Consider the following 144,179-nt stretch of genomic DNA (forward strand, 5'->3'; position numbering starts at 1 on the left):
GTTATTACATTAAATGGTTTGTGTTGTTAATGCCTCTTATACCCTTTTAAATAAAGCTACGGCCAATTTTATCCAATTTACAATTCTGTGTCTGTGGTTATTTTTATTGATTTGTTAGGGATTAATATGTACATGCAATGGACAAAAAGTTTTTGCTTTACAGGTTGCAAAAGCAGGGCTGTTTTAGATGTAATAAGGTCCAGTGTAAGGTCACCCTGTGGACTCCCTGAACTCAGTTGTACCTTTGTTTGAGGGAGGTCTATGCAACTATTGGCACGGACTATTCTGATGATGCCTCTTATGTCTTCTGCATCCCACCGGCTGCTGGCTGTTGTTATATAACATCATAACTTGCAGCTCTTTTACAAAATAAGGTATTTGCTCGATTATAAGACGAGGTTTTTTCCAGAGCAAATGCTCTGAAGAATACCCCTCGTCTTATAATCAGACCTCTAAAAATGTCTGCTGTGGCCATGCTGCTTACCGGGCTTTGGTCGCGAGCAGCGTCTGTGCTACCAGCAGCAGGAGAACAGGAAGCGTCCTCACACAACTCTACTTCCCCCTCCTTCCTCTGGGGGCGGGGCCAGAGAAGTTGCTCGCACAGCCGGGCCCCTGCAGAAGTCTGCGAGTGGGAGATCTCCAGTTCAGGTAAGGGGGTGGGGGAGGGTTTTTGTGAGTAATGTGTGAAGTATGTGTGATAAATGGAATGAATGAGTATTTAAATGTTTGTGAATGAGTGTGTGTGTGTTTGTGATAGCCATGGATGTGTAAGGGGGGTGGGGGTTGTAGCATGGCATAGGGAGGCTGTAATCCCACTACTATCATCCCCAGGTCCCAGGTTCCAGCATGTACTGGCTGCCTTGGCTTGATAGGAGTGTGATTGCTGTTAGCAGTTTGATATATATATATATCAAACTGCTAACAGCAATCACATTTAAACACATTTAAAAACATTCAAATACTCATTCATTCCATTTCTCACACCACCAGAAATGCATTTTAACCCCCTATATACCAGAGTGGCATATAGGGGTATAAGGCATATCATGGGGCAGAGTGGCAAATAGGGGGGTATAAAAATTTCTGGGGGCAGAGTGGCATTACTTGGGGGGGGCAGGTTGGCAGGTTGGCAAATAAAAGGAAATTAAAAAAAATATATTTTTCTCAATCATAGCTTTTATTAAACATGAAAAAATAGTTTACATGAATTAATATTTACTGGTAAAACTTTTTTCCTACAGGGTCGTCTTATATTCAGGCTTTTTGTTTTTTTTCCTAAATTAATATTTTGATTTTGGGGGGTCGTCTTATAATCAAATACGGTAGTTCGTGGATTGGTCTGTTGGTAATAGTGCTAATGGCGAGGTCTGTGCTGGCAGCTGTTGTGGAGTCTAGTCAGTTGAGTTGGGCCTTAAATGGACCAACCATTTGACTTTCTAGTGAAGAAACCTAAAATGGTTGACTGCTAACACGAATTAAGGACTACAATATGGCTTCAAGGATACCAAATAGTTGCATTGTTTCCATGTATAGTTTGTTCCGGTGCCAAGTGACAGCAGCATCGGGAAGAAGGAGTATAAGAAGCTGGAGAAGCACCAGGGCCTGAAAAGAAGAAGTAGACAAGATGTGGAGAGTGAAGACTAATGTGCTCCCAGTGATCAAAGAAGCACTCGGGGCTGTGACCTCTAAGCTGGGAGAGTGGCTCCAACAGATTTCAGGAATTATATCAGAACACTCTGTCCAGGAGATTGCAGTGCCTGAAACCAAAACATTTGAGGGAGACTTACATATTAGGACTTAATGGGGAATTATTTTGAATTTCTAAATGCAATTAAAACAATTGCTGTTCTAATCAACATGTATTTATTCAAACCAAAAATGTAATGTATCAAATCTAATCATATGTGTATTAAAAACAAGATAGGGTAAAATAAGATCATACAAGTAGGTTGACCACATGTAATCAGACAGCCAGATAACAACCACAGTATAATGAATTATAAATGTCCTATGAACCAAATTGTGTGAACCAGTAATTTAAAGTATGCCTTATGTTAAAATGCTGTTTTTATTTTTATAATTTGTAGTGTTTCACAAAGTTTGGGAGAAAAACAGAATACCGCCCAAATTTTCAGTCCCCGGGAAAATATTGTCTCCAAAATCAAGCCAGCAAATGACTACAGAGTCAAGTGGAACTAGAATTCAAGTTGATATAAAGATCCACCACAGTTATGCTAAATTCTCAACACATAAAAAACACTTATAACAATATGTGTATAAGAGTTAAAACTATACTTTTATCACTCCTGTGTTTAGGCAGTCCTTTATACTTTATACAGAGTGGGCCCTTGACTGGGTGCCGAGCAGGGCTAGGCTTTGGCGGCATTTTTAATAAGACAGGGGAGGGTTTAATGGAGGGTTATTTAAGGGGTGTGTGTCACTAGGTTAGGCGCCATTTTGTTGCCACCTTATCACTTGTTGTTTGTCTCACCCTCCCTCCCTTTTTGTGATAAGTGTTCCTGGGGTATGGGTTTTTTTCAAGTTGATATAACGATCCACCACAGTTATGCTAAATTCTCAACACATAACAAACACTTATAACAATATGTGTATAAGAGTTAAAATTATAATTTTATCACTCCTGTGTTTAGGCAGTCCTTTATACTGGCAGTAAGTCTTTCCTTATGGATTTTGTAGTAACCTCATAGATGGATGATGATGATGATAGATATCACAGGATCCTGAAGCCTACGGGGCTCAGAATGGGCCAGAGTGGGCCGTTTACTGGGTGCCGAGCAGGGCTAGGCCTTGGCGGCATTTTTTTAATAAGACAGGGGAGAGGTTAATGGAGGGTTATTTGAGGGGTGTGTGTCACCTTACCACTTGTTGTTTGTCTAGCCCTCCCTCCCTTTTTGTGATCCCTTTTTGTGATAAGTGTTCTCGGGGTATGGGTTTTTTTTGTCATGGTCATGCGGAAGCTTACCAGGTTTCTAGGGGGTTAATGCTGCTGGGAGAGCATTTGGTGGTACTTGTGATGGGGGGTTTCCTGGCAGATGGAGCTGGGAACCTCAGGTCTGGGTTTGGGCATCCCGGTATGTCCTTCCCTGTGTGGTACCTATTTTTGGTTTTAGGTCATGGCAATGGCTAGCGTTAAAATAAATCTGGTGTGGCCTTTTCCAACCTTGGTATCATATTATTTATACCAAAACATAGTTTCGCACACATAATCTTTTAGATATGCTATGATTTGTGCTTACCCAGAACTACTTTCTATTTAATGGCAAGTATTATTTATAGCTGACGGCACAATAATAGAAGATGCTGTATCCCAAGATATGCCAATCTACAATTGGGCGGATGGATGGCAACCGGGGAGCTCATTCTAAGCATGTCCCAGTAGTGGTGTACACAAAAAGAAAGGTTGGAATGCAGCACTCAGCAGTGAAATGGTGCACAAGCCAGGGTACCACCAAGTCCCTCAATAAATCCAAAATAAAGAAGCAGAGGCTCAGCACTCAAATGAAAAGGTGAGTTTATTTCACACAAGCAACGTTTCGACGCACAGGTCCTTCTCAAGCCTAGAGAAAGACATGTGCGTCGAAACGTTGCCTGTGTGAAATAAACTCACCTTATCATTTGAGTGCTGAGCCTCTGCTTTTTTATTTTGGATTTATTGAGGGACCCAGTAGTGGTGTAGTCTATTCAATTACCTGTCAATGTTATAAACTAGACATGTGCAAAGGGGTTTGTTTTTGGCCCATTCATTTCATATTGTTCCCTGCCCATTCAATTCGGCCTTAAATTCAGGGGCATTTTTAATTTAGGAACAAAATTCTCTCATTCTCGTTCACTCTCTCTCTTTAAATGTTTTCTTACCTTTTGTGCCAACCACTTCTGCCTCTGCCAAACACTTCTGCTTCTGCATCTTTTATCTTGTTTCTTCTCTTCTAACTTCAATCGGTTATCTCTAATCTAATATCTCCATGGACATAACCCAGCGGGGGCTTCACCAAAATGGTGCCACTTACAGTGATGTCCTCTCCTTGATCCTCCCTGATGCTCTAACTTGAACTCTGGGCAATATGGCAGTGCTTGCAGTGACCTCCTCTCCCGATCTTCTGTCTAGGGAGAGGACGTCACCAAAAGTGATTTTGATAAAGACCTCATTGTGAGGTCGAAACGTTGTTGTCTGTTTCCTACAATAAATCTGTCTGATGGAACCCCTGCGTGCCTGGAGCCTTCTTCTATTTTTGATTTACTGGGGAGCTGGCCCTTCCTGGCACAGCTAAGCACCTGAGTTCCTGTGGGGAGTGAGTGCAGATTCCTAATTCTGGTGAGTCACCAAAAGTGATGTCATTTTCTCCTTACTTGAACTTGAAGCGGTGCTAGTAGTCTTCTCTCTGATACTCCAATCGGGGGAGAGGACATCACTGAAATTACCTTCATTTTGTCCTTACTTGAACTCGGGGCAATATGGTGGAGATTGTAGTGACATCCTCTCTACCAGGATTTACAGACCTCATCCTCAATGGTCCAACTATTTTTGTCACTGATTTGCTGCTCAAAACACTTTCCACACCTTCAAACTGGGGTAACAGTGTGTCCACACACCCCAGCTTTACCCAAGCCAGCGATGGAGCTGACTGGAGGTGAGTATATCACATGCAGGGAGATGTGTTTGACCAAACATGTCTCCTGCAAGACATTCAGCTAGGGGCGGTGATTTTGTTATTCTATTTTTTTTTTGAATAGCCACATTTCCTGGCCAAAGTTGAGATCTAGAAGGGGATTGACTTAGCTCGGAAAAATGTAAGTGAACATGTTATCTAGTTATTTTTTCAATAGGTTCCACCTTTTAATTGCCAAGGGGGTAACACTGATATTTTACTGTCAACTTTGATGGTGTCAGGGGCGGTAAAGGCAAGTACCGCGGAGTCCGGAATGCAGGACACGAGAGAGCCTGAGTCAGAGTGCAGGAATAAGAGAAAGCTACTGAGTAACCAGGGTCAGGTTGAAGAGGTTGGCCGAGGTCGGTACACAAAGGTCAGACAGAGCCATTTAGTTGCCAAGGTCAGGTTTCAGGAGGTCAGCAGAGTCCAAGAGAATAGCCAGATTCAGTACACAGGAATACAGTAAAAGAGATATCACAAACGAAATAGCAGTACTCGGCACAATAACTGAGCAGCGCTCGGTGGACGCCCCTCCTCGGTGCGTGAGGTCACCCAAGTGCGCTCCCCGCCGTCTCCATTCGGGGATGCATAAAGTTGTTGAGGGTGTGCGCGGTGCAGAGGAGGAAGCTGGAGGCGCTACGCTGGATCTGGTACCCGCGGATAGCGAGTATTCAGGTGAGTGACTTTGTCGAGTGTGGCACACAGACCCTGACAGATGGACCCCACCTTGGAGACATAAAAGTGGGGTGGTAGGTCAGGTTTTTTATTTTATTTTCTTAAAAGACGCTCCATCTCTATCACAGGACATGAGTTTTTATTCAAATCACATGCACTTGACTTATTTGTGAATAGACCATTTACTGTCTCTATTTTCTTGGGTCTATACAAGATTTTGTGATATTTCAATAAACCAGTTATTTTCCCTGTACTTTAATAGACACAAATAGTGCTAATATTTCATATTTATGTTATAAAATGCTGAGACATCATTCACTCATACTATAACTATGTATAGATATACTGAATAAGGAATGAACACATAGATTTTGAAATCGATGTGAAATTCTACAAATAACTCATTATTGGGAATATACTTTATTGCAAAGATGATATAAATTAGTTTTTTGCTATAAACTGGAACATAATGCATTATACTATGTATATATATATATATATATATATATATATATATATATATATGTATATATATATATATATATATATATATAAAGCAGAAATCTTGCAACCAGAATAACAAGAACAGACACAACATGTGATGTTATATAAACAAATAATAATAATAATAATAATATTAATAATGTCTTAAAGAATTTTCAAACTGAGAGTTGGGATATGTAAAGTCATATTTTCTTTTCAAGAAGGGGCTTTACAAACTCGTTTCCCTACACCCCTTCCCCACCCTCTCGCAAATAACTAAGCTGAACACCCAATAACTTCCATGAGAATTTAATAGAAACAAATCGGAAAACATACTGTAAAATGGAATGCAGCACTGATTTGCATGAAAAACTGTAGATTCCATGCAAAATCATCTTTAACATTTTCCTTTGGAAGGAGTATTAGAAGGACAGTTTCCTGCATACAAAGTAGTAAATACATTTATTTAACTTCCACTGACTTCAATATTTCATTTACAACTGAAAGTATGTGCTATATGAAAATCATCAATTGTAAGACATTTTATCTTTTTATCATTCAAAATCAGTAGCGTACCTAGCGGGGGGCGGGGGGGCGGTCCGCACCGGGTGCCGCTCATCAGGGGGGTGCCAACTTGCCGGCACCCCTCCAGAGACGGACAGCAATGTCCGCCGCTGGAGGAGAAGGCTCGCAAGGGAGCGGTATCGGAGGTCTTTAACAGACCTCCGGCTCCCTTGAGTGATTTTAAGCCGGTGGAACCGGCTTAAAATCACTCAAGGGAGCCGGAGGTCTGTTAAAGACCTTCGATACCGCTCCCTCGCGATCTGCGCGGCAACTGCTGCTGTGCGCCGGGGTTTGTTGTCAGATCCCGGCGCACAACACTGAAGCCGCGCCCACCGCCGTCCGTGCCCTCTGAACCAGGAAGAAGACAGAAGAAGAGGAGCGAAGAGAAAGAAAAGGAGCTGACTGCTGTAAGAAGAAAAGAGGAAAGGTAGGAAATCATTCAGTTAGAGTGACAGTGAGAGTGGACTGGTATGTGTGGACTGGTATGTGTGGATTGGTATGTGTGGAATCTGTGGATTGGTATGTGTGGATTGGTAAGTGTGAAATCTGTGGATTGGTAAGTGTGGATTGGTATGTGTGGTATGTGTGGATTGGTAAGTGTGGATTGGTATGTGTGGAATCTGTGGATTGGTATGTGTGGAATCTGTGGATTGGTAAGTGTGGATTGGTATGTGTGGAATCTGTGGATTGGTATGTGTGGATTGGTATGTGTGAAATCTGTGGATTGGTAAATGTGGATTGGTATGTGTGGATTGGTATGTGTGGAATCTGTGGATTGGTATGTGTGGATTGGTATGTGTGGCATCTGGAATGGTAAGTGTGGATTGGTAAGTGTGGATTGGTAAATGTGTGAGAGTGATGGGTGTTATGCTGTACCATTTCCAATGTCTTTTTCATTATATAATTATGCTCTAAAGTACATCATAACTCCCATCACTCTCACACATTTACGAATCCACACTTACCAATCCACACTTACCATGCTGTTCCATACAGTGGCAGAGCTGGGAGACAGAGGCCTTGCACCCCCACCCCAGGACTCCTGAAAGGTAAGTGAACTTCAAAGGGGGGAGAGGGTAGATAGTTAGGGGGGTAGATGGGGAGAAGGGAGTGAGACGGGGGGTAGGGGGTAGATAGGGAGAAGGGAGTAGGAAGGGCTAGATAGGGCAGAAGGGGGTGAGAATGGGTAGATAGGGAGAAAGGAGGGTAGCAAGAATATTGAAATAAAGAGTCAGAATGAGAGAGCGAAAATGAATGGATTAATGTGTGGATGAATTGTGTGAGAATGAGTGAGAGAATTAATGAATTTGTGAGAATGCATCAATGAATATGTGTAAATAATTTGTGTGAAAGAATAAATGATTGTGTGAATGAAAGTGAGTTAGTGAGTGACTGTAAAAGTGTTTGTGTTAATCATAGGTGTATAGTTGATTTGTCAAAAAGGCAAAGATGGCACAGGCAGGGTGTTTATGGGACAAAGATGGCACAGGTAGCCTGTTTATGGGACAAAGATGGCGTACACTCGGCTGTTTGGGAACAATGCTGACTCATGCTGGGCTGTTTGGGGGCAAAGATGGCACGTCCTATGTGTGTGTAATTTGGGTGCTGGTCAGGTTCTATGTGGGCAATGTGGACGTTGTTTTTTTTTTTTGGAGGGTTATTAAAGAAAGCACTATTATTTGTTCAGTAAATGTTATTTAAACGTGTTTATTTTACTTATAAGTTATTAATTTATTTTTTCAGATTTCTTGTTGTTTACAGTTGACATACAGTTTACAAATTGGTGCAATAAATATTCTTGCCAACATAATTTTGTAGATGTCTTTACATTTTGGGGGGGGGTGCCACTTACAGGATCCGCCCCGGGTGCCAAATACTCTAGGTACGCCCCTGTTCAAAATAAATACTAAGAAACACTATTGAAATAGATGACAAGTTTGACCAGTGAATCGAACAGGTCCCTGGCTGCTGTAGCATTATTTGCCTCCTGGAATTGTCCTAAAATGATTAGTTCTTGAAAATCTTACCCAGTACAGGACAGGTGGTTGGTTACTTTGTTGCCCCACTATTCCTAAATTCCTATAACAGCAGGCGGGAGAATGCAGTTACATTAAATGCATAATTCTACCATTTTGCATTACTTAATATTTTAATCCAACTAATTTGTCATTTTTATTATAAAAAAGTTCAGCTGCACATATCCAGCTGTCGGCTACACTAAATCATGACATGACCACCAGCTCTCAAATGCTAGGGCCATCTGGTCATTGCCATTCTGGGCTCTGGACACACTATAGACTTTTTGAATTCAGACATTATTTTGGGTTCACAAGCCTTGTTAAAGCATTCCTAATCTCTTTGTTCCTTAGACTGTATATTAGCGGGTTTAACATAGGAGTCACTGCTGTGTACAGCACCGAAAACACTTGATCTATTTCCTCCGAGGGTTTTAAAGGTGGCTGTGTATACAGCCACAGAACAGTCCCATAGAAAATTAATACAACAGTGAGGTGGGAAGTACAAGTGAAGAAAGCTTTTTTCCTACCTTCTACTGATTTAATATGTAATATGCAGGATATTATTTTCTTATAGGATATTAAAATGAGCAAAAATGGACAGAGCCCTAAAATAAATGTTTCCATACAGACTGCAATATAAATTCTTATATCTGCGCAGGAGAGTTCAGAAATGGGTTTGATATCACAGAAGTACTGCTGTAATTTATTGGAGTGGCAAAATGATAATGTTGACATGAAACAGGCCATGCAAATAGCATTGCCACAAGAAGAAGCCCATATGCCTACAAAAATGGAGACACATTTTGTTTTATTCATAATAAGCTGATATTGTAGAGGAAAACAAATAGCGACGTAGCGATCATAAGCCATGGCAGAAAGCAGTAAAGTCTCAGTGCCACCCAGAAATTCGAAAAAGTACAATTGGATGAAACATTGTGTGAAGGATATTGAGTAATCCCCAGTCATGAGAATGGCCATCAGTTTTGGAAGGGTGACTGTGGTGTAGGAGATGTCAACAAAGGACAAGTTGCAGATAAAATAGTACATGGGAGTATGTAAATGGGGATCCATATATATTAACATGGTTATAATTAGATTCCAAAACATTCCAACACAATAGATAAACAGAAACACAACAAAAAGGAGTATGTTGTACTTCTCACTATTGGAAAATCCCAATAAGGAAAACTCTTTAGTAACTGTACTGTTTTCCATCAGTTTATAGTCACATCATCTGCAGGGAGAGAAGAGGTTTGTTTTAATACGAGACTTACTTATTACAATGAAGAGAATTTGGTGCAGTCAGCGTTTCCCTGTCTGTGAACAAGAATAAAAATGACCCTGAAATATTCCAATAGATTATCTGAAATACAATAATCTTTCTGTCGTCGGTCTGGGACAGGGAGACTCTTGTCACTGGAAACTTTTATACAGTATTGTGACCGCCTGTGTCTGGCAGCTAATTCCTGATGATGATAATAAAGGAATATTAGGAACAAGCTGCTAACCATAGGGGAGCAAATGAGCTGGAAAAGCGAGCCAGGCTTTTTAAGGCTGTTAATCAGTAATATATCAAACTTTAGTTATTCATTAGTATTTTTAACCCTCAATTCAAGTTATAGATGTCTATTATATAACAAATAATAAAACAATGAGGACATAACATTTCATTAAATCAAATTTAAAAAGCTACCTGGTCTTTACTACAGAACATTTACCACCACCCCCTAAAACGTTCATTCTAAAACAACAGAACTTACCTTAGTGAGAAATATACTGAATTATTACAGTGAACTGATGTCTTTTGCCATATAGCAATGGGAGAAGCTGACATTGTATTGAGATGGTCTTTGTAATGTGAACAGACGAATATCACATAATCATATATATATATATATTTGTTTATCCACAGGGACATTAATGTACCAAAGGGACTATATTCCTTATGTGCTTCTGCTCTGGGAGAATTTATTTAAAGTCATTTTGTAAATTAAAACAGCATTATAGGTAAGAATTATGAAAAAAGAAACACTCTAAGTAAGGAAAAGAAACCGTGGCTACAGTGGAGGCCCATGGACAATGTAGTGTGGCTTGTGCAGGAGACCTATCTTATAGACTTCTGTTTCCTTCCCCTTTCCTTCTCTTCATTTTGGAGGAAATTTGGGGGGATGCTTTTATGAAGAAACAAAATTTGCAACCGCCTGCTTCTTTTTATGTGCCTCACACCTGCTCACGTACCTTCTTAAGCCATTTTCTTATCTATTGGCAGATACTTTTCTTTAATGTAGTAAAGTCTAACTTAATGTATGGAGCACTTATTTGTTTTGGATATGTGGAACAGCTTCTCAGCAGACTAAGCTTAAGGTCCACAGGTCCCCAGAGATTTATACTTTTATTCATTGTAATGAAGTATAACTGGAGGTCCACAGGGACCCTGAGTTCTTTTATTTTTCGTTCTCCTCATCTTTGCACCTCTCTAATATAAATTGGTGTTTTTGCTGAGATTTTTAGTAATATTTTATCAAGTCTTTTCCAGTCAAGGCAGAGAAGGACATCGCTTTGGGTCTGTAGGCAGATGATATTGCGACAGTCCACACCTTCCCAGGCACTTCCCTTTTCCCTTTTGATGGAACTTCACAGACAATATAGACGAGTATCCTACCACAAACTAAATATCATGAAGACCTAACTACTGAGTGTGAATAGCTCCAGGTGTGTGATGGAGGAACTTAAGTAAAAAAATATGATTTTGACTGGAGGAAGGATTATTTAGTTTACCTGGGCACTGGATTAGCTGCTAGGTACGATAGGATTGTTGTTTTAAACTATTGCCACATATAGTCCTATATTAAGAGGGATCTAATAATAGCAATTAAGATTAGACTTGGGCGCTGGCGAAGTCTTCCTCTTTGTCTTCGTGTTTATCTTTACGCTCGTCTTCGTGTTCGTCTTTGCGGAAAAAAAACTTTGTACTCTCCAAATATTTGTCCGTTCTAGTGTCTCAAAGAGGTTTCACTGACGGCAGGAAATTGTTCCCCTCCTTGAGTATGGATTTATGCGAGAAGGCTCCGGAGGCCAAGAAAAATATCTTAAAGTGCTACTCATTTATCATTGAAGTCCTCCAGGCTAAACAACTTCCTCACATGAGAGCAGGGGAGGTAGACTTGTGTCATTCTATTACAGCAGTGGTATGAAACAGAGGAATGCATGAGTGGGTTACCTATTGTAATAATTATATCGAGCTACAGGAAAAGATTTGAACTAGGGGTTTTTTTTAACAACAACAACTCACTTGGGAGGAATGTTCTAGAGTGTGTCCTATGAGTGCTGAACATCATATAGGAGACATGATGATGCATACATGGTGGTCATGTCTGGTGATTCTTCCAATCTGATCGTGGGTATTTGAATTGTTGCGCACAGTGCTGGGCTATAGAATTATCGTTCTCTACTGAGTTAGCCCTCTTCCACTTTTTCAAGGAAGATATTTCTCTTTGAGGAAATTATCGATTCACATATTATTGACAACGAAACTAGCAATAGCCATAAAGTGGAAATCAGTGCCTCCCCTGCACACCCACCATGAAACATTTTTTATACTTGATCAGCATAAATATATGGAAGCTTTCTCATTTTAATCTAACCTGCATTCTCTCACAGGTTTAGTGAATAAACATCAAAGTATTCTCAATCTGAATTAACTTAATTGAACAAAGTCAAATGAAATACTATGGCGACTCTGGGATATTTTAACTCCTTGAGTTGCTGGCAGACCTGTGGGAAAAATTTTGTAAAAGCAGCATGGGCTTCACTTTCTTTTTCCTTACATCTCGGGAAGTGATAGTCACCTAGATCTTCCCGGCTGATCTGTGTCAGTAGACACAAGCGAAAGAGGATCAGGGGAGAGGATGTGCCTGGAAACTTTGCCATTTTGCGAAAATTTGCTGGGAAGGCAGAGAAGGTAGGGAGAGTATGAGAGAGTGAATGAGAGTGAATGAGAGTGTGAGAGTGAAAGAACCAACGAAATTTAAATGACAATTTTGAGCTTTATAATTCAAATGGATATAATCCCTCATTTCTCTCATCTCTTTGTGCTCTGATAAAATGTATAGTGGCAAGAAAAAGTATATGAACCCTTTGCAATTACCTGGTTTTCTGCATAAAATGTAACCTGATCTACACGTAGGTAAAAAGTATAGACAAACAAAATGAGCTTAATTACACACAGACAATGATAATCTTTCATGTCTTTATTGAAAAACACATTGAACATTCACAGTGCTGGTTTTTACCTAATAAGCATTCTGTGTTGTGCCTTTGGAGTCATCTTGGCTGGACTCTTACTCGGAGAGTAGCCACAGTGCTTAATCATCTTAATGTATAAACAGGGTGGACTGATGACTATGTCAACTCTTTTGTGTAACCCTTTCCAGCTTCACGCAAATCAACAATTCTAGGTCTACTGAGTTTCTTTGACACATGGTTCACATCAGCAGATGCTGCTTGAGAACAGCAAACTAAAAATGTTTTTTTATGTCAAAGTAGCTGGAAAACGTACCTCCAATCTCATTTTGTAAATTGGATTTCCAACACACACTGGAAATGTTTGAATGATGTACTCAATATAGAAAAGAATGATACAACAATTTGTGTGTTATAGGTTAAACAGATTGTGTTTCCTCATTATTGTAACTTAGATGAAGATCATACATTTTAAGACAAATGTATAAATGCATGCTGCTAATTCCAAATTATTTACTTACTTCTTCTTGCCACTGTATTTTAAATTATTTTGGGAAATTAAAATTGTGGCTGGCATAAAAGCATGAATGGATTAATTATTTTTTGTGGCACCTCATCAGATGAAGGTGAGGGCTTCTGGTCATCTCAAAAGGCTGGATGGCTTGAGAAGTTAAAATAATCTTTTATTTTTCACAGGTTGCATTATTTAGATAACATCTAGATAAATCTGAAAAAAACCCACTGCTAATGAGGCACCTCTGTGACAGGTTGCCTCAGGTTGGTCAGAACCTGTAAATATCCACATCAAAAATATGCAGAAAGGAGAGTGCACAACCTAAAAGGTATAAAAAGCCTAAACATTCAGAATCCTGGGTTGCTGCTAGAATAATAATGACCAATAAGTACACAACACAAAGCAATAATTCAGAGCATACACAACGAATATCATTCAGAAAACACCTAAGGCATAAATATTGGGTCACATTGATTTTGTAACACTATATGGCCATTGGGGAGTCTAGGGGTAAGTGGCAGGCATAAAAACATAAAAAAGAATGGTGGATATTTAGATAAGAATAGATTGAAATACCCATGAAGTTTACAGACACAAGAAAAGTACAATAAAACCATGGCCAGACTATATGCGTACCCAAGAGTAAATAATACCCAAAATATATTACACTCACAGATTTTGATCTGAGTCTCCTTTAACAAACAGTTAAGAACTTTTTTCCAAATCAGCAGCGTATTTATTTCAGTAGTTAGCCAATGTTTTATTTTTGATAATTTTTTTCTTTCTTAAATGTGTACATTACAAAACACCTCGCTATACTCTCAATACATACAATTTGAGAAAGTAGAATATCCACAAGAAACATAATTAACTAATTTTATTCCATTTTATTACTTTTGTGCTTTAAAAAAAAACATTTGAATAATATAATACAGGATTAATTTGGCAAAATGCCGAAACAAAAAGAAAAACACCGAAAAGAATCATCCGCAGGGGCCCTGCTGCTTCCCTCTGTGTTGCTCATCAGCGTCTCTTGCTCCGTCGAGGGGACCCAGGAATCCAATCACACTTCTATGATGCCCAGGATCCAGGATGTACTGACTGCCTGTGTATGATAGGAGTGTGATTGTAGTAATCATATATATTTAATATAGCAATGACACTTCTATCATGCACAAGCAGCCACAGTAGCAATAGCTAGCAGAAATTACACTTTTATCATGTCCATTGGTAATACTTACATTTTTGTTTTTTTACTTTTTCCTGCTCTCCTCCGTTGTGTGATGACCCTCTCCTTGCCACGAGGAACACCTTCTGTGGGCCGCCCCCTTGAAGTCACGTGTTCAAAGCCGCACAACGGCAGCTTTGAACTTCGCAGCCAGACGGCCTCTTTGAATGTGGTCTGCCGGCCCACGGACCGGCAGACCACCGCGTGAGTCAGCAGAACCAGCCAATCCGGTCCTGCTCACGCGGGCCGCACCTCGAAGTCCGGCAGGCCGCATTTGGCCCGCGGGCCACACTTTGGACGCCCCTGCCATAAGTCTTACCAGAGCACTCTTTACCTCTTTGTTTCTTAGACTGTATATTAAAGGATTTAACATTGGAGTCACTGCTGTGTACAGCACTGAGAATACTTGGTCTATTTCTTCTGAATGATCTACAGGTGGTGTCATGTACACCCAAAGGATGGTTCCATAGAAAACACAAAGAACCATAAGGTGGGATGTACAAGTGGAGAAGGCTTTTCTTCTGCCATCTGCCGATTTCATTTGTAAAATGTTGACTATTATTTTGACATAAGATATTACGATAAGCAAGAATGGGCAAAGCCCAAAAAGAAAAGTCTCCATATAGACTACAATATGAAATCCAGTGTCTGCACATGAGAGTTTAGCTAGAGGTTTAATATCGCAGAAGAATTGCTGTATCTTATTGGGATGACAAAAGGATAACTTTGAGGCAAAGATAGTTAAAAACGTAGCATTTCCCCATCCAGATAGCCAAATGCCTCCAAAAATAAGGATACATCTTGTTTTATTCATAATTATCTGATATTAAAGTGGATAACAAATGGCAACATAGCGGTCATATGCCATGGTGGAAAGCAAGAAAATTTCTGTACCACCCGCAAGTATGAAAAAGTATAACTGAATAAAACACTCTGTTAAGGATATTGTATTATTCCCAGACAATATCATATCCATCAGCTTAGGAAGAGTGACTGTAGTGTAAAAAATGTCTACGAAGGACAAGTTGCAGAGGAATCCATACATTGGAATATGTAACTGTTTATCCTTAGAAATAACAATGATTATAATAAAATTTCCAAATATTCCAATCAAATATACAAATAAAAATACGACAAAAACATTCACATTTTCTTTTGCACTGTTTGGTATTCCTGAAAAATAAAACTCTCTTAAAATTGTTCGATTTCCCATCAGTTTATAGTCTGTAGGGTGTAAGGAAAGTTGTTTCAATACAGAATAAAAGGTTTCTATATATATTTATTCTTTTTTTTAAAATTGAAATATATTTTATGTATAGATAATTATTTTATTGTTTTAAATAGATTTTCATTCAAGCTTGGATCCAAGCCTTATGACACGGGATAAAAAATAATGATAAATGAATACTATATTTTCATATTAAATATAATCAAGAGATTATTTATAGAGATAAACTGTTTTACTCGAAGGAAGAAAATGTATGTAAATGTTTCTAATGATAATAAGATAATTTCATTAAATGGATGCCAAGCATATAATAACATACTGATACTGTTATTGTATGGGGTATCTCAAAGGCAAGAATCTCCTCTTTGTGGTGAGGCATCTATGTCATATAGTCACACAATTATTAAGTAAAAAAATAATACTTTCAGATTTCTATTTGCTTAGTTTTATGTTTATTTCAGGATCACTTCTTTGCACCTAGTTGGCTGTTTTTATTTTGTTTTGAGACTAGTAAGTGTTATTTTTGTCTTTTGGATTCTTGATTCCTAAATTGGCCACCTGTTTAATAAAAACAGACCAGCCTATTGGATTATCACGCACCCAAGTGCACCATTTTTACATAGGCTGGTTCAAAAAGGTGATTTCTTACACAACGTTCCATCTCTACTAGTGCAAGTTTTTCTACTTCTCTCTAATCCCAGTAAGTTACCTGGAAGAAGTTTGCCTGCCTTTTATATGCAGTCTAGTCTATAATATGCATTATAAGCATTACAGAAAAGAACATCCACGTCTGCTTCGGAAACAATTACCATGTTTAGTCGCATATAAAGTTGTTTTTGAGACATTCATCTATAAATCAAGGTCGACCATTGGGACTTGTGGCTTGTGCAAAATTGAAAAAAATAAAGCCATGAGCAGATAAAAGAAAGAAAAAAGTAGAAAATGAATGCCTATACTTCGTGAGGGAAGTAACCAATATATAGTAAATAATACAATAAAAATCATATGGGCTACCAAAAATGCGATGTTTTTTTTTTTCAGGTTCCCTCTATTTTCCAGCAAATTTTTTGTAACAAACTGAAAACAAATTCAATAAATATTAAACTGGATCAAAATGAAGAAAGAAAACCACCTTTAATCTTACCTTGAATGTTAAACAATAGCTTCTTTCAATTTCTGCATTTAGTATGCATCATGGCAATATATTAAATTAATAACGTATGAAATTAATCTGAAACCTCACCTCTAGAATGAGATACAGTTGTGCCTTCTGTGTATCATAGGAAATGATGGGTAAATTACTGAGCATATATAACATTTCAAAGTTCCACAAATACAATTATTCATATGCATAGGGAATGGTGAATTCCCTTATCTTTCCTTCTTCAGGGACAATAATATGCTTTACTCATCACATATGATAAACATAATTTTACAGAATGTCAAATGTATTTCTAGGCCATTTAGAAATAATAAGATTCTACATCACCTTGTCTTTAACAAAAAATAAACTGCTTCCTTAACTCCATACATGGGAGACCATGCTCACATAGTAGTGACCAATGCAAAAAGACAAATACCAACTTCAATAAGTTGAGTTGCCAACAAATGAAAGTCACAAAAAAATTATCATAGTGTAATAATCAATCCTATTAGAAAGCCCCAACTGGCAATTTAAGTAGGTTGTATTGGAGGATACAAAAACCCAATATGTAATTCTGTATCTTTTTAGTACCTATAAAGACTGAGGGCTAAATGTAATCCTCGATGTTGTTTCTGTGATATTTGTAATATTTGTTACAAAGCTTTGCTAATGCCAAATCATGTAAGTGAGCTGCACTCACATGAACAACAAGCAAAAATGATATAAAAAGCATGTTAATAAAAATATATAATACACTTACTTGCTCATAAAGAGCAAAAATTTGAGTGACAAAAAAGCAGAGACCATCTGAGACCTCCAACCAGGCCCAGACTGGCCATCGGGCACACCGGGCAGGGCCAGATTGAAGTAGGGGCCGATGGAGCTGCAGCTCCAGGCCCCTACCTTAAAATAGGCCCAGTCAGGACCGGACTGACTGGGCCTATGCGGCCGCATTAACGCAGGGCAAAAGGGGCACCTGCACCTTAAGCCCGCAGCAACTGCGACTGGGTCCGCCACTCTAGGGGGGCGGGCTGTCCCCACCAGGGCCGGCCTTAGGGGTGTGCGGCCGCACAGGGCTTAAATTAAAACATTGGGGGGGGTTTGTTTACTTTATTTAACATCCTTCATGTTAAATAAAGTTTGTTAACATGGAAGATGTTAAATAAAGTTAAAAAAAAACAACAAAAAAACCCGATGTTTTAATTTAAGCCCTGTGCGGCCGCGCACCCCTATGGCCGGCCCTGGTGGGGGCTGTCCGGCCCCCTAGAGTGGCGGACGCGGTCGCAGTTGCTGCTTACTCCGGCAACAAGGTAAGTAGGGTAAGGGAGGGGGGTGCATTGAGAAGGGGGAGAGGGGATAAATAGTGAGAGGGGGTACATATTGAGAAATGGGGAAGGGGATACAGAGTGATAAGGGGGAACACAGTTAGAAGGGGCAGATAAGAAGGGGATGGGGAGAGGGGGTAGTGTGAATGGGTACAAGAATGAATGAATAAATGTGTGGATGAATTGTGTGAATGCGTATGAGAATGAATGAATTCATGTGTGGATGAACTGCTTGACTGATTTGTGAGACTGCATTAATGAGTATGTGTTAATGATTTGTGTGAATGAGTGAGTAAGTGTTTGTGTCTATCATGAATGTTTAAGTGATTTGGGGAAATGCAAAGATGGTACATGAAGGGGGGGCTTTAACAATAAATAAATAAAATTGGGCTGCTCAGTCTTAAATGCCCGGGCCTATTTTTTGTCCCAGTCCGGGCCTGCCTCCAACGTTTCGGCCCACAAGCCTTTCTCAAGGGTGAGTTGTTTGAGTGCATTTAATGCTTTCTACGCCATTCATATTACTCTCATATAACTTTCTATAGGTGTGCCACTGCAATCCTATTTTTTGAAAGCAGACCACTGAGATCCAAGGTGGAGCCTTTCATTAAGCGGAATGGGCAATGAAAATAAGAAGGGTAAGAAAAGGATTTTGTCAACATGAAACAATAACAAATATCATCATCTCCATCCCTTACACCGTTTTATGGTCATGCGTAGGATAGTTTCATGCTATTTACTGTGGGAACAAAGTAGAATTGGAATAGATCTGATCTGACATTAGATGTATTTCTGTAAGATGTAGTTTCTCACTAGTGTAAACTTGTTACTTGTGCAGAAAAACTTTAATAAACAGAGTTTTTTGAAAAAAAAATTTAATACCGTATTTGCTCGATGACCCTGATTAGAAGACGACCCCCCAAAATCTGAATATTAATTTAGGAAAAAAAGAAAAAGCCTTAATAGAAGACGACCCTATAGGAAAAAAGTTTTACCAGTAAATGTTAATTCATGTAAACTATTTTTTTAATAAAAATGATTGAGAAAAATATTTAATTCTTTTTATTTTCCAACCTGTCCCCCAGTTATGCACATCTGCCCCCAGGCTTGTCACTCTGCCCCATAAATGCCTTAAACCCCCTATATGCCACTGTGCCCCATGATATGCCTTTTAACCTTTAAATGCCACTGTGCCCCATGATATGCCTTTTGACCCCCTATGTGCCACTCTGCCTCCAGAAATGCCTTATACCCCTATATGCCACTCTGGCATTTAGGGGGTTAGAAGGCATATTATGGGGAAGAGTGGCATATAGGGAGGTATAAGGCATTTCAGGAGGCAGAGTGGCGTATAGAGGGTTAAAAGGCATTTCTAGAGGCAGAGTGGCATTAAGGGGGTTAAAAGGCATAACATAGAGCACTCTGCCTACAGAAATGCCTTATGCCCCCCATTTAACACCCCCTTAAATAAAAACTTACCGGTGCTTCTGACTCCCAGTGTGTTGTCCAGGCAGCGTGTAGACAGCGTGTAGACTCCTGCTGTAGCCGTAAGGAGGTGCGGTTAGCAGCGGGGGTTGTCTGCGTCCATCGTGCAGACCTTCCCCCGCTCTCAGAGAGAATTCCCGGTAAGGAGAACTCTGATTTCTGACAGCCAGGGAAGGTCTGCACGATGGATGCAGACAACCCCCGCTGCTAACCGCACCTCCTTCCGGCTGCAGTGGAAGTTGTCTACGCGAATCGTGTATACGTCTACACACTGCCTCGGCTACACACCAGGGACTCAGAAGCACTGGTAAGTTGGGGGGGGGGATCCAGGTCCCCTGCAGCGCTGCGGGGGATCTGGATCTTAGTCTCATAGTCAGGCCTATTTGAGGTCTGATTATAAGACGACCCCGATTATAAGACGAGGGGTGTTTTTCAGAGTATGTTTGGTCCACCTTCTGATGCTGTTTTAAAGGCAAAGGGTGGTCATACCCAATATTGGTTTGATTTAGATTTTTCTTCTGTTCATTCACTTTGCATTTTGTAAAATAGTAAACTAATAGAAAGTCTATTTTGAAAACATTCTAACTTTGCGCAGAACCCTTTGAGAAGGAAATATATATATATATATATATATATGTACTGTGTATATATATATATATATATATATATATATATATGTACTGTGTATATATATATATATATATATATATATATATATATATATATGTACTGTGTATATATATATATATATATATATATATATATATACTGTGTATATACCGTATATATAAACATACATACATATATATAAACATACACACAGTACTTACTGCATCATACAATACCCCCTGCATGTTCCTTGTGGTCTGCATCTCAGCGATCGGCTATCCAAGTCCTGTGACATGTGGCAATCATTCTTCCTCACCGACACTGCATGCCAAGAAGTGGTGACAGTGAGGGAGCGTGATTGCCCCACGTCATGGGACCTAAACGAATCTCCGCTTTGTGTGACAGGTGAGAGGTATGGATGCGTCAGAATGGCGGGGCCATGGGTCAATTGGTGCAGGGCTCCTAGGGCCCTGCTTTTGTATAACAGATGAAAGTTCATACATGTATATTTAATTTGTAGAACGTTATGTTCCCTTTTATTGACATTTGATTTACCTATTAAGCAGAGATACATCACTTGGATTGATGCAAGAACAATGGAATAGTTGCTTAAGCCTCTCTATAAACAAAACCTTGTTATCGTACAGAAATTCTAAATTTTATAACCTTAACAAGTCTCACCATGGCACTCTTCATCTCTTTATTCCGTAGACTATATATTAAAGGGTTTAACATGGGAGTCACTGCTGTATACAGAACAGAAATCACTACATCCTGTTTATCTAAATCATCTGATGTTGGCCTAATGTACATCCATAGGAAGGTTCCATAGAAGATGAAAAGGACTGTTAGATGCGACGTACACGTTGAGAAAGCTCGTTTTCTACCTTCAACAGATTTTATTTGTAAAATGCTGGAGATTATTTTGACGTAAGATGTTAAGGAAAGAAAAAGTGGGAAAATACCGAGAAAAACGGTTTCTACATACATTACAATATAAAATATACCGTTGCTACAGGAGATTTTTACCAGAGGTTTAACATCACAGAAAAAGTGCTGTATCTTATTTGAATAACAAAATGTTAAAGTTGAAGCAAAACCACTGAAGAACAATGAATTCATACACCCAGATACCCAGACGCTTATTAAAATACAGGTGCATTTTTTCCTGTTCATAATAAGGTAATATTGTAACGGGAAACAGATAGCAGCATAACGATCGTAAGCCATTGCTGTCAACAAGAAAACTTCTGTAGTAGCCAAGAAATTGAAGAAGTACATTTGAGTGAAACATTGTGTGAAGGTTATTGAATTATGTTCAGTTGCTAACATGTCCATCAGTTTAGGGAGGGTGACTGTGGTGTAGCAGATGTCCACCGATGACAGGTTACATAGGAAGAGGTACATAGGTGTTTGTAAGTGAGAATCCAAATATATTACTGTAATTATTATTAAATTCCCTACTATTCCAATTAAATATATAAATAAAAATACAATAAACAAGGTCTTTTTTTTATTTGCATCATTTGTAAATCCAACAATGTAAAATCCAGCTGGAAATGTCTGATTGTCCATCATTCTAGAACAAAAAAATGAACATGATGTTAAAACATGAACAAGACTAAACTGAAATTCATGATAACACATAACACATTCAAAATAAGGCATTGAAAATGTATGTGGGTGTCGATCCATGGGCCCATCTATGCCTTACCAAAACCCTGTTCCATCCCCAAATAACACACAGACACCAAATTATGATGGAAATGTATTTATATGTCCACAGCTTTATCAATCATTTATAAAGTCATTGTCATAAAAAACTTTACCAATAATTTCCCAGCATCGCCCACCATGAACAGATGACAATGACCCCCAACAATAACTTAACATTATCCAAACAATATAATAACAAAGTGCCAAAACTTTGATTTGCAAACCCCATAATATAGCCAGATACCCCTACAATCCCCCAGGTTCTGAGCCACAGACCAGCTCACCACACCAACGTAACAACTAGGTAATCCATCAAAAACCCCATTCTACTTCCCCAACTTGCCTATCCACCCCAGCCACTACGACAAAACGGGGACCCCCTCTCAGTTTTACATAGGGAGGGTGGGACAACAACAGGTATGAAAAACTGGTTAAAATGTGCTCAGAAATGGACACCCCTTATTTATACAACCCAGTCCCTACCATAATAAGCCAATCGAATTAAACCAAAATCCCTTCCTAGGCCCAACTCCTTGCTCTGTCAGGGCATCCTCCACTAAGCTGTGCTTGATCCAAGGGCTACATTATCTAAGCAAATTTGGTAAAGATAATGCCTTTATTAATGGGCTAAATTGCATTAGACAATCTTTTTTTTTTTGGTCTCTTCTTTAAGCAAGTTGTATTTTAAGCATCCCATACCCCCATGATTTAGACATAAGGAGAAGGAAAGAGGATAAAGAAAAGGTGAATTATGAACATGAAAGGGAAAAAGAGGTGAGATGGCAAGCAGGAAATGGAGGAAGATGTAAGACAGATAACAAAGGGACAAGATTTTATGAAGAATTGGGGACAAGGGATTTGGATTATGTTAGACAAGACACTGATACAAGTGATAAATATGGGTGAATCTACGAATTACTATATTTGTGTACTAATATTTTTTCATGGCACATTTGCATTTTCCTCCTTTTTTTCTAGTTTTTTTTAAACTTGTTTAATAGTTAATATGCCATGTAGTATACCAAGCGATAGTAAACACTAATAATTTCAATATGCTAAGGCAATTTTCATAATATTGTAGCATCAACCTCACCAATCAAGCTTTTTTTTGTATTTTCAAAAACATTGTTCCCTCATAGCTCATTCATCATTTAAATAGATCTACGAGAGGAATCTTCTTGTAAAAACCCTTCACGATTATGATTCCCTGGATCAATAAAACTGCTTCTCTTTGTGGTGAGTAATTTTTTACAAGATATTTAAAATGTGAAGATGAAGCATTTACACACAGTTTTAGATATATGATTTATATCAGTATCTTTGCTTGTTTTAAGATCATATATCAGTTTGCCTAACACCAGCACTCTGCTTCAGCCGAGTAAATGACACAAATGAAATAATAAGAAAAGCTTTCACCTTTAGAATTCCTTATCCTTATCTTGCTGAATCCATAGCCCTCTCCGGTGAAAACTAGCTGCACCATAGTCATAGAAAACTGATACTGAAGATGTAAGAGATTTTATAGCAAACATAATGCCATGTCTTTATATTACAAAAATGCTTAATAATGCCCACAGGGCGAACCTGGTACACAAGGAATCTACTTTTCTCTGTCCTGGGAAAAGCAAATACCTTGCAAAACGTAAAAGTTTTATTTGCACCTTAGTGACCTATGTTTTTTGTAATATATACTATATATTTGTTCAATAATGATTCCCCTTTTTATATTTAGCGTACCTAAACAGGTTCTATATTGGTTTTTTTTTCAAGGATAGATAGGATGTTCATTTGATAGCATTTTGTATGTATTAGGTGTCATTCAGCATGGTTAATATGTTAACCCCCTCAGTCCCCTATGGACGTACCGGTGCGTCCAAAAAATGCATCCCAAGATTCCCCTATGGACATACAGGTACGTCCTGCCCTTCTTGCAGCGGCAGGGACACATCTCTGCCGCTACACGGGAGATTAGGCTTTGCGCTGCCCGATCTCCTGTAACAGCTTCCGCCATGAATGCAGGAAAACTGTTACATTTTTGAGCGGCGATCAGGCATTCTGAAATGCCCGATCCCGTGATCGGTGCATTCCATTCTGGGTCACTGCTGACGTCACCCGGAAGGTCATAGGAGGGCAGGATATCCCCTGCAGGGATATCCGATCGTTCCTATGAGCCACAGACACTGTAATCTCTATGCAAGTCTGTGGAGATCACAGTATGATCGGTGCAGGGGGATCGCAGGGAGGAGAGTGAGAAACCATGTTTTTCACTCTTCTCCCATGCTGAAAAACAAAATGAACATAATACAAAAATAATGAATTTTTTAAAAAAACCAATAAAGTGAGCTAAGTGATGTCATTGTGACATCACTTGCATTAATAACATGTTCAAGAGGTCCCTAAGAGGACCTCTAACCATTTAAAAAATATATATATATAAAAGATAATGCTAATAATAAAGAAATTTATTTTTTTTAATTATATTTCTAGTGGGAGGGGTACCATACAAGGTATTTTGGCACACATTTTTACAGTTTTTACAATTTTGAAACCTTTTTAATTTATATTGTCTCTCTGGGAATGTTTCCCTATGTTCCCCATCGACTTCTTTCCATGTTCCTGACTCCTTGCCCCTCAGGTCCACTTCTCTTCTTGCATCTTCCTCTTCTTCCGTCTCCTTTTTTTTCTTTACCAACTGTTCTCAAGTCTTATTTCTTTGTCTGCTCTCCATGGACGTGGCCTCCAGGCAAACCGTTTTCCCTGATTGGTGTAATGGGAAAAGCCTGTCCCTGTGGCTCAGCCCTATTGTGACTCTGGGATTCCAGCCTCCCAGTGAACTTCCGCAAAAGAGCGGAGCCTCCGGGCACACCCTCTCCCCTGAGTTGCCTGGAGACTCCACCCATTTGCAGAAGTTCAGATAGGTTTCTGCACCTTTCTTTGTGAGAACAATATGTATTTGGCCCCACCTTTGCAGCTTCCACTCTTCTGAGTAGGTTTTCCCACAATATTTTGGAGTATTTCTGTGGGAATTTTTGCTCAATAATCTAGTAGAGCATTTGTGAGGTGAGGCACTGATGTGGAATGAGAAAGCCTGGCTCACAATCTCAGTTGCAATTCATCCTAAAGGTGTTTGAGGGATTAAGATCACAGACCTGTGTTTCCACATGAAACTTATCAACCATGTCTTTATGGACCTTGCTTTGTGCACTGGGGTACATTCATGCTAGAATAGAAAAGGGTCTTCCCCAAACTGTTCCCACAAAGTTGGAAGCATAATGCCCAGAATGTCTTGCTATGGATCTCCCTTCACTGGATTTGCCTTCTCTTCTATCTTCAATCTTCGTCTGCATCTCCGCGGACAAGAGCCCGTGGGAACTTCCGCTAAAATAGCGTCACAAGGTGGGCATTCCTTACAGATCAGGTCACAGATGATGATGGCAGACGAGCCCCCTGCTGGTGACCAATAGAGTCACTCGTACAGAGTTTTAAATTCCTGGTGCTGAAACTCGGCCGGGGTTTTGGTGACATCCTCTCTTAATATTGGAGGATCCGGAAGAGGATGTCACCAAAACCCCGGCCGACCCTTTGCTTCCTTTCAGCTACTTCTGTATCAAAATACAAAGGCTATTTTCTTGGCCCAGATCCTTTTTTTAGGACTAACCTCCCATGGGATACTGTATGAAATGCTTTTGCAAAATCCAAACAGACAAAGCTTTGCCCTGATATAACATCTTACTCAAATGTTCCTACAAGCCCAAGAGGTTTGTCAGGATCTCTTCTTTGTAAACACATACTGATATGAGTAATATTATTGTTATTTACTAGCCTGTCAAGGATTTTTCCAACAACTGATGTTAAATCTATTGCTCTTTATTTTCTAAGTTGAGACTGTGATCTCCTTTTAAATAAATGAATTACTTTTGCTTTTATCCAATCTTACAGTACTAAGCAAGGAGATATAGAAACATAGAAACATAGAAACATAGAAAGTGACGGCAGATCAGAACCAGTAGGCCCATCCAGTCTGCCCAACCTCTGAGTACTTCCCTTTAGTACTTGCCCTTATCCTATATCTAGCTTGGCCTTATGCCTATCCCATGCTTGCTTAAATGACCTTACTGTAGTAACATCTACCACTTCTGCTGGAAGGCTATTCCATGCATCCACTACCCTTTTCGTAAAGTAATATCTTCTGATGTTACCATTTAACCTTTGTCCCTCTAGTTTATGGTTGTGTCCTCTTGTTGTGGTAGTATTTCTCCTTTTAAATAAACTATCTTCCTTTACCTTGTTGATTCCCTTTAAGTATTTAAATGTTTCTATCATATCCCCCCTGTCCCGTCTTTTTTCCAGGCTATATAGGTTAAGATCCTTTAACCTGTCCTGGTAAGGTTTATCTTGTAACCCATAAACCATTTTAGTAGCCCTTCTCTGCACTTTCTCCAACATATCTATATCCTTCTGGAGATATGGTCTCCAGTACTGTACACAATACTCCAAGTGAGGTCTCACCAGTGATCTGTACAGCGGCACGAGCACTTCCCTCTTTCTACTGCTAATACCTCTCGCTATACAACCAAGCATTCTGCTAGCATTACCTGCTGCTCTACTGCTTGTCTGCCTACCTTTAAATCCTCAGAAATAATTACCCCTAAATCCCTTTCCTCGCACGTTGAGGTTAGGACCGTATCAAATATTCTATACTCTGCCCTTGGGTTTTTATGCCCCAGGTGCATTACTTTGCATTTATCCACGTTAAATGCCAATTGCCACAGCTCTGACCATTTTTCCAGTTTACCTAGATCTTTGCCATTTGGCTTCTTCCTCCAGGAACATCAACCCTGTTGCAAATTTTTGTGTCGTCAGCAAATAGACATACCTTTCCATCTGCAATATCACTAATGAAAATATTAAAGAGAATGGCTCCAAGTACAGATCCCTGAGGTATCCCACTGGTAACAAGACCTTGTTCTGAATATACGCCATTCACTACAACCCTCTGGTGTCTGTCACTCAGCCACTCCTTAATCCATTCAACAACATTGGGATCTAAACCCAGAGATTGCAGTTTATTTATAAGTCTTCTATGTGGGACAGTGTCAAAGGCCTTACTGAAATCCAGATACGCAATGTCTACTGCACCACCTTGATCAATTACTTTAGTCACCCAATCAGAGAAATCAATAAGATTTGTTTGGCAAGATCTTCCTGAGGAAAACCCATGTTGCTTTTGATCTTGAAACCCATGTGACTTCAGATGTTCAACAATCCTTTCCTTTAACATGGTTTCCATTAATTTCCCCACTACAGATGTGAGACTAACTGGCCTGTAGTTGCTTCTTAAAGCTGAGTTGCTTGTGAATAGTTTGAAGATAGTGTCTGTGAGGTAAAATGTTGTAGATTATCCCTGAATTCTTACAAGTTTATTTCCAACTTGAATGACCTAGACAGCAAATTCCTAAATCACCCCTAACCTTAAAAAATAGTAAATGCCTCTTTTTACCAGGGTACAGTTGGGTGGGTGGCATGGATTTCACTACAATCATAACTGATATTATGGTAGCATAAAGGACAAATCCCAAATAGCAAAACAATTTATCCCCAAATCCCTGATGATGTATTTTACAAATGAATGTTATTCCCACTGAGGTCAGAAAAGTATAAATATTTCACAATTTCCTTGTGAATAAATCTTCTAGAATGGTAAGCAGTGCTCTTCTATCATACAGTCCATGAATGATGAATGGCTACACTATACATATCTTTGTTTTAAACATTTTTAGCAATGTGTTATTTATACATTAAAGGTTAAACTAAAAAAAATGTGGTTGGTTTGAAACAATCTCCTTAACGCAAACTGAAGGTTCAGGTGTACTATTGAAATTATTTCAGTTCGGATACTTCACATTTCCTTAATTTAACTTGGATTTTCCTTGTCTACTTTTGGTTTTAGGCTTATTAAGCTTTTACGTTCTAGTTATGAAACTCCTAACAGTTATCATCTGAGAATAATGAATTCTGATCAATATTTAATAAATGACTAATTCAATAATATTGCATAAATAAGTTCTTGAACACTGTGAATTTTAACTGCGACAAAACCTCATTGCTTTGTAAATAATAATATACAATATTTCAGACTCATCAACGTGGAATTCATCATGCCACCTGTGAAGTGAGGCCTAAGTACGTTTGAACGGATATTTTACTCTCATCCCCTCATTTGATATCTGTACTTAAGTACATTTTACGTTCTAAAAATCTACAGACTGATCTCCTGACCCATGGCAAATATATACTAAGGAATAACTGGTCTGTTCACCAAAAAACATTAAGGTAAAATTTCTTTTATTTTCATCTGTATCATGGAAACGGAAAACAGCACTTCTACGGACTTCTATATATTAGCCTTTTCCAGTAATAACGGAAACCAATTTTTTCTCTTTCTTATATTTTTATTGATCTATTTGATGGGAGTACTGGGAAATTTACTGATGATTATAGTGATATTTGCTGATGTTCGCCTGCACTCCCCCATGTACATCTTTCTATGGAACTTGTCGTTTATAGACTTATGTTACATCACTGTCACACTTCCTAAATCAATATCTTTAATTCAATGCTTTACTCAGCTTTACTTCTTCTTGTCATTTGCCTGCACCGAAGTTATCCTGCTCTCCTGCATGGCGTATGATCGTTACATTGCTATCGGTTATCCTTTACAATATCACCTTATTATGAGCAGAAGTAAATGTGTCCTGGTTTTGCTGGCCATCTGGTTATGTGGCTGTGAGAATTCATTGTTTTATACCAGTTTTGTCTCGCAGGTGTTGTTATGTCATGCACGATACATTCAGCAATTTTATTGTGATGTTAAATCAATAGAAAAAATAGCTTGCCCAAACTTAACTTTTTACATCATAATTCATGTAGAACTGCTGTTACTTGGGTTCTTACCATGCATACTAAGTTTAATGTCATACACTAAAATAATCTGCATCATCCTTCACATGAAATCCACATCTGGTAAAATAAAACCCTTTTCCACCTGCTCCTCTCACCTCACAGTTCTAGTCACTTTCTATGGGACAGCATTATGGAAGTATATCAGGCCACCGTCGTCTCACCCAGATGCAATTGACCATCTTCTGTCAGTTCTATATACGGCAGTAACCCCTATGCTAAATCCTCTGATATATAGTTTACGGAATAAAGAGGTAAAACGTGCTCTTTTACATGTTGTAGGGGCAGACACCGCTAAATAAATATCTGACAAAAACTGTTCCTTTAAGTAGCCACTGATATTTTACATAACTTACAAAAGTGACAACTTTTTATTTTTTTTGTACTGATATTTTTGGAATATGATACTGTTTAAGGAGAAACAAGTGACATTCCAATTTGCTTGTGTCTTATGTTCACAATTAAAAGAAATTGTAGACTTTTTTTTGTATGTTTTTGTGAATTCTAAAGTTTGAATAAGTAAAAAATATGCTTTGTAAAGTATGAGCATATTGACATAATTGTTATCTAGAAGGTAGGGGGGACTATCTTTGGTAGCACCTTAAACAAGCATTGGATAGGCATGTGGTAATGCTGTCTGTAAGGCAAAACCAAAGGCTAAGGGTTGAGTCTTTATAGCAGGAAAAACTGGCAGGATTGATGGCTTTTACCTGCGATCAAATCCTATGTTTCTGATCTTGATAATATGGGGAAATAGGATTTTCATGTGGTCATGCCAAGAATCAAATTCATGGCATATTATATATTGTAAAATGCACTGCATAAGTTGTTGGCGCTAAATAAATAAAAAACAATGCTAATAATAATAATATTAAATACATTTGCAAAAAGGATACGGCTAGGCATAACATAACTGCAATACCCTAGGTGAAGATATACTGAAATTGTAGATTTACATATCTATTTAAACTCTGACTTGGGAAGAATTAATCATTGACTTAAGAGGACTTCACAGTAAGGAAAAATCTTAAAAATGTCCCTCTTTTTAAAAATATAGGTATTTTGATGTTCAGCAGTTTTAAGGTAAATGCATTATTAAATAATTGTGGGTGAATATAATGATTAAACATTATTTAGCAGAAGGACTAGTACCATTACACAGTCTCTCTCAACCGTGCCAAAAAAGTCGTGAACTTTAATTGAGTAGTTAGCTTTTATTAAACAAGTAACACCAAGCTTTCCCAAAACCTTAAGTGAACATCTGGCCATATTCCAAGGAGCTATCCAATTAATTTAGGATCGATTCAGATGTCTTTCAGAGGCTTCAACTAAGTTACTGTTGTTGTGAATTAACACATTGTGTCCTTGTCATCTATTTAGGAACACATCTAGTCCTTGTTATCTATTTTTGTTTTGTATAGAGTATCACATACACAGTCTCATCTGAAACAACGTTTCACCTACGCTAAAGAATGTGGAGATAGGGTAAGAAGTTGCAGTTTGTACTTTTCCAATGTTCTAATGCTCTGAACTTTATTTATATATATATATGCATATACAAGCTCATTTTGCCAAGTAAAGTAGAGATCTTATCATACATACACTCCTGTCTGTGTGTATCTACATAATTTGGAAGCCCAAGGTATAGAAGTTCTCGGAAGTTCTCCGACAGTTGCCAAAAGGCTAATTGCCTTCTGAATTCATGTTCTTATACATTAATATCAATGATTGAATTAGTAAATATGGCTCCATCATTTAGAAGAATTATTTTACATAAGGGACAATTGATTTGTCTAAAATTTGCTAAGAACTTTAGAATTTGTAGAATCACAATTTGGGATTTAAAATCTTAAGAATTGAGAATGAAATGGCTTTGAATAATAAGCTTTTTGTGTATTTGTGTAACATTATTATTTTTTATTATTATTTATTGTTTTATATAGCTCCATCAAATTCCGTAGCGCTGAAAGTTTATATAACCACATTTCAATATAATCGGTTGTATAACTGTGTCCATTTTTTTTATCCACTCCTGAACGGCCTTTTCTAACTTATGTCCCAATCATATGTTGAGCAGTTTAGCAGCTTTGTAAAGTGATTTAGGGAAACATTCCACTAGTTGATGCATTCTAAACAACATTGTCCTTCTGATTTATATATATATATGTATATATATATACATATATACATAATAAAGAGGATTTTTTAATAACTATCAAGGTTCATAGCCTGTCGTTCATTGCATCCCAGCTTGGGAGCATCTCACATTTTAGCTCTTTTGTGTCCTTACAGAGGATTAATCTCTATAAAGCGCTGCCTAAATTGTTGGCACTATCTAAATAAAAGATAATAATAATAAACATAGCAGTCTGATCCTACCCAAAGAGCAGTCCTTTTCATTTGGGGTGAACCTCAAGAGATCCCAAAGGGTAAAATATCAAGCAAAACAAATAAAAATAAATAATTAGAGTTATAAAAATAACTTAAGAACCAAGCACTTAGGATTTAGGTTTTGTGCTGCCCTAGGCCTGACTAAACTCGCCCTTCCCCTAATCTTAACCTTTTCAACCCCTTCCTCTATAAACCCCACCCCTTTCTCTTTTGGCCCCACCCCTCCTATTTAGGCTCCACCTTTCCACCTTTAAACTCTATATCTTTCTCTCTGTATGTAACAGACATAACTGTCAGTAATGTTATAATTTGTTGTATGCATGTTCTGATTGTTTTTGTAAGTTTAAATGTGGATAAGGTTTACACTGTCCATGTTGCAGGGGGAAGGTGTTTGGGGTAGGACTGTTACTCAGAAGGAAATGGTCTTGGGATATGCTGAGTAATACTGGTCATAACAGTAATTCAAGAGAGCCAGCATATTAACAAGAGTTATCAGAGTCCATCCTCATATATAAGGTTGATTTGTTTGTTTAGCAAACCCCCTGAAAAGGCATAAGGTCTGTCTATTTTTCACTTTGTATTAGTAATAAGCAAAAGATAGATAGTTTATGGATAAGTCATTAATGCATATTATTTGTATTTTGTTCAGCTCTTACTGTGAATTTTTGGAGTTAAAACGGAAAGTGTACAATAAAGCTAATTAAAAATCATCAGTAAAGTTTTGGCCATCATTCAGACGGGGTCTGCTACACTGTATATTAAGGATGGATGGAGAGTACTTTCTTTCATGTTTTGTTGTTTCATTTATTACTTAAAGATAATCTTTAATCAAAATAATAAAGAGTGTAAATTCAGTCACTTTCACCAAGAGCAGTCATCCATGTCAACTATACTAAAAGAGATCAAATATTCTCAAATTGGTTAAGTTAGAACATGGTCAGCCCATGATGTGAGCATGATATGTTTAACAGCAACCACTGTTACTGTACATTCACACACCATTTGCACCATACCTACAGTGCCAGATTTGTCACCAAACAGTTTAACAGTGCCAATTTTGTCTCCAGTTTTCCCCAAACAGCATAACAGTGCTATCTTTGTCTTCACATGGTTTAACAGTACAATCTTTGTATCCAAATAGCTTATCTCTGACATATTTGTCCACAAAGAGCTTAGCCGTGGCATTTTGTCCCCAAACAGCTTTAGATTGTCATATTTTTCTCAGTAGTTTAACAGCTTAATTTTGCCACCTTTGTACCCAAACAGCTTGTCTGACATATTCATCCCCAGCTTGTCTGTGACATTTTCCCCCCAAACAGCTTAACAGTGTCATATTTGTCCCCGAACAGCGTGTCTCTGACATTTGTGTTCCCAAACAGCTTAATAGTGACATATTTGTTTCAAACAGTTTAACAATGTCATCTTTGTGCCCAAACAGCTTGTCTCTTCTGTCTTTATCCTCAAACAGTTTAACAGTTCCAAACTTGTTCATGCTCACATGCTTATGCATACACATTCATACATACACACACACATACATACATGCTTACGTACAATCAGAATGGGTTCTAAAGAGATAAATTAGTGAAAATTAAAGAAATGAAAGAAAGGGATTGGGAGGGATTCGTTTACTAAATAATTGTAATTTACATATACATCTAGGAATAAGATCAGGGTACATAATGTTAAAAGAAAACAAAAATATGCCTAGCTCTGCCTCCTGTGACCTTTAGCCTCACCTACTAGATCCCAGAGAAGGATCAACGCATACCCAGAAATACTAATATAGTCATGTGTAAAACACCTTTTTAGCATTTAAATTGTTTAAAAAAGAGCATGTGTCTGGAGACTCTTGTTGCCTTAAAGGATAATCTGGTTCTGGTAAAGCCAGACATTTGCCAGTAGACATGTGCAAATGGGACGAAAATGATTTGGACACATTTTTCATTTTCGGCCAATTCTTTTTCAGGCAATGAATTACGTTCCCTGCCCCTTTGTTTCGGATTAATTGTTTTGGGGAAATTCAATTTCAACATTGTGGAGCTTTCGGTGAACTCCTCTCACCCCACTGGAGGATCAGACATAACCTAGCTCGAACATAAATAGCTGTGCTATTGGTGACGTCATCCTACCCGATTGGGTGGGAAAGACGCATTCTTACTGAATTTCATTAACAGGAGTTCACCATAGTTCCCAATTTCAACAACATTCACAAGTATTACTTTATAAATGTGATCCAATGTATTTTTTCTACAATGACACTGAAATAAAACATGCTGATTTCTGGATTTTATTAGATCCTTAGTAAAATCTAATCTAATCTAAAATCACCTGTTCAGGATGAGAAAAGTCAAGAAATTAGTATGTGGGAAAGGGATTGAACGACGCCAACACTATTAGTTGGCACAGCACTTTATTATTTAAACAAATAAAGGATAGCCTCATTTCTAGTACCTTTTGAAACCTTTGGTTGCTTGCTAAAGACATCCAAATATCTCTACACATAAATGGATGAACGAGCATGCGTGATTGAGGGAATGAATGCGTATCTGTGAATAAATGAGAATCTGTGAATGAGAAAATGAATGAGTGTCTGTCAATGAGGGAATGATTATCTGAATGAATGAGTATCTGTGAATTAGTATATGAATGAGTGAATGAATGTTTGTGAATGAATATGTGTGTGATAACATGGATGTGTAAGTGAGGGAGGGGGAAGCATGGCGCAGGAAGTCTGTTTGGGGGCAAACATGGTAAGTCCTATGCTTCCAATCTGGGTGTTGGGCAGGTACTGTGGATGTAATCAGGGTGCCAGGGCTGACATAATTCAAAAGGGGGGCAATATGCAAGGGTGTGGGAGCATTAATTCACAAGGGGGTGCTGGCTGGGGGCATCACATAAATCACTACTAATGGGGGAGCTGGGCAGTGGGATAATTATATAATGTGGGGCTAGCTGGGGGCAATACACAAGGGTGTGGGGACATAAGGGTGGCCTATCCTAGTGTATGTGTGTTTAGGCATCAGTGTGGCAGAGCCTGTCCTGGTGTGTGTGTTTGTGTGTCGGTGTGGCAGAGCCTGTCCTGGTGTTTGTTTGGGTGTCAGTGTGACAGAGCCTGCCCTGATATGTGTGTGTTTGGGTGTCGGTGTGCCAAAGCCTGTCCTGGTGCGTGTGTTTGGGTGTCCATGTGGCAGAGCCTGTCCCAGGGTGTGTGTGTTTGGGCATCAGTGTGGCAGAGCCTTTACTGGTGTGTGTGTGTTTTGGTGTCTGTGTGGCAGAGCCTGTCCTAGTGTATGTGTTTGGCCATTGGTGATGCAGAGCCTGTCCTGGTGTGTGTGTTTGGGTGTTGGTGTGGCAGAGCCTGTCCTGGTGTGTGTGTTTGGATGTAGGTGTGGCCGGGTCCGCTCTGGTGTGTGTGTTTGGGTGTCGGTATGGCAGAGCCTGTCCTGGTGTGTGTGTTTGGGTGTCGGTGTGGCAGTGCCTGTCCTGGTGTGTATGTTTGGTCATCTGTTTAATGGCGCTTAATGTGGGAATAAGTTGAACTATTTAATTTTTACTTATCCAGACATAAAACACCCTCCTGAATTTGTAGTCACTTCAGAGGACAAAACATTCTAGGCCCAAATTGTAGCTTCAGGCGTCCTGTGTATGATGACTTTTTTAGTGTACTGATGTACTCCCAATCCCATCACATAAGATTCTATCCTATATCATCTGCGGAGCTCTGATGTCATCTTTATCCTGTACACATCCGGCCCTGCCAAAGCTGTACATGCTATGGTGTATGTCTCTAATGCAAATCTACTGTTCAACTGTCCTTAAAATAAGCAATATATATATATATACATATTAAATAATATAACAATATCTGCAATATTTAAGTAACACCGTATTGGCCAGAATATAGGCTGCACTTTTTCCCCATAATTTAAATCTTTAAAGTTGGGGTGTGGCCTATAACCGGGGTTTAGCATATTTACCATATCCAGGGTGTCTGGAAGACCGGATCAGAAGACTGCAGAGTGTTTTCTGCAGTGTGGTCCGGTGAAAACGCGGGTAAAAACTTTAGTTCTGCCCTGATGTTTGATTCTCAACATTGATGTGAATGAGGCAGACTGGTGCAGGAAGTGGAGGTCACTAGGTAAGGTGGGTGGGAGCCCCCTACCATAAATTAAATGTAAAAAATAATAATAATTAAAAAAAAATTCTTTAAAATAGCACCAAACTATAAGGGTGCGGCCTATAATTGGGAGCGGCCTATATTCGAGCCAACACAGTATTTGTTGTTAATATTTAGATTTTTTTTTTAGAACCTGGTTTGAAGCCTATAATTGTCCTCAGTGTTCTCTTTATCTCCTTATTTCTTAAACTGTATATTAAAGGATTTAACATGGGAGTCAAAACACTATGTATAAGAGAAAATAAAGGATCTTGTTTTTCTGAGTGTTCTGAAGAAGGTCTCACGTACATCCAGAGAGCTGTAGCGTAGTAAATTGTAATGACGGTGAAATGAGAGGCACAAGTAGAGAAGGCTTTTTTTCTGCTTTCATTGGTACTAATGCACAAGATACTGGAGATTATTTTTATATAAGATATTAGACTAAACAAAAAGGGCATCACTCCAAATAACAGTGCTTCTACTAAGATCACAATATTAAAATCACTTTCAGTACAAGAGATTTTTGCCACAGCTTTAACGTCACAGAAAAAATTATTAATCTTATTGGAAACAAGAGATAGTTTTAAAGCAAAAATGATAAAAATAAATGCATTTACACATTCCAATAACCAGTTGCCTAATAAGGTAATTATACATTTTTTTGTATTCATAATAAGGAGGTAATGTAGTGGGTAACATATAGCCACATACCGGTCATATGCCATAAAGGACAATGTGATAACCTCTGATCCAGCCACGTATGTAAAAAAGTACATCTGTGTAAAACACTGCACAAAGGATATAAAGTTATTTCCAGTTAATAGAATGTCCATGAGTTTAGGTAGGGTGACTGTGGGGAAAATTGTGTCTACACATGACAAGTTCCACAGGAAAACGTACATGGGAGTGTGAAGACGAACATCTATAGATATCGCTGTAATTATACCTAAATTCCCTATTATTGCCATCACATACATCAAGAAAAACAAAATGAATAGTCCCAGTCGCTTCTCTGTTTTGTCATAAAAGGCTAATATATAAAAGCCCTGCATGGCTGTTTGGTTGTCCATCAGATGGCTGGAATTCTAGAAGAGGAGAAGAGGAACGTGAAATGTTGCATTCCTTGTTTAAAGGTTTATTAAAAGAAGAGTGTTACAAAACTACGAAAATCAAATTAGTTTTATTATTATTTATATATACATGATTGTAATTTAACCATTATTACAGAACACAATGCAAATAAATATCTTATAACTCATTGAGCTACCATATTATGTACCATATTATGAGGGGCTTTCTTATAGAATTAGTAACATCATACTCAATGGTATTAATAATATTGCTTTCTGTAAATATGTTTTATATTCATATGTGATGCAACACAAAGTGTTACAAAAAAAATCTAAAAAAAAAGTCAACATCTATACCTCAAAAACTAATTTATACTAAAATGGGAAAAATAACTGGTCACCTCAATTCAACCTGGGTACAAGTAATGACAATATTAAACAACGTTGCCTGATGTGCCAAATCACATCATCACCTTCAGTGCACTTTATGAAACTTTTGAATGGCTAATACTTTATCGAAAAGGTAATAAATTAACGGAACAGCTTCCTGTTAGAAGTGATAGAGGCTAATACATTGAGGGACTTGCATATAGCTACATTGAGGCCAAGGACTAGTGTTTGCCATCAACTTCTGTGTTTGGGTATATCTCAATATACATTTTTCCCTTTTCCTACCTACCTACCTACCAAACGCACCTAACAGTAAAATACACCTGGCCCCAAATCAATATAAGAAAAAAAAGTAAAGAATAACAGTAAATCGTCTGTGATCGGAGGGAGCATAGGCATAGGTTGGATTTAAGAGAGTGTCTATTCACCTGTTTTAAAATTAGAGTAAGAATGACTACAGTGGAAAATAGAAGAATAACAATACATTTTAGCGAAGCCAGAACTACATTTTGCATGCAACCTTTTTATTCTCACAAAGTCACATCATGTCATATACTCTCTCTTGTAATTCCTTAATAGCAGAGGGTAACTGCTTACCTTTGCAACAAGACCTCTACCTTATGTTTACTCATAATAAGAAAAGGTGAGTTAATGCCTTTAGAACCTGATATATATTATGTCAGTTGAATCTTTCAAAGGGAATACAAAAGGCTTTAATGATTAGATCTTTCCAAACTGTCCTGAGGTTTGCCAGCATTCTAATCTTTACTTTCGAAGTTTAACAGATTTTTCTTTTAATATTGTTTTGCAAAATTTACAATTTTAAGTTCAGAATTTGCATGATTTTTCTTTATTAAATTATCCCTCCTTTATTGTTATGTTGCTATTTTTGTCGAATTGTTCATCTGGCCATTGTAAGGAATAGGAACAGACAATGGGTGGCGGGGACATTTTGAGTTTTTCCATAGAAAAAATGGGCAGACTAGATTCATTTCTGAGTTAATTTCTATTGGCTTTGTCTTATTTTTAACCAGATAATTTTTCTTGCCTGTTTCTCAAATAATACCAACTCTTTCTGCAAGTCTATATTTTAGATTTGCAAACCAGTAAAAAAAATGTAAATCATCGCTTAATTTAAGCTTATAAAACTCTTCTCCTATACATCTATCCATCTTGGCATTAGATAACAAATGATTATCTTTTCGGTAGAAATGATATATGTCTGACTTGCCTTTTCTGTCATTTCCTCCCTAATTCATGCCTAAAAGATTTTAATTACCAACAGCAAGTTTGAGAAACGGAGGCATTGGGGAGACGCACACACATACTGCCTGCACTGTAGAACTGGGCCGACCGATATTATTCAGCTACATATAGTGACATGAATCTTACATTGAGGCACTATCAGGGGCGGGCTGGGCCGGGTTCCAATTGCCCCCCAGGCCGCCCAAAATCTAATCTAAACGGCCGCTGGGTGCTGATGCCGCCGGCCGGCGCTACTTTAATACTTTTTTTAAATTTAATATGGCAAGCCGGATCGGCTATTAAATGGAAAAAAAAATAGTATTAAAGCAGCGCCTGCCGGCGGCATCAGCGGCCGTATGCGATGGCCGTCTGGTGATGGGAGCAGCGTGAGGGGTGAAAGTTTTCCAGCAGTCTGACGGCCGCATAGTGATTGGAGCAGCGTGAGGGGTGAAAGGTGAGTGCGAGGGGGCGGAGCCACTTCACTTGACTTGCCCCCCAGGCCTTAGGCTGCCAGCCCTCCCCTGGGCACTATGCTTATCTCTCCACATTGCTCCAGAAACATATGGGCATGTGAGCGACAGTGGATTGTCCTAGATGTAACACGTGGGATACTGACCTCTGTCACTGCCTCTGGTCCTGCCCAGTTATCCAGACCTTTTGGGGCCAGGTGAGGGAGTTTGTTTTTGGTCTTAAATGTCCCTTAAGAACTATAACTCCGGAAATGGCTATTTGAGCCATCAATCATGTTCCTCTTCCTACATGCAGCAAACGTACACATACAGTATCATACTAGCGGCTACGAGGAAAACTAAACTTCATCAATGGATTCATGACACCCCTCCGATTTTTAACACTTTTTTCTGATCAAATTATACTATTTATTCCGTATGGATTGGATTAGACGCCACATTTGACAAAGAAAAGAAAACACAGATTCTTTATTGTTTGACAGGCATATGTTGCTACATTAGATAACAATAACAATGCACAAATGACAATAAAATATACGTTTAAACCAAAGTCATTGTATTGCACTAAATTGCTAGTGGATAATCCTCCCATAATGCTGCCTAGGTGATGCTTTAGGACAATGACAGAGACATTGATGTGGATTAGGGGCTTCTTTTTGGATCCATGGTGGGGTTTGGTTGATAAATGAGATACCAGTTGGTGGTAGAGGGGTAGGAATGGGGGTTACTTGTTTTCAACTTTAGAAAACAAGTGGATGATGACACTGTATTTAACAATAACCTGTTTTTTTTATTTGCCTTTCATGTCTTACTGCAAGACATATTCCTTTTGTTCTTTTCATTTTCGTATGGAATGTTGTTGATATTAGTTATCATAATCTCTCTGATTACTGTGTGAACATTTTCAAAAATATCATATTTTAAAAATAATCATGAAAATGTTTTAAGTACATAACGGGTAACTTTTACTGCAAGAACTATAATCCCGCATGCAGCTTTTGGAGGATACTTTCAATATTTAGTCCTGACCCAAGCCCAAGTAAAAATAACCTCTATAGATCTTCCAGCCCAATATGAAAACATGGAGATGATGAAACAAGACTTCAGTTTAGTGGACAGAAAAGGGAAGTTTAAATGTTGAAAGGAAATCTAAAAAGGTCTGAGCAATGTCGGTTTTTTGGCCTATTACACACATTTCACCAACATTCAGACTAGTTTTAGTGCTTGGTTTAAGATGATGTATCAAAATAATGCCTTATGGGTCTACATATAATATGTGTGAGTAATAGCCTTGTGAAGGGGCTAATGTGTAGTATTTTAAGTTAAGGTTAGGTCTATGCAGCTGCCCCTTATGTTTGCTTATGTTTAAAGAAAACACACACAATGTATGCATGCCACATTATATAAAATAGATGTGTATCCATTGATATGTGAGTTTCCTCTAGCAGTGTGTCAAATTGTCAATTATCTCAGTAATTTACAGGGGAGACGGTAGCATATACTATATATTATGTGAAGAATATTTAAATGGTGGAATGAAGACCCAAAATGTTCACTGACAAAATATTCTGTAGTTTACCCAGGGCTTTTCATATTTCATATTTGCAGTACAGCAGTTAAGTATTTAGCTTTGGTGGGGGCCCCTCTGTGGCCACCATCCTCACTATGGAGCGCTGGGGTATGACATTATGTCCTAATGCCCTGTGTCTTGAAGGCAAGCTGGTTATGAGTACATTGAAAACTGATCTTTTGTTCTCATTTAACAGATACTTAACTCTGTATACAGTTTTCAGTGTGGAAAGGTATACAATGGCAAGTGGTAATAGCAAATATTGTCAGTCTGTCAATATGAGCAAATATTAAAAGCATCTCAATTTTTTTGTCAATAAAAACGTAATTGTCTACTTTTCAGAGTGATTACTCTCTTCAAAGCTTTTTTCACATCCTGGTTTCTTAAACTATAAATTAAAGGGTTTAGCATGGGAGTCACGGCCACATATAATATGGAGAAAAACTGGTCGAGTTGCTCCGAGTGCTCCGAGGGTGGCCTGATATACATACAGAATATAGTTCCATAGAATATAAGAAGGACTGTCAGGTGGGAAGTGCAGGTGGAGAAAGATTTCACCCTACCTTCAGTAGACTGTACCTTCAGAATGCTGGATATTATTTTAATGTACGATGTAAGGCTGAAAATGAATGGACAGAGCCCGGCAAATAAAACCTCCAAATACACAATAATTTGAAAACCTTCTGTGTCACTGCAGGAGATTTTCAACAGTGATTTAATGTCACAGAATAGCTGCTGGACCTTTCTAGCACCGCAGAATGATAACTTGGATGCAAATACGGTCACAAGAAGTGAGTTGATGAAGCCAAATGCCCAGCTGCCCAACACAAGTTGAGAGCATCTTCTGTAGTTCATTTGCAAAAAGTACATTAAGGGGTTACATATAGCAACATAACGGTCATACGCCATGGAAGTCAACAAGACAACTTCGGTACAACCCATGGTTGTAAAAAAGTGCAACTGAGTAAAGCATGGCGTGAAAGAGATTGCATTGTTTCCTGTTAGAAAAATGTCCATCAGCTTTGGAAGAGTGACTGAAATGTAACAGATGTCTACAAAGGACAGATTGCGTAAAAAGAAGTACATGGGAGTGTGTAAGTGCCGTTCTAAAAATGTCACTAAAATTATTGATAGGTTTCCTATTAAACTGACCACATAAATGAAGAAAAATAACATAAATTGCAGAGGCTGCTTTCCTGTCGATGTAGAAAATGCTAAAATGTGGAAGTCCGAGTCAAATGTCTGGTTGTTCATGAATTTTTGTACGGCAGACTTCTGAATATCAATATTAATAGAACCTGTCCACTGAAAAACAAAACAAACATTACCCAATTATCTCAATCCTTATCATGTATAAGCTTAAACGGCATCGCATGTGGATATATACAGTGTATAATGTATTGTTAGGGATACTGTATACTGGTACTTCACACCTCTCACCGTTAAACATGTTTCTTCCCATGCAGTGGTTCCAATCCATTTGGGGGAATAAGCTATCCTTAATACTAGACGTGCGCATTCATTTTTGTACAAATAGCTTCATTCGTCCAAATAACAAACGAACGAATGTAACAATGGACAAAAGAAAAGTCCTATAAGTTCCGAGGTGGGGCCTCCATGAATGCATCCTGGTGCCATGTGTTCTCCAGGTAAGCTCCATAGTCTAGTTCTTATGCTCACGTGCCCATTGTAGGCGCTTTGGGCAGAGGACAGGGGTCAGCATCGGTACCCTGACAGGTCTGCGGCTACCCAGCCCCATACGCAACAAACTGCAATGCTCCGTGTGTTTTGACGCCTTTCTATCAGAACCAGCAGTAACTTTGTCAGCAATTTGAGCTACAGAAGCTCGTCTGTTGGATTTCAACACCCTGACCAGCCTTCCCTCTCTACATGCATCAATGATCCTGAGCTGTCCAGACCCTGTCACCAATTTACCGCTTTTCCTTCCTTGGGCCACTTTTGATTCCCAATCTGACCCTGATTCCATTGGTATCTGCAGTACTTAGTACTGAAATTGTCCAGGCTGTGGCCCCGTGGATATGACTAGAAATCCAAGCTGTAATGCTGATTATACATGGGAGTCTATGCAATGAGGAATTTAAAATGGTTGCAGGTGGACAGAATAGCAATAAACCATTTATAGTGCTTTAATTACAAAATGTCCTATGATATGTTACTCTCAAGACAAACAAAAACTGTTTAGTATATAAATACCATGCAGTACTGTGAAGGCCCCTTTTCCCATTGATTTGCAGAATAGCGTAACAGATAAACTTACTGTTTGAATCTCCAAATTTAGATACAGCATTAGAGATATATCATTTATTTCATTACACACTGAATTGCAAAGCTGTAAAAAGATCAAATCTGGATTTGTTTCGAAGAAGGTATAAAAATCATGCAGATTATATTTAATCCGAGATAATCTGAATGATCTGAAAGTCTGCAGCACATAGAAAAGAACAAAATGTATCTGCAAAAAAATTGTCAGTTTGTTATTCTTTTTACTTTTTACTTTTTACAGTAATGCTGTTTTATTTATTATAAAATAAATGTATTTAGCACATGCGCACACCAAAGCATAATATTAGCACTATATATATATATATATATATATATATATATAGAAATAAAATAAACGGGAAAAAGTCACAAATTATCTTATTAAAAACCTTTTTTTATTTTCATATTTTAGCATTTTTACTGCTGTGGTTATTTTGTACATAAACAACATTGCCTTTCAGTTTAAAATTAAGCTAGATATTATGAAATATATTTTACTACATAAACTGTTAATAGAAGTTCACAAGCAAATCATGAAAGCTGCCATAAATGCTTAGGTATATAAATCACAAAATCTTTGTTTATATTTTTTTTATTTTTTTTTTTAAATACAGGATGCAGAATTGTTTTATTTGCAAATAAAAAAGTTGTCTTCCGGCACAAGTGATAGAGGTTAATACAGAAGGAATTAAACGTGCATAGGATAGGCATATGGTTATATCCTAAATCTAAGATAAGACCGAATAAGGTTAAAGGTCTTTTCTGAAGGAAACATGAGCAAACCAGATGTGCCAAAATGAGTCTCATCTGTCATTAAATGATATCTCTGTTTACAGTTCATAAAATATTATATATGCAGTTTGATTAAAATTATTACTTCTATAGGAATTCTTCTAAGGCATTGTCATGATGAGAAGAATGCCATATTTTGTCCTACCATTGGAGATATGTATTTTGTAAATCTGAAGCAAAATATGGGGTTTGTATTTTGTTGATCGCAAATATGAATCCACTAGCACTGGTGCTTTGCAGCTAAACATAATAATGGCAATACATGTAAACATAGAATTTGGCGGCAGATAAGAAACATTCGGCCAATCTAGTCTGCCCATTTTTTCCTGATGTAATGATTTTAGAAATATAGAACTGCTGCTCTCATCTATGTATGACATATCTTTTTACAGTACCAAAAAATAGCTTTTTTATTAGCTTATAAAAAAACATAGGGATATATAAATTAACACAAATAAGAAACTTGATCTCTTTTTTTTCCATACATACTCACTGTCCATCACTATATGACCCTTTACTGCTTCCACTGGAAGGCCATTACCCGGAATTACCGCCCTACTAGTGAAGAAATCCTTTGTATATTTAAACTCCTATAAGCTAGATTTATTTTAAACATGCTTTGTTTGGTGAGGATTTTGCATGATATCAGGATAATTGACATGCATTTTACATTAATCATTGGAAAATCTAACTTTTACAACAGGCTACAAAATTAAAGGACATGAAAAACTTACCAAGAGACAGAGGATGTAACAGTAAAGTCGTGATCTGTAGCATAGCATTTATCCAACGTATCTTTATACAAATATGGTAAACACCTGCCTGGGCTTTAGTACAAAATGCGCACCGTATGCTGGCTTTCTGTCATGAAATAGCACTGGAGTTTTCCCCTGAGGTCCAATTAATCAACTAAGTTGGATTTTATGTCTTACTTTAGGAGACTGTATTTTAATCTCAGTACAAGTTACTAAAAAGTTACTAAAAGTCTAAAGAACTCATAACAGGGGCAAAACCAAGCATATTGTCAGTACTACTGGAATATCTGGCTTTAAAATGCAGATATTCGTTACTAAAAAGTTACTAAAAGGCAAAAGTTATAGTAATTAAACAGCATAAAGTCATATTGGCAATGGGAAAGGTACATGATTTATTTAGGACATCTAGGACTAATAACTATAAGATATAGTTTAACAAATGTTAAGTGAAAGCCAGGGCCAGAGCTAGAATTTGAAGGGCCTTAGATGTTATATGTTTTTGGTTTGCCTCAATTATACAGTAGACTAGGAACAACACCATTAACACAGTTGCCCTCAACAGGCCATGTACTCATATGGAACAAAGCCAGTGTAAAAGAACTCATAACAGGGGCAAAACCAAGCATATTGTCAGTACTACTGGAATATCTGGCTTTAAAATGCAGATATTGAACCACAGGACATGACATTGGGTATGTGCTTCATTTGCAACTATTTGGGTAGCCAAATGAGACAAACATATGATGGATGTAGTCATCCAGTTCAGGCCTTGGCAATATGGTATAGGTGTCCTTGCAAGCTTAAAATGTACAAATAGGGACAACAGACTAAAGATAGAAACGCACAATTGTTTAGTCCAATGATCCAATACTCATCAAATGAGGCTTTAGTTATCGTAATCTGTTACGCTAACATTTACTGTTTACAGACAAAAAAACACCTGTGTTAAAGCAAAGAGTATCAAATAACAAGCCTTCCTTCTAAAGGTTAAGGACTAACTGAAACAAACATGGAGAATTCCATATTGGTTTATTAACTAAAAAGCCAATTAGTCATTTGTGTTAAGGCTTAACTTAACTGACCCCACTAAGGTCACATGCCCTATCCGGTCAATTATCTCACTGATTCAATTATCTGCACGCTTCAGGCAATGGCATATGAGTTCAATAAGAACTTGCATGTCCTTGTCTGAAACTAATACACATCATAAAAATAATTAAAAAACAAAATAAATAAATACAAAACTATTGGACCCCAGGATCCCCTATAAAACTGGGGGGGGCAACACGGGCATCTATACGAGCAGAGGTCGTGGGGTTAAATATACTCAAACATTTTTTTTAAGAATTATGGAAGGCACAAGCCATGCATCCCCCTCACTCCACACCCTGGGGGATTAAAATAAAGATTTGCCCTTTGAGGGGATCCTTGCCCCTCCAAAAAACAAAATACAAAAATCGCCCGATTTGCCAGGGCTGTTATTTAACTCCATGCTATACTGCCGCATTTTTGTTGGGATTTAATGTGAAGACAGAGCACATAATACATTAAAAAATAACATTATAAACTGCCTTAATACATTCAAGAAATTTAAGTTTCTTGTTCTAGAAACCCTCTTGCTGCCCCTATAACAAGCAACGAGAAAAGCAAAATAAAGAAGCAAAGGGCCAATTGTATCCCAAGTGCATTATTTCTAAACTATATAAAAATTGCAAAATCCAAAACATGTTTAATTTTACACTTCCATTATACTATAATCAGGCCCAGACTGGTACATAGGGAAAACGCCCGGTGAGTTGGAGCTGATTTTAATTAATTTGTTTAGTGGGTGGGATGTATGTGCAGCTCTGTACATAGAGTTGATGAACTTTAACATTTAGGAATTATAGACAACTATATGATATGATTTTAGTTATGCCCTATATAATGAAATAACTTGCGTAAGATCACTTCATTCAATTACATTTTTGGAAACTAACATTTCGTTCCATTGCGTCATTCTCATGAGATTCCGCTTTCTCCTTTTAGATCATTTAAACTTTCAGCTCACTAATTAATGCAAGAATTAGTAATTAGTAATCAGGCAAGCAAAACACATCGTCATTGGAGACAACTGTAAAACAACAAAGTTTATTTTAATGTGTACCCCAGAGATTTAATCAGGATTGTAGGTACACTGGCCGTAGGGATCCCGATTGAAGATTACATTTTGTTAATAATATTTGCTTATTACATTAACTGCTTTATGTCGGACTGCTGGCAGAACACAAAAATAGTATTTGACCATGGTCCATCATGTTAAATAAAAAGTGAGGGTTTGAACATTGACATGTCTAACTAATATATACCTGGCTACTTTATGTCAGATATTTTATGTTCACATCTCTATAATAAGAGAGACTTGGGTAACTAACTGGGTAACGCAGTATGTTATCCCATTGTTTTCACATGGAAGAGCTCAGCAACAGCTTTAATGGCAATATTCTTTGAGATATTTAAAATTCAATCATCAAGATGATTTGAGGTTACATTGAGGCCAAATTGACTGGTTTTCATGACATTTTATTTTTCCAAGAAAGGCAAAAATGTTAACTTTATTGTTTTAATGCCTACTGTTGTCATTCATGAACATATATATTTACACAGATTATACATTTGCAAAGTGGTTACTTACAGTTAATGATGAACACTTATAACAGGTATTAAAAAATATTTTAGAACATTATCGCAATAGGAGAGAATACAAAATTATTTGACAAATTCCATTCAACAAAATTAACACGTTAAAACTTATTGGTATGGAAGGAGAAGAGTCTTGCAAGCTTACAGTTTTTTTTAGGATTTTAAAAGGGAATGAGACAGATGATAAGGAACTGCTTGGGCAAGGATTATTTGATTATAACGAAGGTCAAAGTCAGTTGCCTAAAGACCTAAAGTGAGGGGAACAGAACCACACAAATATGTTTTTCAGAATAAGGAAACATTTTATTAAAAAAATAATTTATACAAATAACACATTATTTATAAGAAATAAAATGTAAATAGACATCGGAAGTACTATAACGTATTATACACCAATTGCAGTGATCACATGCATCCATGTGACAAAGCCAATATTAGACTCTGCTTCTCTCTCTCCATTCATTTTGTGCTGAAGCAAGAGAGAGAGACAGAACATCTTGATACATTTTACCACTGCATTCTACATTGTTTTTAGTCTGGCAGTTAGAGGGAGTTTGTGGATAAAGTAGGGGGTTTTAGTGTAAGGTTTAGTTTGGTTGGTAGAGAAATTTTGGGGATAATGTACAAGGTTTTAGGGTTATGGAGGGATTAAAAAAACAAAAAAGATAAAAGAAAAACTTTTAAAATAAACTTTGACCTTTTAAATTTTAATTTTTTTTTTTTATATAATGACACTCTTTTTTATGCAGAGGAAGCATACACCACCCTGGCACGTGAGAGCCGCAGTGCTCTAGTAAATAAAGCCACCCTTAGAGCATCTGGTGCATTACAGGCTATATCCTATAATTTTGTATATATCAGGGAAATCCTGAATCCTCCTGGCTGCCCCGACGCTGTAGGTATAAACAGAAAAAACGTTTGCAATTACACCAGCATCGAATTATTTAAGAATCTGTTCTGGTTTGAGACCATTATCAGCTCTACATCATAGAGGCAGAAAGGATATTCTGTCAACCGCACACACAGAAAAACAGTGATTCCCTGGGAAGAAGGGGATGCAGTCAGCTAATATATGGGAGGAGTTGATTTGGCCAACCAGTGCCTGCAGCCCTATCTTGTGTACCAAAAATCAATAATATGGTACAAAAAAGGTTGTAAAAAAATCTATTTGGCGCAAATTACTGTGTACAACGCAGATGTACTATACAATACAGTTCCCACTGCAAAGATAATATTCTTTTTTTAAACTTAAAATTCAGTTTATTTAAAGTTTTCTTTTTGACACCCCCCCATCCAAAAAATTTGAAGTCATAAAGTTTCCTTAGGCTTGTTGGCAGACATTTTCCTACCAGGATTACCCCACTACCTACAAAAGGTATTGCCAGAAGCGTTGCACAAAAAGGGTATCAGGAAAGATTCCTTTACTACTGTCCTTCCTGGGTGCCCGATGAGCAGGGCTGCTTGGGGAGATCACAATCCCCATCTAACCGGTCCACATTTGGGAGAGCGAGGTCTGTCACTTCAGACCTCAGCTTCCGTGCTCCCTAATCACTACGCGCCGGCAATTGATGCCAAGCGCCGGTATGATGTCATCCCAGCGTTCTTCATCAATAGCCGGCGCATAGTGATGAGGGAGCACTAAAGCAGAGGTCTGAAGTGACAGACCTTGTGCTCCCACAACTGGATGGAAGATAGAATATGAGCATGTGTAAATATTTGTGTAAATATCTGTATATGTGTGTGTGTTTTAAGATGGTGTGTGTGTGTGTATGGGCAGGTGTATGTGTATGAGCAGGTGTATGTGTATGGCCAGGTGTATGTGTAAGAGCAGTGTAGGTATTTGTGTGTTTGTAAGCTGGTGTGTCTAAGTGTATATGTGTGTGTAAGTGTATATGTGTTTGTGTGCAAAGGCAGGGGTGTGTGAGAGCAGTGTATACATGTGTGTGTATGAGCAGGCGTATGTTAGGGCAGTGTATGTGTATATGTGTTTGTGTTTGTAAGCTGGTGTGTGTAAGGGCAGTGTATGCATATGGGCAGGTGTGTGTAAGAGCAATGTAGGTAAATGTGTGTTGGTAAGCTGGTGTGTGTGTGTATGTGTATGTGTGTGTAAAGGAAGGGGTGTGTAAAGGCAGTGTATGTGTATATGTGTGTTTATGGGCAGGTTTGTGTAAGGGCAGTGTATGTGTACATGTGTGTTTATGGTAATTTTATCAAATTATCAAAAAAAATATATATATATACAAAAAGCCCCCAATATATTCATTTATAATTAGGGGATTCCATATGGGCATGAATATCCTATTTTAATTGCAAAAGCAACTAGTTGCAGTCATTTTTTACTCTTTATAAAATAGGCATTGATAGAGGGTAAATGTATGAGTGACTTTAGGGAAGCATTTGGCTAGACACAAAAGTACTCAGCTCTATGTAAATAAACATCAATTACATTGTATTTTAAAAAATCAGTATTTTCCAGCAAGTGTACATAGTGCCTCTTCTCCACAAGCTCTCATTTAGCAGGTCTATTGGAGTCTCATTTCAATTACATGTCTACATGTCTTATTCATTTTTCCTTCCTTGCCTTCTGGTAAGAATAAGCAAGTCTTTACTCCAGATGCTGATCTATTTTTACATCGATTCAAAGGTTTATTCAGGGTGTCCGTGGATTTTAATTACTTAGCTGCAACATTTCCATTTGCATCAATGAATGCATACATTTTTAGAAAACAAGCAAATCTGTCGAAAAAATTGAATTTTTTACCTAAATATGAATGAATCAGCTTGGAGGCCAGAAAATTCTATAGAAGCATTGCAAAGTTAATATATACTTGAGAATGTTAATGTATTGTTTATATATTAAGTGATTTTAAGCACCAGTACAATTGGATGCCCTCCACCCCAAATATTTTTGCAAAACCAGAAAAAAATAGAGGACTTTTAATTACCGGTATGTTTTTCATTGACTTTTTAATATATCTGAACTTCAAGGGAATATCAACAATAGCTTCATATATTTTAACATTAAATCATTTATGATGTCTCAAGACACGAACTTAGATGATGTAATGTCTTCATTTTGAAATGTCCCTAAAGGCAAGATTTGATAATACATTGTGTTATGAGTATAACAAACATAAGGTATAAATATTCATATACCTTGCGTTTTATTTCTCTACAGGGGTTGACGGTTAACTATTAAACACACAATTTTACATCAGACAAATCTACCTAAAGGAACGTTGGATGCTAGTTGCTTAGATTAGATAGAAAATCAGAGATTTTTTTATTATTATTTGCCGGTAATAGGAGTTTTTTGGTCCGTGGCTCTGATTCAAATAACTAAACATTGAAAAGTACAAAGTACAAAGCTGCAACCAGAGTACAGAAAATTCAAATCATGAACATTAATAGCAATACTGAAAAAAGGACATTGCCGTATTAGCCCAAGAGAAAATCGAGTCTTAAGACGTAGCTGCTACCTTTGGCCAACATGGAAAAAGATAAGAAATTACTAAATCTTTTGGAACCGCAGAGGTCTCTTCTGTAGATGGAACAACTGCATTATTGAAGCAAAGCAAACACATTATAAACATAAGTGAAATGATGTATTATATTTCATATTAACGACTCTATCTTCAGATTTTGTATCTATTTTTTTCGTCACCCAAATTGGATACCGGACATACATCCTTGAAAGGACGCAAGTTGTCCAGAAGTGTTTTTCTTTGACTGCTTATACCAAAAATCTAATATTAATCTATGAGGAATAGCACCAGCTTGTAATCTTTTTTTTTTTTTTTTACATGGCTCCATCATGCATTAAAAACATGAAGTGTATTATTTTTTTTGTATATTTCTTTACAATACATGGAACCTGCAGCTTAGCACCCAATAAACAAATCACTGTATTTTTTCCAAATTCTTTCAAACCATTGTGATCCTCGTGTTTACAGAAAAATACTCATGAATATTTAATAAACAAATACCGTATTGGCTCGGATATAGGCCGCCCCCGTATATAGGCCGCACCCTAAAAGTTTGGTGCTTTTTTAAAGAAAAAGTTTTTTTTCTTTAAAAAAGCACCAAAAAAAACATGCTGCCACTGTCCTCCCTCCCCGAGATATGCTGCCACTGTCCTCCCTCCCCGCGATACGCTGCCGCTGCCCTCCCTCCCCGCGATACGCTGCCGCTGTCCTCCCTCCCTCCCCGCGATACGCTGCCGCTGCCCTCCCTCCCCGCGATACGCTGCCGCTGCCCTCCCTCCCCGCGATACGCTGCCGCTGCCCTCCCTCCCCGCGATACGCTGCCGCTGCCCTCCCCGAGATCCGCTGCCGCTGCCCTCCCCGAGATCCGCTGCCGCTGCCCTCCCCGAGATCCGCTGCCGCTGCCCTCCCCGAGATCCGCTGCCGCTGCCCTCCCCGAGATCCGCTGCCGCTGCCCTCCCCGAGATCCGCTGCCCTCCCTCCCCGCGATACGCTGCCGCTGTCCTCCTCTGCCCCCCCTCCTCGACTTACCGGAGCAGACTCCCGAGTGTCTTCAGGGCCGGCGAGGGACATCTACGCAATACGCGTATGCAACTTCCGGTACCGTTACCGGAAGTTGCATTTGCGTATTGCGTAAATGTCTCCCGCCGGCCCCGCAAGACACCCGGGAGTCTGCTCCGGTAAGTCGGGGGTGGGCAGAGGTAAAACGCTTAGATAACCTCCCGTGCCGGCACCCCCCCCCCGTGGGAAGTGCTGGCAGGGGAGGCTGTCTGAGCGTATCGGGGAGAAGGATGCAGGTCCCCTGCACCGCTGCGGGGGATCTGTATCTTAACCCCGCTGCCTGCCCGGCGCCCGGGACTGCATGTCCCGGGCGTCGGGCGCTAGAGCCCGAATATAGGCCGCACCCCCACTTTAAAAACTTAAAGTGGGGGAAAAAAGTGCGGCCTATATTCGAGCCAATACGGTATTTGCAATTTGGCTATAAAACTATTTTTATATTTTTGTATATATATATATATAACATATTTGTACCAGTGTGAACATGAAAACAGTTATGGTCAATAGCACATTGTATGAAAATTTCCACCTCCTGGCCTTTTCTAGATACGAAAAACTTCAGGTTCTGCTTTTTGTTGTGTTTTTCCTAATTTATATGTTTACTGTCCTTGGGAATCTCATCATAACTGCACTCGTATGCCTGGAGTCCAAGCTTCATACGCCAATGTACTTTTTCCTGTGTAATCTGTCAGTGCAGGATGTTGTATATATATCTGCTACTTTGCCAAAACTGTTAGCCATTACATTAACAGGCGATACTAGCATATCTTTCAAAGGCTGTATCACTCAGATGTTCCTGTTCATATTTTGCATTGAAACAGAGTTTTTCTTACTCACTTCTATGTCTTATGATCGCTACGTGGCCATCTGTAGGCCTCTCCACTATCCCTTAATCATGAACAAGAGGACATGTACCATATTGGCCACTGCATCTTGGCTTATCGGTATTTTAAATTCGGCGATGTATGCATTTAAAATATCTGTTTTATCCTTCTGCAATTCCAAAGATATCAACCATTTCTACTGTGACATGAAAGCTATTTTAAACCTGGCCTGCAATGACGTTACCAACATAAATTTGATAATATTTATTGAAGGGGTTTTGATTGGATTTCTCCCATTTGCACTAATTTTGGTGTCCTATATATACATCATATCTGCCATTATAAAGACGTGTACATCAGCAGGAAGGGTCAATGCTTTTTCAAGGTGTTCTTCTCATATTACCTCTGTTTTATTATTTTGTCTGTCCTCTCTCAGCAGTTACATGAAACCGCAGTCAGAGAATTCTAGGGAACTAGACAAACTGATCTCCGTGTTGTATGTTGCTTTGGTTCCAATGTTAAATCCCCTAATCTATAGCTTAAGAAACAAAGAAGTTTTGAATGCCATAAAAAGGGTTTACAGGTAATTTTTAATCCCTTCAATCCCAGGGGTTTTTGGTACCTCAAAGCCCGGAGCAATTTTGCCATCTTTGCGCTATGTCAGTTCAGAGATGATTCTCTTTTCCTGTGAGTAGTGTATCCATGTAAACTATATATTGTTTTTTCAAGGAGAGATAGCGCTTTCTTTTGATACCATAGTTGGATGATTAGCTGAAAATTTAGAGTGAGAAATTTAGTAAAAACTAGTGAAAATAAGAAAAAACATTTTTTTTTAATTTTCCCTCTGAATCCTCACAAATTTAGGTAAAGTGATGGAAACTCCCCTCCAAGTTTATCAATTCAAGTGTCCTGATTTCAGAAATACCTGATTTATATAGATTTTCCATACTTTCCCAGCACCAGGGAGCATACTATAAAGGTGTACATTTTTTGTATAATTTTTATGCCTATGGCTTAACGGGTTTGGGGGTTGTGAACAGGGGCAGGAGGGTTATACTGGCTAGATGTTATGCTAGGGCAATGGGATGTAAGTTTTTTTAATTTTTTTGTATAATCTTTTTTATATTTTTTTAAAAAAAAAATTTTATTTTATTTTTATTTATTTTTCTTTTGCATTTTTTATATATTTTTTTTTTTACACACAAATGGTTAGAGGTCCTCTTAGGGACCTCCTGAACATGCCAGTGATGTCACAATGACATCACAGCTCACATTATTATTATTTTTTTATTATTTATATCATCATTTTGATTTTTTTTAATATTAGTTTTTTTCCCCCAGCTTTTCTGGTACATCCATAGGGGTTTTTTACTAGGCGTTTTTTGGACGTCCCGGTACGTCCATAGGGGATTGAAGGGGTTAAAAGTAAAAATCCATCGATATAAAGCAAGCCATTGCAAATCTCCAAAATTGTACACGTATTGTTCCCCAACTGTGCTCTATGTGTATCGGTATATGTGTGTTCATTTGTATATTGTTAATTTTAATATTATTGTTAGTTTTCAGCTTCATTTAGTAACAGGTTTTATTAGATGCAAATTTTAACACATTGTGCAAGTACATTTGTAATTATTACCAGCAAAATATAATTAGAGTATAAAACAATGATACATAACACATTGATTTAATATAATTTGTTTGATTTGATTTATATTTAAGTACAACAAATTCATATAGATTTGCTGGTATAAACGTGTAAATATGATACACAGTTAGTACGATAAAGAAGGAAGTAGCAATGCTGGTCGGAGATGGTTTTTAAAACATGGCTTGTTTTTTTGTTGCTTATGGGCAAAATTGATAAATTTTGAGGATTATGAAGTGTTATTATTATTTATAAAAATTTTTGTGCCAACCTATTCTGCAGTATAATGAGCTAGCAAGGCGTAACATGTAACTTAACAATGTGGATGTACAGAAACCAAAGGAGAGGAAGGCCCTGCTTAAAAGAGCTTAGAATCTGGAAGGAGGTAGCAGTATATGAAGTAAAATAAACGGGAGACCTAAAACATTAGAAACTATGCATTTTCATCATAGCAAAGCAGTCACTGATAAGAATAAAAACGCTTTTAAAAAAAGCTTCTTAACAATTGTTTTCCATTCTTGTTATGCATGCATTAATGTGTTGCATGCCGATGCCGATGAGTATTTTGGTGATATTATATGTGCAGGAATGATATGCTAAAAAATATTTTACATCCAAATTCTGTCTGTATATTAGACTTGTGCATTCAGATTCGTACGAATTGCAAATTAATAGAATTTTGGCACATTCAGCGGTTCGTACAAAGCCACAAAAATGAGTCCACTACACAGATCAGACTAAAATGAAGCAAAAAGCTCTGAATGTTCATCTAGAATACATGGGCCCACCACTCGCTCACACTCTTATTTTCGTTCACTCTCTCTCACGCTTTCTAAATGTTTCCCTACCTTCTCTGCTGACTACTTTTGCATCTTCTTCTTCATCTTCTATGTTTTATCTTCTCCCTCTCCTCTTCAAACTGCTATCTTCAATCTTCTGTCTTTGTCCAGATCTCCGCGGACATAACACGGCAGGAATTTCTGCCAAAATGGAGGCCCTTGCAGTGGCGTCCTCTCCCCGATCCACCAATCGGGGGAGAGGACATCACCAAAAGCGCCGTCAATTTGCCCTAAGTTAAACTCGGTTAAATTTATTAGATGTCTATATAATCAATATATAAGCCACTTTTGGCCTCAAATGTTATTTTAAATTAAAATTATTTTTAATTAAATGAAAACAGTACAGTTATTTCCAAATTGATAAAAATTTCAAATAATGATGATATTTACATTTTGAATGCCAAAATGTTGAATCATATAAATGAGTATAAAGTATGATTATGCATACACATCTGTAATACTAATAATCACTTACTGATGCATGGTTTAACACATAAAGTGACAGCATTCATTAAACATTTATAGTATTATTATAATACTAATAAAATAAATTAAGTTGTGAATGCAAGAGTTTTTATAACCTTTTATCCTAGAAGAATAGCCTATCCACCAATGAGAAATCGCTTAGAATTATAGTTACATTATAAAGCACAGCGAGAATTCACTTTTTTTTACAACTATAGCTGGATGGCTAAACATACACCAGAAATAGAGATAATAACCTTCCTTCTAAATAATAGAATCACAAAGAGCGTGGCAACGTTTTTCCTTTATGTCTCCCTCTCAAGGATATGCCTCAGCACTCATTCAGGGCCTGCAGGCAGCTTGTTGAGATCATACCCAGGGGCATACCCAGAGTATTTGGTACCCAGGGTGGATCTTTTATGTGGCACCCCCACACACACAAAAAAAATGAATGTTGGCAAGAATATATATTTTACACATTTTTAAATTGATGTCAACTGCAAAAAGTAGAAATCAGAAAAAATAAATTAACTTTTATTATTATTATTAACCAGACATTGATGTGGTAGGCCTCTGCCCCAAAACAGCCTGCTTGTGCCACTTCTGCCCTTTAAGCAGCCAGCTGTTGCTACCGCTGACTGCCTGCATTCTGTAACTGATACTTTGCCTACTGATCTTTGCTCGTTTGGGATGCCAACGGTTTCTCTGTAGGTTGCTAAAGGTTTGTAAAAGCCCTTGACATGCATCAGAACTTACTGGGTATGGACATTAGAGAAAAACAGGTGAAAGTAAACCCATAGCCCAAAATAAGTTGACCAAAGCTCCTTTTCTATAGAAAATTAGGTTTACACAACACATGTACATATGAGTATTATAATAACAATTATGAAATACATTCCTAATTATAACCCTTAGACAACAAGATAAACAGTTAGTATCCCATAAGTATTGGTCTCAGTCCCTATAGAAAATATCAAGTAGTTTGCAGCAGAATTGAAATACTAGGCTACATATATATATAGGTACTCCTGTGCTGATTGGATTCCATTTCTTTCCATATATGCATGCACGCTTTAATGCAAAGTTGATTCTTAATACTACACACTATCTTTCTCACTTCAGGTAAACCATACTTTAATATTTTAACTGTTTTGATTTTGTAGACATATTGAGGCAACAAATCTATCTTTTGACACAAAAAATTATTCCAACCTAAAACTAACCAATAAAAGGCCATATTAAGGAGTCTAAGATTAAGGCATAACCAGGATAGATTTGGTGCATTTTGGTCTGAATTGGAATTAATTTCCCGGTATGGCAGTATATGGCAGACTATGACAATAGGGCTTGTTTAGATATTAGTATAACAATAGTAGAATTCAGAAAACATTAGACCTGTGGTATGAGGTTTAATTCCAGGGATCAAACAAGAACAATATGTTTAAGCCATTAACGTTAGGATTACACATTAGATGATGTCATGGCATTAGGATCAGAGTTTTGGCTGATATTTTGCATATATTTGGATAAGTAATTAATTGTTTGCTAAAACTTGCTTTAAAATCAACTGTGTTTTATTGCCGGAAAATAGCGTATCTTTTCATATTCAATGGTGAGATAAAATGAGTACCGAGAGCACCTTAGAATATAAAAACAATGACATTGTTGTTTTGGTTTATGGTGTTGATGGGAATATCATATACTTTCGGCACCTAGTTATATGCTTTGTGTTGCGGCTCCTTGAATTTTGTTTACATGACATAATATAGGTTTTGCAGCTTATATCAAGTTATATAGTTATATAATATGTATTATAATATATATTATATTTAGTATATCATAAATATGATATATATATATATGTCCCACTGTATAATTGTGCACAGTGGTCTTCTCCAAATTGTATTATAGTAATTCAATCTTTTCAGTATAGACACATAGAAAGTGAAGGCAGATACATCCTTAGTCCATGTCCTTATCTTATATCTAGTTTAGCCATATGCATATCCAATGCTTGCTTAAAGGCCTTGTATTAACCTCTACCACTTTTGCTCGAAGTCCATGCATCCACAACCCTTTCAGTAAAGTAATATTTCCTGTATATTACTTTAAAACCTTTGCCCCTTACTTTTAAATCCTTCATCTATCATATCACCCTGTTGCATCTTTCCTCCAGGCTATATATGTTAGGATCATTTAACCTTTCCTGGTAAATTTTATCTTGCAATCCATTAACTATTTTAGTAGACTTTCGCTAAACCCTCTCCAAAGTATCTATCTATCTATTGAACTAAGTATTGGTGATTTTTTAGGCTACGCCTTTTACCAACCCTCAGCTACTCTTGTCTATTTTTATAACACTGCTAAAATGTTCCAAGCAAAAGTATTTTTGATAACTTTCATAAAAAAAAAAAAAAAAAATCAACGGAAGAGTTGGCTTTCAATTACCAGTTGGTATTCAATACATTTTTGTTTCTCTGTATTTGAATCCAGCCCATTGATTAGTTTGCTCCTAAGCAGTTCTACAATTTACCCATAGATTCCCAGATAACCTATTTTTATTATTTTCAATTATAAAAAGAGGGGAACTTCATAATGATAAAATCCGCAATAGTCACAGAACAACAGGAACATACTGGAGTCAATAATAAGTTTAACAAACCTACATTTCTCATTTTTCTGTTTTAAGAAATCAACATGAGCAGAGATTATAGAAATAGCACATCACAGCAAGGATTCTACATCTTGGCATTTTCCAGAATCGCAGAAGTACAAATAATCCTTTTTATTCTTGTTTTACTTATGTACCTGCTGTCTATGGTTGGAAACCTTGTTCTTTCTGGACTAGTATGTATATCACCACAGCTGCACACTCCGATGTACTTTTTACTATGCAATCTTTCATTTCAAGATATCATCTATGTATCTGCCATCCTGCCAAAGCTATTAGCTATCACAATTACAGGAGACACCTGGATTTCTTTTTCAGGTTGTATCACTCAGATGTTTATGTTTGTATTTTGTCTCGACACAGAATTTTTTATGTTAACTACTATGGCATATGACCGTTATGTGGCCATCTGCATCCCTCTTCGTTATACCCTTGTCATGAACAAAAAAGTGTGCTGTCTTATGGCTTCAAGCTGTTGGGTTGTAGGTGGATTAAATGCAATGATGCATTCTATTCTGATGTCAAATTTATCATTCTGTGACTCTCAAGAAATCAATCATTTCTTCTGTGAAATAAAAACCATGCTGAACCTCTCCAGTAGTGATACCTCAAAAATAATTCTGTTAATTTTTATCGAAGGTGTATTCATAGGGTGTTTTCCATTTGTTTTAATTATGACTTCCTACATTTTCATTATATCTACCATCCTAAAGATTCGTACGTCATCGAGAAGACAGAAGACTTTCTCAAGCTGTTCCTCCCATCTTACCATTGTCATGTTACTTTACGGAACTTCCCTTGGCTTCTATATGAAATCTGATTCTGAAAATTCTCAAGAACAAGACAAAGTACTTTCTTTATTATATATCGCTGTGGTCCCAATGTTAAACCCATTGGTGTACAGTTTGCGAAATAAAGTGGTTTTAAGAGCTATGAGAAAAGTATTTAAGCATGCTGATTATCAGTAAATGTAACAAAATAGTAGACATGTTTAAGGCCAGTGACAGAAAAATTATATCTGAATTTATCCTGGCTAAAGTTATATAGAAAACCTTTTTTTATTTTTGGTTAATGTTGTTGTGCTGGTAACATGCCATGCAAAGGATGGATTCAGTTTTATTTATTTTGGGTGGTATACTATTCCAATTTGGTCTAAGACCCAACTATAAGTAAGATAATACTACACTATAATGCAACAAGGTTTATATCCAAGGGATTCTGCAAATCCTATTTTTTTCTAAAGGGTATATGTACAACAGTGTGATTAACACCGGGCTCAAGGACTACGTTTTATATTGCACAAGAGAACAAAAGTTGGAGAGTTATATAACTTTTACAACCTCAGGAGTCTCATCTTTAGGTGGATTTGATTCAATCTTAAGAAAAGACCTCTGAGGTTCTGAAAGCTTATATAGATCTCAGAATAATAAGTCTATACACATTCAATTATAGACAAACAAAGCACAGGTTCTGTATTTCTTTGACATTGTTATGTGCAATTAACAATATCCAGTTTTGTGACTGGAAAATATTATTTAAATAATAAATTATAAAATTATGATTATAATTACAAAAGTTCCATAAAATATTTTAATATTATAATCTATGAAAATAAAACTAGAAAACATAGTATACAGACCCGCCCCCCATGACGCAAACAAAGCAAAATTTGTATGAAATAAATAGGCCCACGTTCCCTCACATTCCCTCACACTCTCTCATTCTTTCACACTCCTCTCATTGGAGGATCGGTGGAGAGGACATTACCGGAAGCTCTGTCATATATAAATTGGCTACATTCAACAATAAAAGCATACCTATTTTGTCATCATTTAATATATTAGGTTTCTAGAACCTAGTCTGGGGTACCTTTCACACTCCACCCTGTTCCTGGTGAGATGAGGATGGTTACAATCAAAAGAAATACTCTTGGGAGAATCCTGTTTTTGCTAAGTCTGAAACACTCACAGTTTAGTGAATTGATCTCTTTAACCTATAACTAAGACTAATTCAACATCAACTGTATCTCTTATAATAGTCGGAGATTTTTCATTGCTTCCTGGTTGCTAATGCAGATTAATCTAGTGACTGAAACCTAAAACAAGCAAGAGGTCTGGGCCCTGGCCACATCATTTTCTTCATGGGGTTTTCATTAGAGAATACTGGTGCCAAGAGTATGGAGCATCTTTTGTGTAATGTGCATATTTAGATAGTTGTGTCCCTGTCGGTGCATTCAGGTAAACTGGATTCAGGTAAATTCCATGAGGGCTGAACATATCTGTGCCAGTTACACATGTTCGGTGAATTTGCAGCGTATGGTTAGTAGGTGGCAAAGGGTTGTGCCATTTAAAGAATGTTCCCGAGAGGAAAGTTTTTAGAGAGATTGATTAGATCTAATAAAAGGGTATCACAAATCTTAGAGGTAAGTTTGATTGCTCTTAAGGAAGAAACTTTCCTGAGGAACCCTAAACCACCACTAGGCCAGCTAACTAATTTCATAAAATGTCTGGCAGAATGAACTTTCTTGCGATCTTCTACAAAATTACTCAAATTTGAGCTTTATAGAATGATGATCCCTGAAACACCATCTATTGAGAGGTGAGATCAGCTATTTGTTCAAAATTAAGAGAAGGTGACTCATGAAGGCCCTTGTGAGAGAGTCACAGTCTTGGACCCCTACCAGGATATCATCCATTGTATGATAAATCAAACTCTCTACTACACAGATGAACACTATTAGAGTGTTTCCAACAAAAATTATGGGATCATGCTCAGGAGCTTCGCAAGTTTTGTCTCACTTGTGCCATTACAGTCTAATTCCACCCTTAACGGCAATCCAGAGCTGAAATGCGAGGCACGAGAAACCAACATCCCAAGATGTATATTTTGGACTTCATGGGCCTCCTGAGCATTTCTAGGAACTCTCTAGCTCCGGCTATTTCTTTGTCCCACACACAGATGCGGAAACCTATTCACTAACATGAAGGTAAAACTCATGTCTCTCTCTTAAAACTCTCTCTTAAAACTCTCTTAAAAAAAAGTCTACTCCCTTGACTATATAGGTTAAAAAAACAAGCAATCTATAGATTAACCATTGAGTTGCTTACAAGTTGGTAACGTGAGCTGGAAAATGTTCCAATTTCACATTGCTTCCTGTGGGTGAGGGGCTCAAATGTGTGGTACACCCTCAGGATAAACCAATTGTAAACATATATACTTTTTAATGGCTCCCCTGTTAAGAAAAGAGTGACCGACTCTAACTATAATAGAAGCATACAAACTGTGAAACTTTTCTGCCTTCATTGAATTGATAACTTGATTGATTTTGCATTACTTTTCCAGTCATTTTAGATAACGTATGTCCAACGGAATCGACCTCATCCCTAACTTGTGTACTTAGAGTTAGGCCGGGATTTTTAATAATATTTATTTTAATGTATTTATTATTTGTACTCATTCTCCTCTTTATTCCATAGCACAGGGGAAATTGTAGGTTATAATTTTAACCCCTAATTTTATTATCAGAATAAAAGGGTAGGTTTTTTTTTTACTGTATGAATTTACTGTGAACTCACTTGGGAGGAGCACTCAGGAGGAAAAGAAAATCTTAAAAGCAGAGTCAGGATTTAAGAGCTAATTATATTAGCCGGTATTATATTAATCACACAATACTTGTATTTTTGATGGCCTGACAAGAATTGGACAATATGGTAAGAACACTGTATGATCTGTGATCATTTGAATTTTAAATGTAAATGTGTGAGCTAAGTGATTTCCCAGTACAAATAACTTCTAGATACTTTAATTGTGAGAAAAAGTAGCAAATGTAATCAGCTGACTAATCTCGCCACATGAATTTACCTGGTGTCATTATGATATTTATATGTGATTTAAACTTAATATGCTTAAAATGATGATTAATAATACTAATGTTTGTGTACTAGTTAAATACCCCTATGAAAAAGGTAAGTTAAGTTCCTTTTATTTGTAGGCATACATTTAATGTATTTAATGTTTCTTTGATTACACATTAAATTGTTTATTTTAGAATTAGGCAACTCCATGTCATCTAAATTATTCTTTCCCACATCTCCAACAACCCATTCCTTATCTATGTTCCACGCCATCTCTATACTGTCTAGCACATTATTCCTTACGTGTCCCTCCACCTACTTTTCTAGATTAATAGTTATCCTTGTCTACAAGTTTGCTTTACGGGTGTTCACTGGGTTCCATTCATAAATGGAAGGTCATACTAGGTGTACAATACAAGGTGTGGTTTTATAGCCTGGAAATTTATATAGCTTAGAAATAGAACTTTTTAGTGTTCTAGCACTCTAGATACGCAAATTATACATGGGAGGGAAGTCAAAATGGTTAGAGGAAATCTTGACTACTTCACTGCTCTAATTTAAAGAAAGTGGGCCACAATCTTGAAAACATTACCCCATTTTTGTATTTTTTTCTAACGCATCCACATATATCAATGATATATCTATGATTTTTGGAAAATTTATTACATTGACATTATTCTTTTTCCTCTTTTAAAGCTTTTATTACAGTTCTGGTAAATATATCCTGGACAACACTAAATAGCATGGATTATTCATGTTGTCTGCTTCTTCCCTGACTGAATGTTCCTGCCTCATGTCTTAGCTTTCTTTTTTTATATAAACAAATAGAACAAAGTAATGCAATCTTTAACTGAAGAAGATATGAAAAACAGCACATTGCAACAAGAATTCCACATTTTGGCATTTACCAGTCTTTCTGAAGCAAAGATTATAATTTTTATTACCGTTTTATTGACATATCTGTTGTCTGTGCTAGGAAATTTGATTATAATTGTACTCGTCTGTTTGGTATCCAGACTGCATACTCCAATGTACGGCTTCCTATGCACCCTCTCAGTGCAGGATATCATCAATGTTTCTTGTATCCAGCCAAAGCTCTTGCATTTGACATTAACAGGTAACACCGCTATCCTATTCCAAGACTGTATCATACAATTATTTATATTCATAATGAGCATGGAAACTGAATTCTTCCTGTTGACAGCCATGGCTTTTGACCGTTATGTAGCCGTTTGTATCCCTCTGCGTTATTCTCTGATCATGAAAAAAAGAGTATGTATGTTATTGGCTGCTAGTTGTTGGGTTATTGGTGCTTTGAATGCAATGGTTTTTTCATTGATCATGTCCAATTTACCTTTCTGTAAATCCAGAGAAATAAATAATTTCTTCTGTGAGGTGGAAACAATGTTGAAGCTTTCCTGCAAAGATACCAGAAATATTCAAATTCTCATTTTAGTTGAAGGCTTGTTAATGGGCTTTGTACCATTTTCACTCATACTTTCTTCATACATATTAATAATATTTAACATTCTCAAGATTCGAACTTCAGAAGGAAGACGCAAGACATTCTCCAGCTGCTCTTCCCATCTCTCTATCGTTATCCTTCTATATGGGACATGCCTGAGTTCCTATGTAAAACCAGAGTCTGCAAACACTCGAGAGCAAGATAACCTAATATCGATGCTGTATATTTTTCTGGTTCCACTATTAAATCCAATAGTGTATAGTCTGAGAAACAAAGAGATTTTGAAAGCCATAAAAAACATAACAAGAAGAAAAAAATAATTGCCGGAAAGCCAATATTCAATATTTTATAAACACATAGTTAAGTGTTTTAAAAAAAAAAAGATTCAAAATAAATCTGGCATAATTTAATTAAATGTAATAAAATTAGGTATGAGTATCAGGTCTAATATTTTGTACATTTAACAAATGTCCAGGATCACAAAATAATAATGTCAGTCTGCTAAATTTTCTTCATAAAATAATTAATAGCATTCGAAATTTGTTTCATTTGTGCTTTGTCTGCGTGAAATTACTTGTTAGTTGTGTGTTTCCTGAAAGAAGAGTCTGGGAATTCTTGAGAACAAGCTTAGTTGATATTAATGTTGTCCATTATATATATTATTCTGGTTCTACTATTAAACCTGATAGTGTATAGTCTGAGAAAGAAAGAGATTTTGAAATTATAAAGAAATAACAGGAAGAAAATAAATGCCAGAATGATGCCCACAGGGCCATATTGGGCCTTTATTGGGATGCCAAGTAGGGCAGGTTTTTCGGTGGGAGGTTCCTGGCTGGTGGTGCTTGGAGCCTCGGGTCTGGGGTCCGGGCGTCCAGGTATGTCCTCCCCTGTGTTGATGATACCTGGATAGCCTGGTGGGGTGTTTTCAGTTTTTGTTATTTATTCATGTTATTTATTCATGTTAATTATTTGTGTTATTTATTGGTGTTTAGTTTGGCAGTCATTGCCCTGTTAACACACCTAGTTTTGGTTTAGGTTGCGTAGCAATGGCTTGGTTAAATAAATAAATCGGCTGTGGCCTTTTCAACTCCACTCTTGGGGTCATGTTAATTATTGGGTAGTTAAATTGCGTGGGTGGTCTGGCCCGGTCATCAAGGGTACCTCAGTCAAGACAATAATAAACATCTTACAAATATATTGTATAAAATTAAATTCTAATATATCTTTATTACATTTAATAGAATTGTATTTCTGGTTGAGGTAAACCTGAGGCAATTAGGTCTGAAATATGTTTTCTGAATCAGGTCCAATATTAAATGTGTTTCGTATTGCAATCTGTACTCATGTAAATGTATTAATGCCAGGCTGCAGGTTTACTTAAAACAATATTTAATGTCATTCAAAATGTTTTAAATTCATGCTTTACCTGTGTAACATTAACATAAATTGTATAAGAAATCTGACATTATCCACCTTCTTTGACCCCATGTCTAGAGCTGTAGTCATACAGTTTAACCAGTCGTGGGCTGCTTACATTCCTTCCACATAACTGTAACGGGTTCACCAAGAGAGCTGTAGTAACTCCCAGAGATCACCCACATGTATCCTCCTGTTGTCCCCGGAATCACTTCCAGCACCAGTCAGCATGCGCACCTTGGAACCCTGCTATGTGTACCCAATAAGTAGACACAACTACCTTGAACTGAGTACAGCAGGAATGAACAGTTTATTGTTGTAAAACATAGACTGATATAGCCACAGAACTTCATTAACATAAATTAACGTTGATAACCCAACCTTTAATCCCCTTTAGCTACTGAATATCCCCCTGGTAGCCACCCTGTTAATGGGATTAGTTTAACAATGGAGTTCCTGCCTGTTTGGCAGCCAGGCTGGAGCCATCTCTGAGTACCTTGGGCCCCTGTATGATCATTCTGTCACAATAACTTTTAAGCAAGGATAGGCACAGACGTGGTTCATCTCCAGACATTTTCACAGTTGCTGGACTCAGCGAAGGACAGCATATTTTTTTATTTAAACAATACTAAATAGTCTAAGGGTTAAGTGTGTGTTAGAGTGAATTATTCGTTTACTATTAAATAGTAATAGTAGTGGATGGACAGAAAATTTATTCTTGAATAACTACATATTGCACTATTTTTTGTTTCTATTTTTATATTTTTCATGTGAGATTCACACATCGCTCAACACACCTATTAGGTAGTATTCATTTATTTATAAAATACTTTTTTCACTGATTGGATTTAATTTAACGCAGTCACCTGGTGTTAATTGAATGTTTTTAAATAAATGTATTCCCCTAATTTCAAGAAAGAGGTGGGGTTGAGCAGAGTCATGTAACATTGTGTCGCGTGACCCGACGGGTATAGGGTGCCAGCTTGTGCTGTGTTTGAAGCTAAATGACTGAGTACGTGTGTCTACCTGGGTATGTGTGTGTTTCTGGGTATGTACAGTATATATGTGTGTGTGGTTATGTTAGTGTGTGTGTCTGGGTATGTTGGTGTGTGTGTATGGGTATGTTAGCCATTGTGTGTGGGGATGTTAGCAACGTTGTATTTAGGTTTTCTGCTGTCCTAGTGTTTAGCTTTAGTTGGTAGTAAGCAGCCTGCTTGTGATGATGGTATAAAAAAGCTACAATAGGAGAAAGAGAGAGATAAGCGAGAGAAAGTTTAAAATTGAAAAGGGGAAGGGTTGTGGGTGTAGTCCAGAGGCGGAGGGTATAGGTATATATACTAATGTTTGGCCAAAAAAAGTAACAATGTCATCAAAAACATATTTAGTAGATATTTAGTAGTGCACAGTGAGGAGAGGTACTTCTGACTAAATTTCCACTTCGTTGTTGCCACTTTTGTTTTCGGGGAATTAATTTTCATGTTTCTTTTTCATTTAGAAAGACATTCAGGGGATGTTCTCAAAGGTGGAGGTCCCTGACCCCTTCTGGTCTCACCTTTCATTATAGAAATTTAAAAGAAAATGTTCCCCCAGAGTAAAGACAGTCAAAGAGGTGCAGCAGCAGCAGAATACTGGGCCTGGGCAGGCAGGCACTGACAGATGATGCAGCACTGTGCAGCAGGACTGAATTTCCACCACAATATTATAGAAATATAAAAAAAGGTTCCCCCAGAAAAGGAAAGTCAAAGAGGTGCAGAAGCAGCGGTAATAGCAGGACACTGGGCATGGATAGGCAGATGTTGACAGGTCATAGGCACATGCAGCCCCATGGAGCAGGATTAAATTTTCCCAATATTAAGGATTAAAAAATAAATAAAAAAGATGCAGTCACGCAGTCAAGGTAGGTGAGTAATGAGCATCAATTTCAGCCTCTGCTAAGCAAACTGTCTTTGTCTCGCACTCCAACTCTCATCAGCATACCTGGGAACTTCTGGTCTCCGGCTACCTGGAGCCTTCCCTTGCGGGACGCGACCAGGACTGCACACTAACGTCGGTGGGCGGTCCCGCTGATGTTAATAGGAGTTACCCATGACATCGGGGGCGTTCCCACTGACGTCAGGGGCATTTCCGCTGATGTCAGGGGCATTCCTGCTGACGGCAGCGGGAAACACTCCCATTTAATGGAAGAATGGGCGGGGAGCGGGGCCTGTCAACCCCGAGGATTCGGGTCTTGACCTGGAGAACCGGAGGAGCGGTCTGTAACTGCTGCTACTGACAAGTTAAAATGGCTTCAGCACACGTATATATCTAATGCTTGTCGACAATGGCGACAAATAGACAAATCCTATCAAATTTTTGGCACTTCTGTGATATTTTTTTTTACTTTCTCAGCAATCGCCCTGGTTTTCGTTGATTTGTACGAACGCCCAAAGGTCTAAAGCACAAGTCTATTAGTTGGTGCTGTGTATGAAAACTGTATAGATAGATGACTATGAAAATTCTCTTTATTTTCAATCTTATCCAAGTTTTAAATTTACATGTTAAAAGTAGAACACTAATGTATTCTTATGCAACAGTTAATTGCAAACCACAAGACAGTAACCTCAATAATGAGAACATCTGGGACCAGGACCCAGAATTAAACAGACGATTAAAAAGCAGGGTCAGTGAGCATTTTCCAACAACACTCACATGACTTTGAAGAGCACTGGAAAAGATCAGGTACATGGGCTAATATACAATATACAGCAAGAAGATACTTTCAGCAAATATGTGATTATCAAACCCCATACAGTCTTCTGAAACATTATTATTTGCTTAGTAATATAATTGATTACGGTTAATTTAGAATAACATTCTTTTTATATAAAGTAGTACATAATGTTGACTAAGCTTGATTAACAAGGGGTGCTACCAGTAGAATATTTTGGACATCATTGATTTTATGTTATAGTCCTGAAAAGCCTCAAAAATGAGGGCCCAAACTTTTTGGAAAGTGTGCACTTAAATTGTTGGTCCTAAGTAATATAAAGCAAATCGATCTGTGAATTAGAGCTTCTATCTATTTTTAGATTTTTATTAAAGGAATTATTAATAATGTATATTTCTTTGAGATGTTTCTTTATTTTAGAAAATTGCGATCTATACATATATTTTTTAGATATCCTACTGCTAACATTTTATGGCCATATTTTAGCATTCTAAACCAAATTATTGATATATTTTAAAACTCATTAGTTACTATTATACTACTACCATAAAATATTCCATAATTTAAAATGAAGATTTCTTTTCATTGTATTAATTGAAGGTGATCCCAAATTTCTCATTATGAACTGCAAATAAACAAAGCAAAAAGCCCAAAACATATCTAATTTAAAGAGGTTTAATACTCCTGGTTTAGTATCCATGCTATACAATCATTTTGGATGCATTTGTAAAGAAAAGGCTATGTTTGTAGCAAACAGCAGGAAGATAACGTTGTTTTCCGAGGCTATTGGTCCGAACAAAGCACTTTGCCGAATAATTGCACCAGCTTTTCTCTGATAAACATGAAACATTTTCTTTGGCCACGCATTTCTCTTTTTAAAATAAAAAATAATTTTGTGATCATGACATGTATCAGACTGATGATAGATATCAGGACTCTACAGCAGTTATACAGAAATCTTTTGGGTCTCTTTCTCGGGCCACGTATTTTCCATGTCGACACGATCTAAAAATAATTAATGAAAATATTGTGATCGAAACAATTAAGAAAATAGTGTTGCTTCACTTTCCGCATGTAATACCAAAGTTGTTTCCTGTTTGAAAGATCATCCTCTAAAATGGCAATATTTCAACCACATTTATTAAAGCACACAGAGTATGTAGCTTAACCCTTTACTTTTTAATACCATATGTATTGGTTAAATCAAGTCTCGTTTCCTTTTCCTTGTTTGATGTACCAACACAAATTATATCCCTTTTTCTGAAAATAGGGCTTTCTTTTGAAACCATAGAAACATGCAAAAAATTTGAATACTTACATTTTTTTTTAAAAAAATGCAAGTTTTCATAGAATTTCTTCTATACAGTATGTGCCTCGGATGAACAATGACCCAATATTTGTTTGGCAATATCACCTGAAAACAGACATACCCCACATATATATTTATATAGACAGACCTTGCTGAGTCTCTTCCAGAGTGGCATATAGGGGGTTAAAAGGCATATCATGGGGCAGAGTGGCATATAGGGGGTTAAAAGGCATTTCTGGAGGTATGTACCTGGGGATGATAGGAGTCTGAGTACAGCCTCCCTATGCCATGCTACCACCACCACCCCCTTACACATCCATGCTATCACACACACACTCATTCACAAACATTTTTTTTTTTTCTTTTTTTTTTTTTTTTTTTTTTATTATTTATAAATGACAATACAGACATATACGTAATACATGAGACATTTCATTCTTACATCGTACAGGTAATATTACTATTATATTTTTACAGCATTCAAAAATCCAGACCATGGCAGAACCTCTTTTTCGAGGAGGGAGAAAGAAGAGAGATAGTGATAATATTTTTAAACCTATTAAAAATATAATAATTTAGTAATTGCCAGGATTGTGTGGGAGAAGTAAAAAAAAAAAATAGATAAATGAAAATAAATAAAAATAAATAAATAAATAAATAATTAAGTAAATAGATAAATAAATAGTATATATTTTTTTTTTTAATATGTTTGATTATTTGAAGAGATCCATCTATGCCATGGAGACCATATAGCATCATAGTTCTTAATATTATTATGGATTCGATAGAAGTGTTTCTCCATTGTATATTGATAGTTTATCTGGGCTATAATCTGGGACCATGATGGAGATTGATCCAGTTTCCAATACCTTGCTATACAAATTTTGGTTGCTGCCAAGATATTAATTGCCAAGTATGATTTCGCTTTATTTTCCCAAGGTAAGTCTATGTGGAAAAGAAAAATTTGCGGAGACAGTGTCAGGTCCGTCCCAAATAGACATTTAAATAGGCTAGAGATTTCAGATCTCAGGTTTATAAGTTTGTCACAGTCCCACCAAATATGCATCATAGACCCCAGTTCTACTTTACATCTCCAACACTTATTAGAGGTAGCATTATACATTTTATGTAATGACGTTGGAACATAATACCATCGATGAAGGAGTTTATAGTATTGTTCTTGAAGGTTTATACAGTGTATCGCTTTCCTTAAGTTATTCCAAGCTTCACACCAAGTATCAAAAGGATAAACAGCCCCTAGATCTCTTTCCCATTTCAGGATGGTATTTGGTTTGTCTGAAGTAAGCTCTTGATCCAATATATTATTTAGCCGCGAAATTAGATTTTTTTTGTAATGCTTACTTATAAGCTTATCTAAGTTAGTCGAAGGATTTAACGAATTAGTTTTAATATAATTTCTAATCCTTAGATAGGAAAATAGTTCCTTACTTGGGAGATTATATTTAACTTGAAGTTCTTTAAATGAAATCAAATCAGGAAAAGAGCTAATATCCGATATTGTGTCAATACCTTGCGAAAACCAAGATCTTAAGTCAATGTCTTTTATCATACTTTGTACAGCTACCAATGGAGTAGACAACGAACAGGGTTTCGTAGTGCCAAATCTTTTCTTAAAAGTAGTCATATTTCTCAATATGTTTAAAATAATGGGGTTAGAGATCTTTAAACTGTTTATATCCTCTATACTGGTCCAGTATAAAAAAGATGGATCTAAGTTGTGGCATTTCCACCTTTCATAATTATACCATGGTAAGTCCAATTTCCGTTTAATATCCCAAGCTAGAAAGTGGTTAAATAGGCACGATTGATGTAAATTGCTTAGATTAGGAAAATTAAGCCCATTCACAAACATTTAAATACTTATTCATTCCATTAATCACACATACTTCACACATTAATCACAAAAACCCTCCCCCACCCCCTTACCTGAACTGCAGATCTCTCACTCAAAGACTTCTGCAGGGTCCCGGCTGTGCGAGCAACTTCTCTGGCCCCGCCCCCAGAGGAAGGAGGGGGGAGGCAGAGTTATGTGACACTCTTCTAGCTTCCTGTTCTCCTGCTGCTCGCGACCAAAGCCCGGTAAGCAGCATGGCCCCAGCGGACATTTTGAGGTCTGATTAGAAGACGACCTCGATTATAAGACGAGGGGTATTTTTCAGAGCATTTGCTCTGAAAAAAACCTCGTCTAATAATCGAGCAAATACGGTATATATATATATATATATATATATATATATATATATATATATATATATTTGAATTCTTATCCGTAGCGCTCCCACCTGTACTTTATTTAAATCAGAAATCAAGCCTACTTAAGCCTAGCAAGAATGAGATGTTTTAGAAAATCAGTCCTGCTTGATATGAGGTTGTACTTGTAACCTCACAACAGCTGAACCCCTTTCTTCTTCTGTACCAGTATGTCTTAAATGGACATTCCAGAATCCCTGACAACCTCCTGAACATTGAATGCACATTAAAGTACTTTGTAATTACAGTATTATACATTTATGATAAATAAAAATATGTCTCTTTCATGTCTCATGCCTCAAGGTTTTGTATTTTTATATTTTGTCTTGGCACCTATTGTATCATATTATTTGTCCCTGCTGGGCTCCTTTAGTCAGGTCTTATTCAGCCAGCCTCTCTCTTTTCCTGTTCATTCTAGGTGCTGTTCATTATACGGCTTTGTTGCAGCCATTTTCTGTAATTTGTTAGCAAGAACTTCTGTCTTTTTCTGTACATATTGTCAGCCATTTACATGTCAGTTTTTCTGAGTTGACACTGTCTGCTAAGTTTTCATTCTGCGAATACTGGTTAATACCAGTTAGCACTTGGTCTCAAGAACCCACAACTCACAACTTTGCTAGTGAGGCAGCATACTTACATTTAAGAGAATCAGAACACCTTTTCTGTGTCCCAATGTTTTGTATCGGCTATTTAACCCCTTCGCGACCTTTGCCGGTTCAGGACCGTCATGACAAGAAGGTCACTAAATGACCTTTGACGGTCCTGAACCGTCAAAAAGTTAAATAAGCTTAGAAAGTGATCAAGGATCACTTTCTTCGCTTAAACGGCCTTGCTGCAATGCCTCGATGTCGAGGCATCCAGCAAGGCCGAGATCGGCATCGGGGGCCATGTCTGGCCCCTCCCCGGGGCGTCAACAGCCGCCATACATTGTATGGCGGCGGACGCCCGTTTTAAAAGCGTTTAGGAGGCGATCAACGATCGCCTCCTAAACTTAAATGGTGTCGCTGGAATGCCTCGATCAGGAGGCATCCAGCGACACCAAACACTTACCTTTAGGTGGGCTGTGACCGCTCCGGAGAGCGGTCACAGCCGCAGCTGCCGGTGATCTTCGCCATCAAGTAAGATGGCGGCGGCCCGGGAACTACAACAATAAAGACGAAAAAGTTCGCTAGAGGGTCTCCAGACCCTCTAGAGAACTGGCTCCACTTGCTGGTTGAATACAGGTACTGCATTCAACCATGCAAGTCAATGGAGCCCAGCTTTCTAATCACTATGTGATTAGTAAAATATTCAAAAAAAAATAAAAAATAAAAAAATGGAAAAAAAAAAATGTGCTAACATTTAAAAATAATTATGCAGTGATGTCACTAGATGAACCATCCAGTACCAGCACAATGTGTAAAAAAAAATATAAAAAAAGTATTAAAAAAAATAAAAAAATAAAAAAATAAAGTTTATTATTTTGAGCAAGTGCTAAAATTTCTCAAAAATCTCAGAGTTAAAATAAAAGCACTTCAAATACCCAAGGGGTGTCTAATATATAAAAAAAATGGCTGATGGGGTAAATTGGAGTGGCCTAGCTCACAGATAGGGCATAGGTACAGACTGACCAAAATGGAGAAAAAAAGCGCACTTCCCAAATGTGGCATTTTAAATCTGAAACAACCCGACAAACCCATGCATGTCGGGTATCACTGCACTCAGGAGATGTTCCTGAACACATATTGGGGGGTTGTTTGACAGTGACATATACCAGAACCTGTATATCTATAACTAAAGTACAATTTGTGTGAAAAAAAATTACTATTACAAAGTTTGACAAAGTGTAGTTCTATAATTGGTGCATGGAAAGGGTTAAAATAACAGCATTCGGAATACCCTGGGGTGTCTAGTTTTCCAAAATATATGGTTTGAATGGGTTAAATTGAGTTAACCGGCTTCAAAGATATTCCAAAGAAGAGATGGAGGCAGAATGACCAAATGACCACCTGGATTACGCATGCCCCAAAAGTAGCCTTTTACCAGCCAAACAATCTGACAAACCCATGCATGTGGGGTATCGCTGTACTCAGGAGATGTTGCTGAACACACATTGGGGTGTTGTTTGACAGTGACATATACCAGAACCTGTATATCTATAACTAAAGTACAATTTGTGTGGAAAAAAAAATAAAAAAAATTACTATTACAAAGTTTGACAAAGTGTAGTTGTATAATTGGTGCATGGAAAGGGTTAAAATAACAGCATTTGGAATACCCTGGGGTGTCTAGTTTTCAAAAATATATGGTTTGAGGGGGTTAAATTGAGTTAACCGGCTTCAAAGATGTTCCAAAGAGGAGATGGAGGCAGACTGACCAGATTTGTTAAAAAAGATTTGGAAATCATAAAACGCTGCTTGTACTTATTGCCCTATAACGTACAAAAAACAGCAAAAAAACATAAAAACATTGGGTATCTCTAAACTCAGGACAAGTAGTAGAATCTATTTAGCTAGTTTTTTTACTTGCTTTTTTAGGTGAGTAAAAGATTTTTCAAATAAAAGTCATAAAATGTGTTTTTTTTCAATTTTTCACCATGTTTTTTTTATTTTTTTTATAGTAAATAAGATGATACGATCAAAATAATGGTATCTGAAGAAAGCCCATCTTGTCCTGAAAAAAACAATATATAACTTATGTGGGTACACTAAATGGGTGAGGAGAAAATTACACCTGAACACAAGCACCACAAAAGTGTCAAAACAGCCTCGGTCCCACAGGGTAGAAAACGAAAAATGAGCCCGGTCCTTAAGGGGTTAAAGTCCTCAATCAGAGGCAGGAAAATACTCAGGTCTTTCCGCAGATGCGCATGGCGAGTGTCAGGGAGTGTTTTCCTTTAAGTAACTTGGCTTCAAATGGCCAAAATTGCCATGAACAACAGACTGGGTATTGGGCTGTATTTCTAGAGCAACAGCATTTTAGTAAGTTAAGTGTTTGTGACCTCTTTTAGGCAAATAGGCCCAAAACAACTGTGAGACATGGAAGCGGCCGGCAAAATGTTGGGCACAAAATTCATAGCTTTTTGTTTTGTTTTCATCCATTTCAGGGGGGCTGGCCTCATTTTTGGGATATTTGTATGAGTTCAGCAAATTTTGCAATTTGTATGAATCTGAATGCACAAGTATAGTTTATATCACTACATGATCATGGCACTGGATACCTCTGTTGGTCTGCTAAATTCTTAAATAATAAATCAAATAAAGACAGACAACTGAATGGATTTTGAGGCCACAGCTTTATTTAAAATCAAATACTGTGACACGTAAAACTTTATTTAAAACGTAAAACATAATTTTACTGTAATTTTAGTAACCTCCAAACTTAGCGTCCCAAACGCCCACTTACAACTTTTCACACCATGGAGGTTACAACCACAATCCCACGCAACAACCATATGACTTAAAACTGTTCCACGTCACGCATGAACTCACATGACCATGTTGACGCGTACACCAAACCACGCGTCGTAAACCGCACCAGCACGTGGTGTAATCACAACAGCCCCCTCATTCCCTTGAGACCCTGCCCGTGGGAAAAAGGCCCTTCAAAGTACACAATAACCACGGTTTCCATACCTCGGAGGAGAAACTGCGACGAGTTCACCCACATACCGTGAATAAATCAACCCTAAAAAAACATGACCGGAACCTCAGTTCCCCAAATCATCAAGCCAGAAGACAAAACCACAAAAAAGCGGGGGATGACTCGCGATCTGCCTCTACGTGTGCCTATGCACAAAAATGAAGAGGCCCTACTTAAAGGGGCATTGACCTACGCCCCCAAATGACCCTAACCTATTCAAAAGGATCATGCGGCCCCTCCCTTGAATTCTGTCTATCCGAGGCCCACTTTCCATATACCATATTTGCCCGAATATAGGCCGCACTTTTTCCCCCCACTTTAAGTCTTTAAAGTGGGGGTGCGACCAGTGTTCCCTCTAAGCTGTGCGCTTGTGCGCGCGCACATAACTTTTTGAGGGAACGCACACATCCTAACATTGTGCGCACACTACCTAACGGGGAGCTGGGGGGGGCGGGCAGTCCGTCCAGGGTGACGCTGGCACTCCTCCAGAGACGGACATTAATGTCCGCCGCTGGAGGAGCAAGCTCGGTTGGGGAGATCAAAAATCTCACCCCAACCGGCTTAAAATCAATCAAGGGAGCGGGAGGTCTGTTAATGCAGACCTCCGATCCTGCTCCCTTGCTATGCGCGCGGCAACTGATGCTGTGCGTCGGGATTTGATGTCAGATCCCAGCACACAGTACTGAAGCCACGCCCACCTTAACTGCACCGGAAGGACAGGACACAGAAGAAGAAGAGTCAAGAGGAAGAACGAAGAGGAGGAGGAAAAGTAACTAACAGAGGAAAGGTAGGAAAACATTAAGTGAGAGTGGATTAGTAAGTGTGTGAGAGTGATGGGTGTTATGCTGAATGTTTGTGAATGAGTGTGTGTGTGTGTGTGATAGCATGGATGTGTAAGGTGGGGGGATAGCATGGCATAGGGAGGCTGTAATCACATTAATATGATGCCCAGGTTCCAGCATGTACTGGCTGCCTGGGCATGATAGGAGTGTGATTGCTGTTAGCAATTATATATATATAGATATATGTATATACATATATATATATAGATATATGTATATATATATATATATGTGTAGATATATGTATATATATTGTGGTAAAGTGTATGGGAGAGTGGTTGATGGGATATATATCTCACCTGGTTACCTCAGCCAGGCATGGTAGCAAACCCAGGTGCTCTCAGGTGAGGCTTCCTAAGCTCGTTACTGGGGAGGAAGCCTTATAAGAGAGGGCTGTTAGGTTTGCAAGAAAAAGGGAGAACCTGAATGAAGGAGCAGCTACAGCCAGCGCTGCAGCCCACCAGGTATGAAGCTTTACCCCATACAAATCTGGTTACTTTGCTTTGCGTCATACCTTAGGCTGCTAGAGAGGTATCCTGCTGTTTAGTTAGAGCCGGACAGGCTTATAGTTTGTTTTGTTTACAAGGTGCTCTGTGACTACAACATCTAAATAAACGCGCTTTTACGTTGGAAACCTGTGTGAAACTGTCATTGCCGCCCCATGCGTGAGCTGTCCCCTACAATTGGTGGAGAATGCGGGCACAGTGGTGCTAGGAGCAACGGCAGGACAAAACACAGCATCTGAATTTTGTGGACATTTAAAGGGCCGGTAGCATATGTCCTGAGTGAAGGCTGCAGCACTGTAAGGCCCATCTGGCACAATGGAGGAAGTGATAAAGCAGCTGATACAGGCTAACCTGAGACATGAGCAGGCCTTGGAACAGCAACGGAAGTTTCATGCAGAGGCTTTTCACGCCCAGCAACATGCGCAACAGCAGACTATGGCCCAACAACAGGAAACGAATCGCCTGTTAATGGAGCAGATTGCTGCGCTCAGAGAGACTGTTGTGGCTCAGCCCCAACAAGTGGAGGCAAGCCCACTTGAGACTGTTAACGTAAGGAGGGCCGTTCAGCGGGGCTTACAAAAAATGACACCCGACGACGACGTTGAGGCATACCTCACCGTATTTGAGAGAGTGGCGGAGAGAGAGAGACTGCCAGTTGCAGAGTGGGCAGAAGTGATTGCACCCTTCCTGACTGGTGAACCGCAAAAGGCCTACTATGACCTCGGGGAGCAGGATGTCCGGGACTTTACAAAACTAAAAATGGAGATCCTTGCTCGCCTGGGTGTTACGCCCGCTGTTCGGGCCAAGAGAGTCCACTGTTGGAAATACACCATGGACAAGCCTGCCAGGTCCCAGATGTATGATCTGATTCATCTTGTACGCAAGTGGCTGGAACCAGAATCCACTACACCAGCCCAGATTGTGGAAAAGGTGGTAGTGGACCACTACCTCCGCGCCCTCCCGGCGGAGCTACAACGGTGGGTTGGGCATGGAGACCCCAGAACTGCTGAGCAGCTTGTCAACATGGTGGAAAGGTTCATAGCAACCGAGGACTTCCTCCGTGAGGTCCCTGCGGCACCAACACCTTCCAAGACTGTCAGACCCGCGACATCTTTGGGTAAGAGAGTTCCAGCTGGAGGTGTATGGAAAAATGTGAGAGAGAGCAGGGCTCTAGAGTTTGGGCAAGGGCAAAAGACTGATCCTGAACCCCTGGGACCCCACAATCCTAGAAAGGGCTCCCTACTAAGGAGGCCAGGGACCCCCCAGTGCTGGAGGTGCCATGAGTGGGGACACATAGCCGCCTATTGCCCTCTTAACTCAGAGCCCATGGTGTGTGACGCTAGTCGGCGTCAGTCCCTGTTTGCAGAACCTGTTTGTGCAGCCATTCCAGAATCAGAGACTGAGCCGCATTTTTGTATGGTGAAGATAGGTGACTGCTCCGTGAAGGCACTTTTGGACTCGGGTAGCCTGGTGACTTTGGTTCGGGCTGGCCTTGTGACTATGGACTACATGCCGAACAAGCACATAAGAGTGCTATGCATCCACGGGGATATTGTAGCTTACCCTGTGGCCCCCATTAAGTTGGTGACCCCATCTGGAACTGTGACCTACGAAGTCGGAGTTGTAAAACGACTTATGCATGCGGTTATTTTAGGCCGCGATTTCCCCTTGTTCTGGGAGTTGTGGAGAAGGGGGAACGTTTCTGCAGCTGGGGAACAAACTCCGGCAGAGTCTGTAACCCTCCCTGTAAATAATGGGTCAGGTGAGACGGCCATTGGGAACAATGATACCAGTAAGGGGCATGATGAAAAGGATCTAGGCCCACCTGAAATGTATAGTGAAGATTCTTTCCCCTTGCAGGTGTTAGCTGGGGAGGAAGAAGAAGAAACTTCCCTACCCGGCCAACAGGTCTTATATTTAGAAATGTCTCGGGGTAACTTCGGGACCGAGCAAGTGAGAGACCCCACTCTGGGAACTGCACGGGCAAATGTCACGGTAGTAAATGGGGTACCACAGGAACCCGAAGCTGACCAGAAATTTCCGCATTTTGCCATGAATGGGGATCTAGTGTACCGGGTCACCAAAGTTAACAAGGAAATTGTGGAACAGCTTCTGGTGCCAAAACCATACCGACACCTGGTGCTGGACATAGCCCATAACCATGTGTTTGGGGGGCACTTGGGGACTAATAAAACACAAGAGAGGGTCCTCCAAAGGTTTTATTGGCCTGGGGTATATGAAGAAGTAAAAAGGTATTGTGAGTCATGCCCCACATGCCAGAAGAGTGCCCCAACACCACACTTCCGTAGCCCCTTGGTGCCACTTCCCATCATTGAAGTACCATTTGAGAGAGTTGCCATGGATTTGGTAGGGCCCATTGTCAAATCTGCTAGGGGACACCAATACATTTTGGTTGTCTTGGATTATGCTACCCGGTACCCAGAGGCGGTACCCTTAAGAAACATGGCCTCCAAAAATATTGCTAGGGAGTTGTTTTACATGTTCTCTCGCACGGGGATCCCTAAAGAAATTCTTACTGACCAGGGTACACCCTTTATGTCACGGGTCATGAAAGACCTGTGTAAGTTGTTTAAAATCACTCACCTCCGTACCTCAGTGTACCACCCTCAAACAGACGGGTTAGTGGAGAGGTTTAACAAAACCCTAAAGCATATGCTAAAAAAGGTGGTAGAAAGGGATGGTCGGGATTGGGACTGTCTATTACCCTACCTCATGTTCTCTATCCGGGAGGTGCCCCAAGCGTCTACAGGGTTTTCCCCCTTTGAGTTAGTCTATGGCCGACATCCACGGGGTTTGTTAGATATTGCCAAAGAAACTTGGGAGACCGAGGCCACCCCATATAAGAGTGTTATTGAACATGTGGCTCAGATGCAGGAGCGAATAGCGACGGTGATGCCTATAGTTAAAACGCATCTGCAAAGAGCGCAGGAGGCCCAGAGCAGAATTTATAACAGATCTGCCAGGTTGAGGGCCTTTAATCCTGGGGACAGGGTCCTGGTTTTAGTGCCCACCGTCGAAAGTAAGTTTTTAGCCAAGTGGCAGGGTCCCTATGAGGTTGTAGAGAAGATGAGTGAGGTGAACTACAAGGTCCATCAACCGGGCAGGAGAAAACCCTTCCAGGTTTACCACGTAAACCTGATCAAGCCATGGAAAGAGCGGGAGTCTTTGGGGGCGACCCAGGCAGGGGTCAAAGAAGTGGGGCAACCAGTTCCCCCAGTAACAATAGGAGAGGCACTGTCAGTGCCCCAGAAGCAGGAGGTGAGGGAGTTCCTGCAGGAAAACAGACGCAAGTTTTCAGACATACCGGGCCGTACCCACCTCATAAAACACCATATTAAAACTGAGCCTCACAGTAAAGTGAACCTGAAGCCATACAGGATACCAGAAGCCCGTAGAGAGGCGGTATCCACGGAGGTCAGGCGCATGCGTGAATTAGGTGTTATTGAGGAATCTACTAGTGAATGGTCAAGCCCCATAGTGCTAATCCCAAAGCCCAACGGGACGTGGAGGTTCTGTAATGACTTCAGGAGATTAAATGAGGTCTCAAAGTTTGATGCGTACCCCATGCCCCGAGTGGATGAACTGGTTGAGAGGCTTGGGAAAGCAAGGTACATTACAACACTTGACCTTACAAAGGGCTATTGGCAGATACCGTTAACTGAGGAGGCTAAAGAGAAGACTGCCTTTTCCACTCCAGAGGGCCTGTTCCAGTATGTTGTGATGCCATTTGGGTTACATGGGGCCCCTGCTACCTTTCAGAGGCTGATGGATCTGATTTTGAGACCACATCGTGATTATGCCGCTGCTTACCTGGACGATGTGGTAATTTTTTCGTCTGACTGGAAAAGTCACCTCGGTAAGGTACAGGGCGTGTTAGACTCCATTAGTGATGCAGGCCTAACCATAAACCCTGAAAAATGTGCAGTGGGTCTGGAGGAAGCAAGATACCTGGGTTATATCATTGGTAGGGGGCTGGTTAAACCCCAGATCAATAAGATTGAGGCGATACAGAACTGGCCTAGGCCAGTAACAAAGAAACAAGTGAGGGCTTTCCTTGGCATAACCGGGTACTACCGTCGGTTCGTGCCCAATTTTGCCTCCATGGCCACACCATTGACAGACTTAACAAAGGGTGGTAAGTCAGTGATGGTAAAGTGGAACCCCGAGGCAGAAAGGGCTTTTCAGAGTCTGAAGTCTGCCCTGTGTGACCAGCCAGTGCTCGTTTCCCCTGATTTTAGGAAACCGTTTCTGGTTCAGACAGACGCGTCTGCTAGAGGTTTGGGGGCAGTTTTGTCACAAGTGGTTAATGGGGAAGAACACCCAGTGCTGTTCTTGAGTAGGAAACTGACCCCAGCCGAGGAAAATTATGCCATAGTGGAAAGGGAGTGTCTCGCCATCAAGTGGGCGTTGGAGTCTCTGAGATATTATCTCCTGGGCAGGGAATTCGTGTTGGTGACTGACCATGCTCCTCTGGCATGGTTGAAACAGAATAAGGAGAGGAATGCAAGAGTGACCAGATGGTTTCTCTCCTTGCAAAATTTTAGATTTACAGTGGAGCATAGACCAGGGAAGTTACATGGGAATGCGGATGCGTTGTCCAGGGTGTACTGTATGGTTGCTGACGCTGTCCAGACCTCTGGTCTGGAGTCGACGGGGGGGATATGTGGTAAAGTGTATGGGAGAGTGGTTGATGGGATATATATCTCACCTGGTTACCTCAGCCAGGCATGGTAGCAAACCCAGGTGCTCTCAGGTGAGGCTTCCTAAGCTCGTTACTGGGGAGGAAGCCTTATAAGAGAGGGCTGTTAGGTTTGCAAGAAAAAGGGAGAACCTGAATGAAGGAGCAGCTACAGCCAGCGCTGCAGCCCACCAGGTATGAAGCTTTACCCCATACAAATCTGGTTACTTTGCTTTGCGTCATACCTTAGGCTGCTAGAGAGGTATCCTGCTGTTTAGTTAGAGCCGGACAGGCTTATAGTTTGTTTTGTTTACAAGGTGCTCTGTGACTACAACATCTAAATAAACGCGCTTTTACGTTGGAAACCTGTGTGAAACTGTCATTGCCGCCCCATGCGTGAGCTGTCCCCTACAATATATATGTGTATATATATGTGTATATATATATATATATGTGTGTGTATATATATGTGTGTATATATATGTGTGTATATATATATGTGTGTATGTAGCAGTATAAACTGCTTTGTGTGCCCACTATGTAGGAGGTGAGAGTAGGTTCTCACCCTATTGAGAGTGTGCCTTGACGTGGCGGGTGAGCTTAATTATGCTTTGGCCAATTCATATAACCAAAACCTCTCATTTATATTATGTTTATATATTTGTTGCCAACTTTATTAGGGTAAGAAGCGCAGGCAGTTTTTGTTTCTTATATATATATGTGTGTATATATATATGTGTGTATATATATATATGTGTGTGTATATATATATGTGTGTATATATGTGTGTATATATATGTGTGTGTATATATATATATATATATATATGTGTGTATGTGTATATATGTGTGTATGTATATATGTGTGTATATATATAATATTGTTGTTGGGGGGTTTTGTCCAATTTTGGTGTTATTTTTAATAAAGTGGGGGTTTTTTTAAAAGGGGGGGGTCATTTTCAGTTTCGGTCAAGTGATTGCTGAATTTTCGGTCCAGAATTTTCATTTCGGTGCATCCCTATATAGTAAGCCAGACACTGAAGCAGTAGGCCTACACCACATCAATGTTTGGCTTAGTATATAGTGATAGGGGTTATGCTACAATGTCTGGCTCAATGTATATTGATAGGTGTTGTGCTGTGCCTCAGTATATAGTGATAGGTGTTATGCTGTACCACCGTCAATGTCTGCCTCAGTATATAGTGATAGGTGTTATGCTGTACCCCAGTCAATGTGTGCCTCAGTATATAGTGATAGGTGTTATTCTGTACCCCAGTCAATGTCTGCCTCAGTATATAGTGATAGGTGTTATGCTGTACCCCAGTCAATGTGTGCCTCAGTATATAGTGATAGGTGTTATGCTGTACCCCTGTCAATGGTATGCAGTTTTTCTCAATAAAAAAAAAATAATTATATATATATATTGATCCTTTATGCAGCCCGGAGCCCCCGCTCATGATTCGCTCATAATTAATTTTTGCGGTGACAATTTCACCTTTAGAATAGACCATGGAGTCAAAAGGGTTGGAAATATATAGCTCCACCCCCTTGCAATGTGATTTTTTTTTTCAGCTCCACCAACTTTATATGGACTGTAGAAGCATATTGTGCGCACAAAATTTTGGGAACATTGGGTGCGACCTATATTCGGGATCTAGCGCAGGAATGTGCAATTCATGTCGCCCGACCCCCGGGACATGCAGTTCCGGGGGCCGGGCAGGCAGCAGGGGACCTACTCTCTGATACGCTGAGCAGCCTCCCCTGCCAGCACTTTCCATGGGGGGAGTGCCGGCACGGGAGATTGTCTAAGCTCGATGTGCTTTAACAATATCCCTTGCCGGGAATTCCCATGGGGGAGTCCCGGCAAGGGAGATTGTTAAAACACATCGTGCAGACGTGCCGGCAGCGGAGGTCGTTTACGCTCACATCGCTGCAGACGGTAAACGTCTGCATGATGCGATTTAACAATCTCCTTTGCCGGCACTTCCCACGGCGGAAGTGCTAGCACCGGAAGTTGTCTACGTGTTTTGCGTAGATGTCCCCTGCCGGCCCCGCAAGACACCCGGGAGTCTGATTTGGTAAGCCGGGGGGGGGGCACATCTTGGGGGCAGAGTGGCAGCATATCTGGGGGGGCAGAGTGGCAGCATATCTATCTTTTTTTTAGAAAAGCCCCTAACTTTTAGGGTGCAGCCTATATTCGGGTGCAGCCTATAAGCGAGCCAATACGGTATAAGCTGAATGTAGATTTACATAAATATGTAGCTAATTATGAACCGAACACATCTGAGTACATTTCATTTATTTATAAAGAACTATTATGATTGTACGTGCTGTTACTACAGCAGGGCAGGGGAAATTAACAATAATATTAAAATTGGCAAGATACAGTTTGATAGAATTAACAAACATTGAGACATATTGGTACAGAAGGAGAAAAGAGGGCCTTGCTCTTATATGAAGGTAGTGGGGACCGTGCTGAACTCAAATAATCTACCTGTTAACCCCCATAAAGGAAACCCACCAATAACCACGCAATTAATTTCTTGGATATAAAACAGGCCACGGCTTTATTAAACAAACAAATAAAACCAATAATTAACAAATAAAAGCAATATAAAATACAATATAAAACTCAATATAAAAACACATACCACGTGATAATAACTTGCCTAACACAGTACAAACTAGCATCATCCTTGTTTGGCTCTTCTAATTCCGCTTACCACCAACATAACAAGAGGGAACTCACCTTGTCCCCAATCATGATAACCACCAGCCAACCTTAAGATTGGTGGGTACTTCCAAAGTCATTGACCATAACATACCAGAGGTCAGGGGAGGACTGAGCCCAACTTGTCTTCCTTCACACCAGCACAATAACCGTAACTTAGAACAACTCGTTTGACCAGCAAGAAAACGCCAACCACCACCAACCCTGCTGTTTGACCCCTCAAGTCAACAGGATCCCCCACACACCAGAGCCATGGCCTGCTCAACCGCCTCCTGCACCGCCAAATTAAAGAGGCCCCGTCCCCCACAAGAAAGGATACAAAACACCTCTGATGCGTAGCCTGACGGGTCATGATGGACAGTCAAAAGCCATGATCGAAAAAGCCCTAATCCAATTCCCAAAAGTTTTGGGAATCCACCTGTACCGATACTTCTCCTTATCCTTGTCCTTATCTGACCCATCCACCCTGCGGAGGAGGTGCCTCCTCTAACGGCAAAATATCTCCAGGAATCTCCTGGTTCAAATGCAGGCCCAACCTGCACATGTATGCTGCACCCTTAGCCACATCTGCCACCCCAGCAGACTCAACCCTTGCCACCTCATCAACCACCACATTCTGCAGGGCAGCTGCCTCCCCCACAACTGGCCCACTCCATGGCTGTGGTACCACAGCCCCCTATAACCTGGACACCAAGGAAGGTGCCTCAACGCTCTGCTCTGTCGGCCCCTACAATTCCCTATCCAAACCCACCTCCGAGACCCCAGCTTACCATCTACTAGCTCTACTGCTATGGATCTTCATTTAGCATTACACTCACTGGCCACTTTATTAGGTACACCTTGCTAGTACCAGGTTGGACCCCCTTTTGCCTTCAGAACTGCCTTCATTCTTCATGGCATACTTTCTACAAGGTGCTGGAAAAAATCCGCAGAGATTTTTGTCCATATGGACATGATGGCATCACGTAGTTGCTGCAGATTTGTCAGCTGCACATCCATTATGCAAATCTCCCATTCCACCACATCCCAAAGGCGCTCTATTGGACTGACATCCGGTGACTGTGGAGGCCATTGGAGTAAAGTGAACTCATTGTCATGTTCAAACAACCAGTTTGAGATGATGTGAGCTTTGTGACATGGTACATTATCCTGCTGGAAGTAGCCATCAGAAGATGGGTACACTGCGGCCATAAAGGGATGGACATTGTCAGCTACAATACTCAGGTAGGATGCTCAATTGGTACTAAGAGGCCCAAAGTGTGCCAAGAAAATGTCCCTCACACCAGTACACCACTAGCCTGAACCGTTGACACAAGGCAGGATGGATCCATGCTTTCATGTTGTTTACACTAAATTCTGACCCTGCTATCTGAATGTCACAGCTGAAATCGAGACTCATCAGACCAGGCAACGTTCTTCCAGTCTTCCTTGTCCAATTTTGGTGAGCCTGTGCGAATTGTAGCCTCAGTTTAATGTTCTTAGCCGACAGGAGTGGCACCTGGTGTGGTCTTCTGCTGTTTTAGCCCATCTGCTTCAAGGTTTGACATGTTGTGTGTTCAGAGATAGTATTCTGCATTCCTTGGTTGTAACGAGTGGTTATTTGAGTTACTGTTGCCTTTCTGTCATCTCGAACCAGTCTGCCCATTCTCCTCTGACCTCTGAAATAAACAAGGCATTGTTGTCCACGGAACTGCCGCTCACTGTATTTTTTTTTTCCGGACCATTCTCTGTAAACCCTAGAGATGGTGGTGCGAGCAAATCCAAGTAGATCAGTAGTTTCTGAAATACTCAGACCAGCCCGTCTGGTACCAACAACCATGCCACATTCAAAGTCAGTTAAATCCCATTTCTTCCCCATTCTGATGCTCAGTTTGAACTTCAGCAAGTTGCCTTGACCACCCGGAGCCCCCCTTGCGGGATGCAGGTAGAAGGTCCCGATGCCGTCACAGGACACACGCCTTTTTTGCATTTCTTTGTCCCACACACAGATGCGGAAACCTATTCACTAACATGAAGGTAAAACTCATTTCTTCACTATTGCCAGCTCACCGTTGTACTCCCTTGACTATAAGAAAGAGTTGACATAGGTTAAAAAAAACAAGCAATCTATAGATTAACCATTGAGTTGCTTACAAGTTGGTAATGTGAGCTGGAAAAAAGTTCCAATTTCACATTGCTTCCTGTGGGTGAGGGGCTCAAATGTGTGGTACACCCTAAGGATAAACCAATTGTAAATATACCGTATTGGCTCGAATATAGGCCGCACTTTTTTCCCCCACTTTAAGTTTTTAAAGTGGGGGTGCGGCCTATATTCGGGGTCTAGCGCCCGACGCCCGGGACATGCAGTCCCGGGCGCCGGGCAGGCAGCGGGGTTAAGATACAGATCCCCGGCAGCGGTGCAGGGGACCTGCATCCTTCTCCCCGATACGCTCAGACAGCCTCCCCTGCCAGCACTTCCCACGGGGGGGGGGGGGTGCCGGCACGGGAGGTTATCTAAGCGTTTTACCTCTGCCCACCCCCGACTTACCGGAGCAGACTCCCGGGTGTCTTGCGGGGCCGGCGGGAGACATTTACGCAATACGCAAATGCAACTTCCGGTAACGGTACCGGAAGTTGCATACGCGTATTGCGTAGATGTCCCTCGCCGGCCCTGAAGACACCCGGGAGTCTGCTCCGGTAAGTCGAGGAGGGGGGGCAGAGGAGGACAGCGGCAGCGGATCTCGGGGAGGGAGGGCAGCGGATCTCGGGGAGGGAGGGCAGCGGATCTCGGGGAGGGAGGGCAGCGGATCGCGGGGAGGGAGGACAGCGGCAGCGGATCGCGGGGAGGGAGGACAGCGGCAGCGTATCTCGGGAGGGAGGACAGCGGCAGCGTATCTCGGGGGGGAGGACAGCGGCAGCGTATCTCGGGGGGGAGGACAGTGGTAGCGTATCTCGGGGGGGAGGACAGTGGAAGCATGTTTTTTTTGGTGCTTTTTTAAAGAAAAAAAACTTTTTCTTTAAAAAAGCACCAAACTTTTAGGGTGCGGCCTATATACGGGGGCGGCCTATATCCGAGCCAATACGGTATATACTTTTTAATGGCTCCCTTGTTAAGAAAAGAGTGACCGACTATAACTATAATAGAAGCATACAAACTGTGAAACTTTTCTGCTTTCATTGAATTGATAACTTGATTGATTTTGCATTACTTTTCCAGTCATTTTAGAAAACGTATTTAATTTTTTGGGATAGGCGCATCCATGGGCTGGAAATGAGGACTCATGGGTATCATTTGGCATTGATGGATATCCTTACAAAGTAAAAGTTACACCCTTTGGGTGCCAGTTATATTTACTGTCTATCATCTTGGCTTCCAAATGGTCCAATGGATGGACCTCATCCCTAACTTGTGTACTTAGAGTTAGGCCGGGATTTTTAATAATATTTATTTGAATGTATTTATTATTTGTACTCATTCTCCTCTTTATTCCATAGCACAGGTGAAATTGTAGGTTATAATTTTAACCCCTAATCTTTTCCCTCCTTGAGGGTATATTATTAGCCCTCTAGCCCACAGCACAGTTACACATGTTCAGTGAATTTGCAGCATATGGTTAGTAGGTGGCAAAGGCTTGAGCCATTTAAAGAATGTTCCTGTGAGAAAAGTTTTTGGAGAGACTGAATGCTCAAGAAAGGGCATTTGTTCATAGTAAGAGGCACACTATGACCCTGTGTACTGTTCATCATAGGGGAAGGATATAAAAAAATCTTCCACAAAAAATTACAGACCCCTATTCTGTGATTTTGAGACCACTCAGCAAAAAATAATTTTATTATCAGAATAAAAGGGTAGGTTTTTTTTTTACTGTATGAATTTCCAGTGAACTCACTTGGGAGGAGCACTCAGGAGGAAAAGGAAATCTTAAAAGCAGAGTCAGCATTTAAGAGCTAATTATATTAGCCGGTATTATATTAATCACACAATACTTGTATTTTTGATGGCCTGACAAGAATTGGACAATATGGTAAGAACACTGTATGATCTGTGATCATTTGAATTTTAAATGTAAATGTGTTAGCTAAGTGATTTCCCAGTACAAATAACTTCTAGATACTTTAAGGTAGCAAATGTAACTTATTATGATTAATAAAATGATTCAGCTCACTAATCTCTCCACATGAATTTACCTGGTATCATTATGATATTTATATGTGATTTATACTAACTGTGAAATATGAGCATAAGCTTAAAAATAATGATTAATAATATTAATGTTTGTGGACTAGTTAAAAATATACCCCAATGAAAAGAGTACATTTTACAGAAACAGCATAATTCAATTTTATATAATCCTATATTTTTACACACATTAGCTGTTTTATGAAGGCAATGCAATTATAGTATATTGTCCATATTGCGCATACTACAACAAAGCACTTTACTCATGTCGCTCAACAACATGTTACATGAATGTGGGTCCTAGGAAAGATATTTGTCATAATGCTTCTCTTTTAAATATCACATATATCTTGGCTGCAGGGATTTAAAATATTATGACAACAATTATTTGATTACTAGGAATTATATGATAGGTCAGCTAACTTCTTTGTTTGTTATATAACCCTACAGCTAAAAAGAAAACATGCAAACATTGATAGAGTGAAGGATCTAATTTTTCAATAATTAGGCAACTCCATGTCATCTAAATTATTCTTTCCCACATCTCCAACAACCCATGCCTTATCTACGTTCAACTCCATCTCTATACTGTCTAGCACATTATTCCTTACGTGTCCCTCCACCTACTTTTCTAGTTTAATAATTATCATTTACTACAAGTTTGCATTATGAGTGTTCACTGGGTTCCATTCTTAAATGGAAGGTTGTGGTTTTTACTTAGCTATGGTATATGGCTTGGGAATAAAACGTTTTAGTGTTCTAGCACTCTAGATACGCACAGGCACATTATACATGGGAGGGATGTTAAAATGGTTAGAGGGAATCTTGACTACTTCACTGCTCTAATTTAAAGAAAGTGGGCCACAATCTTAAAAATGTTAACCCGTTTTTCTAATACATCTACATATATCCATGATAAATCTATGATTTTTGGAAAATTTATACCATCATCACATTATTCTTTTTCCTCCTTTAAAGCTTTTATTACAGTTCTGGTAAATATATACTGGACAACGCTAAATTGCATGGATTATGCATGTTGTCTGTCATTTTGATACATTACTTACCTAGGAGGTTAATGCAATCTTTAACTGGATATAATTTTTATCCAAGGAATCATGAAAGAAGATATGAAAAACAGCACATTGCAACAAGAATTCCACATTTTGGCATTTACCAGTCTTTCTGAAGCAAAGATTATAATTTTTATTACCGTTTTATTGACATATCTGTTGTCTGTGCTCGGAAATTTGATTATAATTGTGCTCGTCTGTTTGGTATCCAGACTGCATACTCCAATGTACGGCTTCCTATGCATCCTCTCAGTGCAGGATATCATCAATGTTTCTTGTATCCAGCCAAAGCTCTTGCATTTGACATTAACAGGTAACACCGGTATCCTATTCCAAGACTGTATCATACAATTATTTATATTCATAATGAGCATTGATACTGAATTCTTCCTGTTGACAGCCATGGCTTTTGACCGTTATGTAGCCGTTTGTATCCCCCTACGTTATTCTCTGATCATGAAAAAAAGAGTATGTATGTTATTGGCTGCTAGTTGTTGGGTTATTGGTGCTTTGAATGCAATGGTTTTTTCATTGATCATGTCCAATTTACCTTTCTGTAAATCCAGAGAAATAAATAATTTCTTCTGTGAGGTGGAAACAATGTTGAAGCTTTCCTGCAAAGACACCAGAAATATTCAAATTCTAATTTTAGTTGAAGGCTTGTTAATGGGCTTTGTACCATTTTCACTCATACTTTCTTCATACATATTAATAATATTTAACATTCTCAAGATTCGAACTTCAGAAGGAAGACGCAAGACATTCTCCAGCTGCTCTTCCCATCTCTCTATCGTTATCCTTCTATATGGGACGTGCCTAAGTTCCTATGTAAAACCAGAGTCTGCAAATTCTCGAGAGCAAGATAACCTAATATCGATGCTGTATATTTTTCTGGTTCCACTATTAAATCCAATAGTGTATAGTCTGAGAAACAAAGAGATTTTGAGAGCCATAAAAAACATAACAAGAAGAAAAAAATAATTGCCGGAAAGCCAATATTCAATATTTTATAAACACATAGTTAAGTGTTTTTAAAAAAAAATGATTAAAAATAAATCTGGCATAATTTAATTAAATGTAATAAAATTAGGTATGAGTATCAGGTCTAACATTTTGTACATTTAACAAATGTCCAGGATCACAAAATAATAATGTCAGTCTGCTAAATTTTCTTCATAAAATAATTAATAGCATTCGAAATTTGTTTCATTTGTGCTTTGTCTGCGTGAAATTACTTGTTAGTTGTGTGTTTCCTGAAAGAAGAGTCTGGGAATTCTTGAGAACAAGCTTAGTTGATGTTAATGTTGTCCATTATATATATTATTCTGGTTCTACTATTAAACCTGATGTATAGTCTGAGAAAGAAAGAGATTTTGAAATTATAAAGAAATAACAGGAAGAAAATAAATGCCAGAATGATGCCCACAGGGCCAGATTGGGCCTTTATTGGGATGCCAAGTAGGGCAGGTTTTTCGGTGGGAGGTTCCTGGCTGGTGGTGCTTGGAGCCTCAGCTCTGGGGTCCGGGCATCCAGGTATGTCCTCCCCTGTGTTGATGATACCTGGATAGCCTGGTGGGGTGTTTTCAGTTTTTGTTATTTATTCATGTTATTTATTCATGTTAATTATTTGTGTTATTTATTGGTGTTTAGTTTGGCAGCCATTGCCCTGTTAACACACCTAGTTTTGGTTTAGGTTGCGTAGCAATGGCTTGGTTAAATAAATAAATCGGCTGTGGCCTTTTCAACTCCACTCTTGGTGTAGTGTTAATTATTGGGTAGTTAAATTGCTTGGGTGGTCTGGCCCGGTCATCAAGGGTACCTCAGTCAAGACAATAATCAACATCTTACAAATATATTGTATAAAATTAAATTCTAATATAACTTTATTACATTTAATAGAATTGTATTTCTGGTTGAGGTAAACCTGAGGCAATTAGGTCTGAAATATGTTTTCTGAATCAGGTCCAATATTTTGTGCATTCACAAAACATTCAGGACCAAAAATGTGTTTCGTATTGCAATCTGTACTCATGTAAATGTATTAATGCCAGGCTGCAGGTTTACTTAAAACAATATTTAATGTCATTCAAAATGTTTTAAATTCATGCTTTACCTGTGTAACATTAACATAAATTGTATAAGAAATCTGACATTATCCACCTTCTTTGACCCCATGTCTAAAGTTGTAGTCATACAGTTTAACCAGTCGTGGGTTGCTTACATTACTCCCACATAACTTTTAAGAAAGGATAGGCACAGACGTGGTTCATCTCCAGACATTTTCACAGTTGCTGGACTCAGCGAAGGACAGCATATTTTTTTATTTAAACAATACTAAATACTCCCCCCGGGTTGAGTGTGTGTTAGAGTGAATTATTCTATTACTATTAAATAGTAATAGTAGTGGATGGACAGACAATTTATTCCCCTAATTTCAAGAAAGAGGTGGGGTTGAGCAGAGTCATGTAACATTGTGTCGCGTGACCCCACGGGTATAGGGTGGCAGCTTGTGCTGTGTTTGAAGCTGCATGACTGAGTATGTGTCTACCTGGGTATGTGTGTGTTTCTGGGTATGTACAGTATATATGTGTGTGTGGTTATGTTAGTGTGTGTGTCTGGGTATGTTGGTGTGTGTGTCTGGGTATGTTAGTGTTTGTGTGTGGGCATGTTAGCAACGTTGTATTTAGGTTTTCTGCTGCCCTAGTGTTTATAGCTTTAGTTGGTAGTAAGCAGCCTGCTTGTGATGAATAAAGTATAAAAAAGCTACAAGAGGAGAAAGAGAGAGATAAGCGAGAGAAAGTTTAAAATTGAAAAGGGGAAGGGTTGTGGGTGTAGTCCAGAGGCGGAGGGTATAGGTATATATACTAACGTTTGGCCAAAAAAAGTAACAATGTCATCAAAAACATATTTAGTAGATATTTAGTAGTGCACAGTGAGGAGAGGCACTTCTGACTAAATGTCCACTTCGTTATTGCCACTTTTGTTTTCGGGCAATTAATTTTCATGTTTCTTTTTCATTTAGAAAGACATTCAGGGGATGTTCTCAAAGGTGGAGGCCCCTGACCCCTTCTGGTCTCACCTTTCATTATAGAAACTTAAAGGAAAATGTTCCCCCAGAGTAAAGACAGTCAAAGAGGTGCAGCAGCAGAATACTGGGCCTGGGCAGGCAGGCACTGACAGAGGATAGGAACATGCAGCACTGTGGAGCAGGACTGAATTTCCGCCACAATATTATAGAAATATAAAAAAAAGGTTCCCCCAGAAAAGGAAAGTCAAAGAGGTGCAGAAGCAGCGGTAATAGCAGGACACTGGGCATGGATAGGCAGATGTTGACAGGTCATAGGCACATGCAGCCCCATGGAGCAGGATTTAATTTTCCCAATATTAAGGATTTAAAAAAAAAAGATGCAGTCACGCAGTCAAGGTAGGTGAGTAATGAGCATCAATTTCAGCCTCTGCTAAGCAAACTGTCTTTGTCTCGCACTCCAACTCTCATTAGCATACCTGGGAACTTCTGGTCTCCGGCTACCTGGAGCCTTCCCTTGCGGGACGCGACCAGGACTGCACACTGACGTTGGTGGGCGGTCCCACTGACGTTAATGGGAGTTCCCCATGACATCGGGGGCGTTCCCACTGATGTCAGGGGCATTCCCGCTGATGTCAGGGGCATTCCCGCTGACGGCAGCGGGAAACACTCCCATTAAATGGAAGAATGGGCGGGGAGCGGGGCCTGTCAACCCCCAGGATTCGGGTCTTGACCTGGAAAACCGGAGTAGCGGTCTGTAACTGCTGCTACTGATAAGTTAAAATGGCTTCAGCACACGTATATATCTAATGCTTGTCGACAATGGCGACAAATAGGCAAATCCTATCAAATTTTTGGCACTTCTGTGATATTTTTTTTTACTTTCTCAGCAATCGCCCTGGTTTTCGTTGATTTGAACGAACGCCCAAAGGTCTAAAGCACAAGTCTATTAGTTGGTGCTGTGCATGAAAACTGTATAGATAGATGACCATGAAAATTCTCTTTATTTTCAATCTTATCCAAGTTTAAAATTTACATGTTAAAAGTAGAACATTAATGTATTCTTATGCAACAGTTAATTTCAAACCACAAGACAGTAACCTCAATAATGAGAACATCTGGGACCAGGACCCAGAATTAAACAGAGGATTAAAAAGCAGGGTCAGTGAGCATTTTCCAACAACACTCGCATGACTTTAAAGAGCACTGGAAAAGATCAGGTATATGAGCTAATATACAATATGCAGCAAGAAGATACTTTCAGCAAATATGTGATACTCAAACCCCATACAGTCTTCTGAAACATTATTATTTGCTTAGTAATATAATTGATTACGGTTAATTTAGAATAACATTCTTTTTTTATAAAGTAGTACATAATATTGACTATGCTTGATGGGGTGCTACCAGAAGAATATTTTGAATAATATTTTGAATAATATTTTGGACATCATTGATTTTATGTTATAGTCCTGAAAAGCCTAAAAAATTATAGAGGGTCCCAACTTTTTGGAAAGTGTGCAATTAAATTGTTGGTCCTAAGTAATATAAAGGAAATCGATCTGTGAGTTAGAGCTTCAATAAATGATTGGTAATACAATATATTTTTAGATGTTTATTAAAGGAATTATTAATAATGTATATTTCCTCGAGATGTTTCTTTATTTTAGAAAATTGCGATCTATACATATATTTTTTAGATATCCTACTGCTAACATTTTTTTGCCATATTTTAGCATTCTAAACTAAATTATTGATATATTTTAAAACTCATTAGTTACTATTATACTACTACCATAAAATATTCCATAATTTAAAAATGAAGATTTCTTTTCATTGTATTAATTGAAGGTGATCCCAAATTTCTCATTATGAACTGCAAATAAGCAAATCAAAAACCCCAAAACATATCTAATTTAAAGAGGTTTAATACTCCTGGTTTAGTATCCATGCTATACAATCATTTTGGATGCATTTATCAAGAAAAGGCTATGTTTGTAGCAAACAGCAAGAAGATAAAATTGTTTTCCGAGGCTATTGGTCCGAACAAAGCACTTTGCCGAATAATTGCACCAGCTTTACTCTGATAAACATGAAACATTTTCTTTGGCCACGCATTTCTCTTTTTAAAATAAAAAATTATTTTGTGATCATGACATGTATCAGACTGATGATAGATATCGGGACTCTACAGCAGTTATACAGAAATCTTTTGGGTCTCTTTCTCGGGCCACGTATTTTCCATGTTGACACGATCTAAAAATAATTAATGAAAATATTGTGATCGAAACAATTAAGAAAATAGTGTTGCTTCACTTTCCCCATGTAATACCAAAGTTGTTTCCTGTTTGAAAGATCATCCTCTAAAATGGGAATATTTCAACCACATTTATTAAAGCACACAGAGTATGTAGCTTAACCCTTTACTTTTTAATACCATATGTATTGGTTAAATCAAGTCTAGTTTCCTTTTCCTTGTTTGATGTACCAACACAAATTATATCCCTTTTTCTTAAAAAAAATGCAAGTTTTCATAGAATTTCTTCTATACAGTATGTGCCTCTGATGAACAATGACCCAATATATGTTCGGCAATATCACCTGAAAACAGACATACCCCACATATATATTTATATAGACAGACCTTGCTGAGTCTCTTCTGTCCTCCAGTGACCTTCAGGGTAAGTGCTTTCTTTTGCTTTTTTTCTCTTCCACATATGTATGGATTCCTTTAGTTTTCCTGTTCACTTTAACTCTCTAGATCATTTTTAAAGTTATATTCCTTTAAAGGTGACATCTCCCTCTCTACACCCAATCTTCTAAGTGAGGTGCAACCTATGATTTCTGTAAAGGCAAAATGGCCTTTTTCTTTCTGACACTCATTGTATCGATGTATGTTGTATTTCCAGCAGCTTCATGTCTTCTTTTCTTCTTGAGAACTTCAAAAACAAAACTTTACAAGGAGAATTTCAACTCTTGGCATTTACCAACATTGCTGGAGCGAAAATTCCGATCGTCATTTTTGTCTTATTGTTTTATGTGTTGTCCTTGATGGGAAATCTGATTATTATTGCACTTGTTTGCTTGGCATCCCATCTACATACTCCAATGTATTTCTTCCTATGCAATCTTTCAATTCAAGATTTGATATATACTTCTAATCTCCATCCCAAGCTCTTGTCCATCACTTTAACAGGTAATACCAGCATTGCTTTTCCTCCATGTATCTCACAAATATATCTATTCATCTTTTGTTTTGATGTTGAAATTTTCCTATTGACTTCAATGGCCTATGATAGATATGTTGCCATTTGTAGCCCATTGCATTATTCTCTCAAAATGAATAGAAAAGTTTGCATGCTACTGGCCATCGGCAGCTGGATTTCTGGTGCTTTGAATTCTACAGTGCACTCCTTTATAATGTCCAATCTACCCTTTTGCAAGTCTCGAATAATAAATCACTTTTTCTGTGAAGTGGAAACCATGCTCAAACTTTCATGTAAAGATACCAAAGATGTACAACACTTTATTTTTTTTGAATGTTTGTTTTTAGGATTTGTTCCATTTTTGCTTATAATGATCTCCTACATATACATCATAATAACCATTCTTAAAATTCGCACCTCAGAAGGCAGACGTAAAACCTTTTCCAGCTGCTCTTCCCATCTCACTGTGGTTATTCTGTTATACGGGACAGGTCTAGGCTCTTATATGAAAACAGAGACAAAAAATTACCCAGAACAAGACAAACTGATCTCCATGACATACACCCTCTTAGTTCCAATGTTAAACCCACTGGTATATAGCCTGAGAAATAAAGATGTTTTAAAAGCCATGACAATTTTAACTGGTAAAAGCAGTAAAATATAAACAAAAAATAGCATGTGTTGTCAGTGTTTAATAAAATCAACCACAAACTTTTGCCAAGCTAGATTGCAAGTCCATAGAAAAACACAGTGAGGACAGGCCTAAAAAAATGTGATCACAGTGACCATATTAAAACATTTTGTGTATAGCTCTTGCCAGTTGCGCATATATATATATATATATTTGAATTCTTATCCGTAGCGCTCCCACCTGTACTTTATTTAAATCAGAAATCAAGCCTACTTAAGCCTAGCAAGAATGAGATGTTTTAGAAAATCAGTCCTGCTTGATATGAGGTTGTACTTGTAACCTCACAACAGCTGAACCCCTTTCTTCTTCTGTACCAGTATGTTTTAAATGGACATTCCAGAATCCCTGGCAACCTCCTGAACATTGAATGATAAATAAAAATATGTCTCTTTCATGTCTCATGCCTCAAGGTTTTGTATTTTTATATTTTGTGTTGGCACCTATTGTATCATGTTATTTGTCCCTGCTGGGCTCCTTTAGTCAGGTCTTATTCAGCCAGCCTCTCTCTTTTCCTGTTCATTCTAGGTGCTGTTCATTATACGGCTTTGTTGCAGCCATTTTCTGTAATTTGTTAGCAAGAACTTCTGTCTTTTTCTGTACATATTGTCAGCCTGAAAATTAAAACTTCTACTGGATTTGCCATTTACATGTCAGTTTTTCTGAGTTGACACTGTCTGCTAAGTTTTCATTCTGCGAATACTGGTTAATACCAGTTAGCACTTGGTCTCAAGCACCCACAACTCACAACTTTGCTAGTGAGGCAGCATACTTACATTTAAGAGAATCAGAACACCTTTTCTGTGTCCCAGTGTTTTGTATCGGCTATTTAAAGTACTCAATCAGAGGCAGGAAAATACTCAGGTCTTTCCGCAGATGCGCATGGCGAGTGTCAGGGAGTGTTTTCCTTTAAGTAACTTGGCTTCAAATGGCCAAAATTGCCATGAACAACAGACTGGGTATTGGGCTGTATTTCTAGAGCAACAGCATTTTAGTAAGTGAAGTGTTTGTGACCTCTTTTAGGCAAATAGGCCCAAAACAACTGTGAGACATGGAAGCGGCCGGCAAAATGTTGGGCACAAAATTCATAGCTTCTTGTTTTGTTTTCATCCATTTCAGGGGGGGGGGCTGGCCTCATTTTTGGGATATTTGTATTGTTAAACTTGCAATTTGTATGAATCCGAATGCACAAGTATAGTTTATATCACTACATGATCATGGCACTGGATACCTCTGTCGGTCTGCTAAATTCTTAAATAATAAATCAAATAAAGACAGACAACTGAATGGATTTTGAAAGGCCACAGCTTTATTTAAAATCAAATACTGTGACACGTAAAACTTTATTTAAAACGTAAAACATAATTTTACTGTAATTTTAGTAACCTCCAAACTTAGCGTCCCAAACGCCCACTTACAACTTTTCACACCATGGAGGTTACAACCACAATCCCACGCAACAACCATATGACTTAAAACTGTTCCACGTCACGCCTGAACTCACATGACCATGTTGCCGCGTACACCAAACCACGCATCGTAAACCGCACCAGCACATGGTGTAATCACAACAGCCCCCCTCATTCCCTTGAGACCCTGCCCATGGGAAAAAGGCCCTTCAAAGTACACAATAACCACGGTTTCCATACCTCGGAGGAGAAACTGCGACGAGTTCACCCACATACCGTGAATAAATCAACCCTAAAAAACATGACCGGAACCTCAGTTCCCCAAAACATCAAGCCAGAAGACAAAACCACACAAAAGGGGGGGACTCGAGATCTGCCTTTACATGTGTCTATGCACAATAATGAAGAGGCCCTACTTAAAGGGGCATTGACCCACGCCCCCAAATGACCCTAACCTATCCAAAAGGATCATTGAGATGATCATGCACCCCAACATGATCCAGGCCTGATCATGCGGCCCCTCCCTTGAATTCTGTCTATCCGGGGCCCACTTTCCATATGCCGTATTTCCCCGAATATAGGCTGCACTTTCCCCCCCATTTTAAGTCTTTAAAGTGGGGGTGCGGCCTATATTCGGGATCTAGCGCAGGAATGCGCAATTTGTCTCGCCCGACCCCCGGGACATGCAGTTCCAGGGGCCGGGCAGGCAGCAGGATTAGGATACAGATCCCCCGCAATGCTGCAGGGGACCTACTCTCCGATACGCTGAGCAGCCTCCCCTGCCAGCACTTTCCACGGGGGAGTGCCGGCACGGGAGATTGTCTAAGCCGGCTGCGGCCTTGCGCGTAAACAACCTCTGCTGCCGGCACGTCTGCACGATGCGCTTTAACAATCTCCTTTGCCGGCACTTCCCACGGCGGAAGTGCCGGCACCGGAAGTTGTCTACGCGTTTTGCGTAGATGTCCCCTGCCGGCCCCGCAAGACATCCGGGAGTCTGATTTGGTAAGTCGGGGGTGCACATCTTGGAGGCAGAGTGGCAACATGTCTCGGGGAAGGGCAGAGTGGCGGCATATATCGGGTGCAGCCTATAAGCGAGCCAATACGGTATAAGCTGAATGTAGATTTACATAAATATGTAGCTAATTATAAACAGAACACATTGGAGTACATTTCATTTATTTATAAAGAACTAATATGATTGTATGTGCTGTTACTACAGCAGGGCAGGGAAAATTAACAATAATATTAAAATTGGCAAGATACAGTTTGATAGAATTAACAAACATTGAGACATATTGGTACAGAAGGAGAAAAGAGGGCCTTGCTCTTATATGAAGGTAGTGGGGACCGTGCTGAACTCAAATAATCTACCTGTTAACCCCCATAAACGGAAACCCACCAATAACCACGCAACTAATTTCTTGGATATAAAACAGGCCACGGCTTTATTAAACAAACAAATAAAACCAATAATTAACAAATAAAAGCAATATAAAATACAATATAAAACTCAATATAAAAACACATACCACGTGATAATAACTTGCCTAACACAGTACAAACTAGCATCATCCTTGTTGGGCTCTTCTAATTCCGCTTACCACCAACATAACAAGAGGGAACTCACCTTTTCCCTTGTCCCCAATCATGCTAACCACCAGCCAACCTTAAGATCGGTGGGTACTTCCAAAGTCATTGACCATAACATACCAGAGGTCAGGGGAGGATTGAGCCCAACTTGTCTTCCTTCACACCAGCACAATAACCGTAACTTAGAACAACCCGTTTGACCAGCAAGAAAACACCAACCACCACCAACCCTGCTGTTTGACCCCTCAAGTCAACAGGATCCCCCACACACCAGAGCCATGGCCTGCTCAACCGCCTCCTGCACCCCCAAATTAAAGAGGCCCCGTCCCCCACAAGAAAGGATACAAAACCCCTCTGATGCGTAGCCTGACGGGTCATGATGGACAGTCAAAAGCCATAATCGAAAAAGCCCTAATCCAATTCCCAAACGTTTTGGGAATCCACCTGCACCGATACTTCTCCTTATCCTTGTCCTTATCTGACACATCCACCCTGCGGAGGAGGTGCCTCCTCTAACGGCAAAATATCTCCAGGAATCTCCTGGCTCAAATGCAGGCCCAACCTGCACATGTATGCCACACCCTTAGTCACATCTGCCACCCCAGCATACTCAACCCTTGCCACCTCATCAACCACCACACTCTGCAAGGAAGCTGCCTCCCCCACAACCGGCCCACTCCATGGCTGTGGCACCACAGCACCCTATAACCTGGACACCAAGGAAGGTGCCTCAACGCTCTGCTCTGTCGGCCCCTACAGTTCCCTATCCAAACCCACCTCCGAGACCCCAGCCTACCATCTACTGCTATGGATGTTCATTTAGCATTACACTCACTGGCCACTTTATTAGGTACACCTTGCTAGTACCGGGTTGGACCCCCTTTTGCCTTCAGAACTGCCTTCATTCTTCATGGCATACTTTCTACAAGGATTTTGGTCCATATGGACATGATGGCATCACGTAGTTGCTGCAGATTTGTCAGCTGCACATCCATGATGCAAATCTCCCATTCCACCACATCCCAAAGGTGCTCTATTGGACTGACATCCGGTGACTGTGGAGGCCATTGGAGTAAAATGAACTCATTGTCATGTTCAAACAACCAGTTTGAGATGATGTGAGCTTTGTGACATGGTACATTATCCTGCTGGAAGTAGCCATCAGAAGATGGGTACACTGCGGCCATAAAGGGATGGACATTGTCAACTACAATACTCAGGTAGGATGCTCAATTGGTACTAAGGGGCCCAAAGTGTGCCAAGAAAATGCCCCCCACACTAGTACACCACTAGCCTGAACTGTTGACACAAGGCAGGATGGATCCATGCTTTCATGTTGTTTACACTAAATTCTGACCCTGCTATCTGAATGTCACAGCTGAAATCGAGACTCATCAGACTAGGCAACGTTCTTCCAGTCTTCATTGTCCAATTTTGGTGAGCCTGTGCGAATTGTAGCCTCAGTTTAATGTTCTTAGCTGACAGGAGTGGCACCTGGTGTGGTCTTCTGCTGTTGTAGCCCATCTGCTTCAGGGTTTGACATGTTGTGTGTTCAGAGATGGTATTCTGCATACCTTGGTTGTAACAAGTGGTTATTTGGGTTACTGTTGCCTTTCTGTCATCTCGAACCAGTCTCCCCATTCTCCTCTGACCTCTGACATATTGTTGTCCACGGAACTGCCGCTCACTGGATATTTTTTTTTCCGGACCATTCTCTGTAAACCCTACAGATGGTGGTGCAAGCAAATCCAAGTAGATCAGTAGTTTCTGAAATACTCAGACCAGCCCGTCTGGTACCAACAACCATGCCAAGTTCAAAGTCAGTTAAATCCCATTTCTTCCCCATTCTGATGCTCAGTTTGAACTTCAGCAAGTTGTCTTGACCACGTCTACATGCCTAAATGCATTGAGTTGCTGCCATGTGACTAATTAGCTATTTGTGTTAACAAGCAATTGAACAGATGTACCTAATAAAGTGGCCAGTGAGTGCATAGTACCGTATTTGCTCAATTATAAGACAAGGTTTTTTCCAGAGCAAATGCTCTGAAAAATACCCCTCGTCTTATAATCGGGGTCGTCTTATAATCAGACCTCAAATAGGTCTGACTATGAGACTAAGATCCAGATCCCCCGCAGTGCTGGAGGGGACCTGGATCCTCCTGTCTTATGCCCCCCCCAACTTACTGGTGCTTCTGACTCCCCGGTGTGTTGTACGGGCAGCGGGTAGAGGTCTACGCGATTCGAGTAGACAACTTCCGCTGCAGCCGGAAGGAGGTGCGGTTAACAGCGGGGGTTGTCTGCGTCCATCGCGCAGACCTTCCCCGGCTGTCAGAGATCAGAGTTCCCCGTGATCTCTACACACTGCCCCGGCTATGCACCGAGGGCTCAGAAGCACCGGTAAGTTTGGAGGAGGGAGGAGGAGGGAGGGTGTTAAATGGGGGGCATAAGGCATTTCTGTAGGCAGAGTGCTCTATGAAATGCCTTTTAACCCCCTTAATGCCACTCTGCCTCCTGAAATGCCTTATTCCTCCCTATATGCCACTCTGTACCATAATATGCCTTTTAACCCCCTAAATGCCAGAGTGGCATATAGAGGTATAAGGCAGTTTTGGAGGTCAAAAGGCATATCATGGGGCACAGTGGCATATAGAGGGTTAAAAGGCATATCATGGGGCACAGTGGCATTTAGAGGGTTAAAAGGCATATCATGGGGCACAGTGGCATATAGGGGGTATAAGGCATTTCTGGGACAGAGTGGCAAGCCTGCGGGCAGATGTGCACAACTGGAGGGGCAGGTTGGAAAAAAAGGAAACAAAAACAAAATATTTTTCTCAATCATAGCTTTTATTAAAAAAAAATAGTTCACATCGTTTACATGAATTAACATTTACTGGTAAAACTTTTTCCTATAGGGTCGTCTTAAATTCAGGCATTTTCTTTTTTTCATAAATTAATATTCAGATTTTGGGGGGTCTTCTTATAATCAGGGTTGTCTTATAATCGAGCAAATACGATACATAGTTTACTTTGTTAAAACTTTATCGGTAAATAACTGTGAACATTTTTCTGTATTTTTAATCTTATCCAAGTTCAACATTTACACGTTAAAAGTAGAACATAAATGTATTTAAATGCAACAGTTAATTGATCTCAAATTAAAAGGATGCAAACCACAAGACAGTAACCTCAATAATGAGAACATCTGGGACCAGGACCAAGAATAAAACAGAGGAATAAAAAGCAGGGTCAGTGAGCATTTTCCAACAACACTCACATGACCTTCAGGAGCACTGGAAAATATCAGGTACATGGGCTAATATACAATATGCAGCAAAAAGAGATTTTCTAACAAATATGTGATACTCAAACCCCATACAGTCTTCTGCTTTATTTGCTTAGTCATATAATTGATTGTGGTTAATTTAGAACAATAACATTTTGTAGTTGGAAGGATGCAATTAAATTGTATGGTCTTAGGTTGTATAAAGCAAATATGCTTTAGCATATATATATAAAGCAAATGTGCTTTAGCATATATATAAAGCAATAAATGTTTACATTTTTTATTAAATGTATTATTAATACATTTCCTTGCATGTTTCTTTATTTTAGAAAATGGTGATGTATATATATGAAGTTTATAGTTTTATAGATCCTCTCTAGATCCTCACTGCTAATACTAGATCCTCTCTAGATCCTCACAGCTAATACTGTTTTGTCCTATTTTAGCATTCTTAAATTAAAACCAAACTCTTGAAATATTGTAAAACTTATTTAGTACTATATTACTATAAACTACTCCATTATTCAAAACTCAAGATTTATATTTATTTTAAAAAGCAAAAACACAAACAAACAAGAAAAATGAAAAGATTAAAAGTTTCTGATTTAAAGAGGTTCAAAACTCCTGGTTTAGTATCCATGCTATATAATAATGTGGGATGCATTTATTAGGAAAGCTGTGTTTATAGCAAACAGCAGGAACATAATATTGGTTTATAATTGTAAAGTAAATATGATTTTCTTTGGTCACACATTTTTTGTGATCATCATATGTATCAGACTGATGCCTGAAAAATAATCTTGGTACCCTACAGCAGTTATACAAAAGGCGCTTCTTTTCAGTCTCTTTTCTTGCGCTCACATGTTTTCCATGTTGACACAAATAAAACATAATAAATACAAAATATTGTAATCTAAACAATTCAGAACCAAGTGGAGTGTTTTCTTTTAATTGCTTCATTTTCTATATGTAATACCAAAGTTGTTTCCTGTTTAATTGAAAGATCAACCCCTAAAATTGGGATTTTTTAAAACCAAATTAGCTGTTTTTGTTAAACAAAAAGGGCATGCACACATAGCTTAACTCTTTCCTTACCAAGGCCTCTTAGTACCATATGTTTTTTTTGCCATTTTCCCATATGTTGGTTTAATAAAGTTTCCCCTTGTCCCTGCTGCTGTTAAAAACACAGAACTTCCAGGTACATCCTACAGGTTATTCTAGCCACACCTTTTGTGGATGTGCTTTAAGCAGCCAATCAGTGGCAAGAAATAGTGGATCATAGAGGAGTAGGGTTCCTACAGCTACAGGGCAGCCTCTTCAGTGTCAGGTAAGTACCTTATTTTTTTGTTTTCCTTTTTTCTCTTCAAGATATTTATGAAATCCTTTAGTATTTCGGTTAATTTTTAATCTGTAGACCACTTTTAACCTTACATCCCTTTAAGGATGACATCTCCCTCACTACACCCAGTACTCTAAGTGAGGTGTAACCTGTTATATCTGTAATAGCATGACGGACTTATTTTTTCTGATATTCATGGTGCCTATGTATCTTGTATTTCTAGCTGTTTGTGTCCTTTTTTCACCAAGAGAACATGGATGGATATCTCAAAAACAAAACTTTACAAGCAGAATTCCAAATATTGGCTTTTACCATCATTGCAGGAGCAAAAGTTCCAATATTCACTGTTGTTTTATTATTGTATGTGTTGTGCTTGATGGGAAATCTGATTATTATTGTACTTGTCTGCTTGGTGCCTCATCTGCATACTCCAATGTATTTCTTCTTGTGCAACCTTTCAGTTCAAGATATCATATATACTTCTAATGTCCATCCCAAGCTCTTGTCCATCACTTTAACAGGTAATACCAGCATTGATTTTCCACTTTGTATCTCACAAATCTTTCTATTCATCTTTTGTTTTAATGTTGAAATATTCCTACTGACTTCAATGGCCTATGATAGATATGTTGCCATTTGTAACCCTCTGCATTATTCTCTCAAAATGAATAGGAAAGTTTGCATGCTACTGGCCACCGGCAGCTGGATTTCTGGTGCTTTGAATTCTACAATGTACTCCTTTATAATGTCCAATCTACCCTTCTGCAAGTCTCGAATAATAAATCACTTTTTCTGTGAGGTGGAAACCATGCTCAAACTTTCATGCAAAGATACCAAAGATGTACAAAACTTTATTTTTGTTGGAAGTTTGTTTTTAGGATTTTTTCCATTTTTGTTTATAATGACTTCCTACATATACATCATAATAACCATTCTTAAAATTCGCACCTCAGAAGGTAGAAGTAAAACTTTTTCCAGCTGCTCTTCCCATCTCACTGTGGTTTTTCTACTATACGGGACAGGTCTAGGCTCTTATATGAAAACAGAGACAAAAAATTACCCAGAACAAGACAAACTGATCTCCATGACATACACCCTCTTAGTTCCAATGTTAAACCCACTGGTATATAGCCTGAGAAATAAAGATGTTTTAAAAGCCATGACAATTTTAACTGGTAAAAGTGGTAAAATATAAATAAAAAAAATAGCATGTGTTGTCAGTGTTTAACGAGTTGAGCATTTAATAAAATCAGACACAGACTTTTGTACTCAGATAATCTGATAAACCAAGCTAGCTACCAAGAAAAACACAGTGAGGACACAGGCCTAAAAAAAAGATGATCGCAGTGATCACATGACCCTACTCACCACTGATTGGTTGGCAGGAGGGCCAGTCCCCAGACCAACGCTAGAGATTTACATGTGCTCCTCGACGTTCATCACACTGCATTATAGTGCAAGGGAAATCAGAAATCAAGCCTACCTAAGCCTAGCAAGAATGAGATGTTCTAGAAAATCAGTCCTGCTTAATATGAGGTTGTACTTGTAACCTCACAATAGCTGAACCCCTTTCTTCTTCTGTACCAGTATGTCTTAAACGGACATTCCAGGATTCCTGACAACCTCCTGAACATTGAATGTATATGAATGTAGTACTAGTGCTGTTCATTATACGGCTTTGTTGCAGCCATTTTCTATCATTTGTTAGCAGGAACTACTGTCTTTTCACCTGTTTTTCTGTAAATATTTACAAGGATTGCCAGCTTGAAGATTAAAACGTCTGCTGAAATTGCCATTTACATGTCGGTTTTGCTGAGTTGGCACTGTCTGCTAAGCTTTTATTGTGTAAGTACTGCTTAATATCGAGTTAGCAGTTGGTCTCAAGAACCCACAACTCACAGCTTTGCTAGAGAGGCAGCTTACATTTAAGAGAAACAAAACGTCTTTTCTGTGAATATTTTGTGAATAAATAATAAATATAAAGAATATAAAATACATTATAAAACTCAGTATAAAAACACATACCATTAGCGGACATATACAACTCCACTACTGGAGATTTCTTCCATTCCCGGTCCTTAAAGCAAAGTATTCTTTGCCCCCCTCCCATGTGCAAGCAAAACACTATCTACAAGAGACTATATGCAGCGTGCATCCCACTCAAAGGAACCATGTTTTGCAATTATTGCTCAATCCATCATACTCGAGTAAGGTTTCGATTTCGACATTATATAGGGCAATATTTCAACCCATAGATTATTCTATCTCCATAACAGGCCTTGCGAGATGGTCTCTTATCCTTGCGAATTTATTATATGCATATACTCGTAGGCTGAAAAACCTACAGGCCTCCTGGTTCCATGACACCACACTCAAATTACTCCACAGAGCATATATCTCTCCCAGTCAGCTATCCACCTTGACTCCTACTTCACCATGTCATTGCTGCAAATGTAACCTGGTGTCGATCACTGTTTACTTACCTGCCCTAAGATCCTGGATTTTTGGAGGGCTGTGAGTCCTGTTATAGGTGACATATTAGATTGCAAACCTCTTACTATAACTGTTGAATTATTGTTGGGTGTATACGTCACATTAGGCATCAAGGGAAAACACAGAATAAATCTCCTAGACCACCTACTACTAATAGCAGTTAAGGCTATTCTGGATCACTGGTTACAACCACTAGCTCCCTCCCTCCGATATTGGAGGAACAAGGTATCAAAGACAATGTTTTTAGAGTGGACTATGGTCTTACGTGATAAAGAAGGTCAAGGAGAAAAATTCTTTGATGTGTAGGAACCATATATCACCACATTACCACCCAGACAACAAAACCAAGTTACTCTGGTCTTCACACACATTACATGGTTCTGCTCTCGGGCGCTAATCTCTGCTTGACATACATTGAACCTTCACGAAACTTCTTCCTTTATTGAGGATGTGAAATACTATGCCTCCTTAGGAAATATTATTCACTTTGGGCTCACGGTACTACCCTTAGAAACTTCACGGACAGGCGTCAGGGGAAGCTCGGTCATAACTTTCCTTGAATCGGTCTTATCTATTGTAACTGTTTATGTTAGTTATTGTCATGTTTATGGGAAAAAAAAAACAAGTATGAGCGCACAGCCTTACTTCTGCAAACATTTGAAATGCAAATAGGATTTTGATTCCATTCCTGTTTAACACATGTGACTCTTGCCACCGTTTTAACACAGTATACTATGTCATCCAGCTTTTGTACCACCTTACAATACAGTTGTAACTGTGTTCTACAAGAATGAAAAAATATAAAAACAGGGTACTTAGCTTTTTAACCCTCTATTCATTCCTCGGAACACATATGTGGTAGCTTCCCCAAGGACTCTTCCTTCAAAAAGCCCCTTATAACAGGTATATGGATAAAACAGAACACATTCTGGGGATACAGCTTTAAAAATACTCTGTAAAGAGAATAAAAACCACAAATGGTGCAATAACGTTTAAAAGGTTTAAAACAGCCCCCACTAGTTGTGCCACACTCACAAGATTGTAGTAGGAACTGCGCCTTAAAGATAGCCTGTATCTTAGGAATCCTGAAGATTTACTGGAACTTTTTAAAACCACCTCAAAGTTTTAAAAACCGGTCATCTGCTGGATACAAACGGATGATAGGCAGGCAGGGTATCTTCCAAAAGTTCTTTATTTAAAATAGCCCATTAAAAATGCTTAATGTTTTAAGAAACTAAGTCCAACGCGTTTCGTCATATGTTGACTTCATCAGGGACTAGTTATAATACATCAAGAAGCATAAGCTAACAAAATATAAACTAAAAACCCTTGCCCGCCCTCTCCTTAAATCATCCAATCTGTTCTTCTATTGGTCTAAAGTCTTCACGCCTCCTTTGTTTCAATTAGATGAACACAAATTTTCTTGTTTCCAGGTAGTAACCCTTTGCGTTCCAAAATATGTTCCAAAGTAGTGTCCATTATTTCTGAATGCCGTCTTTTTTATTGTAAAGTCCAGTTTAAATAGTTAATTGTTTGCACAATACTAGAATCTAAAATAAAGGAGATAGAAATAATAATATACATCCTATAATACATATACATGTTATTTATAGCTTTTGCAAACATCCAGATGCGGAAATTTAACTGAATTACCTAACCATCCCTGGATATTTTAGGGTTAACCACTATTAGTTCTTGACATAGAAAATTCATTGCTTCATTCAGAAATAAGTATCTACACTATTATAATGTATATACATATATAAAAAATATAAACCAAGTTTGTATGTAGATGTTGCATATAGATGTTACATGTTCATATAGTCCTATATTTAATAGTGAGTTACCAGTAAAGTAATTAGTGTGAGTGAAAATGTAAATAATGTGTTGTGTACTACTATATTAATATTATGTGCGTGAGTTACATTGTGGTTACCATTAGTGCGTGAATATATAATAATTAATTGTATATATTCTAAATTAATATAATATATATACTAATATATATACTATTTATAAATAATTATAAAAAAAAAGAGAATAAGTATGTATACTTATGTGTTAAATACGTGCTGTACTAAGTGTTAATGTATATGTTATATGTGAATTAAAAAATGTGAATAAATATTTTATTTGTATGTTGTATGATATATAAATACATAAATATAATTAAATTAATATAAATTGTGTATTGTGCTGGGTGTATATTATATCATTTAAAATAAAGTGTGATATTTCGTAACTATTTACATTACGTTTTATTAAACTAAATTATTTAGAACTATATAGATGTTATATAACACAGTGTATATAATTACTATTGATATACAAAAAGTGTATGTTTGTTTATATTTATATGTGTATACTTAATTAAGTTTTTACAAAAAACTTACTATGTCAATCTCCGCATTTAAACCCCTTGGTTCCATGGTCTCCAATTTATGGATCCAGTATGACTCTCGTTGTATTAATTTTTTATTCCTATCTCCTCCCCTCCAATGTGCCTTGACTATTTCAATACCAATAAAAACGAAGTCTTTAAAATTGAATTTGGGACAACTTGCACAATGTACAGGTACAGAGTGGTTATTAACTTTTTTTCTAATATTGTTAAGGTGTTCCAAAATTCTTACTTTTAACTTTCTTTTTGTTTTTCCTATATATTGTTTACCACAGGGGCATTGCAGTAAATAAACTACAAATTCTGTATTGCAATCTATATGAGATTTTATCACACAATTCTCCCCTGTGGAAGTACTTGTAAAGCTTTTAATTATTTGGACACCTTTCAGATTACAAGCTTTACATCTACAACAATAGTTAAAACCATCTCGGTGCAAATTATTCTCCTTTTTTTTCTCCTTTGTCACATAACTGGGTGCTAAAATATTTTTTAGGTTTCTTGTTTTCCTAAAAACAATTGGGGGTTTCTCTGGTAAAATGGTTCCTAAAATAGGATCCCTCAACAGGATTGGCCAATGTTTTTTTAAAATTTTTTCTACTTTGTTATATTCTGTGTTGAATTCAGTGATAAAGGCATAACCAAATTTAGAGTTATGGTCTTGTTTGATTTTATTTGAGGTTAAGAGTAAATTTCTATCTTTCTTTGCCATAATTCTAATATCTTTATCGATTGAATTTTTATTGTAACCTTTTTCAATCAATTTTGTTTTAATATGATTGGCCTGTCTTCTATAGTCACTTTCATTGGTGCAATTTCGCCTGACCCGGGCAAGTTGTCCTTTTGCAATGCCTCTGAGCCAGGGCTTATGGTGGCAACTATTTTTATGAACATAGCCATTGCCGTCTGTTTTTTTAAAAAAACACTTTGATTTAATGTTAACGCCTTCCGTAAAAAACGTAACATCTAAAAAAATTATCTCCAATGCACTAAATTCAGGGGTAAAAGACAAATTGGCATCATTAGAATTTAAAAAATTCACATAATCAATAAAATCGTCTTCCGACCCATTCCAAATAAGAATGACATCATCAATATATCTACGCCAGAGGACCAAGTTGTCCCTCCAGCCATGTTCAGACCAAACATAGTCATCTTCCCAATGTCTCATAAAGATATTGGCATAGCTGGGGGCAAACTTAGTCCCCATGGCGGTGCCAGTGGTCTGTAAAAAATATTTACCGTCAAAATAAAAATAGTTGTGGTTTAAAATGAATTCAATACAATCCAATAAAAATCCTTTAAAATTGACGGAAATGTCATCATCATTCTCCAAAAATTTATTAACCGCTTGTAACCCCAGGTTGTGTTTAATAACACTATAAAGAGAAGTTACATCCAAAGTGGCCCATTTAAAACCTTCTTGCCACTCTATATTCTCCATTTCTTTCAAAATCTCCGCTGTATCTTTTATGTAAGACAGCGATTGTTGCGCATATTTTTGTAAAAAACGATCTATAAAAGCTGATAAGTTACTTGTAATGGAATCTATGCCACTTATTATTGGACGTCCTGGGGGTGTAGATAAATTCTTGTGAATTTTGGGAATGAAATAGAAAATCGGCGTGATAGGAAATTCTTTAAATAAAAACTGGTAATTTTTTTCCGAGATGATGTCGTCATCCACAGCATTTCTCAAAAGATCTTTTAAAACATTCTGAAAATCATTTGTGGGGTCATTGTCCAATTTGAGGTATGTGTGTGTGTCATCCAATATACGATACGCTTCTTTAAAATAATAATCTTTTGTCATCAACACAATTCCACCTCCTTTATCCGCTTCTTTGATTACGACATTATTTTTTTTCTTCCAATTTTTTTAATACATCTCTTTCATTTTTTGTTAAATTATCTTGATGCCATTTGTCTTTCTTTCTACAATTGTTAATTTTCCTAACATCTTCTTGGACCATGTTATTAAAAATCTCTAAGTGGGGACCTCTGTTAAAAACAGGATAAAAATGTGATTTAGGTTTGAAACTTGCTAAATCGTTAAAAATATTTTCTGTATCACCTTGCACTTCTCCCATTGGCTGTTTTAAAAAATGCCTTTTAATTGTTAATTTCCTGATATACTTTTGTAAATCTATAAAAAAGTCAAATTTTTTAAGATTTTGATCAGGTGCAAACTTCAGGCCCTTTGATAAAATTTGTAATTCTTCCTCTTTTAAAACCATGTCTGTTAAATTAAAAATGCCTTTTGCTCTTTCCATATCTTTTGTAATCAATGCCTTCTCCTGTCTTCTTCCTCTGCTCGTTTCCTCTTGTTTTGTGCCGTTAAGTAAGACGTAGTGGGAGACGGTACTTTGGCTTCTTCTCTTGATTCGGTCCTTGGTCTGAAATGATTGCTGTTGCTGTTTGGGCCTTGCCCCCTGTCTAAAAAAACATCAGAATTTTGTTCCCTTTGGACCTGTTTGGAATTAAAGTAAGATGAAGGGTGGATTTCTTTGTGATTATTAACCACTTCAGCATAGGATTTATGGTCATTATAGGATGTATGGTCATTATGTTGCTGATAATAATGATCTTTATAGGACTCTCTCCTCCCTCTATAGGACAGATTCCTCTGCTGATATTCTTTATTGTTAGACGAATAATGGGTTCCTCTAGGTGGAGATCTTTCTCTAAATCTTGGGGGACTAACAATCCTAGATTTATTTTTTCTGATATTCATGGTGCCTATGTATCTTGTATTTCTAGCTGTTTGTGTCCTTTTTTTCACCAAGAGAACATGGATGGATATCTCAAAAACAAAACTTTACAAGCAGAATTCCAAATATTGGCTTTTACCATCATTGCAGGAGCAAAAGTTCCAATATTCACTGTTGTTTTATTATTGTATGTGTTGTGCTTGATGGGAAATCTGATTATTATTGCACTTGTCTGCTTGGTGCCTCATCTACATACTCCAATGTATTTCTTCTTGTGCAACCTTTCAGTTCAAGATTTGATATATACTTCTAATGTCCATCCCAAGCTCTTGTCCATCACTTTAACAGGTAATACCAGCATTGATTTTGCGCTTTGTATGTCACAAATATTTCTATTCATCTTTTATTTTAATGTTGAAATATTCCTGTTGACTTCAATGGCCTATGATAGATATGTTGCCATTTGTAACCCTCTGCATTATTCTCTCAAAATGAATAGAAAAGTTTGCACACTACTGGCCACCCCAAAAATAAATAAAAGAGAAAAAAAAGAGTTTGCAAGTTCGACAGAATTAATGTCTGCGAGTGCGGACATTTAACTCTTGCAGCGGGGAGACCAGCGGATCATGGGGATATATTTTATTTAAATAATTAATAGATGAAAATGAACACACTGCCACATATGGCTAATATATCTTCGGACCTATTGGTCGCTTGCACAGCCCTTTACCCTACGGATTTCTGCTCCCCTTATCCAACGCAGCATCGCAGGGGTTAACGGGAGCAGAAATTAGGAGTTAAAAAGACCGTGCGAGTGAGCCCTATTGGTCACCTGCAGGGTCTTCCTCTGGCATCAACCAATTGGGGGAGAAGAATTTATTTTTGAATCTGGCTAGGCCAGAAATGGCCGCCCCTAAATTATTTTTTTCTAATTTATATATCACTTTGTGATTTCACGAGTGCCCATTAATTATTTTCCCTTATTGATTTCACGGTTTTCCAATTCACGGCGAGGCAGTGAAGCTGGATTTTGCTGGAGGAGGATTGGGTGCCTATCGCCCCTTTCCTCTCTTCAAATAAGCCCAGCATGGAGTCTTACCCTTCGGGATGACTCAAGATCCGACCCTCCCATGGGGGGGGGGATTTGTCTGGGTTCTCCGTGTGGGAACCCAGAATCGTATCTGGCTTCTGCTGCCTTACGGCACAGAGTGCAGCACCCAGGAGCACGCACCTCGGGCTCTAAAAAAAAAAAAAAAAAAAATTGGTTGATGCCAGAGGAAGACCCTGCAGGTGACCAATAGGCTCACTCACACTGCCCTGTAACCCCTGACGACGAACCTGCGGATTTCCACTTCAGTCAACTCCCGCGATGCTGTGAAGATAAGGTAAGTTAGATGGGGAAGGGACCGGGGAGAATAGTAGACGAAGGCGAAGATTCTTCGTGTGTGAGTCTTCGTCTTCGCCTACGTTTTACCGGCACTGTCTTCTCTTCTTCATGTCTTCGGAACGAACACGAAAATGCACTCTTCGTGTTCGTTTTCATGTTCGCCCGAAGACGAATGCACAAGTCTAGCTGTTAGCAATCACACTCCTATCATGCCAAGTCATATTGCTATTTTTTTTGTCCAGTTGTGGTGTGTTACCTACTTTTATTAAAAATGTTTTTATTATTATTTTTAAAGGTGCGGGGTCATTTTCGGTTTTGGCTAAGTGAACCGTGAATGTTTTGGTCCAGAATTTTAATTTTGGTGCATCCCTAGAATAAATAGAACTATTTCATTTTTAATTATCCTGAGTCCTGAATTTGTAGTCACAACACTTTGTAGGCCCAGAAATCAGTGAGAGGAAAAGTAAAGGTTTTGTGTCATTTACTTTATTTTAATCTGCATAAATTATTAAAGGCCATATTTTCTCACAGTGAAAAATTGAAGTGGTCCACTGCAGAAAAAACTTGGACACCCCTGGGGTAGACAGTGAGAAGGGGGGTAGGGAGAGGGTAGCTAGTGAGAAGGAGGGGTAGGGAGAGTGTAGCTAGTGAGAAGGGAGGGTAGGGAGAGGGTAGCTAGTGAGAAGGGGGGTAGGGAGAGGGTAGATAGTGTGAGAAGGGAGGATAGGGAGGGGGTAGATAGTAAGAAAGTGTGAGAGGGGGGAGAGGGGGTAGATAGTGTGAGAAGGGGAGAAAGTGGGGATCTGATGGGGAAAATGCTGTCCCCCCCCCAGATTTTTAAGGGTTCCTACGCCCATGGTTTTGTTTTTTGGGGGCTTTTTTTTATTATTCGAAAACATGTCTCTCTCTCTGTCTCTCTGTTTCCTCCAGTACTGTCTGTGCCCCTTCTACCCTCCCCCTGCCTTCCAGCAGAAGTTTGAGGTCCACAGAACCCCTGAGATTTGTTCTTTTATTTAATATAATAACATATTGCTGAATATAGGTCCACAGGACAAGGAGATCTGAACTTTTATTGTAATAAAATCTTACTTAATGCAAGTAAGATTTACCTTACTGAGGGGTGGAACAGCCCCTTAGTAAAGGAAGTTTGAGGACCACAGAACCCTAACATTTTTACTTCTGTTTTTATTTAATGTAAAAAAGTATTTACTTTCCTAAAGGGGTGGTGTATATGTGGAACAGCCTCCTAGCAGAAGAAGCTTGAGTTCCACAGAGAAGAAGCTTGAGTTCCACAGTACTCCTGAGATTTGTGCTTTTTTCATGTAATAAAGTCTTACTAAATGTAAGGGATATTAACTTTACTTAGGGGTGGTGGATATGTGAAACAGCCTCCCAGCATATTTAAATTAAGGTTCAGAGAACCACTGAGATTATTATTTTTTGTTTTTTTTTCGTCTTTGCACCTCTCTCTATATTATACATTGGTGTTTTGGTTAAGATTGAGACAGGATTTTTTCAGTATTGCTATGTCGGTCATTACAATGGTTAACTATATCCTTGCATTTGCTAAGCAGCACCAGTTAGATTTACTGGAATCTGAATGCATAACACCTGTACCCACTTTGAACCTTGACCTAATTTTCTGTTAAAAAAGGTACTCCTAGTTTGTTTAAGCCTGTTGATACCAGAAAAAATAACATCTTGTAAATACTTGACTTGGGCGCCGGCCAACTCTTTGTGTTCGTCTTCGTGGGGGAAAAATCTTCTTATTCTGCAAATATTTGCCAGTTCCTGTGTTCGGATCGGGCGAACATTCGTGTGCATTCTTCGTGTTCGTGCTTTGTAGAAGGGGTTAATACAGGGATTAACGCGGTATGGACTACACAGCAGCTTTGGCGCCAGGAGTTTAAATGTCCATACGAGCAACACCTGTACTTCATAGGTTGATGGCAGACAAGCCCCCTGCTGGCGACCAATAGAGTCGCTCTTATATACTTTTAAAATCCTGCTACCCCCACTGGTCTCTCTGCTCCAACAGTTAAAGGTCCGTACAAGAAACTTTATTGGTCATTCGTACGGACCTTTAACTCTTGGAGCAGGGAGACCAGTAGTCTCTGCCGGCCAAGTTGGGGGTAGCAGGTCGCCAGCAGGTGGCTCGTCTACTGTCAACCACTGAAGTACAGGTGTACTTCATTGGTTGATGGCAGAGGAGGCCCTTGCAGGCGAACCAATAGGCTTACTCGCACGGCCATTCAACTCCTGACGGACAACTTGGCCTGCAGAGACCACTGGTCACCCTGCTCCAAGAGTTGAAAGTCTGTACGAATGGCCAATAAAGTCACTTGTATGGACATTTAACTGTTGGAGCAGGGAGACCAGTGGTCAAGTTGAACCATGAGTTAAAGGGCTGTGCGAGTGAGCCTATTGGTCGCTTACACAGCCCTTTAACCCCTGACAGCAAACCTACAGATTTCCGCTCCTGTTATTTACGAAGCATCACAGAGCTAAACGGGAGTGGAAATCCGTAGGTTTGCCGTCAGGAGTTAAAAAGCCAGTGCGAGTGAGCCTATTGGTTGCCTGCAGGGACCTCTGCTTGCATCAACCAATTGGTTGATGCCAGAGGAGATCCGTGCAGGTGACCAATAGAGTCGTTCACGCTGCCCTTTAACCCCTGACGGCGAACCTACGGATTTCCGCTGCAGTCGACCCCTGCGATGCTGCGTAGATAAGGTAGGCTAGATGGGGAAGGGACCAGGTAGATTTACCTTGCAGTATTAACAAATTCTACTAGGCCATCATTAAATGCTTTATTTTTAATGCCTAATTGTCTATGCAGTTTATTTATTTTTTATCTTCGCTGAATCCGTTGTGTATTAAGAAATTGAACATTAAATTGATCCCAAAGGTTTCATGGCATACATTTATATATAGATTGAAATTATAATAACCACAAATTAATGGACGAATTGTACTCAGTGAAAACAGAAAACCAGAGGTATAAGAAGACCTTAAAATACAGCAACACAATACAGCAATAATGCAATACATGTGTAATTGAGGAAAGCCTATGTATATTACACTCAGAAAGGACCTCACTTCACATGGTAACGTATGTGCTTAACAGGTACCATGCAAATATGATCAGACTCAAATGAAACATGTGTGAAGTTCTCCAAAACTTCACATTTCAAAGAGAATTCAATATATTGGCATTTACCGACTACTCTGAGGCAAAGGCTTTCATTTTCATTGTGGTTTTATCAATATACATGCTCTCTGTTTTGGGTAATATGAGTATTATTGCACTTGTTTGTCTGGCTTCACATCTCCACACTCCAATGTATTTTTTTCTATGTAATCTGTCAGCCCAGGATATTATATATGTTTCCAACATTCAGCCAAAGCTCTTGTCCGTCACACTAACAGGAAACAAAGGCATTCCTTTTCCACAATGCATTTCCCAAATCGTTCTCTTCATAGTTTGTATTGATGCTGAAATATTTTTGCTGACAGCCATGGCTTATGATCGCTACGTTGCGATTTGTATCCCTCTACATTATTTTCTTATCATGAAAAAAAGGGTATGCATAATATTGGTTGCTACGTGTTGGATAGCTGGCTCCTTGAACTCATCATTTATATCTTACAAAATGTGTTCTTTACCCTTCGGCAAATCCAGAAGAATAAACCACTACTTTTGTGAAGTGGAAGCAATGATGAAGCTCTCATGCATTGACACCAAAAATATTCAAGCTATAATATTTTTTGAAAGTTTGTTTATTGGGATATTTTCCTTTCTGCTTATACTGACTTCCTACATATATATAATATTTACCATTCTGAAAATTAAAAATAAGGAAGGAAGATTGAAGTCTTTCTCAAGCTGCTCCTCTCATCTCACTGTTGTTATCATTCTTTATGGGACCTGTCTAAGTTCTTACATGAAAACAAACTCAGAAAACACCCAAGAACAAGATAAGCTGACCTCAATGTTATACATTGTTCTAGTGCCAATGTTAAACCCGTTAATATATAGCTTGAGGAACAAAGAGGTTTTAAAAGCCTTGAAAAATATCAGAGGTAAAAAGAATAAAAACATGTCTTGAGACATTGAAATAACAATTTACATTTAGAATTTTAATTTACTGTAAAGAAAAGTCCTCATGTTCACAGAAAAATGTTTTTGAAAATGCATGGGTTAATATATTGGCCTTATAAAATATATAAAACATGTAATAATATTTAATAGATGAATTGTTTGTCATCGTTTAATTAGATTACATATCAAGACTATAACTATAGTTAAATACATTTATAAATTATAAAATAGTCATCATTTGGATTGCTTTTGGTTTTCTCATATTTTGTGAGATATTTGTGATTTGTGAAGTATTGTGACACAAAAAATTATTGCAAAAAAAAAAAATTAGTGTAAAATATCACCAAAATGGCTCAGCAACATTTATATATGTATTTCATTATTTGGGAAGAGGTGAAATACCCAAGCTCACTTATTTTTTGGCAAGATACTCACATTTTAGTTTGCTCACATGCACTTTGTGTTGAAATAGACTAAGACATGGCAAGCATCCAAACAATATCATAACTAGAGAATATGATTCATTGTGTCCAAACAAAAAATAAATTAGTACTCATAAATGCACAGATACTTCAATTACTGAATATATGCATGCTTTCCAAGATATTGAGAAGAATATTTACAGTAGACTTGGGCGCCGGCCAACTCTTCGTGTAGGAAAAAAAAAAATTCATATTCCGCGAATATTCACCCATTTCTGCAATGGCCGAATATTCGTGTACATTCTTCATGTTCGTTTTTTTTCTTAGTTTTTTTGCCATTTTAGTAGAAGGGGTTAATACAGGGTTAACGCGGTACGGACTACGCATCAGCTTTGGCACCAGGATTTTAAATGTCCGTACGAGCAACTCTATTGGTCGGCTTCAGGGGCCTCTTCTGCCATCAACCAATGATGTACACCTGTACTTCATTAGTTGATGGCAGACGAGCCCCCTGCTGGCGACCAATAGAGTTGGTCGTACAGACTTAAAATCCTGGTGCTGCAACTTGGCCGTCAGTCTGATCGTTTGTAGAGACTTTTAACTGTTGGAGCAGGAAAACCAGTGGTCTCTGCCGGCCAAGTTGCACCGTCAGAAGTTAAAGGGCCATTCGAGTGAGCCTATTGGTCACCTGCAGGGGCCTCCTCTGGCATCAACCAATTTAACCCCCGATGGTGAAGGATTTCTGGATTGCCTCTGGCCTCTCTGTCAGTAGCCAAGCCTTCATTTTCCCACATTCCCTTGCCAACCACCTAATTTTTTGATTTTTTACATACCACGTATTGGTGTGTATCACTTTTAGTAAACTGTCAAAATTAAATATGTCCAAGAAAAAATAACTGATATGGAATTAACTGATATGGAAACCTGTTGGTGTTGATGTAACAATACTGTTTCTCGAGCCCTCCTAGATCCCATACATCACTATCCTTGTTTTACAGACTCCTTAACTCCAGTGATCCTGTGCTTTTGTTCCTTAGCCCTGTGGCTCCAGTGTTTTTGTGCACTACTGTATTTGCTCAAATATAAGACTAGGTTTTTTCAGAGCAAATACTCTAAAAAATCCCCCTCATCTTAAATTCGAGGTTCTCTTATAACATGACCTCAAATAGAGGTCTGACTTTAAGACTAAGATCCAGATCACCCACAGAGCTACAGGGGACCTGTATGCTCTTCTCTGGCAGCTGGTGAACTTCTGGGCAGATGTTCAACAGCTCCCAGAGAGGAGGATCCCCAGCAGTGCTGCAGAGGTGAATGCCTGCGCGATGCACAGAGTGGTATATTTGTGAGGCAGAGTGGCAAATGGAGGGGTCTAAGGCATATCTGGGTGTGCAGATGTGCATAACTGGGGGGCAGGCTGGCAAATAAAAGAAAATGTTTTAAAAAATTCTCAATCATAGTTTTTATTAAATATGAACAAATAGTTTACATGTGAATTCATATTTACTAGTAAAACTTGTTTTCCTATATTGTAGTCATATATTTAGGCTTTTTATTTTTTGCCTCAATTAAGGCTAAGAGTTTGGGGGTCATCATATAATCGAGAAAATAGGGTATTATCTGATTCACTTCCATTCCAGTTATCCTGTGTACTAATACACTGGGTCCCTATGTTCCTACATCAACTGACTGATTATGTTCGCCTTCTACCTGCATGGTTTCCGCTACCCAGCTTAATGAAGGGAAACGTGATTTACGTTATTCCTGAACCAATGGTATCCTTACCTTGCCTTATCACAGTCAAACACTAAAATTCACTAATACCAGCTTTGCACAGAGAACAAATATTCTATATCGCGTTTGAGGGCAGTAGATTAAAAATCCTCACTCCTCAACTACACATTTATATATTAATAAAAAAAGGGTGTGTTTATTTGAAGTAAGGCTCTGATGTTGGTAAGGTAAAAAAAGACTGGCTCATAACTCACATTCCGATTAATTCCAAAGGTGTACAGTATGGTTAAGGTCAGGGCTCCGTGCAGGCCACTAATGTTTCTCCATGCCAAACTCTTCAAACCGTGTCCACACCATTATCCATTACCCGGACTTGTTCCAGATAGTGATGCATGATTCATCAGCCCAAGGGACACGCTTCCCCTGCCTCCCTTGCTTTACACCACTTAAGCCCATGCTTGGTATTGTGCACAGAAACCTTCAGCTTATGTACAGCTGCTGAGCCATGGTAACCCACTTCATGAAGCTCCCTACGCAGTGGTTGTGCTGATGTTGCTTCTAGAGGCAGTATAGGGCTCTGTAGCAGGAGATTGCGAGGTTAGGTTATTTTTACTAGACTTGTGCATTAGTACTCGGGAGAACATGAAAATGAACACGAATGTTGCTTTTTAGTTGTTCAAACCGAATACCAAATTAACTAATATGGCGGCGGGTGAACGTACACATACACCATGTAGTATAACAGGGGTTAACAGGAACAGGAATCCGTAGGATCGCACCAGAAGTTAAAAGTATGTAAGAGCAAAGCTCTTCAGGATCTTTACTCCAGGAACTAGGAGACCAATGGTCCCCCCAGGCCATGTTTTGGTATCAGGAATAAAGGTCCATAAGAGTGACTCTATTGGTCGCCGGCAGGGAGCTCTTCTGGCATTAACCAATGAAGGGGAGCTGCCCTTGATTGCATGATGCCAGAGGAGGCCCTTGCTGGCGACCAATAGAGTCACTCTTACGGACCTTTAACTTATGACATTGAAGCCAATGGTCTCCCCAGGCCAAGTTTCGGAGTCAGGGGTTTAATGTCCATTACAGACTTTTAAAATTTAAATTCTTGCACCTCCCCAATATCTGACCTGCAAAGGGCAGGCAACGTGCACCTCGGAGCAACTTGACCTAGGAATACTAATGCCTTCGGCATCAGGAGTTAGGTCAATACGAACGACACTGATGGTCACACCAGGTGGCTCGTCTGGCATCAACCAATGAAGAGCAGCTGCCCTTCATTGATTGATGTCAGAGGAAGCCTCTGCCAGCGACCAATAGATTTGCTCTTATGGACCTTAAACTCCTGGACCCGGGAGATAAAAGGCCCCCCCGACCAAGTTTCAGCATCAGGAGCTAAAGGCCCGTAAGAGCGACTATTTGTCAGAGAAGCCAGAAAAGCCCCTGCCGGTGACCAATAGAGTCTCTCTTACAGACTTTTAACATTTTAAATCCTGGCACCAAAGCCATTGGTCTCTCCGGGCCAAGTTGCTCTGAGTGGTTGTCTGAGTCTTCGTCAACCGTTCTGAGCAGCTTGGCCTCAGAGGAACATGGATTTAAGTCCCCCTAGCAAAGGGCAGGGCAAGGCACACCTCAGAGCAGCTTGGCCTGAGGAGACCAATGGTTTCGGCATCAGGATTTAAAGAGCTGTAAAAGCAACTCTATTAGTCACCGGTAGGGAGCTCCTCTGACATCACCAATGAAGACAATCTGGTCTGTTTTTCTAGGCTCTTTGTCACTATTATTCTGACATCTTCCTAGTACTTTCACAACAGGGGGCCTTTGTGTACACCACAGGGACAGCCTTTCTCCTGACCGGTGTGCATCAAGGCTTATATATTTAAAGAGGACCCTATCCAAAAAAAAAAAATAAATAAACTTGTCACTGGTGTGTGCCAGGTCAATGGGTAGATTACAAGAAAGATCTCTGATCTCCCCATCTGAACCATTTGCACTATGATATAGAACCTTTAAGCCATGGAGTGCTAGTATATGACATCATATGCTGGCACTCCACAATAAGGACGGCTGCCATGGAGGGGGCAGTAAATACACCTCTGATAACACTAGGTTACCAACCAGACGCTAACAATCAGCCCCGACCAATATCCATAAAAACTGCATACCATTATGTAAAAGCATGGTAAAGAAAATTAGGTTATGGTTAAAAATATATTGCATATCAAACATTTTTCTTTTTGTTATTTTTGTAACCGCACTGTTTTAATTAGTTGGAGATATAATCCCAGAGGACCTAAACTCATATGAGAAATAATTTCAGGTCATTAAATACAGTTCAATCTTGCTCTTTCAGAAGAAACAAGCAAGAAGCAAGCTGAAAGGTAAGGTTCACATATGTCATTTGCTGCATAGAATGACGCAATCATGAAGTATGCAATCTCTGAAATGGACCTGTAAAAAAACACGTATATATTTATATACATACACACACACATATGCATACAGTCCTGTAAAAAAGTATTTACACCTTCCCAGTTTCTTCTATTTTCTCATATTTGTCACACTTAAACGTTTCATATCAGCATATCATTAACTAATAAACTCATATCAATAAGTTCATATCATAAACTAATTTAAATATTAGACAAAGATAACCCAAAATGCCATTTTTAAGTTATGATTTTTTTTCCCATAGATATATATATATAGGGGGTTAAAATGCATTTCTGGAGGCAGAGTGGCATATAGGAGGGTATAAGGCATTTCTGGGGGCAAAGTGGCAAGCCTGGGGGCAGATGTGCATAACTGGGGAGCGCAGGTTGGCAAATAAATGAAATAAAAACAAAAAAAATATTTTTCTCAATCATAGCTTTTATTAAATTTGAAAATATAGTTTACATGAATTCATATTTATTAGTAAAACTTTTTTCCTATAGGGTCATCTTATATTTAGGCTTTTTCTTTTTTTTCCTAAATTAATATTCAGAATTTGGGGGGTCATCTTATAATCAGGCAAATACGGTAATATTCTGTGGACTCATGAGTCAAAAGTGGGACTTTTTGGAAGACATGGAGCATTTTACATCTGGTGCAAAGCTAACACAGTATTCCGCAACAAGAACATCATATCAGGAACCATGAAACCATTTAAACCATTTAACCATAAAGTTATCACAAACATTTCACTGCAGTTGTTGCCACCAAGGGTGTCACAACCAGTTATTAGGGGCAACTACTTACTGTATGCGTGATACAGGTTTATATTAACTTCTTACCTTTAATAAATGAAATCATTTTAAAGTTGCATTTTGTGTGTACTCATATTGTCCTTGTCTTATATTAAAATTAGTGGGATAAAACATTTAAATGAGCAAAAACTATAACAAATCATTTTTACGTTATCTACCAAACATGCAAACATGCTTACTTTTTTCAAAACTCCTTTTTGACATTCATGTTTGATTCAAAACAATAAAACTATCTACTACTCATAATAATTTAGGACTGACTACAGTAAAATAGGTATATTTATGTTCACATACCAGGAAAGGCTTTTAAGGGGGACCTTGAGTGTGCTAAACCTAGGCTTTGCAATACATCACATACAACCATCAAGTTAAAACTAAAAACAGGTTGAATCTGGAATTGTGCAGAGTACTTAAAAAACGATATACCCTCCAACTTAGTTTAAATTACCAAGCCTATTCTTTACTGTTGGAATGTGAGTAATTATACAGCATTTTAATGAAAGGAAACAAGAATGCATGAGGTTATTCTCTGGGGTTAAAATCATCCTTTGCTAATCACTCTGGTATTTTTCAAGGTTCCAACACAGAAAGACTAACTTGGTATCAAAAGCTACATTTATTTTAAAATAGTATCTACTTCAATAATCTAAAACATGGCTCAAAGAATATGCCCATCCCATCCGCAATTTACATTTATTTATTGGATAAGGTGATATATAAGGTGATATATTTAATACGTAATTTGTTATTTGCAATAAATTGCCCTTAACAATTATAACTAAACAAAATAAATTATCTTATCTTGTTAATACTGGTGTAGAATATCTTGCAGATTTAACCACTTCTTTACTTTTTTTTTCTTCCCCATCTTTCTTTTTCATTCCCCATTTTTCTTTTTCTGTACCCACACAAATCATGCATTTTTTAAAGGAGAGAAATTGCTTTTTTCATATCATGGTTAAATGTGTAGCCCAATATTTTGTGGGAATAATATCATAAAAATAAAAATAAAAAAATAATAATTGTCATTAAAGTAGATAGATGAACAAATGATCAATTATATTAATATACCTAGGTGTCTTGTAATAAGCATACTGGCTTGCAAGGGTAATCATGAACAAAATATCATATTTCTAGACAGTAGACAACCTGGGTTATTTTACTAGGGGCAGTTAGGCAATTTTTTAGTTTAGCCATAATTCATCTTCTGGGTTTTTCCCCCAAAAAGATTATTATTTTGGTTAGCATTTTTGGCAGAGGTTACGCTAAGTGCGCAAACATTTACCAAAATGTACTCAGATACACCTCCAGATTATGAAAAGTGTAGACTTTTGTATGTATTTTGGAAGCTACAGGGCATGATGTATGCCATTCTCATCTCACTACACGAGAGTATAAACAGCCATAATATACAAAAAGAAACAAAGTTTAGATAAAAAAGACACATCAGGTGAAGCTCTTTTGCACCTGTGGTGCACCCACTTTTGTGGACTACAACTCCAATCACCCTCATCATCAATCTGATTTGCCCTTTTCTTTATAAAATAAATAATGTACATGTTTGTTTCTTATTTTTATTATTTTTTTTTGTCGAGGGTGATTTGTCAAGAGGGGGGGTGGCTATCTGTTTTTCTGTAGTAGGCCCCTGCTCCATACAATGATCTCCACATTCAAGTAGCAATAAGATTTTTTTTTTTAATGTACTATTTTTTTAAATATTTATAAGTATTTCTTGACCGATCTGCATCACTCACTGGAGCATCACTTGTAGAGTAAACTTCTAACTGGTTCCTATTGGGTTTACATTGGGGTAGCAATGTGCACAGATGCGCACACCACCACTGAAGATATGATATTCCATGCCGTCATAGGCACACCTTTTTACGACAGTATGGAATGTCATGAATGTTTCGAAGGGGTTAAAGCAGAAGTTTAAAATGTAAAGATATATGTTATAACTAAACTAAGGATGGATTCAAAATCCCACTAACCATAAGCAGCTATAAAATATTATTTTCTTATGTTTGGAATAACTGCTTAATGTTTTTGACATTTTTAATTAATATAGTTATTTATTGATATGTTTTCCTTTCCATTTTTATAACATAGGAATTTATATTAACAAAGACATGAACATACATTACACATACTGGAAAACTACTTTGAAAATGATGAAAATACAAATGATAATATTTTTTTTCTGTTAATTGCTTTGTTTTTTTTATTGTATATTTAGGAAAGACTTTAATGCAATTAATATTGCAGCAACAATGAACGAACCTCCAAAGAACAATTCTTCACACATAGCATTCTACATCATGGGATTCCTTACCTCCAGAAGTGGGACGTTTGTTCTTTTTGCCATGGTTCTCTTAGTTTACCTTGTAGCTATTGCTGGAAATGTCCTTATACTTACACTAGTATATATGAATCCCCAGCTTCATACATCCATGTACTTTTTCCTCTCTATCCTGTCCACTCTAGACATTTTCTATATTTCTTCCACTCTTCCAAAGCTGCTGTACATTTCATGGACTGGTGACCATAAAGTCTCTTATGAGAGTTGCATGCTCCAGTTATATTTCTTTCTTTTTTTTGCTGATACAGAGTCCTTCTTACTGACCTCCATGGCTTTTGACCGCTATGTTGCAGTCTGCATTCCTCTTAGGTATTCTCTCTTGATGAATAAAAAAGTCTGTTGCCTGTTGGGCTTTATGGCCTGGCTAATGGGATCTACGAATGCATTAATACTTACTTGGCTTGTAACACGTCTATCATTCTGTGGTTTAAGCTACATCAATAACTTTTTTTGTGATCTTAAAGCCCTGCTCGTCACTTCTTGCAGTGATACATCATTCCTGAAGAGTTTTATTACAGTGGATGGAATATTTATTGGCGGTGTTCCCCTTCTACTAACCCTATCTTCCTATATATCTATTATTTTGAGTATTGTCAAAATTAAATCTTCAGCAGGAAGAATGAAATCGTTTTCAAACTGTACATCTCATATTATTGTTGTTACATTATACTATGGGTCAGCACTTATTTTGTATATGCAGTATTCACAAGAACAAGACAAGCTCCTCTCTGTCCTGTTTGTCACTTTGGTTCCAGTTCTAAACCCGCTGGTGTACAGTTTAAGAAATAAAGCCATTCTAGGAGGTATGAAGCGGTTATCTGTGTTTTAGCTATTTGGTTTCATTATATAAAATTCTTGAAAATTACTTCTTACCGTTCGTGTGTATTCCTAAGAAAATGTGTTCTTTTTGGATCTTTAATAACATGTATTTTGGACAAGACGAAACTGTAGACACATTTTGATGAATATGTCCTTCATTATTTAAAGTCAAGGTGTATCAGGTACATTCATCGCTTGTGATAAAACCATACTCAATAGTAACCATTAATCCCTGCAATGCTATGTAGACAAGGTAGGCTAGAGGCAGAGGGAAGGGGCCAGGGAGATTAGCTAAGATGTATAAACGAAGACGAACACGAAGACTCTTCGTATTGTGCTTCTTCATCTTCGTCTCCATATTAGTTTATTCAGTAATCAGTTTGGACAATGAAAACGTACCATCCATGTTCATTTTCATGTTCTCCCGAATACGAATGCACAAGTCTGACCCAGACACTTTCCCTCAGAAAGCAGTAGAGCGACTAATGCCTATAATGGATTCAGAATTAGACAAAGTACAAAAGTCAGTCCACTCATTAAGGAATCAAAATCACAGGCAAACAAAACAGAAGAAGCAGGATCTCGTATACTTAATCGTAAAACAAATATCCAAAATAATCACCATAACCCAATAGTAGGAACAAGCAGAAGCCCTGGAAGGCAATCTTGAGGACCTATAGAATAGGAGCAGGAGGAATAATTTCCAAATCATAGGTCTTCTAGAAAACAGCTCTGGGATTTTCTTCAAAGTACAATGCCAAATCTCCTGGTCCCAGATCAACCAGACTGGATCCACATCAAACAAAAGACAACACCAGACCTAGACCGGTAATATTTCGGCTACTTAACTTTGTGGATAAGCAGAATCTTCTTACAAGAAATCTCACCTATCGGGACAAACGTCTACGTTTTTTTCAAGATTATTAAGGCCTTTCTTCAGTTTGTGCCACCCGCTTCCGCAACAAAATCAAAGTTGCTTCATTTATTCACAGCCAAACTCCACGTCTCTTACCAACACACTGGTTTGAGTCACCAAAAGACTTTGTTTTTCAAAAACTTTAGAGATTCAATCATCAGTTCTTAGCTGGTAGAAAAATTGTTCACCATGATTTACATAGTACTGACTAGACTTGGGCGCCGGCCAACTCTTCGTGTTCGTCTTCGTCTTTGTGGGGGAATAAAATCTTCATATCCCGCAAATATTCGCCCGTTCCTGTGTTCAGTTCTGGCAAATATTCATGTACATTCTTTGTGTTCATTTTTCTTCTTCGTTTTTGATGGCAGACGAGCCCCCTGCTGGCAACCAATAGAGTCGCTCGTACAGACTTCCTAGTGCCATTGGTCTCCCCACTCCAAGAGTTAAACGACCAATAAAGTCTCTTATACGAACCTTTAATTCTTGGAGCAGGGAGACCCAGGCCAAGTTGCGCTGTCAGGAGTTAAAGGGCCGTGCGAGTGAGCCTATTGGTCGGCTGCAGGGGCCTCCTCTGGCATCAACCAATTGGTCCTGACGGAGAACTTGGCCTGTCTCCCCACTCCAAGTTTAACTCCTTAACTCTGTAGGTTCGCCGTCAGGAGTTAAAGAGACTATTCTCCCTTCTCACTACCTACCCCCCTCCCTCCCTTCTCATTATGTACCCCCACTCTCCCTCCCTTCTCATTATCTACCCCATCTCCTTCCATCCCTATTGTATAGCCTTTTCCCTTTGTAGTTCACTAACCTTCCAGAAGTCCTGTGGTGGGAGCGTGAGGCCTCTTTCTCCCTGCTCTGCCACCGTGCACGCTGCTTCACTGCGTCATATTCTGGCGCTCAGCATGACATGCCGGCACCGCGACCGAGGTAGAGGCCTCGCGGAGGAGACGGAGGGGCACCGAACGGTTGCTGAAAACTTCATGAGCGAAAACCACTCGGCGCCCCTCTCTCTCCATCGCATAAAAAATACTTTACAACCCAATAGATTAAATGCAGAGTTGGATCTGTTTCATTTTTACTCTCTGTATATTTATTGTGAAATACATTTTAGCAAACATTCATCATGTACATAAATATTTCAGATTAACATTTTTATTTTTATTTTTTTAGATTTGCATATACATATTTTGTACAAAACATTTGTGTGAATTGATTCGGATATTTTATGTATACATTTTTTTACTTTTTCTAATATATCTATTCTATCAAATATTCTTTATAATAACTATTTAATATTTATATATTTGTTACAGAAAACTTTTTTAATATATTTTATATAAATCTAAATAGATATTTATATATACCGTAATACTGTATGTTTTGTAAATACTGTGAAGGGCTACACTGTGCTGCCACCTTATTAAATTAACTCATTGCATCTATTCTATACACTTTTCACTTCCTGACAACTCATATTTGGAAGGGACACATAGGAGAGAAGTACTATGGATGTACCGTTGCCAACCATGACAGAACCTCTGGCGATACCAGTGAAGGAGAATAGGCACTAGAATGTCATGACATTATGGAGCAACAATGTTTCGATGAGGAGAACTTGGAAGTGAGATCAAGGGTCGCTATAAAAAAACGCAGTTTTAAAGCTCAGTATGCGACAGGTGACGGGCCGAAGGGCAGCTGCACTTCATTGGTTGATGCCAGACGAGCCCCCTGGTGGCGACCAATAGAGACGCTCTTACGGACCTTAACCTCATTGTGAGGTCGAAACGTTGTTGTCCTTCTCCTTCAATAAATCTGCCTGAGGTGGAACCCTTGAGTGTCTGGAGCCTTTATTTATTTATCACACTATTAACCTTTTTGTGTCACAATTCTCTTTTGGCACTACACCCTGTCTTTAAGCATACACCTGCCCTCAAATCAAGATGGCACGGCGGTTTCCGGTATATTGATCGTAATTCCAAGGATTTAATGGCAAACTGGCAAATTTTAACCCACCTCCTGTAATTACATTAAATGCAGTGCAGAGGGACATGCGTGAGGACGTAGGACGCTAGAGGGGCGGAGCGTCTGAGTTCGCGGGCAAACGAACGAGCCGGCACTCACCTCGAACCGCCACGGAGAAAATCCGCCACGGAGAAAGAAAACCCCGGGAATCTATTCGAAAACAGCGGCACGTTTTCGGTGCCAGAAAGAGACTTTTCGTTCCCGGTGCTAGAAAGAAATTTATTGCTTACCGCTACTGCCTACCGCTACTGCCCTACATATACTGCTACTGCCCTACGTACACCGCTCCTCTTAACACTTAAGAGGGAAAGATTCAACGAAAAAAAAAAAAAAGAAAAAGAAACAAAGATAAAGGCGGAACGTTTAGCGTGTGGTGGTGTGGCGAGGGGTCTCGGTTTGATCAGCTACACCGGAGGACCCTGTGGCATAAAGATACCCACCGAATTCAAGATGATGAAAAAACGATCTCAAAGAACTACGCTGTGAGTCAACACAATATAATACCAATATTTTTTTTTTTTTTTATACTGGTATATACTGGATATTAATATCTATAATAACTTGAGGGGATAAGATGTCACAAAGAAGAGGGACAGAAGAGAAAAGAAAGGATAGAAAAAATGATCAAGACAATAAAAAAGAAAAAAAAATGGTGGCAATGTTCTCTCCTATCCCACAAAAAAAGAAAACACTAGATCAGACTTTAGAAGATACAGATACAGAACAAGCAATTATAAATATAACAGAAGAGTGTTTTGAAGAGACTACAGAAATATTACCTAAACAGACTATGAGTAAAAATATTAAACATGGTGATATACTCACTAAAGAAAATATGCAGCAATGCATGCATGAATGTGCAGAACAACAATTAATTCAAATAAAACAAGAATTAAAAATATATTTCGGGGGGGGCGTGGCTGGCTGGACTCCGAAATGGCTGTGCAGTGATTCTGCTCCTCCAAGCCGCCCTGTTTTAAGCACTTAAAAGCAGAGTTTCACCTGACATTTTCCAGCTTTTTTGGCAGGATTGTGTGTGGGAATGCCGGGAGGTGTCCGCAAGTCCGCTAAAAAGAAAGTTGTGCCGGACATTTTTCAGAAAAAGGCGACTTACCTTGAAGCTCCCGCTCTTTCCCCAATGGCGGCCCAAAGTCAGGACCTGGATGGAGATGCTGTGGCCTGCTCGAAGCGTGACATAGATGAGCTCAAGGACCTCGTCCTGTCTGTTAAGCGGGATTTGATGGCCCACATCAGGGACGAGATCCGAGATCTGAAGAAGGACATCACTGATATTGGCACGCGTACGGACCACCTGGAGAGGGCCCAATCTGCCATGCAGCGTGACAAGAGGGCAATGGAGGCTGACATAGACGCGCTGCGCCACGAGGTTCAGGACTTGCAGGAGGCTCATGAGGACTTGGAGAACAGGTCGCGCAGAGCTAATTTTAGGATTCGTGGCGTTCCTGAAGCCTACCAAGATGCCGAGGTTGTGTTAGGCATTATCCTCCAACAACTCCTACCGAACAAGTCTACCGACGAGGTCATCGTAGATCGGGCTCATAGAGCTTTGAGGCCTAGGCCTAGGCCCTCCGACAAGCCTCGTGATATCATTGTGAAGCTCCGGGATTATGCGGTCAAGGAAGAGGTCATGAAAGCGGCCAGAGGCACCAAGCTCTCGATTGACAACCTGGAGGTTCAAATCTTCGCAGATTTGTCCCCGCGGACATTGATGCGGTGTGAGGCCCTGAAACCCCTCACGGACCACCTGCGGGCCCAGAGTATCACCTACCGTTGGCGGTTCCCCTTCGCCCTTCAAGCGGCAGCAGGTGACAAAAGCTACACTATTAAAGACATGTCGGAGGCTGGTGAGCTTTTACATTATCTGGATCTGCAGCCCTTACCTGTGAGCCGGAAGAGAAGCCGCCAGGACCCGGGATCCCTTCCAGCGGGAGAATGGTTCGAAGTTCCATCGACACCGAGGAGGCGCGAACAAGTCACCGCTCCCATGGACAGGTCACCGGATGACTAACTTTGGTTTTCGTGTTTTTATTATTTTTCTACGTTTTTGCACTCCGGCTGTTTTGCCATGCCGCTTGGGTTTCGTTTGCCGGGACTTCGTCTGTTTCTGCGGGGCCCCGCGACCGTCGGCGACCTGGACTACAAGGCGATCACCTCTTCACGGCAGCGGCTCCACCATGTTGAGGTTTTATAGTGTTGCTGTGCCTGGTTCGCCGGGCCTGGCTTTGCCTGTGTGCCGTGCTGACCCCACCGCAGGGGTTCAGTAGTTCTCCGTATAGACTCGTTCGGCTCTTTGTCCGCTCCGTTTCGCGTATTTTTCTTTTCTGCGTCGTTTATATTGTGTTTTCGCTATATCGGTACACCATCACACACGTTCTGTTATTTTGATTTATGATTTTATTTTTACACATGATGCCGCCTAGTTGGTCATTAAACTGGGCAACAGTTATGAAGCGTCTGGCTTATTTCCCCTGTTCCGCTCTGGCCACGGGCCATATAGATTTAGACACTGACTAACTGCCCATGTCAGGTGACTCTACTCCCAGACGGGCTGGAGGTACCATTTTGAGGTTCCTTTCCTTACACCCCCCTTGACCTGAGTTGGTCCACGCTCTGCCTGACGTACACTTATGTTTTTCACACTTCACCATATGCTTAGTCAGAGCAGCGCTCCACTGGTTTTATATGCTTCCTATGGTACCTTTTCAGGAGACCAGTGTCTCTGTGTTCCATTATTATGTTGGTTGTGCGCTGTATATGTCTCTATGTCTTGTTTTTCCCTTTCCCCTCCTACCCTCTCTTCGCTCTGTTTTCTCTCTCTTTCTCTTTTCTTCTTCTTTTTTTCTAGGACGCGACTGGCTGTGATCTCTCCACTCCTCTATAGCCTCATCATGCGGTGCCTCGATGTCAGCTGTCATGGCTAGTACTCTTCGGGTTATATCTTAAAACGTCAACGGTTTGAATTCGCCCCAGAAGCGTAGAGCTGCGATGCGTTACTACCGTAAACTACACGGGGACATCTTGCTCCTTCAGGAAACTCACCTGCGTAGTGCTCACTTACCTGCATACTGGGACAAGTCCTATGGATCCCACTTTCACGCCGTGCATCCAAGTCAAAAGAAAAATGGAGTCAGTGTGTTTTTTCGCTCCTCTCTGGGATTTATATCGTTCCCAGTGGCATGCTGACCTGCTCGCTACTTACCCTGACGACGTCTGGGACTCGGCGGCGACGACTTTGCACAAACTCACGATCAACACGCTGGTTAAGGAACGGGCTTATAAAGTCGTTGCGAGATGGTACACTTCTCCCGTGCAACTGTCTCGTATGGTTAGAGGTTCAGGTGATTGCTGCTTTAGAGGCTGCGGCGAACGAGGCACTTATTTTCATGCGTGGTGGGCTTGTGGAGTAGTCCAACCTTTATGGTCTTCCTTTTCGCTCCAGCTGTCGAGGGTGTTAGCTACCGATGTCCGCTTAACACCTGAGGTGGCGCTTCTTTTGATGGATGTTCCGGGAGACGCCTTGTCCGCTCCAAACCAGCAACTAATTCATAGGATCTGCGCTGCGATCAAACAAGCTATTGCCAGGAGGTGGAAGGGTGTCCCACCGACCTTTGGCGAAATCCAGGCTAATATTTGGCATCTCATCTGTATGGAGAAGATCACCGCCAAGCTCTGTGATACTGTTACCAAGTTCGAGTCCATTTGGCAGCCTTGGCTTTCTACGTTTCCGGGCTCCCGCCCGGTTCAAGCAATACTCCGATGGTAACCTGGCCTAGTCGGTCCTGCCTCTTTTCTTTCTCTCTGTTCTGTCTCTTTTGTCTCTTTCTTCTTTTTCTCTTCGTCCTTCCCGACCCCTTTTCCTTCCCTCTATTGTGTGAAGTGTTTGTCAGTAGGTTGCTAGCCTTGCCTTACCATGTGCTGGCTCTCTGTATGCACCCGGTACCCCCTGGGATCTGGGAGTCGGGTTCTGTATCCATTGATGCGTTTATGTGGCTTTAACCTGCATTTGCCTGCAGTTCTGTAACATGGTAATGGTGCACTGTTTATGCGTCTCTGTTTCCTGCTCAGTACTGCTGTTAACACTTTGGTTTTGCCATCTATTGCTCTGTTTTTTATTTGTGTCTAAATGCCAATAAATTACTTTAAACAAAAAAAAATATATATATATTTCATGGACATTAAAAGCGATATTAACAACATTGGTGAACGCCTTAAAACGGTAGAACAAAATTGTGAACAGATTAAGTATCAGCAAGATACTATCAGAGAAAATCAACTACTACTAGAAAATAGAATAATGTCACTCACGGTGGTTCAGGCTGTGGATCCTCGCTGCAGTACAAGGAAAGGCGCCCCAAGCGGTGATGACGAGCAATGCAGGAACAGATGGTATAAGGAGCAGACAATCGGATAGTCGGGGTCACGAGCAGAGATCAGGACTGGCAGCAAACACGGATAGTCGGGGTCACGAGCAGAGATCAGGACTGGCAGCAAACACGGATAGTCGGGGTCACGAGCAGAGGTCAGGGCAGGCAGCAAACAACGGATAGTCAGGTACAAACAGGGTTCAGGTAAAGGCAGGCGGCAAACAACGGGTGGTCAGGTTCAGGCAGAGTTCAGGCAACAAAAAGGCAAATAGATACAAGAACGCTAGTGTAGGCAATAAAGGCTCTATCACAGGCAAGGTATAGCTCTCAACTGAAGGTTTAAATATCCCTCCATCCCTAGATCCTCCTACCCACTTAATTAAGTGGGAGGAGGAAAAAAGATAAAGGGTCCCTTTAAGTCCCCTCATGAATATTCATGAGATAACCGTTCGTGCATGCGCGAACGGCTCTCATGACCTCTCGGCGCGCGTCCCGTCTAGATCTCTCGATCCACACGGGGGCGCGCGTCCCGCAGCAGGACAGACCTCGCTGCGTTTCCCACGAGCGGGACGAGCCGGGAGCTGCCTGCGCGAGCTGCGTCTCGGCTCCCCCGCACGAGGACACCGCGGATCCGCTGGCGAGGTAACAAATAATTACATTGGAAGCTAAATTAGCAGATTTGGAAGACAGAAGCCGAAATAAAAACATTAGAATCAGAGGTCTGCTAGAAAAGATTACTCGGAAAGATTTAATTCCGACTTTAATTATTCTATTTCAAGATATGGGCATAACAGAAGTACAAAATGAAAATTACATAGAAAAAGCACATAGGATAACAAAACCGAAACCTATAACCACAGAGACTCCTAGAGATATAATTGTTCAATTATCATCATTCCGGATTCGTCAGAAAATTCTTTACTCGTCAAGATCATATAAACCAAAAGAAGAAAGATTCAAAAACATAATTTTCTTCCAAGATATATCTTTAAAAACTCGTCAACAAAGAACCTCATATAAGGAAATTACCAAGAGTTTAAGAGAAAATAATGTGCGATATAAATGGGGATATTCCTCGAAATTGATGGTATTTTATGAAGGTCAATCATATCAATTTGACACAAGTAAAAAAGGCTCAAGAATGGTGGACATCTAAAGGAAAATGATAACTAAATCAATATGAAATGAGAGTGCCTCGCTTTTTTTTTTTTTTTTCTCTTTTTCTTCCTTTCCTTTTTTCTTCTTTTCCCCTAATTCTTTTTGGGGGATAGAGTTACAAATATAATACTGCACTTGAAATGTGATAAAATATCTATCTATTTATTTAATTATTTATTTATTTATTTATTTATTTTTTATTATTTATTTTTTATATATTTTTTATTTTTTTATTTTATTTTTTCTCTTTCTTCACTTTATTAATTAGGGACACAAATTAATATTTACACTTACATTAACACATAACACGCTATAATATGAAACATTATGACACATGTTATAATATGACACATATAAGATTCCTTTTCATTTTTAGTACACAGGATTCTAGATTTTAAAGAATCTTTGCACTTAAAGGACGTAGGTCCCCCGGCTTCTCTTCTGTTACCCTTTTTAAGAGGGGAAAATTTTCACTTATATTTACATTCAATACATCACATAATTTATACATTCTCCAATATAGGAGATTTTTTTTTTATTATTATTATATACACTAATGATTGATATGATTTTCACTAGTATTTACACTATCACTAGAATGACACAAGATTTATGTAGGAATGTAAATTCCGAACACTTATTTGGAAATGACACGTATTAACATTAAATATTAATTTTTTTTAATTTTTTTTTATTTTTTTTTTTATTTTATATACATAAATTTGCATGCATAAAACAAAGATAACTAATTTAAAATATGGTCGTGAGATTGTTATACTCTATCCAAATATTTTTTTTTTATATTTTTTTTACAAAAATGGAATTTAAAATCTATGATATAAATGACGTAATAAGTAGCAATGTATATAGCATGCATATAGATAACAATGAAAAGAAAGGGGAAAAGAGGGTAGAGAATTTTTTTTTTTTTTGTAATAATATATAAATCTGCATGCATATAACAAAGACAACAAATTTAAAATTTGGTCGTGAGATTGTTATACTCTATCCAAATATAAAATTTGACGAAATGTCTCTTTTTATATAAAAATGGAATTAAAAATCTATGATATAAATGATGTAATAAGTAGCAACGTATATAGTATGCATATAGATAATATATAGATGAAAATATATAGAGAGATAAGAGGGTAGAGAACCCTTTTTTTTTTTTTTTTTTTCTCGCTTGCCCGCGAACTTGATTTATAAACCCCTAGTATTGATAACCACAGATGGATTTGAATCCTAAGTGGTTCAGTGTTACGAGGTCCAGGATAAAGGGAAGGACCTATTGGATCAATTTTATGTATGTACAGCACGAAGTAAAGAAGCTGTACTACATATTGTATGTTTTTTTGTGTTTAAATAATTTTTCATATTACACTATATGTATATGGATATTATGTTTTACTTTACTATATATATGTAAGTCTTACTCTTTTTTTCTTTATATGTGGATTGTGACTAATAATTTTTTTTCCCTTAGCCGGGTAGATATGATGTTGAAAATAAGATTTAAAGTTAGATGGTACGTTTTTTATTATTAAAAGTACAAGGATTAAACAGTCCTCAAAAGCGATTTACATTAGTTAACCTATTAAAAAAAGAAAAAATAGATATCTGTTTACTTCAAGAGACTCATTGGCTCAATTCAATGGATAATCAAATTAAGAATAAATACATAACTAAAGTCCTATCTGCCTCAATGTTAGGGAAAAAGAAAAGAGGCGTAGCTATGATATTTACTAATAATCTGTAAAATACAAAATGAAATATATACTATAGTCAACTCATACGTGCCAAATATTAATTCAGTAAAATTTATAGTAAATTTATTTAACAGGGTTGAACGATTTGCTAAGGGAAGATTGATAATGGCGGGAGATTTCAATTGTATACCAGATGTTAAAATGGATAAGATGTTAAAAAGAGGTGAATTGCCTGGGAAAGAAATAATTAGATCTGCCAGATTATTGACAAATTTTATTAAAAAAACAAACTTTTTGATATTTGGAGAGTCTTTAATCCCTGTGTTAAGGAATATACACACTTTTCAGCCCCGCATGTGTCATACGCAAGAATAGATCTAATTATGGGAAATAAACCCTTTGTGGATCGAGTTAAGAAAGTGTTAATTAAAAATATAACATGGTCCGATCACAACGCTAGTATCTGGGAAACTTACTCAAAAATTAATCAAAATATACATAGGGAATGGAGATTGAATCTTAATCTACTGAAACAAAAAACACATTTAGAGAATTTAGAAATTAATACTAATTTATATTTCCAAGAAAATGATAATGAAAATGTATCTCGGTCTACATTGTGGTGCGCATATAAGAGCGTAATAAGAGGTCATTTGATTAAATTAGGTAGTTTAGAAAACAGAAAAAGAGGCTCGGACCTTTCTACATTATATATAAATTTATATGAAATAGGATAAATAAAAAATCGCCAACCAAAATTAGATCCAATAAAATATCTTTAATTAAAAAAAGAATAAATGAGTTAGAGACAGATAAAATAAACAAAAATTTAGAAAGATTAAAACAGTATTGGTACCACAAAAATAATAGAGTCGATAAAATACTAACTGATAGACTTAAAAAAAAACAAGTAAAGGATCGAATATATAAAATAGTCGAAAATAATAAGGTATACATGACTCCAGAAGGAATCGGGAGTATATTTAATCAATATTACGCATCTCTTTATAATTTAAAAAACGATATACCCCCAGAAGAAATTAAACTTTTTATTTCTGATTTATCTATTCCTAAGATATCTAAAGAACAATTAAAGGAACTAAATAGACCAATTGAGGAAAAAGAAGTAATAAAGGCAATTGAAAATCTTAAAAATCAGAAAAGCCCAGGTCCTGACGGGTTCTGTGGAGAATTTTATAAAATATTTAAAAAGAATATAACTAAAGCCTTAACAGCAATGTTTAATGAAATAAGTAGGAAGGGAGAAGCTCCGGAAGAGCTTCTAAGGGCAAATATATTACCAATTCTTAAACCTAAGAAAAACTCTGAAGAGATAAGGAACTACAGACCCATTTCTCTTATTAATGAGGATATTAAAATTTACGCGACAACATTAGCAAATCGGTTGAAGCAAGTAATATCGGAGATAATTCATCTAGATCAAATAGGCTTTATTCCGGATAGACAAACATACAATAATTTCAGAAGAATTATAGATATACTTGATGTAACAAATATACAAAAAAAATCACTTTGTCTTTTTGGCGTTAGACGCCGAGAAAGCTTTTGACCGGGTGAACTGGGACTTTATGTTTTATGCTATTAGGGCTTTCGGAATAGACGGCTTATTTACTTCAGCAATTAAATCTTTATACTTTAATTCTACGGCGAGGACAATTGGCCAAAATATTAAAGCAGATTGGTTCCATTTGGCAAATGGAACTCGACAGGGTTGTCCCCTCTCCCCTCTACTATACATAATGACCATGGAGATTTTAGCAATCTCCATACGTAAAAATGATGAGATAAAAGGCTTTCACTTCCAACAGGAAGAATTTAAAATATGCTTATATGCAGATGATATTCTGATAACTATAGAAGATCCTGAGAAATCGATCAGAGCCCTGATGGAAACGATTAAGAAATATTCAAATATTTCAAATTATAAGCTGAATATAGAAAAATCAGAAATTCTTCCAATAAATATACCATTTTATTCTAAACAAATAATACAAAAAGAATTTAAATTCAGTTGGAAACAACAAGATCTTAATTATTTGGGATTAAAAATAACATCAAAAGTAGAAGATATAATCGAACGGAATTTTTTACCTCTATTAAAAGAAACAAATTACCTTCTGAAAGAATGGCGAAACACAGAATTATCTTGGGTAGGTAGAATAAATGTGACTTTTTTAGACATATCCCATTAAAAATACCAAGCTCTTGGATTTCTATGCTACAAACTAGCTTTAATAAATTTATTAATAATGGAAGAAAAATGAGAATTAGTATAAAAAAGTTGGCAAGAAAAATAAATAGAGGTGGATTGAATTACCCTAGAGCTAAAAGTGCATATGACGCATGCATGCTATTACATATATATAATTTACAATGTCGAATAAATATCAACCAACCATGGTTTAAAATAGAAAGATCTATGGTTAAGATTAATTTACCCACAAGTATGTGGCAATACCAGATAAAACTAGAGGCAAAATATATAAATAATACTATAATAAAAGATACTTTGCAAGAATGGAAAAAGATTAAGAAAAAATTGAATTTAACTAATAAGGTTCTAGATAACACGAAACTGGATACCATAGAATTTATTATTTCCAATATAAATTTAAGTATTTGGAAAAATGCGGGAATTGAAGAACTAAAAGAAATTTTGTTTAAAGATAACATAAAATCGTTCGATCAAATACATAGGGAGTTTAATATACCTAGTTCAGAAATATTCACCTACCTGAGAATAAAATCCTTTATATTACAAGCTAGATATAAAGAGGATGAGGAACTTCATTGTAAACTTCAAAATGTGTTTAATAAACAAGAAATAAAAAAAGCATTGTCCAAATCATTTGAAATAATCAACAAAATGGACGAGAGTCCAATAACACCAATTATAACAAAATGGAATAGAGATACAACGAAACAAATTACAGAAATAGATTGGTATAAAGCAATAAATAATACTTATAATCTAATTCATTCCATAACAATTAGAGAGAATTACTTCAAATTAATTAATCAATGGTATTTAACACCGACAAAAATAAAATCTATGTTTCCAAGTTCTTCAGACAGATGCTGGCGTTGTAACCAGGAACGGGGAGATTATAAACATATATGGTGGACGTGTACAAAAGTAAGGCCTCTTTGGAGGCATGCCTTTGAGCTTCTAGAAAAAATAGGTAATATTAAGATTAATAAAACTTTAGAAATGGCTTTGCTTCATATATTTCCACTTGGATTACCTTTAAAAATAAAAATAATAATAATTCATATATTGGCAGCTACGAAAGTAGTGATAGCAAGAAATTGGAAAGAAAGCAAACCATTTTTATACTTACAATTGAGAAATCAAGTGTTATTTCAATTACAGATGGAGAAAGGCTTGCAATGGAGTAGTCCACAACAGAAAAGAAATACAACTATATATGAGGACTGGATTATTAAATTAAATAATATAAGAGTAATATAAGAATCAACACATATTCCCGGCTTTCCTTTTTTTTTTTTTTTTTTTTTTTTAATTTTATTAAGATATCATATGATGTATTATACAACTTACACCTAAGGATGATATTTAGACCTTTCAACTGTTATTTTGATTCTATTTTTGTGGTATCTGTCTATTTAATGTTTAATTTGTTTGTACGTATTATGAAAACAACAAAAATAAAAATGTAAAGAAAAAAAAATAAATGCAGTGCAATAATTTGTTTTGGGTTCTTAAGTGCTTGAGAAATGGACATTCACCCAAACTAAATTAATACATCAGTACTAAATAAAACTAAGTTTCCTTCCATATAGTATTCTGTTATGGATCTTATTTCCCCCCAAAACTAAATAATTTTTTTAAAGATCACCTTAAGCAGTGATATATTGGCCTCAATTAAATTTTTTTTCAATGTTTTCAAGTCATACAGTAATACATGGAGGACATTATTAAACAAAATCTTTTGGGATTCTGTGCAACAATAAATACAGTGCCATTCTACCACATTTTCATTTTGTTCCTGAATACCAAACCTGTCCTTAGTAAGTCTATATCATTATGATATTTTAGCATTAAAAGTAATATTAATAGACTTTCCCATGTAATTAGCTAGCCCATATATGATTGCACTATATATCTGGTATGTACTTTTCTTTATATACATATTTTATGTCATAGCAGCAGGATTTGATGCAGTAGTTCAGATGTATTAACAAAGGTAAGGTGCATGATATCAATGCATGAAAATTGCTATTGCATGTTAACAACTTTAATGCTAAAATGACTATGAAAGCCATGGGTGCTTTGATGTTTTAAGATTATTAGTTCAAAATGTTAGTATATTTCAGGATAACGGTAGTGAACCATTATTCATTTAAACAATGCATTTCAGGTTAAACTCTATTTTCAAAACAAAGAGAAAAATAAAATGTTGTAAATACACATGCAGGGCCATAAAGTACAGCACCATAATAAGGCAGACATCTCTTGCAGCCGGAGACATTTCTTTATGTGTGTTTAACTATTTCAATTTGAAACGGTTTAGTTCTGGCCTGGTCTGGCCATCTAGCACTCTGGACAAACGAAGATTGGGTGCTCCGATTTGTGACCAGTGACTGGATATGCCCGGCCACATGCTACATCGGCATAAAAACATTTTGCGCGGCCATGCATATCTAGCCATCGGACGCGCTTACATCATCAGGTGGCCACTGGACTTAAAGTGCCAGGACTACCCTGCCATCAACTGTCTGGACTGGCCCATATTAAAAATGGTGAGACAAATGTTATGTAAATAGCGGCATTGATATTACAATTTTACACAAAAAAAAAACAAAAGGATCGATCCAGCACTTGAAAAAAACTTCCAGCTTTATTTATTTTACTAAATGATTAAAAAGCATAATTCACACCTAAGTGCATCTAGTGCACAGGAAACCCCAAATCTGACGCGTTTCAAGCGGCACCCCGCTCTTTATCACAGATAACTCACCACTGAATTTGTTTCCCTTAAGTAAGGCAAAAAAGGGGAGTGGTGAGATTACTCGTCATCAACACATGTGCAATTAAAATCCAATTACAAAACAATTAAATGCAATAAGATGAAAAAGACTAATTTTAGCAGAATATAAAATTTGTGCTTTTAATAAAAGAATATACACCATAGTTAGGAATTTTATATCTGCCCTGTATAATTTAGAATTACAATCCATAATATAGATGTGAAATATATGTGAATTTGAGAGTCATATAAAAATAGTTTGAAAAGATCTTCCAGTGTTTCAGTCTACATATTATAGACGAAAGTCTAACATTATTTGTGACCCTTCCTACCCTTAAATAGTGTTTATTATCCATGTATTAGACGTACCTGCTGTTTTATTAGTATTCACCATTAAATTTGAAGTGTATGTGTGAAACCTTGCCACACAAATTGTGTGTTAAATTTGTATTGTGTGTATGCTGAGCCAACAAATCTAATTTGTTGATACATCATACAGTACCAACCATGCTCTTCTTTTAGCAGAAGCTTAATGAAGTTGTCTCTTCATAAAGTTTAGTTGGTGGGTTGCAACTCTTCTACAAGCACTCATTCTAACACTTGCTTTAGTGAATAAACCCCATTGTTTATTTTATCATGTGTGTCTCTCTACCACAGCTCAGAGATTTCTGGAAAAAAAAAAGAAACCACTGATATTCAAATGAACAAATATCCCTTCATGGAAAGAATCGTGAAGAAAGTTGTTGACACTAATATGTCATAAAAAGAAAAAGGTTTTCCCTACCAAAACCTATGCTGGAAACATTGTTTTCAGGGTATAATAATTTGTTACTTTAATCAGTTTTCTTCCGAACTATTTAAATAAATTCTGCTTATTTTATCACAGAATTTGTTCCGACACCAATGGATGCAAAAAACATTACCTCATTTGTTGAATTTATTATTGTTGGATTCTCAGATTTCCCTGATCTTCAGGTTCCCATTTTCTTATTTTTTGGCCTCTCTTATACCATTACATTGATAGCCAATCTGTTCCTCACCACCCTGATATACTTGAGTCCCACACTGAAAACTCCAATGTACTTCTTACTTTCCAACTTGTCAATCTTAGATGTTGCTTTTACATCGGTTACTTCACCAAAACTGCTGTATGGATATCTAGCTGCCGATAACAAGATATCTTCCATAGAATGTGTAACTCAGTTTTGCTTTTTAGGTATGTTTGTAACTACAGAGTATTTGCTCCTAACCATTATGTCCTACGACCGCTACGTGGCTGTCTGTAGACCTCTACATTACTCTGTTATCCTAAGCGAGAAATTTTGCACAACAACAGCCATTGCGGTCTGGTTGAGTGGTTTAATTGCTACAGTACCCGTAGCCGTCATTGCTTCATACAATATCTATTGTAAATCCAATGTAATTAACCATTTATTTTGTGACATCTCAACATTGTTAGAACTAACTTGCAGTGACACCACTGTTATAAGGATCATTCTGCTTATCGAAGGAGCTTTTTCTTTGCTTACTTGCTTCCTGCTCACTGTGACTTCTTATATCTACATCATATCATCTGTCCTTAATATTTCCTCTTCAAAAGGCAAACACAAAGCTTTCTCCACTTGTGCGTCCCATCTCACCACAGTGAGCCTTTTCTACTTGGCGATACTTGTCCTGTACTTCATCCCAAAGGCAGTGACGACTCGGAAACAGCGCAAAGTGATGACTGCTTTATATACAAATGTTATTCCGATGTTAAACCCTTTGGTATATAGCTTAAGAAATAAGGATGTCAAGGAAGCCTTTGTGAAAATTATTAGACGCAAAGGACTTAAATGTTTTTGGAAATAGTTGTCCTTATTTTAAAAAAATGACAAAAAATAAACAATCTTTATGAAGAACAAGTTGCTGTGTTATACTTCACATTTATTTTTCAAATTCACAGTAAACCAAAACGGATATTGTTACTGATATATAACACTTTAAATAAAAAGTAGTTAGCCCTCCATAGATTTTTGCATTTGTGATATTGTCATTGATGTGAACTCTGCATCTTCGTATGTGCCCATTGTAGGCAGTAGGCACTTTTGGCAGTGAAAAGGGGTCAGCATGGGCACCCTGTCACAACAAACTGCGATGCTCGTCTGTTGGATTTGAGCACATGGGCCAGCCTTCGCCGCCCATGTGCATCAATGAGCCTTTGACACCCATAACCCTGTCACCGGTTCACAGATTTCCCTTCCTTGGACCACTTTTGACAGATACTGACCACTGCACACCAGGTAAACCCCACAAGAGATGTGGTTTTGGAGTCTAGCCATCACAATTTTGCCCTTGTCAAAGTTGCACAAATCCTTACGCTTGCTAATTTTTCTTGCTTCTAAGACATCAACTTTGAGGATGAAATGTTCACTTGCTGTCTAATGTATCCCACCCACTGACGGGTGCCATTATAACATGATTATCAGAGTAATTCACTTCTCCTGTCAGTGTATAAATGTGTGTGTGTATATAAAGTATATATGTATGTGTATGTGTATGTGTATGTAGCCCTTTTCCTTTCACTTGGAAAATAGGATCAGGATCAGCAACAATCCCTGTTGCTTGTTGGCGCTGATATGGCTCCTGAGCCTCCGCAATGAGCGAGGGAGATTAGGACATATTTTGAATTCTGCATTCAGTGCCTCCACTCAGTGATTTAGTTAGATACAGAAAATCCACTCACTGAGAAGTGGCCTTGCAATAGCACTAATAAGTACACAATAACTGATAAACAAATGAAACCTATTTTACTGTAATATGGGGGAACTGATGCATACAGTAACAGTGCTCACAGGAAATAAAGATTTGTCCTGAGAGTGGCAGTTCACAGTAACTGTGTGTTCAACCCAGTGCCGAAATAAGATAAGGAAAAACAGATCAGGATTTGGTCCTGCACTTGCTAGTTACTCACTTGGTCTTGCTGGATGGGGAATAGGCCTTAACTCATCCTAAGATGGCGTCTCTTCTTCCCTGTCAGGTTCTGCCACACCTCCTTCTGGATTGTTCCCAGAGGCTAGAGCCACACCCACAAAAGTGAAGTATAGTGTCCTCAGAAGTCCAAATATTGTAAAAAGTGTTCACATATTATAAAAGGGGGAAAAAACAATAAAAATAAAGGGCTACATGTATATGTGCGCATGTGTGTGTATGTATGTATGTATGTATACATACACTACCATTCAAAAGCTTCGGGTCACTTCAAATTTCTGCTTTTGAAAGAAAAGCAAATTGGGTCCATTAATATAACATCAAATGGATCAGAAATATAGTAAAGGCATTGTTAATGTTGTAAATCAGTATTTTAGCTGGAAATGGATGATTTTTAATGGAATATCTTTATGGACAGAGGCCCTTTATCAGCAACCATCACTTCTGTGTTCCAATGGCACGTTTTGTTTGCTAATTAAATGCTATTTGATCATTAGATAGACTTGTGCATTCAGATTTGTACGAATGGCAAATTTACTGAATTTTGGCAAATTTGGCGATTTGTACGAAGCCACGAAACCGAGACCAGACCCCCCACGGTACAGACAAAAAAGAAGCAAAAAGCTCTGAATTTTCATTCAAAATCTGCTGGTGATTTCACTCACACTCTCACTCTCTCACACTCTCATTCTGGTTCACACTCTTATGCTCTCTAAATGTTTACCTACCTTTTCTACTAACCACTTCCGCATCTTCTTGTTCTTCATCTTCTCTCTTTCATCTTCACTCTTTAGAAGATAAAAGATAGAAGATAAAAGAGAGAAGATGTAGAATAAGAAGATGCGGAAGTGGATGGCAGAAGCCGAAGTGGTCGGGAGAGAAGGTAGGAAAACATTTAGAGAGTGTAAGAGAGAGTGAACCAGATTGAGAGTGTGAAAAAGAGTGAGAGTGAATGTGGGCACCCGGCAACAAATTTTGTTCCAGAATTTCAAAAGCCTCCAAATTTTGCTTTAACACATGTGCTTTAAAGCCCAGGCTTGGCTTCTTTGATCACTATTGAAGTTATACTGCTAGGATAAAAAAAAATTGAAAAATACACAATAAGAAAAATATATCCTGCTACAGGAATGGTCAAAGTAAAAATGTGAAAAATTTGTGGTTTTTAGAGTGCAAAATAGTCCCCAGACCCCTGGTCATATAGTTGGTTAAAATGTGTTTTTAAATATATGATTTAGTACAATGATGTATCATAATTATTTCTTGATTTGTCATGCGCCCATGATACACCTGCTGGGAAAAAATATACACAAGGGGGATATTTACAATATATAAGTACAACCTTACAGATTATACGACTATTTTCCCTAGAAATGAGCAGATCATGCTTCCTCATATCAGCACCATGAATAAAACTACATCTGAACTTTGTAATACTTAAACTTCTTTAACTGAAAAGGTTTATTGGGCCAATATAGAAAAAGATGTGGATACGTGAGCT

At 38.5% G+C, this 144,179-nt stretch overlaps 14 protein-coding genes across 14 annotated transcripts; 10 read left to right on the plus strand and 4 right to left on the minus strand.

The window, feature by feature from the left end:
- Positions 1-8,707: 8,707 nt before the first annotated feature.
- LOC128491505 (olfactory receptor 8H1-like) lies at positions 8,708-9,625 on the minus strand. The gene has a single exon (XM_053463824.1). It carries the CDS (start codon positions 9,623-9,625, stop codon positions 8,708-8,710), a length of 918 nt encoding a protein of 305 aa, XP_053319799.1.
- An 11,193-nt stretch (positions 9,626-20,818) lies between these two features.
- LOC128491506 (olfactory receptor 1468-like) lies at positions 20,819-21,757 on the minus strand. Its single transcript, XM_053463825.1, has one exon. It carries the CDS (start codon positions 21,755-21,757, stop codon positions 20,819-20,821), a length of 939 nt encoding a protein of 312 aa, XP_053319800.1.
- A 6,503-nt stretch (positions 21,758-28,260) lies between these two features.
- On the plus strand, positions 28,261-29,160 carry LOC128491507 (olfactory receptor 1G1-like). The gene has a single exon (XM_053463826.1). It carries the CDS (start codon positions 28,261-28,263, stop codon positions 29,158-29,160), a length of 900 nt encoding a protein of 299 aa, XP_053319801.1.
- Positions 29,161-35,542: 6,382 nt separating this feature from the next.
- Positions 35,543-36,460, minus strand: LOC128491508 (olfactory receptor-like protein OLF4). Its single transcript, XM_053463827.1, has one exon. It carries the CDS (start codon positions 36,458-36,460, stop codon positions 35,543-35,545), a length of 918 nt encoding a protein of 305 aa, XP_053319802.1.
- Positions 36,461-40,465: 4,005 nt separating this feature from the next.
- LOC128491509 (olfactory receptor 1052-like) lies at positions 40,466-42,140 on the minus strand. Its single transcript, XM_053463828.1, has 2 exons — positions 41,883-42,140; positions 40,466-41,458 (listed from the first exon to the last, which is right to left on the minus strand). The coding sequence occupies exons 1-2, from the start codon at positions 42,138-42,140 to the stop codon at positions 40,466-40,468; spliced, it is 1,251 nt and encodes a 416-aa protein (XP_053319803.1).
- A 9,550-nt stretch (positions 42,141-51,690) lies between these two features.
- On the plus strand, positions 51,691-52,617 carry LOC128491510 (olfactory receptor 13F1-like). The gene has a single exon (XM_053463829.1). It carries the CDS (start codon positions 51,691-51,693, stop codon positions 52,615-52,617), a length of 927 nt encoding a protein of 308 aa, XP_053319804.1.
- A 5,059-nt stretch (positions 52,618-57,676) lies between these two features.
- Positions 57,677-58,618, plus strand: LOC128491512 (olfactory receptor 5V1-like). The gene has a single exon (XM_053463830.1). It carries the CDS (start codon positions 57,677-57,679, stop codon positions 58,616-58,618), a length of 942 nt encoding a protein of 313 aa, XP_053319805.1.
- Positions 58,619-62,341: 3,723 nt separating this feature from the next.
- On the plus strand, positions 62,342-63,289 carry LOC128491513 (olfactory receptor 5V1-like). Its single transcript, XM_053463831.1, has one exon. It carries the CDS (start codon positions 62,342-62,344, stop codon positions 63,287-63,289), a length of 948 nt encoding a protein of 315 aa, XP_053319806.1.
- Positions 63,290-88,347: 25,058 nt separating this feature from the next.
- Positions 88,348-89,283, plus strand: LOC128491514 (olfactory receptor 5V1-like). The gene has a single exon (XM_053463832.1). The coding sequence runs from the start codon at positions 88,348-88,350 to the stop codon at positions 89,281-89,283; it is 936 nt and encodes a 311-aa protein (XP_053319807.1).
- Positions 89,284-94,243: 4,960 nt separating this feature from the next.
- On the plus strand, positions 94,244-95,197 carry LOC128491515 (olfactory receptor 1019-like). The gene has a single exon (XM_053463834.1). The coding sequence runs from the start codon at positions 94,244-94,246 to the stop codon at positions 95,195-95,197; it is 954 nt and encodes a 317-aa protein (XP_053319809.1).
- Positions 95,198-103,095: 7,898 nt separating this feature from the next.
- On the plus strand, positions 103,096-104,037 carry LOC128491516 (olfactory receptor 5B12-like). The gene has a single exon (XM_053463835.1). It carries the CDS (start codon positions 103,096-103,098, stop codon positions 104,035-104,037), a length of 942 nt encoding a protein of 313 aa, XP_053319810.1.
- A 10,955-nt stretch (positions 104,038-114,992) lies between these two features.
- On the plus strand, positions 114,993-115,940 carry LOC128491517 (olfactory receptor 1019-like). The gene has a single exon (XM_053463836.1). The coding sequence runs from the start codon at positions 114,993-114,995 to the stop codon at positions 115,938-115,940; it is 948 nt and encodes a 315-aa protein (XP_053319811.1).
- Positions 115,941-123,652: 7,712 nt separating this feature from the next.
- On the plus strand, positions 123,653-124,522 carry LOC128491518 (olfactory receptor 5V1-like). Its single transcript, XM_053463837.1, has one exon. The coding sequence runs from the start codon at positions 123,653-123,655 to the stop codon at positions 124,520-124,522; it is 870 nt and encodes a 289-aa protein (XP_053319812.1).
- Positions 124,523-140,614: 16,092 nt separating this feature from the next.
- Positions 140,615-141,562, plus strand: LOC128491519 (olfactory receptor 5D18-like). Its single transcript, XM_053463838.1, has one exon. It carries the CDS (start codon positions 140,615-140,617, stop codon positions 141,560-141,562), a length of 948 nt encoding a protein of 315 aa, XP_053319813.1.
- Positions 141,563-144,179: the final 2,617 nt, after the last annotated feature.

The sequence above is a fragment of the Spea bombifrons genome, chromosome 4 (genome assembly GCF_027358695.1).
Source record: "Spea bombifrons isolate aSpeBom1 chromosome 4, aSpeBom1.2.pri, whole genome shotgun sequence".
NCBI classification, from domain to species: domain Eukaryota; kingdom Metazoa; phylum Chordata; class Amphibia; order Anura; family Pelobatidae; genus Spea; species Spea bombifrons.

Coding starts and splice junctions, on each gene's coding strand:
- LOC128491505 (XM_053463824.1), bottom strand. CDS start 9,625: ATGGAAAACAGTACAGTTACTAAAGAGTTTTCCTTATTGGGATTTTCC.
- LOC128491506 (XM_053463825.1), bottom strand. CDS start 21,757: ATGGACAATCAGACATTTCCAGCTGGATTTTACATTGTTGGATTTACA.
- LOC128491507 (XM_053463826.1), top strand. CDS start 28,261: ATGGAAACGGAAAACAGCACTTCTACGGACTTCTATATATTAGCCTTT.
- LOC128491508 (XM_053463827.1), bottom strand. CDS start 36,460: ATGCAGGGCTTTTATATATTAGCCTTTTATGACAAAACAGAGAAGCGA.
- LOC128491509 (XM_053463828.1), bottom strand. CDS start 42,140: ATGGAATCAGGGTCAGATTGGGAATCAAAAGTGGCCCAAGGAAGGAAA. Junction 41,459..41,882: donor GTAGCCGCAGACCTGTCAGG/GTACCGATGCTG, acceptor TTTGTTTTTCAG/TGGACAGGTTCTATTAATAT.
- LOC128491510 (XM_053463829.1), top strand. CDS start 51,691: ATGAAAACAGTTATGGTCAATAGCACATTGTATGAAAATTTCCACCTC.
- LOC128491512 (XM_053463830.1), top strand. CDS start 57,677: ATGAGCAGAGATTATAGAAATAGCACATCACAGCAAGGATTCTACATC.
- LOC128491513 (XM_053463831.1), top strand. CDS start 62,342: ATGCAATCTTTAACTGAAGAAGATATGAAAAACAGCACATTGCAACAA.
- LOC128491514 (XM_053463832.1), top strand. CDS start 88,348: ATGAAAGAAGATATGAAAAACAGCACATTGCAACAAGAATTCCACATT.
- LOC128491515 (XM_053463834.1), top strand. CDS start 94,244: ATGTCTTCTTTTCTTCTTGAGAACTTCAAAAACAAAACTTTACAAGGA.
- LOC128491516 (XM_053463835.1), top strand. CDS start 103,096: ATGGATGGATATCTCAAAAACAAAACTTTACAAGCAGAATTCCAAATA.
- LOC128491517 (XM_053463836.1), top strand. CDS start 114,993: ATGTGTGAAGTTCTCCAAAACTTCACATTTCAAAGAGAATTCAATATA.
- LOC128491518 (XM_053463837.1), top strand. CDS start 123,653: ATGGGATTCCTTACCTCCAGAAGTGGGACGTTTGTTCTTTTTGCCATG.
- LOC128491519 (XM_053463838.1), top strand. CDS start 140,615: ATGGATGCAAAAAACATTACCTCATTTGTTGAATTTATTATTGTTGGA.